Genomic DNA, 144,179 nt, shown 5'->3' with positions numbered 1-144,179 from the left:
CAGATTTCCACCTCTCAATATTGTAGACAACTAAGTTAATTAGAAATATGATAAGAAGTCAGGTAGGGCTGGCCCCTCAAAGAAGTAGCTGAAGGTCAGGCTTCAAGAAAGAGGAATGACTACACCCACATACTTCCCTTAGAGTTGAACAGCAGTGATTGATAAGCATCTAAGTAGGCATCAATCACCTTAGATGGGGGACTAAAACCCCCCTAGCCCATTCCTTCCCAGAAAATTCTGCTGCTTCTTCCATGTATGCTTGCTAATGTTGTGCCCAGATTGCGAAGTCCCAAAGACCACCAGGAGGCCGTTTCCGATGTAAGCACAGGAGGGTCATTTATTCAAGCTCAAGCAGGGACTCTCAATTGTCACTGACACAGCGGATCAAGATAGAGAGCCCCGAGTTCCAAATTACCAGGGTTTTTATTGAGAATACAACAAGCTTTGGTCATTAGCAGCCATATGATTGGCTAGTATTTAGCAAGTATGAAGTGTAGAATTTTGGTTGGCTAGGCTCATTGGGGGTTGAAGGGGATTACGTATAGGTTTTCACAAGAAGAATGGGGACAAGGGTTAGTGGTCTACTGTCACGTACTGATGGTCAGCAGACATCCTGACTAATGGTCACGACCACCCTGTGTGGACAGTCAGCACGTTAACAGATTGTCCTATAGATAGTGGGCCCAGGACATTTGTTTCTAGGGCAAACAGATGGCTGAGTAATAAACTTAGGAATCCCGAGTTGTGGATTACGTCCTTTGCCCCAGTTCGAGCACAAATTTGAGAGAACAAATGAGACTGCTCCAAAATGGAGTCATCCTGGTCCCACACTACATGACTTGCTTCCCCATTTGATTCCCATTTAATTAATATTACCTAAAGGACTATACTTGTAATCTTATTAGTTGACTATAGTTTTGTCCAACCTTGGACTCACCTCGCCTCATGGCTTTTGCTCAGTAAAACGCCCTTGAGAAGCAGGATTGGTGTCAGGTAAAAGGCCGAAAACCAAGACCAGACCAGGCCACAACAAGCCAGAAGAGAGGGTCAATAGCATTAGCATTGTAACAAGAGTAATGAACTTAACTATTCAATTTTACATGAATAGCAGGCATTTTGGAATTTAAAATACAGAGAACTGTTATTGTTAGCGGTCATGGTTGTTCTTGTAGTTGAATTCTGGTAGAATATTAACAGAAAATGAGTCACAAATAATATTTTAACATGAAAATCATGATGACCTTACCTTTGTAACATATTTAAATGTCCATCTTGATATAAAATAGCCATTGTTAAACATATTCATTTAGTAAAAACACCAAAAGTTTTCATCTAAATTATTATCTTTTGATAGGATACCATCTAAAGAAAATATTTCAGCCCATAAATATACCTGTTATCATACATAGCTGGAGTGTATGAAAAAGGCAAATACCTGAATCAAAAAGAGGTTATTATCATAAACAACATATTAGAAAACCTGTACAGTCAGTAAGTATAAATATATTTAGTATACCAGAAAAAATAAAACCTTATTATTGATGTTTTTTACAGGAAATTTAGTCCTCTGAAAATGACCAGTGTAAGCATACTGTAATATATTTAGAATTTATCCCTTTGATGACAACCAATGTAAACATAGTACAATAATATATTTAAGTAATATTTATTGATGTAAGTCTTTTATAAGGCTATGAAAACTATCGGGTCAATCTGTTGTAAGACAAAAACTGTTGAGGTCCCCCTAGTGAACAAAGACTGGAAAATATTTCCATGCGGCTGCTCCTTTGTTCACCAAGGGGAGCATGCCTTGAACTTAATAACCTTTATCTATAAACAAAACAGCTGTACGATTGGACAAAAAACAAACATATAAGACAATTTATAAAACTAGAGTGCACTCAAATATATTTAGCCCAATGGAATTATAATATCTTGTTATAATTTTTAGGTTTGTAATTATAAATAAGACTAGTCAAAATTTTTGTAAGTCAATTAACAGAGATCTCTTGTAGAATTAGAATCAGAAGGAATGAAAACTCTATTCCTGTAAACCTTTTATAACAAACTTGAAACAAACAAGTAAACATACATATTTCCTTCATAAATCACTTCCACACACCTTCTTGACTTACCTGGGCCTTTTGGTCTTGTCCTTCCAATGAGACAAACATATAAAATCATTTTATATCAAAACTATATCTCTTTTACTTATAGCTTTTTTAATATTTTTTCTCCGACTCACTATAAACCTTCTATAACAAACTTGTCTTTAGCTGTTAAAATTTTAAAGTGTCCCCTGTTTTTTCTGTTCTCAGATTGTTACATGTTAAAATTTGGCTGGTTGTCAACAGTAGCAACCTTGAGTTTTTTATCAACAAAGTACAGAAAAGAGCAAGTTAACCCTATAATTATAATTCGAGAGTTTACAATGTACAAGAAGTGTTTTAAGCACACCACTGAAACATCAACTCAAATTGAAACAAATACATTTATCAATTAGCTAAAATTTGCAACTTGATTTTTCTTGTAAAGTCTCTTGATGTCTGGTAGAGTACAGTGTAGTTTCTCTGGCTTTGTTTTGGGATAACACAGCACTCACTTTGGCTTTTAAAGTCAGGAGTGTTTTTCTCGCTACTTTGTTTTATGCTCTTCAGAGCTTTTTCAGCTGTTTTTAATCCATCACTTACTTTTTTTTTTTTTAATCTGAGTGCAAGCCCTGCTTGACCCTCTTTAACCTTTTTTAGCTTTCTCTTAATATCAGGGCCTGACTGAGAGATAAAGTGAGTGTCAGCCTGGGATGGGAGGTAGGATCAATTTTGGTATATTTTTGAAGGGCCTCAGTGAGCCATGACAGAAACTGTGTCAGATTTTTTTTATGAGTCTGAGTTATTTTTTAGTCTTATCAAAGTTAACAGACTTGTGAGCTGTCTTTTTAAAACCTTTTATGAGGCAGAGAGTCGTATGGTCTCTGCGGCCTCTCTCTGCCTGGCCTAGCTGAGAGTCCCACTGCGGGTCTCCACCGGGACAGCCTGTGTTCCCACTGGCTTGGTGTTATCAGCAGCATAAAATGGACCTGCTGTGGTCTGGGCCACCATCCAAACTCTTTTCTTGTCCTGGGGGAAGAGTAGAAGTCAGCATCATGTAGCTATTGTGTCAAGTCAGATCACAGGGCAGAGTCAAGTAATGAAATTCTTTGATATAGACATCAGGATCAGAGAAGAAGGAGCCTAAGTGTTTTTTAATTTGAGAAATATCAGAGAAAGAGAAGGGGGCATGTACTCTAACAATGGTCTCGGTCCCGGCAACCTCTCGGAGAGGCATCTGTGTGGCTGGGGCTGATGTTGGAAGGGTGGGTAGCGAGAATGGGTGTGGGGTAGGAAATGCAAGATGGCAGAGATGAGGGAGGAGGCGAGGGAGGGTCACAGGATGGCGAAGGTGAAGAAGCACGCGAACAGACAGAAGAAGAGCTTACAGGGTTATAAGGTGGGGGAGGTGCGAGCGGTGAGTAATCCGCTGGATCGAATGCAATGGAGTCAGGAAGGGTGGAATCAGGAGGGGTGGAATCAGGAGGGGTGGGGGACGGAATTTGGACTAGAAGTACCTGAGAAGGTGAGCAGGTTTGACAGAGGGAGGGTCGAGAGCATAAGTAGAAAAAGGCTTGTAGGTAGGGGATTTCTGACCATTTACCACTGCGTTGACAGAAATTGTGTAAATCACGCAGTATGTTAAAATCAAAAGTGCCATTTTTGGGCCATTGAGACCCATTATCTAATTTGTATTGAGGCCAAACCCAGATGTAATAGAAAACAAGTCTTTTTGGCTTAAAGTCTGGTCCCAACAATCCAAAGGCCTTGAGTAGTACTAGAAGGCAACCTAGAGGCACTGGGGTGATTGGATTGTTGGGCTCCCATTTTAGAGTGGGTGAGGAGGAGGGAGCACCCTGGGAGAGGGACAAAAGAGAGGAGTGTCCTCGTCTCCTCTGACAATCTCCGAGTGAGTCTCCCAGAGGGAGAGAACGAGAGGAGCCTGGCCGATGGGGCATCCCCCAGGGGGATGATCCTGGGCCTAATGAAGGGGTTTCTCTGACCAAGCGCTTGGATTTCTGAGAAATCCCTGGAGGGAGAGAATGAGAACAAGACAAAGAACCTAACGAGAGGGAGGCTGAACTCCCTACTCACCCAGAGACTGGTGACCTGTGTGGATGTGTAGCTTCAGCAATGGCAAAGGCAGAAAATTCCAAGAGGGTCCTGACTCGGCAGATACGGTCCGGTGGAGAGAGCCAAAAGGCGAATCAACCCTGTCCCACTGGGGATCCTCCCTTAATGGACCATCTACCATCTGAGTCACAGCACCAGAAATGCCAGGTAAAAGGCCAAAAACCAAGACCAGACCAGGCCACAACAAGCCTTTATTGTAGGAACAATCTGCCAGGATGCCTCTGAAAAAAGGAAAGACAAAAGCAATAAGGCCAGGGCAGGGAGTGCTTCTTATAGGAGCTAGGGTGGGATTAAGTGAGGTAGAGGCTAGGGACTGGAGGAGCCTGTGACGTCACTAGTTGCTAGGAGGAAAGCAAGCATTAGGTTATACTTTCGGTGGGAGTAGGGGCGTGTTGGAAAGAAGGTAGCTATTATATACAGCAACCCCCCTAAATTAGAGGGAAATCTATCAATTGGGGGGCAAGTCACTTACCAGGACCCCTCCTGTCTTTCTTAGACAACAGTTATCTTTCTCTCAATAAATTATTCCTAGAATTCATTCTTTGATTTTAGAGAATACAAACTTGGCATTTCAGACATCTAATGGTTTGGGAGTTATAACATTTCCCTTATATTTCTTGGAGGTCCATAGATCATACTTCATATATGATTTGGAGGTCTTCCCCCAGATAATCAGACAGAGGTAAGAGTTCGCTTTGTTTCATAACTTCTGGATTGTGCTTAGGTAATCAAAAATTGTCACTCTTGTTTGTTAATTGCATATGCTTTAATTCTTTATGCTTTGTCTTTGTAAACTGCTTAGGCCTTGTTCCTTGTAATGTATTGTCTTTTGTTAAAATAATGATAAATTTAATTTGGGAACACAGATATGTCCCATGAAAGAAAGTGACATTTTACATTTTATTCCCATTTTGTCTATGCTTCATTTGGACTTGTTTGCTGACCTGTTTGACTTGTTAGACAACAGTGTAGAAAAATGGTGTTTGAGAGTCCCCTAGTAGATTTTGATATAAAATTCTGTAAAATGGGTTTTTTATAAAATCTAGTTGATATTTTTAAAAATACATGCCTATTAATAAATTATGGGATTCTATCCACAAGTTAAAAGATGATAGGTCAGTGGCTGTTCTTAAGACTTAGGGGACAGATTTCACGGGACAGTCTGGCCCAATCTTTCTCTATACTCTAGAGAAAATGCTGAGCTTGTTCTGCCTCAGTTTCCTTTCTGGTCTGATCTGCTGGTGGGGAGGCAGTCTTAGCTCTTGAGATTTCCCATTCTCGCCTTTCCAGGCTGAGAGTGATGACTCAGGAACAAGTTGTCTCAATAACTCACTGTGAGCATGAGAAGAAAAGACCTCCTTTCCTGGTCTCACTTCTGAACTTCTCCTGCCACTTTATACTTTCCTTATAGAGGCATGTATAATTAGAGAAAGGAAAGATCTCTAAAACTGCCCCAACTTTTTCCAACTAAGGACCTTTAAGTTGAGCCCATAGAAAATGACCTTTGTCAATGGCGAAGACAGGGAAGTCATCTTAGATGAGGAATATACTTAATTTAAAAGAGAACTCCAACTTGATCTCTCCCCCCTCTCCTAGGTCTGGGTTTCATCATTTATGTGTGTAGGGGAGGAAAATTCCTTTGCTAATAAGTTTTGGATTTTTTTAAAAACCTTTACTGTAAACTTGTAAAATGCTGTGTAATTTGTGCTTTGGGAATAGCTACAGGGGTAAGAACATGAGTATCCTGGAAAGATAAGATTGTGTGCTGGTAAAAGAGTGGATAGTCCAGTCCGATTTATATTCTAGGTCTCTCTCCAGACGGCAGCCACCTGTCCTAGAGTTGAATCTGCTCTGGGGACACCTTGAGGGTTCAGACATCAATTAGAAACTAAAAGAATGCCAATTCTTTCTGTTTGCATTTCAGTATGGGAGGCTCAATACATTATCAAAACCTCTTACTCCTTTGGAATCCTTACATATTGAGGAAGAGAAGCTTAGTATTCTTCTGCACCCACACGTGGCCTGTCTATCCTCTAGAGCCAAAATGGAATCCAGAGGAAAGTTTTGATTATGATGCTATTCACAATTAGAATGGTACTGTAAGAGAGAAAAAAATGGTCAGAATTGCCTTATGTTCAGATCTTCTTTAGGAAATTAAAAGGTAATCCTTATCTGTGTTCAAAATGTAAATGTAAGCCACGGGAAAACCAGATACCTGGCCCTTATGGCATTCACTACCCCTGGCCCTGGGGCTACTCTTCCTCACCCTTTGGAACCTGAGGATGAAGTTTCCAAGACAATTTTAATCAAAGCCTTGCCCATATCACTGAATCTGAGGCTTCCTCTCCTTGTCCTTCAGGTGCTGAGGGTGAGGCTTCTAGGCCAGCCATAATTGAAGCCTCTATGGGGCTATCTCCATCCTTAGCTAATTTTTTTAGGCCCTTCAAAGAAAATATCCCTCACCGGAAGTAAATAGCAAGTATTGGACTACTCATGTTTATATGTCTTTTCACCTCAGTGACCTAAAACAGATCAAATGAGACCTAGAAAACTTTTCAGACAATCCTCATAAGTGAGGTCCTTAGAAAACGTACTCAAACCTATGAACTAGATTAGAAAGATGTAATGTTACTCTTAAATTAAACATGGACTTTTAGTGAGAGACAAGAAGCATTACAAGCTGCTGCTACATTTGGAGATAAATATTATCTTAATTTTAGAAGATCAGAAGATAGGCAGCCAGGGGAAGAGCTGATTCCTACTGGAGCATAAGCAGTCGCCCCATTCAAGACTCCCACTAGCCTTCCAACTAGACGGGAGACTGAAATAGGAGACACTTTTGGACATATATTCTTAAAGGTCTGAGAAAGACAACAGTTAAGCCTTTCAGTTATTTTAAATTGCCAAGTATTTAGCAGGAGAAATATGAGAACCCCTCTGCCTTCCTAGATCATTTACAAGAGGCTTTGATGAAACATACATCTCTAGCTCCTAATTCAATAGAAGGAGAGACAATTCTTAAAGACAGAATTATTACCCAGTCAGCCCCAGATATTAGAAAAAAGGCTACAAAAGATGAATTTTTCTCCAGATAACTCGATACTTTAGTAAAATTTCCTCCTCAATATTTTGTAATCGAGACCCAGAGGAAGCCAAGGTGAAAAAACAAAGAGATCAAAAGAGTGACTGCTTTAATAGTGGCCTTAAAAGGGACAGACCCTAAGTTTGATTCATGAGGTTCCAAGAAGAGTTCAATGACTACTAACCTAATCTGCTACTACCGAAAAATCAGACTACCTTAAGAGGTACTGACATGAGAGGCCCCCTACACCATTCCCTGAGGGCAAAAATGGCCACTGGAGGTTGGACTGCACTCTGAAACAGGGGGTCCAGAGCACAGACCAATCTTACCGGCCAGTTGAGCAAGACTAAAGGGCCCCGGGGCACTCTCTGGCTTCTCCCTCTGGCCAAAGTGTCATCTCCACAAAGGAGCCCCAGCAGCCATAACTTGGTGAAAGAAGTCATTGGAGAAAAGTAAGTGGCTATTTCCCACAATCCTTGGCCTGTAACTTGGATGGTTTTCTTTTTCCACACTCCTTTTAATTATGCCTAAAAGTCCAGTTCCCCTCCTGAGGAGAGGTAATTTATCTTGTTTAAATACTACAGTTTTTCCCAAATCAGGATCTTGCCCAAGTAATCTAGATAATATACTGTTATGTGTCCTCTCAGAAGAGCTCTCTAGCCAAGGGACCCATGCCCTGCTAAATTTTCTAGAGTTACAAGGTTTCCAAATCTAAGACACATCTTTGTAGCCTCAAGGTAAAATATTTGGGCCTTATCATGTCTAAGATAACCCAAAGACTTGGGGAAGATAGAATTGAACCAATTAATCTCCTGTCTGGTTGGTAGGCCAGTAGGAATGTTGTGTAGGGATTGCTTTGGCTCTGGTAGGAATGAGCTGTTCCTCAGGCTGTCTTCTGGCCTACTAAAATTAACAAAATGGTATTTATTTCCAAATGTAATAGTAGTTCATACTGCTGTTTATGCCTCATTAGAAGTCCATGTGTAATTTAAGATTAACATTATATCTTTCTAGTCTATTTTATAGGTTTGAGTGAGTTTCTGAAAGGCATCAATATACTTATCAGGGTTGTCTGAAAACTTTCTTAGGTCTTGTTTGATCTGTTTAAGGTCACCAATAGAAAATGACACATGGACATGAGCATGTCTGAATTTACTATTTATTTCTTGTAAGATATATTGTTCGTGAGGGGCTTGAACAAAATTAGCTATGGATAGACCTAGGCCAATAGAAGCTTTAATTATGGCTGGCTTAGAAGCTTCATCCTTAGACTCTAAAGGGTAAGGAGGAGGGATCTCAGGCTTCAAAGGGCAAGTGGGGAAAGCCTTAAATTTGGTAATAATAGATAGGGCTTTGAATAGAGTTGTCTTGTCCTCAGGTTCTAAAAGGCAAGGGTGGGAAACCTCAGTGATAGAGGCCAGAGGTGTGCTTTTCCTGTGGCTTACATTTATATTTTGAACACAGATAGGGATAATTTTTTAATGTAAAGAAAGTATGAACATATGGCAATTCTGACCATTTTTTCTCTTTCTTACAGTACAATTACAGCTGTGAAAGAGTATTATAATCAATATTTTCCTCTACATTTTATTTTGGCCTAGGGAGTAGGTAGGCCATGCAGAAGTATAGAAAAATATTAAATCACTCTTTCTCAGTATGGGAGAGTTGAACATTCTCTAATGTTTAAGAATACATTTTAAAAGAGTAAGAGGTTTTGATATTGAGTTCCCCATCTGAAACAAGAGAGAGAAATCAGTGTCCTTTAAAAATTTTACTTGATTTTTATGTTCTCAAGGCATCCCCCAAGTTGATTTCACTCCTAGGCAGGTGGCTCCCATCTGGAGAAAGATCCAGAAGATAAATTGGACTTGACTGTACAGCTTTCTACTAGCACACCTTCTTTTCTTCACAGAAAACTCCTGTTCTTACTCCTGTAGTTACTCTTAAAGTACAAATTACAATTGATTTCAGCCATAACAATCATGTTTAAAGAAGGAAGCATTGCTAGCAAAACCAATAATCAACAGATCTAAGCCACTGTTTTCTAATTCTTTGAAAGAGGGTGAGGAAAATAGATCAAAGAGCAAATTAGGGTACTTTTCATCCTACAAAAGAAATAACTTCTAGAGACAAGTAGAGTCAAGTATATGGCTTAGAAGGATTCTGCCCTGGGCCCTAGGGCAGAGACGCCTCTAACACATTCCTGATATCTACCTAATTTTTTAAAGCAACCTTCCTTAGTGGTAAGACAAGGCTTTGCACCATTCAAGATCCATTTTAAAATCACTAAGTATGTGAAAGTCACAAGGCAAACTTATGCTCATTACCTAGCAACCACAATTCATGTGTTAGTAAAGGCATATCTATCAGTTTTCTACTCACACATTAAATGAAGAGAAAGGCTGACTAAATCCCTTTTTATTTTAGTTAGCATCTACACAAGTGTAAGTCAATACCTGATTATTTTCATTCATGAAAGACAAAACAGTTATAAACTATCTCAGCCTGGCTTCCTGGAGGGAGGGGTGTTCTAACTATAAGGTGATTCTAAAGTTAACTCTCAACAAGTTGGAGAAAAGCTTAGGGAAGTTTTTAAACTAGTAAAGATTTGTCAAAGCTTCTAGAGAATTACTGTTTTTATCTGTGTCTGGCCAAGAGTCTACCTTACTAACAATGAGAGAACAGTCTAAACCTGTAGCTCAACTCTTAATGGAGCCTTGAAAAGGGCTCTGACAGCATCACTTCAGGTCACTCTGAGACAGAGGATACCTGATGATCACTGAAAGAGTCACCTTTCACTTTACTGAGTAGTGTAGGTAGATATAATAGATATGTGGAGATTTTCTGCTGATTACCGAATTAGGCATCAGGACCTAGCTTCCTCTGAAGGACTTTTGGGTATCTGCCAGAGAGTATTCCTGGCCATGATCCCTCAATTGTCACCTCACTTTTGAGTAGTTCAACTCCATCAGAGATCTGTCTCTGGAAAGGAATCTAGTTGCCTGTCTGGCCAACATTCCATCAGCCATTGGTTTCAATGGGGATGGCAATTCATCAGAGGGTTCTTGGATAAAACCTATCCTCTGTTTTGAGAGTGTCAGCTGTCCTAAAGGCAATTGTTAGATGGCAGAGTAACTATTGTTTGTTTTAGCATTCTATAAGGGATAGATAAAAGCCTGAGCTGTTTTTATATGAGATGATTTCATAAAAATACCTGTTTTATAGCATTTTAAAATTTGCTTGTAGTTACCATTAAACTATACTGGGTGATGCTCTAACATTACTCTTATCAAGTCAAAGGAGGAGTGCCAGTAAATTTAGTAACAAATCTAAATGTAACATATAAATTTACCATTATTTTAACAAAAGACAAGGTACCATAATAGAAATAAGTAATTGATAAAATTTTAAGACATAAGGCCTAAAATTTAAGACAATTTTGATTACCTAAGTGATCCACAATCCAGAATCTATGAAACAAAAGCCAGAATCTACAAAACAAAAGCTAGAATCTATGAAACAAAAGCAAATTCTTACTTCTGTCCAATTATCTTGGTGAGACCTCCAAATGATATAGGGCGTATGATATATGGACTTCTAAATAATATAAGAGAAATATTATACCACTTAACCTGATAGATATCGGGTTAAGTTTGAGTTCTCTAAAACTGAAGAATGAATTTGAGGAACAATGGAGATTAAGAGTAGAAAGAATTTATTGAAAGAAAAATAGCTTTTGTCTGAGAGAGACCGAAAAGGGACCCAGAAGCAAAGCCTTGAGGTGAATCAGCTACAAAGTGAGGCAAAACTATATTCAACTAACAAGATCCAATGGAAAATCACAAAGTAAATATGAAGTGAGACAAAACTATGGCCAAATAATAAGATTACAAATATAGTCACAATACTGATAAAATGGGGATCAAATGGGGAAGCAAGCATGCATGGAACAAACAAGGATTTCTGGAAAGGGATGGGTCAAGGACATTTCCTGGGAAGGATGGGTTAAGGTCTTGGTCCCCCATGCAGTTGACTGATACCTATTTAGAATATCAATTACTGCTGTTTATCCCTAGGGGAAGTATGTAGGTGTAGTCATTCCTCTTTTCTTGAAGCCTGACCTTCAGTGAATGTGTCTTCAGCCACAATTGTCTTCTGCACTGACTCTAAGGGCTTGGCCCTACCTAACTGCCTATGATATACCTAATTAACTTAGCTGTCTACAATATTATCTTCAGTTCATCTGGAATTAAATCAAGGAGTTTTTTGATAGAAAAAATTATACTTGATATCAGAATGCAGGATACAGAAAATCCCAGCCATTAACCTCATAACCCCTGTGAACTCTCTTACTGGCCTGCTCTCACTTTGCAGAACATCCTTCTTTTCCTACTTTTAATAAATGTAAGACCTCAGCACCTTTTTCCATTTTCTGATCCAATTCTTTGTTCAGGACAGGAAGAACCTAGAAAGAATCTCTAGGTTTCTACAGCACTCCAGGACCCCAGTAACAGTCATATCAGTTGGTCTTCTGTGTTGCTTTTTAGTGTTATATATTTATGAGAGATGCTCTCTTTTATGAATTTTCCTTGGGGAGAAAAGTTCTAACTATGTTTTAAAAAAGAAAAAAACCTATGGGTTGTTTAGCTATTGTACTAAAGACATGTGTACCAATAAGAGGAAACCTTCAGTAGTACCTTTTTAAAAAGAATTATTTATGCATTCACACACACACAGAACTTACAGTTATCCTTAAACAATGTTCCAAGTAATGAGAACATTGATAAAAGGGCAATTTAATAACATCAGTAACTGATGGCCTCATTGCTAGCACTGTATTGATCCCCTTGTCTACAAAAATAAATCTCCTTTCACACTATTCATCTGTTTGTGCTTTATTACCATGTTTACAAAATTTTCTTCATTTGCTAAATAGTTTTTGTGAACCAGTAATTTAAATCTATTCCTTTATATTTTAGCTTTAAAATTTGTTTATGCAGTTCATAAAAGCACTTTCTGTTGTTAAATAAAAATTACTTATGGAACTACTATACTACATTAATAATGTTTTTTCCTAAAACATTAGATAATAATTTTTTTTCTAAAACCTAGAGATTGCACCCCCCCCCAAGAGCCAGTCAATATTTAGATGGCAGTGGCCAGAAGCTTATCTTTCATATGTAAATCTACCAAATCTCAATCAACCCCTTATCTGTCACAGACAAAACCAGTATTTCCTCTGCCATGAATCATTGTAGGGCCAAGTGCCAGGCAACTGCAGACTACCTCTATAACCCTAAAAGTGCTGGTGTGATTCACAGTATCCATCCCTACAGTTTGTTTTACCTTGCTTTTCCTTTCCCATAGAAACCCCAATATGGCTCTGACTTAGACTTTTCCCTTATTCTTACCTTCTGATTCTTGATGAGAACTTGGAACTTCCTTGGTGCTAAACTCCTTCTTGTGAGTACAATAGACTTCCATCCCAACCTTCTTCTCATTTCCTTTGAGAGCCACATCACCTTTCCACACTACAGGCAACATTTACTTTCTTAGAACACAGTGCAGGACATCTGAAATTATAAATAAGCGGGGTGCGAGGCTGCAGAGCTATGGATAATGTCTCAATAAAGGCTTACAAAAGCCGAGTTGATTAGGGACACAGAAAGACTAGATTTCACCTAAAAAGTATTTGCATGTGAAAGTAAGAGGTACAATAGGAAGTACAAATTAGAACATGGCTTTAGATTGGTAATCTAGATTACATAATAAAAAAGAGTTGAGCATCTTAAATATTGGATTTTTTCTATTTCTACTTATTCATGTTGAATGCTAGAATAATAAGAACATTAATGTAGATAAGAATGGATATTTTAAAACTATTTTAGTGCCTAAACTGCTACTAAAGAAAACAGAATACATTAATCCATTCCACCATGCTCTGTTTTTCCTCAGAGTACCCTACAAATAGCTGTGTCTACTTTTGTTTTCACCTTTTACCACTCTGCAGTAGCTTTTACCCTATTTTTTTCCAAAACAGAACAGGATAAGTTGAAGTTTTCTTCAGTGAGTACAACTCAACAATAATATTCTGAGTCCCAAAAGAGTTTAGTGTGTGAGAAGTGTGCATAAGCACATAGGCAAGAACTGCACATGTGACTATGATGGGATTGTGTCTCAGGAGGATAACAGCTCTGGTCAGTGATGATTACAAAAGTTTCCAATTCTGAGGCTCTTCAATCAGTAAGAAGAAAAGAACTCTCTGGTGAGGATTACCATCACATACTCATAACACATGTCCAAATCTGAATCATTCCCCTCAGAGATTGAGCTGAGGCTCCCACTCATTCATTCACATATTTGGCAAATAGTTTTGGAGTTTTTACCACATGCAAGCATAATCAAGTAAAAGGGTATCACCTTTATGATGTTGATATTGTGACAGAGAAACACAGCCAACAATCAGTGTGATGGGTAAGTAAGTTTGACTGTGTCAACCAATTGTTTTGTGAGGCTCCCATCCTGGAGATGCCATATTGGGTACTGTATCTGGTCCCTCACCGCTTCCTCTCCAGTGCTGCTCCCCTGGTCTGATTTCCCTCTTCCATGAACTGAGCAGCTTTGCTCCAAAATCCTCTTCCACCATGATGTTCCTGCCTTGGAACCAGCAGACCATAGACTGAATTCCCTGAAACTGAGCCAAATGGAATCTCTCTTCCTTTAAGTTGTGGGTATTGCGTATCATGTCCTGGAAACAAGAAAGCTGACTAACACAATTAGCAAATATTTTAAAAGATGTTACAGGGCTGAGGATGTAGCTCAGTGGCACAGCAACATGAAAGAAAAAAATTATAAATTCTGAGAGTCATAATAATTATAAAGAAATTTAAGACTCAGGTTAATTGAAATTTGGGGGTTGAGGAATGAACCTGCAAAAGGTAGAATGTTTACATAACTAAACTTTTAGGAACAGACATCTGAACTGTGATGAGACAGAATTACAAGAAAGAGGCAGCCATGTGAAGATGGGCAGGATTCCTTGCCAGTGAAGACAGGGCTCCAACCCATATTACACTTTATTTTAAATCTGGGGCTCCAGAATGATGATCTGTGGCAGAGAGGAGTGAAAAAGGCAGGAATTAAGAAAAGAAAAGTTAGGAGCAAAGTACAATATACAGTTGCCCTGGAGTATTCATCACTTACAAAAATACATCACTTTTTTCCCAAGATACTAAAATCTGTAAATGGCCAAGTCTCTTATACGAAAGGGCAAAGAATTTGGGTATAATCAACAGAGATCCTCCCTTATACTTTTAAATGATCTCTAGTTTACTTTTAGTGTATACTGCAATATAAAAGTAAAAATCTGGATTGGGGAACTTTATGAAATCCCTCTGTAAAAGGACAGAAAGATAAAGGCAGGAATGTTGAAGCAGAAATCAGAAGAAGCAAGACAACAATTCTAAATCCAATGTATGTTTTATTTACATAGTTTTAAAAAGATGTCATTTTCTAAGAGAAAGGATCTTTCTTATAAATTCCCCCTCCCCTTTTTTTGGTACTGGGGATTGAACTCAGGACCTTGTGCTTATGAGGCAGGTGGCAGCACCACTGAGCTAAATCCCTGGCCTTCCTCTTATTTTTGATGTGGTCTCTTCCTTACTGCTAAGGCAGAAGCTACAGTTGGAGGGTGTGGGGCTACTCCCATCTACTCTCTGAGGGACCACTTCCCTCCAGTCACCTGATCCTGCCCAATGCCTCAGGGTCAACCCCTGCCACCACCACCCTTGTCCTAAGGCTTAGTACATGGAGACAGAGATGAGAAAAACAAGGACCCCAGAGGCAGGGATCCTACCCTGAAAATTCCAAAATCCAAACCAGGACATATTTCATGCCAGAACCTCCTGTGTGACCCATCTGGACCTCACTGAAGTTCATGTATATGGACTACATCTTATACATCCAATTATAACATAATTATAATTATGAATTATGAGAAAAGACATGTGTAATGATGCAGCTGACATGACTCGGTATGTTTTTAATCGTGTTCTGGAAGATCCCAGTGGGAAGCACCCTAGAACCAGCACAACATTTTAACCACTCTGCACCCCTATTCCCTCCACACTTTCTGCCATTTTCCTTTCACTAGCTGGAGCCCTCTCACTCCAAGCATACTATCACCCTAATAAACTTGGTTGCCATTTCCTTATTGCATGCCATGTCCAATTCTTTGTTTGCCCCACACAAGAACCTAGGAACCTGCCCTGGACCCCATCACCCACAGTAACACTCTATTGTTCCCCAGCATGACACAGTATTGATTATACCTTTACAGAATAAAATGCTTATTAAATGTCTGTAGAGTGTATTCCTAATGGGAGATATTTCAGTAAAACTAAATGGAATTCACTCAGAAGTCATTTGAGAAGCATGCATGTGTTAAAGAAAGAGGATCTCAAAACTTCAATGCACAAGCTGTACCTCAGAGGCAATTCTGAACACCTGAAGATTATTTTGAATAGCGCCATGTGATCATGGTGTCTCCATAAATCTTTGTGAAAGAATAACCTTTGGTGGATTTCACTTTTAATTAAAGTCTGTATCTTTTCCAGACTCATCAGCAAAGAAAGAAAGAGCAGTCATGTAACTGGTAAGAACCAGCATCTCTGGCACACTAAACTCAAAATTAGTAGTAGCAAAGATAATTAACAGATGATGTCAATGCAATAGAGTGTTGTCACAAAGTAATGGTCTTCTGTTGCTATATAAATGTTGAAGTGAAGACCATTTTTCCAAAAACAAACATCAAAGTTGAAAAGGTGTTTTTATCCCATAAAATAATAACCTTTACATAATGCTCCACTGAAGTTATGTATTTCTAATGCCTTACACTCTGCCCTAAGAAAATACTGGAAAAAGTAATTGTTTTATGATAGGGATGCTGTAATTGTATTGTCTTTTGTTGTAACAGTCAATGTTATGGTTATTCAACTGTATCAGACTCTGGCTGTTCTCTTTTTAACACTTTAAAAAGGTTTATTTTAGCATACTTCCCAGGACAGCTAGTTATTCTTTTTATTCACACAGGTCCCTTATACAAGCTCTATTTCAAAATGATGATTCACATCTGAAAGTGTGAATGGCAAGTTATTCCTTTTACTATCATTAAGCATGTCTCATTAATGATATTTTAAAATTCATTACTACATTTTAATTTCATACCTTCAACTGAATATTATAGGTTAACATGCCTATTAAAAACGAAGTTAATTGTTTTCCTTCTAGGAAATAGATCTTTTTACCTCCCAGATAACTGGAGGTAATATCACAAACCAAGATGAAAACTAAGTAATCACATTAATAAATTTTGGAGGCTATTATCACAGTCAGGGATTTTTATGTAATCTATTTTATCTGAACTTACTTTATTAGAATAATTTTGCACCAATTATCAATTTACTCTCTCTCAGCTGAAAACCCTCTTTTATTTCCTGCTATGCAGTAATGGCAATAAACTTTGCAAATATTTCTTCTTTGCCAGCTGGTGCAATACAGTACAGAGGGACCCAGCAGAAGGAAGTCTTCTCTTCTTGGATTCCTGGCATAGCTCTTGGCAAATTCCTGCAGAGTCTGATGCACTTCTCCCAGGTCGCAGCATGCCCATACCAGTGGGAAGTTTCCCAGTGCATGGCCCTGCAGACCCCAGTGAGTCCCACAGTCAGGGCCTCCAGCAGATGTATCCACCAGACTATGGGCCCTTTGTACCTCCTTCCACAAGGTCTGGGGCTCAACCCTGGGTAGGAGGTTCATTCCTACTTGTTCCTTCCGTGGGTGCTGTGCCTCAGTCATAAAAGTGGTATGTCTGCTCTTCCTGTATTTTCAGCATTTTCTTTTTTCATTAGTAGGAATCTATTGTGATTAATAATTCTTTATATTAAACCTCCACAGTCAAATGGTCTGGGGCTGATACAACTTTCAGTTTTATCCATCAGTTTGTTGTGTTTTTGTTTTTATTTTTGTTTGTGGTACTGGCGACTGAATTCAGGTCCTTTGCATTTAGCTATGACCCCACCTCTCCTTTCAATTTTGAGACAGAGCTTCACTAAATTCCTCTGGGTGGCTTTGAAATTGTGATCTTGTCTCAGCTATCCAGAGTGCTGGGATCAAAAGAATGGATGACAGTGCCCAGTTCATCTCATAAGCTTTTAAATAAGTTACTAGAATTAGTAAGTTTTTATATATTTTCTTATTTACAAAAACTCATTTAATACAAAACTAGCTAGTTTAAAGTGTACTAGTCAGTGCATTTAGTATATTCATAATGTTGTGTGACCACTCCCTACTTTTATCTCATTCCAAGACATTTTCATTACCCCAAAGGAAACCCTGTATTCAATTAGTGGTCACTCTTTCTTTTCCCTTTAGCCAATGCCTTGGCAACTACCAATCTGCTTTCTAATGTTATATGTTTACCTGTGCTAATTATTTTATACAAATAGAACCATATGTGATCTTTTGTGCCTGCCTTTTCTCACATAATTTTGAGGTTTATCTACTTTTGTAGTACCTCGATTCTTTTTAAGCCGATTAACATTATAGTTTATGTTTATACCACATATGTCTATCCATTCATTATTGAAAGCTATTAGGGTTGTTTGCACACTTTAGCTATTGTAAATAGTGGTTATAAATATTAATATCTAAGTATTTGCATAAGTTTCAGTCTTTTGACTTTTTCTCATTTCTTTTTATTATAGTTGTACTATATAAATCTATAATTCCACAAGAATTTGAGGACTGGTATCCTCAAATTCTGCAAAAAAAAAGAATGTTAGAATTTTGATAGGAATTGCATTGAATCTGTAGATCATTTGGAGTAGAATTACCTTCCTAACAATATTCAGTCTTCCGATCCACATGAAGACAGATGTCTTTCCATTTATTTAGGTCATCTTTAATTTCTCTCAGAAACACTTTGTAATTTTTAATGAATGTGTATCTTACTGCACTGATTAAAAATTTATTTGTAGATATTTTATTCTTTTCAGTGATATTGTAAATGGAATCATTTTCTTAATTTCTTTGTCAGATTGTCTGCTGCTCTTCTATACAAACATAACTAAGCTCTGTTTGTTGATCTTGTACCTTGTAAATTTGTTGAATCCATTCATTAACTCTATTAGTTTTGGTGACTTTTTTTTTGGTACTGGGGATTGAACTCAGGTCCTTGTGTTTGCGCAACAGGCGACGAAACCACTGAGCTAAATCCCTGGCCCAGTGATTTTTGTATGTACAGAGTTATGTCAGTTGTAAAAATAGTTTTACAACTTCTTTTCTAATTTGGAATCCTTTTATTTCTTTTTCTTGCCCTTTTACCCTGATTTGGACTCCCAGTACAATGCTGAATAACAAATACTGAAATATGAATATTTGACATTTCTAATCGTAGGGAGAAAGCTTTCAGCCTTTCACAAATTGAGGGGGATATTAGTCGTAGGTTTTTCATGAATAGCTTTGATCTTGTTAGGAAGTTCTCTTCTAATTTTAGGTTACAGAGTATTTTTATCATAAAAGAAAGAGTGTTCAATTTTGTCAAATGCTGTATCTGAATCCATTGATATTGACTATAAGTCTTCTTTCATTCTATTAAAATGGATTATTACATTGATTTTCTAATGTTGAACCACCTTTGCACTCCTTGAACAAATCCTACCTGATGATGATGCATAATAATTTTAATGTACTATTAGATATGTTTCCTAGTATTTTGTTGGTGATTTTTCCATGTTCATTCATAAAGGATAGAAATCCATAGTTTTCTTTTTTTGTGGAATCATAGTTTGGCTTTGCTAATAAAGTAATGCTGACTCATAGAAAATATCAGAAAGTATTCCTCTCATATTATTTGGAAAAACTTTAGGATTGGTTTAATTTTTTATATATTTGGCAGCATTGATATGAAGGCATCATGTCAAGAACTTTTTTATAGGAATGTTTTTGATTACTAATTCAATTTTTTTATTTGTTATGGGGATGCTTAGGTTATCTATTGTTTTTTTCAGTCACTTTTGACTATTCCTCTGTTTCTAGAAATATGTACATTTGTTTACATTATCTTATTGGTATATAATTGTTTACAGTATTCTGAATTTCAAAAGTTGTATAAAATTTCTCTTTTAGAATTATTCAGTAGCAAAATACTGTAACAGTGAGAATTCTACTAAAGAAATACTATCAGTAGGATAGATACTGTATCATCATCATCATCATCATCATTATCATTATCATCATCATCATGGTACTGTAATGATGATGAAGAAAAGAATGAGGAAGAGCAAGAGGAGAGAGAGAGGGAGAGGTAGGGTGGGAGGAAGGGAGAGGAAGAAGGAAATAGGATAGGGTAAGATCATTACTATTTCAAGAAATTGGCTTATGATATTTTGGGGGCTAGCAGGTCTGAAAATTGTAGAGTAGTCTGGCAGGCTGAAGTTACAGTCCATAGTGAGATTTCTTTTTCCTCACAGAACATTCAGTTTTGCCTTGAAAGGAATTAACTGATTAAATGAAAGAACCAAACATTATTGAAGATAATCTCCTTTAAATTCAACTGATTGTGGATGTCAACCACATATACAAAAACACCTTCATGGCAACACTAAATTTATGTGTATTTCAAAACTTAGGTGCTACAGTTAAACCAAACTGATACATAAAACTAACCATTGCAGACCTCCATATTTGAAAATGGTAACAGGAATTTACATGTCAGCCTTAAATCAATTTCAATTGTCTGTGTCTTTTTTACTATGCAATGGAACACAATTTATTACATGTGTTTGTAAACATATTTACACCATTTTTATGTTCTAATTTATAATTAATGTTTCTGATTACATGGTTATATTTTATGAAATCACTTTTAGTCTCTTTTTTTACATTGGTCTCTTTTTTATAAAAAACAAAAGACTTGAGATACTGTTATCAGTGATAAATTGATATTTCAGCATAAGGACAGCCACACAGTAACAGTAACTGCTGCCATTTCCTGAAACTTTCTTCAGATCAAGGCCATCTTCTATGAAGTCATGATGTGTATGTATAGGAAAGCATGCTTCCAACCCCACAAGGTTGTTTCATGCTTTATTTTAAATGAAATGAATATGCCTCGTTTTTTAGTGAGGTCTTTTGCCAAGGCCTAAAACCTCTTGATTATTTAACTTCTTTGCTTAATATCATAACTAAGATTTCTCCTAGTTCTACATTTATTCTTCTAACTATATCATCAATAATTTCATCTACGATAAACCTTTGTTGAAACAAACAGCATGATCTTTCAGATCAATAAACATTTATTTAAAACTTGTTATATATATATACATGAAAAGAGTTTGACTGTTGGACAGTTGTAGTATCCCCAGCACCTGAGACATGACCTGACATAAAGAGAATAAATTTTTTCTTCATTTTCTAATATGTCAGATTTCTTGAGATGTAATTTATGTACCATGATATTTATCCTTTTAAAGATGTATTAGTAGTTTTTAGTATAATCACAAGTTGTACAACTATCATCACTGCATAATTTTAGAATATTTTAATCATTCTAAAAAAGAATCCCAAGTCCATTTGCAGTTGCTTACTGCCCATCCCAGAAAACACTAAAAGTTACTAATCTACTTGAGCATTTCATAGAAATACAATCATCCAATATGTGGTATTTTGTGATGGGCTATTTCTCACTTAGCACAATATTTGCAAAGTATATCTATATCAATAACATATAATCATTATTTTTGTTTAGTAATATTTCAGAGTAAGAATATATATGTAACATGTTTTTATTAGTCCATGCTTAGCATACATCATGTTTACATTCCTTGTGTGGACTTGATGCATGTGAATAACATCTTCATTTCTTTTTTCATCCCCTTTACCTCTCATCACTCTCTCCTCCCTCCTATTCTCAATCCCCTTTCCATTTGAGAAAGTTCTATTGCCCTGCTTCCTATTATCTATTTTTCATTCTGCTGTTTATAATTTGACTTTCTCATATAAGAGAAATTGACAATGTTTAAGCTTGTGTGTCTGATTTATTTCACTTAATATTATGGTCTCAAGGTGCATCCATTTTCCTACAAATGACACATTTATTTTTCTTTATGGCTGAGTAGTACTCCATTGTATGTAAATATCACAAGTTTTTTATCCATTCCTCTGTTGGTGGACATATACACTTGCTTCCAAGATTTGCTATTAAGAATTATGCTGCTATAAACACAGGTATGTTTATATCACTGTAATATGGCATCTTTAACTCTTTCAAGAAGATACCTAGAAAGAGAATAGCTGAGTGAAATGGAATTTATACTATTAGTCTTGAGGAATCTGCATACTGATTTCCATAGCGGTTGCACTAGCTTACATTCCCAGCAATAATATATATGTTTATCCATTCATCATTTAATGGATATTACTAATTTTATTATGTTAGAAATAATGAATATATGACTATTGGTATGTGCTTGTTGTGCAAACACAGGTTTTCAGTTCCTTTGGGGTAGATATCTAATTTCTGATAATATAGTTAAGCATATTACCTTCCATAGTCTTTTCAAAAGTGACTGCATCATTTAAATTCCTTGTTACATAGATTCACTGCTGCATCAACAATATACTGAGAACACTGCCTCATGGATTCCAATAAATAAATAAATATATAATAAATTGATAAATGAACAAAAATCATTCTGATTAATATGTTCTCACTAAAGTAAATTAGTACCACACATATAAATAAAAGAAGAGGTTATAACAGGGATCATTCTCATTATTTAAAGTAGAAAAGAATCTCAGGGAATTATCTAAAATTCAGGAGCACATATCTCAAGGAATAATCCTTAAGAATAATGTGTTTTCCAAACATACAGGAATTACACATTCAAACTAACTGCCAGATATAATATATTCATATTTAAAATAGATCAGCCTAGTTGGTGAATATATACACTAATAAAATTAAGGTGATAAATTTGAGCCTCATGAAAAGTGGTGTTCTGAGCCATGGCCACATATTGTATTCCTCTTCCTAAGTAAATTTCACAAAAGTATACAAGAAATGCAACAAAATGAGCAGAAAGCATTAAACCCACTGTACAAGGTGACAGTTTTCAGTGATATATGTAATGAAACCAACTTTATGTATACAAGAGTAAAGTATATATATAAGGGAATCAACTGTTTAATTATCAGACATTCATGTGTCACTGTATTTTGAATACCAGGCCAGCACTTATTTCAATTTGAAATAGTCAGCAAGCTGAAAATAAATCCTGAAATCACTTAAATTTAATGTAGAATTTGTTTTCTTAAGTAATGTCAAGTATAATGAAATACAAGCTCACATGGAGAAACAATTTTCACTTAATAATTTCATGGTGTTCCCTGTATCTAATTTCAATGAGATTGGGATATTTGTCTATATTTACTTTGATATAGTATAATGAAATGCAGTTCAAAGCCAAGCATTTAAGAAAGATATGCATGAATGTTCTTATGATCAAGATACATGGGAGCTCTGTGAGAGTTTCAGGGAGCCTGGGAAACTGCCAGCATCTATTGAATTCCTGCAAAATATTAAGCATTGTGATATCAGCTTTACATACATTATCTGATTAATCTTTTTGATGTATAGAAAATGATTCTGAGGTTTTTAGAATAGTTACTTCTTATGAACAGTGAGAAAAAGGCAGTACTGAGATTTGAACTTCTGCTTTACTCCAGAGCCTAAGTATGTAACAATTAAACTATTCCATTTTTACTACTGTCAGAATGACTGTGTCCCCCATTCCCAAGTTATGCTGAAATTCTAATCTCTATGATAATGGTATTAGGGGTAGTAGGTAATTCTATATTATAGAAGAGATTCAAACGAGTTCATCCCAGCATGGAACCATCTAAGGAGGACACAAAGTGGAAACTGCCCTCTGTGAACCAGGACTCGGGCCTCCTCAAACATTGACTTTACCAATATTCTAGACCTGCTTGGCCTCCAGAACCATGAGAAATGAATTTCTGTTGTTTATAATCTACCCAGTTTATAGTATTTTGTTACAGAAGCCCAAATGGACTAAGACAACTTTGTTCCAAAAGTATCTTTAATCTTAAAAGAAGTGCATTTGTAAACTTTAGATTTATCCCCAAGTATTTAAATAGTTTTTTTTTTCATTTTACCACAGTAATACATGGTGGTCTGAAATTTATGTGATACTGTAAGTTAAAGGATGAAAATGAAAATAATCTAGTCATATCAGGGTTCAAGTTCAGAGAACATTATGTTAAAAAAGAGACTTTATTAAATCCTAAATGACTTATGAAATAAGTAAAGGTAGAAAACAGATTTTAGGTTCTGCGTTCAGAAATGAATCCCAATGCTATAACATACAGAATGACTGATTCTTTTCTGATTGGGAATTAGGGCTCAAATTCTTGCCTGCCTCACTGCCAGCAGCAGAAAACTGCTCCATTGTCACGTGGGCCTGATAGCCTTCACATCAACATCCAAGCACAGTTTTATGGCAATAATGAAAAGTAACCTGAAACTGGTATGCATCCTGATGGTGCAGCAGAAAATGGGATGCTTTTTTGACAACGCTTGCCAGCAGAAATGTCAAGAGAAGCAACACTATAGCATCTGCCCATTTGCAATTACCAAATTTGCAGTGAAATGAAGTTCGTGGACATTTATTAGAGAACCTGATTTACAGTAAAAAAACAAAGTGAAATTTTTAGTTTTCTTGTGTATACAGTGTAAGAAAATATATCAAGACCTTGGAAAGAATCTTGACATGAGCCCCTCAAAGCCGCTTAAGCCCAATTTTCTCATATAACCACTCTAAGCCTTCGGTTGCTTTTTCTTACTATTTATAAATCATAAAGTTTGGATCTACCCCTCCATAATTTAATTAATTTTTCTATATATCATGACCATGCATTGATATTACTATATAGTCTCAATAACATTTTAAAAGTTTCAAAATATTTTATGGCAATTCTTAGAAACATTACCATGAAACAATAAAAATAATCTAAAATTTACCACTTTATCGATTTCTGTGTGTACAGTTTAGCAGTACTGATTGAATATATTCATAGTGTTGTGCCACACTCAGCACAATCCATTTCCATCACGTTTTGCATCTTGTAAAACTGAACTCTATACTCATTAAAAACTAACTAGCTATTCATCCTGCCCCTAACTCCTTCAACTGTGATCCTCTATATGGCTTTGACAATTCTGAGTGTTTTATATAACTGGCCTCATACAGTTTGTTTTGTGACAAGCTTATTTCACTTAGCACAATGTTCTCGAGATTCCATATCATAGCAGGTCAAAATTTCTTCAAGGCCATTAATTTTCTAAAATTTAATTTTATTGGTACATTTTATGTATAAAATATAATGACCATCATCATTGGAAATTTGCACATTTACATAATCTCTCTTGGTTCTTCTTTTTCTCCTGCTCCCCTGCCCTCCCTTCAACTCCTCCATCCCTCCTTATTTACAAAGACTTTGTTTCCATTTCATCATTTTCTCTTATTAAGAGAAATTTCCATTCCCTTCTTTCCTTTCCCCTACCCCTCCCACTTCCCCTTCCCCCTTGCCCCTTTTGTTCCTATTTCACATTATCTATTATACCTTTTAGTCCTTATTCACACTTTCAGTTTCTTACACTAGAGAAATTAATTCGGTATTTACCCATGCATGTTCTATTTATTTCATGGAAGAGTATTGCCTCAATGTGCATCCATTTAGCTATAAATGTCTCTAATTTCTCCTTTTTTGTGACTGAGTAGTACTCTATTTTATTTTTAAAAAACACACACACATTTTCTTTATTCAGTCTCCAGTTGATGGGCATTTGGGCTGCTTCCAAGTTTTAGCTATTACAAACTGTGCTGCTATGAACGTGGGTGCACATATATCACTGTGGTATGATTCTTTTAATTCTTTGGGGAAGATAACCAGCAGGGGAATAGCTGGGTCAAATGGGCCCTCTAATCCTAGCTTTTTGAGGTATCTCCATACTGATTTCCACAATGGTTGCACCAGTCCACACTCCCACCAGCAGTGGAGCAGGGTTCCTCTTTCTCCACAGCCCCGCCAGCATTTGTTATTGGTTGATTTCATGACAGCAGCCATTCTTTCTGGAGTAAGGTGGAATCTCAGCATTATTTTCCTTTGCATTTCTCAAATGACCAGTGATGTTGAACATTTTTTCATATGTATATTTACTATTTCTACTTCTTTGTCTGAGAAATGTCTGTTCATTTCAGATGCCTATTTTTGGATTGGGTGCTTAAATTTGTGAGGTTTGATCTTTTTAAGTTCTTTATACATTCGAGATAGTAGACCTTTGTCAGAGGAAGAGCAGATGAAAATTTTTTCCCACATTGTAGGTTATCTCTTCACAGTGTTGGTGGTTTCTCTTGCTGTGGAGAAGCTTTTTAATAAGAAGAGATCCTACTTGTTGATTGTGCTAGTTCACAGGCAACTGAGGTTTTGTTCATAAAATCTTTTCCTACACAAATGTCTTCAAGAGTTCTACCTAATGTCTGTTCCAGCTAGTTCAGCTTTTCTGTTTTAATATTTAGATCTTTAATCCATTTTGATTTTGGTTTAGTGCATAGTGAGTTATATAGGTGTAGTTTTAATCTTTGGCAAGCTGAAACCCAATTTTTCCAACACCATTTATTAAAGAGGCTATCTTTCCTCCACCAAGGGTGTTTGGCTCCTTTGTCAAAGATGAGATGGCTGAGTGTGTCTGGAGTTGTTTCTGCATGGTCTAATCTGTTCCACTGGTCCTCATGTCTGTTTCTTTGCCAGTACCATGATGTTTTTATCACAGTAGGTCTGTAATATAGTTTCAAGTCGGAGGTTATGATATTCCCGGCCATGTCACTGTTGCCTAGAATTGCTTTTGCTATTCTAGGTCTCTTCTTGTTCCAAATGAATTTTTGGATTGTTTTCTCAAGGCCTATGAAGTATGCTGCTGGGATTTCAATGGGGATTACATTGAATCTATATAGCAGTTCTGGAAAAATGGGCATTGTCGCTATATTGACTTTTCCTCCACAGGATCAAGGGATGTCTTTCCATTTTCTGATATCATCTTCAATCTCGCTTTTCAGAGTGCTATAGTTTTCAGAGAAAAGGTCTTTGATTTCTTTTGTTAGGTTGATTCCTAGCTATTGCAGTTTTTTTGGATGCAATTGTGAAAGGAATTTTTTGTCCTATTTCTCTCTCAGTGAGTCTGTTGTTCCTGTAGAGGAAAGCTATTAATTTTTGTGTGTTGATATATCCAGTTACTTTACTGAATTTGGTTATTAAGTCTAGAAGACTTTTGGTGGAGTTCTTTGGGTCTTCTATATAGAGTATCATGTCATCTGCAAATAATGACAATTTGACTTATTCATTTGCTACCTTTATTCCCTTTAATTCTCTCGTCAAATTTCTGTGGCTAATGTTTCCAAAACTATATTGAACAGGAGTGGTGATAGTGGACATCCTTGTCTTGTTCCTGATTTTAGTGTGAAGGATTTCAGTTTTTGATCATTTAGTATGATAATAGCTCTTGGCTTTCCATAGATGGCTTTTAGCAGATTGAGGCAGAGACTGTCTATTCCAATTTTTGTAGGGCTTTTATCATAAATGCATGTTGGATTTTGTCAAATGCTTTTTCTGCATCTATTGAGATGATCATATGTTTTTTGTCCTTGGCTCTATTGATATAGTGTATTACATTTTTTGATTTGCATATGTTGAACCATCCCTGCATCTCTGGGATGAGTCCCACTTGGTGAGGGTATATGATCTTCATGATGATCCTCTGCATTCTACTTGCCAGTATCTTATTAAGGATTTTTGCATCTATGTTCATTAGTGAGATTGGACTATAGTTCTTTTTTTCCGCTGGGTCTTTCTCTGCTTTGGGGATCAAGGTGATGCTTGCTTCCAGGAATGAATTCAGGAGTATTGCTTCCCTTTCAATTTCACTGAAGAGTTTAAACAGTAGTGGCCGTAGTTCCTCTCTAAATGTCTCGTAGAATTCGGCAATGAAGCCATCAGGACCCAGGCTTTTCTTAGATGGGAAGTTTTTAATTATATTTTCAATTTCATTGATTGATATTGGGTCATTTAGAATTTTTAGGTCACCTTCGTTCAACTTTGGTAATTCATATCTATCTAGGAATCTGTCCATTTCTTCTGTGTGTTCCATATTATTGGCGTATAGATTCTCAAAGTAGGTATTGATGATCCTCTGGATTTCTGCTGAGTCCATTGTAATTTCACCCTTTCAATCCTACTTGCATGGATTTGGGCCTTTTCTTTCCTTTTTCTGACAAGGTTGGATAAGGTTTGTCAATTTTGTTGATTCTTTCGAAGATCCAACTCTTGGCTTCATTAATATTTTGTATTGTTCTTTTAGTCTCCATTGCATTGATTTCTCCTGTGATCTTTATAATTTCCTCCCTTGTATGAGCTTTGGGTTTGTCCTGCTCTTCTCGTTCTAGAAGCTTGAGGTGCAGCATCAGGTTGTTTAATTGGGCTCATTCTGTTTTCCTAATATGAGTATTCACTGATATGAATTTCCTTCATAAGACTGCTTTCATTGTTTCCCATAGATTCCGATAAGTTGTATTGTTATTGTCATTTAATTGAAGGAGCTGTCTGATTTCTTTCTTAATTTCCTCTGTGACCCACTGGCTATTCAGAAGTGTGTTATTCAATTTCCATGTGTTTATGAAATTCTTCTGGTTTCTTTTGCTATTGATTTCCAATTTCTTTGCACTCTTGTCTGATAATATACAGGAGATAACTTCAATTCCTTTTCATTAATTAAACATGTTCTATGAGCAAGTATGTGGGCTACTTTGGAGAACAACCTGTATACAGCTGAAAAGAATGTGTATTCTAATTTTGTGGGGTTGAACACTCTGTAAACATCTGTTAAGTTCATTTGTTGAAGAGTTTGATTGAGTTCTAGTATTTTCTTGTTTATTTTCTGTCTAGTTGATCTATCTATTTGTGACAGTGTGGTATTGAGGTCCCCGACTACTATTGTATTAGTGCTTATTGGATTTTTCATGTCTTTTAGTATTTGTTTTATATAATTGGGTGCACTAGTGTTTGGTGCATATGTGTTTATGATTGAAATCTCTTCCTCTTGAACCGTTCCCGTTACAAGAATGTAGTGTCCTTTTTTGTCTCTCTTAATCACTGTTGGCTTGAAATCCACTTGATCTGCAAAGGGATAGCTACGCCTGCTTTTTTTCAGGTTCCTGTCACATGGAGTATTGTTTTCCACCCTTTAACTTTCAGTCTATAAATTTTTTTAATTAAGTGTGTTTCTTGTATGCAGCACATTGTTGGATCTTGCTTCTTGATCCATTCTGCCAGTTTATTATTTTTATTTTCTGTTTATTTTTTTTTCTTTTTTGCACTTTATTTAATTCTTTTATTGGTACACTGTAGGTATACAACACAATTACATTTCTCATTGGGAATTGTACCTTTACATAATGCATCTTGGTTCTTATTTTTCCCCCATTCCTAGCCCTCCCTTCATCCCCTCCACCCTTCCCTATTTACAAAGACTTTATTTCCATTTTTTCCATTTCTCATCATTTTTCCTTTCCCTTCTTTCCTTTCCCCTGCCCTTCCCACTACCCCTACCCCTTTGGAACTTTTCTTGCTATTTTGCATTATCAATTATTCATTCTAATCATTGGTACATTTTAGGTATACAATATAATGACATTCATCATTGGAAATTTTCACCTTTACATAGTCTCTCTTGGTTCTTATTTTTCACCCTTGCCCAGCCCTCTGTTCAACCCCTCCATTCCTCCCTCTTTACAAAGATTTTGTTCCTATTTTTCCATTTTCTCATATTAATTCCATTCCCTTCTATCCTTTCCCCTAGCCCTCCCACTTCCTTCCCTTTTATCCCTTTTCTTCCTATTTCACATTACCTATTATACATTTTAGTCCTTATTTACACTTTCAGTTTCTCACACCAGAGAAACTATTCAGTATTTATACATGTGTGTCCTATTTATTTCACTTAAGACTATCACCTCAATATGCATCCACTTAGCTATAAATGTCTCTAATTTCTCATTTTTTGTGACTGATTAGTACTCCATTTTATAAAAAAACCACATTTTCTTTATCCGGTCTCCAGTTGATGGGCATTTGAGCTGTTTCCAAGTTTTAGCTATCACAAACTGTGCTGCTATGAACATGGGCACACATATATCACTATGGTATGATTCTAATTCTTTGGGGAAGATCCCCAGCAGCGGAATAGTGGGGTCAAATGGGACTTCCAGTCCTAGTTCTTTGAGGTATCTCCATACTGATTTCCACAGTGCCTGCACCAGTCTACACTCCCACCAGCAGTGGAGCAGGGTTCCTCTTTCCCCACAGCCCTGCCAGCATTTGTTATTGGTTGATTTCATGATAGCTGCCATTCTTTCTGGAGCGAAGTGGAATCTCAGCATTGTTTTCCTTTGCATCTCTCGAATGACCAGTGATGTTGAACATTTTTTCATGTATTTATTTGCTACTTCTACTTCTTTGTCTGAGGAATGTCTGTTCATTTCAGATGCCCATTTTTGGATTGGGTCTTTAAATTTGGGAGGTCTGATCTTTTTAAGTTCTTTATAGATTTGAGATAGTAGACCTTTGTCTGAGGAAGAGCAGGTGAAGATTTTTTCCCACATTGTGGGTTGTCTCTTCACACTGCTGGTGGTTTCTCTTGCTGTGCAGAAGCCTTTTAATAAGAAGAGGTCCCACTTGTTGATTGTTTGTGCTAGTTCATGGGCAACTGAGGTTTTGTTCATAAAATCTTTTCCTACACTGATATCTTCAAAGGTTCTACCTAACCTCTGTTCCAACTGGTTCAGAGTTTCTATTTTAATATTTAGATCTTTAATCCATTTTGATTTTAGTGTAGTGCATGGCAAGAGATATAGGTCTTGTTTTAATCTTTGGCAAGCTGAAGCCCAATTTTTCCAGCACCATTTATTAAAGAGGCTATCTTTCCTCCAGTGAGGGTGTTTGGCTCTTTTATCGATGATGAGATGGCTGAGTGTGTCTGGTGTTGTTTCTGCATCTTCTAATCTGTTCCACTGGTCCTCAAGTCTGTTTCTTTGACAGTACCATGCTGTTTTTATCACAGTAGCTTTGTAGTAGAGTTGCAGGTTGGGGATTGTGATACCCCCTGCCATGTCTCTGTTACCTGGAATTGCTTTTGCTATTCTGGGTCTCTTCTTATTCCAAATGAATTTTTGGATTGTTTTCTCAAGGTCCATGAAGTATGCTGCTGGGATCTCAATTGGAATTGTATTAAATCTATATAGCAGTTTGGGAAGTATGGCCATTTTCACTCTATTAATCCTTCCTACCCAGGAGCAGGGGATGTCTGTCCATTTTCTGATATCATCTTCAATCTCTCTTTTCAGAGTGCCATAGTTTTCAGAGAAGAGGTCTTTGATTTCTTTCATTAGGATGATTCCTAGGTATTTCAGTTTTTTGGATGCTATTGTGAAAGGAATTATTTGCCCTATTTCTCTCTCAGTGAGTCTGTCATTGGTGTAGAGGAAAGTTATTGATTTTTGTGTGTTGGCCTTGTAACCAGCTTCTTGACTGAATTTGGTTATTAAGTCTGGAAGAGTTTTGGTGGGGTTCTTGAGGTCTTCTATATAGAGTATCATGTCATCTGCAAATAATGGCAATTTGACTTCTTCATTTCCTATCTTTATTCCTTTTATTTCTTTCTCTTGTCTAATTGCCATGGCTAATGTTTCCAGAACTATATTGAACAAGAGTGGTGATAGTGGACATCCTTGTCTTGTTTCTGATTTTAGTGTGAAGGATTTCAGTTTTTGACCATTTAGTATGATATTGGCTGTTGGTTTTTCATAGATGGCTTCTATCAATTTGAGGTAGAGACCATCTATTCCAATTTTTTGTAGGGTTTTTATCATAAATGCATGTTGGATTTTGTCAAATGCTTTTTCTGCGTCTAGGGAGATAATCATATGGTTTTTGTCCTTGGCTCTATTGATATAATATATTACATTGATTGATTTGTGTATATTGAACCATCCCTGCATCCCTGGGATGAATCCCACTTGATCATGGTATATGATTGTCTTGATGATCTTCTGCATTCTGTTTGCATTATCTTATTAAGGGTTTTTGCATCTATGTTCATTAGTGAGATTGGCCTGTAGTTCTCCTTTTTGGTCGGGACTTTCTCTGCTTTGGGGATCAAGGTGATGCTTGCTTCCAGGAATGAATTTGGGAGTATTGCTTCCCTTTCAATTTCATTGAAGAGTTTAAACAGTAGTGGCAGCAGTTCCTCTCTAAATGTCTTGTAAAATTCAGCAGTGAAGCCATCAGGGCCTGGGCTTTTCTTAGTTGTTAAGTTTTTAATCACATTTTCAATTTCATTGGTTGATATTGGGTTGCTCAGAATTTTTAGGTCATCTTCGTTCAACTTTGGTAGTTCATATGTATCTAGGAATCTGTCCATTTCTCCTGTGTTGTCCATCTTATTCAAGTATATGTTCTGGAAGTAGGTATTGATGATCCTCTGGATTTCTGCTGAGTCCATTGTAATTTCACCCTTTTCAATCCTAATTGCATGGATTTGGGCCTTTTCTTTCCTTTTTCTGACAAGGTTGGCTAAGGGTTTGTCAATTTTGTTGATTCTTTCGAAGTACCAACTCTTGGCTTCATTGATTTTTTGTATAGTTCTCTTAGTCTCCATTGCATTGATTTCTCCTCTGATCTTTATAATTTCCTCCCTTGTATGAGCTCTGGGGTTGTTCTGTTCTTCTTTTTCTAGAAGCTTGAGGTTCAGCATCAGGTTGTTTAATTGGGCTCGCTCTCTTTTCCTAATATGCATATTCACCGCTATGAATTTCCCTCGTAAGGCTGCTTTCATTGTGTCCCATAGATTCTGATATGTTGTATTGTCATTGTCATTTAATTGAAGGAACTGTCTGATTTCTTCTTTAATTTCCTCTGTGACCCATTGGATATTCGGAAGTCTGTTGTTCAATTTCCACGTGTTTATGAAATTCTTTGAGTTTCTTTTGCTATGGACCTCCAATTTCATCACACTATGGTCTGATAATATACAGGGGATAGCTTCAATTCCTTTGAACTTACTTAAACATCTTCTATGTGTGTGTATGTACTCTATTTTGGAGAATGACCCATGTGCAGCTGAGAAGAATGTGTATTCTGATTTTGTGGGGTGGAGGACTCTGAAAACATCTGTTAAGTTCATTTGTTCAAGAGTTTGATTGAGTTCTAGTATTTCATTACTTATTTTTTGTCTAGTTGATCTATCTATTTGTGACATTGGGGTGTTGAGGTCCCCCACTACAATTGTATTAGTGCATATATGACTTTTCATGTCCATTAGTATTTGTTTTATATAGTTGGGTGCACTAGTGTTTGGTGCATAGATATTTATGATTGTCTTATCCTCTTGGATTCTTCCCTTTACAAGGAGATAGTGTCCTTCTTTGTTTCTCTTAATCAGTGTTGGTTTGAAATCTACTTGATCTGCAAAGAGGATAGCTACTTCTGCTTTTTTTCGGGTTCCTGTCACATGGAGTATTGTTTTCCACGCTTTAACTTTCAGTCTATGAGTTTCCTTTTAAATGAAGTGTGTTTCTTGTATGCAGCATATTGTTGGATTTTGCTTCTTGACCCATTCTACCAGTCTATTTCTTTTGATTGGTGAATTGAGACCATTAACATTGATGGCTATAACTGAAACGTGTTGACTTGTCATTGCCATGACTTTTTCTTTTTGTTGGGTTCTCCCCCTTTCCATTTAATTTCTTGTCATGCCAGATGGGTTCATTCTGCTTTGCTTCCTGGGGTTGTGATCCTCAATGTCTGTCCCTAGGATACTGTGTAAAATTCTTTGGAGTGCTGGTTTGGTATTCACAAAGTTCCTAAGGTGCTCTTTGTCATGAAAGTATCTTATTTCTCCATCAATTTTTGAAAGATAGTTTTGCAAGGTACATCAATCTGGGTTGCAGGCTGTTTTCTTTTAGGGCTTGGAATATGTCACTCCAAACTCTTCTTGCCTTGATAGTTTGTGTTGAGAAGTCTGGTGTGATTCTGATGGGCTTTCCTTTGTATGTGATTTGTTTCTTTTCTCTGACTGCTTGTAGAACTTTGTTCTTCTGTTGTGTTTCTGGAATCTTAACAATTATATGCCTATGTGTAGATTTTTTTGATCAAGGCTATTTGGAGTCCTATATGCCTCATTTATCTGTATGTCAAGCTCTTTTCCCCTGCTTGGGAACTTTTCTGCCATTATTTCTGTGAAGAGACTTTTTATGTCATCTCCACTCTCTCCTGTTTCTTCATTGAGTCCAATCAGTCTTATGTTATTCTTCTTTGCATCATCTAGCAGCTGCTGGATTGATTTCTCATGTTCCCTTATAATTTTGAAGCAATTTTTCTTTTCCTGGTCACTAATTGCAATCTTATCTTCTATATCTGAAATTCTGTCCTCACATTGGCTCATTCTGCTGTATAGACTTTCAGTGGAGTTTTTCTTGTCCTGGAAATCTATTTGCATCTGTTTTATGGATTCCATTTGTTTCCTATGTTGGGATTCCATCATGTTCCTGAGCTCCTCTCTAGATTTATTAATCATGTCTTGCACTAGGGGCACAATTTCTCCTGTTATCTGAGAAATGATTTCTGATTTCATTTTTTCCAGATCCCCTTTTGTTGCCAGTTCAGTGGGTCCAGGTGGTTGAGTATCAGAGTGTTCCATCTCATTTCCCTTTGAGGTTTCTGTAGGTGATCTGGAAGTCTGGTTTTGAGACTTATTTATGTGTTTTCTCATTTCGACTGGGTTGGCGCCTCCACGGATTACCTCCTCTGAGCTGGGCGAGGTGGGACAGGGGCCAGGAGCAGCGGTAGGGATGGTGGCCCAAAAGCCCTTTCCTGTAGGCTGGGAGCAGCAGGAGGGATGGTGGCCGGGAAGCCCCTTCCTCTGGTCCAGGAGCAGTGGGATGGCAGCTCAGAAGCCCCTACCTCTGGGCCGGGTGTTGTGGGAGGGATGGTGGCCCAGAAGCCCCTTCCTCTGGGCCAGGAGCGGCAGGACAGAAGGTGGCCCAAAAGCCCTTTCCTCTGGGCTCAGAGCAGCAGGAGAGATGGTGGCCGGGAAGCCCCTTCCTCTGGCCCAGGAGCAGTGGGATGGCAGCTCAGAAGCCCCTACCTCTGGGCCAGGAGTGGCGGGACTCAGTACAGCGGTCTGGTGGAGCAGTGTCCTCTGTGTCTTTGTAGTGTGGAATCAGGTGGCTGCCTGTCTGCAGCGGGCTGATTAGGCATGTTCTGCGCGACTCAGGACCTCACTTTCTGCTGCACGTTTCTCAGCCTGAGGCTTCCATCTTTAAGATAGTCTCAAGGTCCAAGATGGTTGCTATTGCTCCAGCCACCACATCATGCTTCGAGAGAGGCTCAGACCTGCAGTCTCTATGGAGTTGTTACCAGAAAGGTAAAAGTACTGAGAGTCTTTTAAGAACTAGCCTGCGCTCTGGACAGGAGAGTAAACAGGCTTCAAGTAGGGCAAAGAGTTTGCATGCAAAGGAGGTTCCAGGACGAGGGAGTAGCAGGCCCAAAGGCTCCAGAAAGAGGAGGAGGTCGGTGCTCAAACAGGGAAAGGATCAGTTTATTTCTTTTGACTGGTGAATTGAGACTGTTAACATTGATGGTTATAAGTGATACGTATTAACATCATTGTCATGACTCCTTTTTTGTTGGATTCTCCCTCTGTCCATTTAATTTCTTGTCATGCCTGATGGATTCATTCTGATGGGCTTTATAAGGTTGTGATTCTTGTTGTCTTTCCATAGGACATTGTCTAAAATTTTTTGGAGTGGTGGTTTTGTATTCATGAAGTTCTTAAGGTGCTCTTTGTCATGAAAGCATCTTATTTCTCCATCCATTTTGAAAGATAGTTTTGCAGGGTCCATCAATCTGGGTTGGAGGCTGTTTTCCTTTAGGGCTTGAAATATGTCACTCCAAGGTCTTCTTGCCTTGAGGATTTGTGTTGAGAATTCTGTTGTTATTCTCATAGGCTTTCCTTTGTATGTGATTTGTTTCTTTTCTCTAACTGCTTGTAGAATTGTGTTCTTCTGTTAGGTTTCTGGAATCTTAACTATTGTATGCCTAGGTGTAGATTGTTTTTGATCATGGCTAGTTGGAGTCCTATATGCCTCACTTATCTGTATTTCAAGTTCTTTTCCCCTGCTTGGGAAGTTTTCTGCCATCACTTCTGTGAACAGTTTTTTTATGTCATCTGCACTTGCTCCTCTTTCTTAATTGACTCTGATCAGTCTTACGTTATTCCTTTTTGCATAGTCTAGCATCTAACAGCTGCTGGATTGATTTCTCATTGTCCCTTACTATTTTAATGAAATTTTTCTTTTCCCGGTCACTAATTGAAATCTTATCATCTATATCTGAAATTCTGTCCTCATATTGGCTCATTCTGCTGAATAAACTTTCAGTGGAATTTTTAATCCCCTGGAAATCTGTTTGCATCTCTTTTATGGATTCCATTTGTTTCTTATGTTGGGATTCCCTCATGTTCCTCAGCTCCTCTATTTTTTTATATGGGTCCTCTTTAGATTTATTAATCATGTCTTGCACTATGGGCACAATCTCTGCTATTATGTGAGAAATTATTTCTCATTTCATGTTTTTCCAGATCCTCTTTTGTTGCCAGTTCAGGGTGTCCAGGTGGTTGAGTATCAGATTGTCCTATCTCGTTTCCCTTTGGTGTTCTTTAGGTGATCTGAAGTCTGGTTTTGAAACTTGTTTACATATCTTCTCGTTTCAGTCATGGGGCGGTGGTGTTGGCACCTGCACAGCTCACCTCCTTGGCAGAGGTGCTGGAGGCAGTGGTATGGTGGCCCAGAAGTCTCCTCCTCAGCGCCTTGAGTGGCTCTGCTCCTTGGCACTGGGGGCGGTGGTACATGGCCCAAAAGGCTCACCTCCTCCTCAGTGCTGGCCTCAAGACCATTAATTTTTTAATGTATAAATATAGCACATTTTGTATATCCATTCATTCAGTAATAAATACTTGAGGGTTTATGCCTGGGGTCTCTATCTTATTGCATGTGCCCTTGATGTCTATCTTTATGCCAGATTCCACACTTTAGCAATGCTGTTAACATGGTATACAAATGAGGCCCTGTTTTCAATTCTTTGTGAATATATTCCCCAAAGTGGAATTGCTGGATCAAATTTTTGTTGTTTTTGAGACATAGTCTCATTATATTGCTTAGGCTGTCCTTGAACTCACAACCCTCCTGCCTCTGCCTCCTGCGTATCTTTGATTAGAAGCACGTGATACTGCACATGTTCCAATTCTATTTATAATGTTTTAATGATACCTTTCTGTTTTCCATAGAGGCTACACAATTTGCATTCTAACACACAGTTCACAGGTTCCAATTTCTCTACACCCTTGCCAACACTTTTAATTTTCCAGTTGTTTGTTTCCTTATTTTGATTTATTTTTTATAAAAGTCATTCTAATTGGTATGACCTGGATGGGATCTCATTGTAATTTTGATGTGCATTTCTCTGATGATTAGCAATGTTGATCCTCTTTTCATACACTTGCAAAACATTTGTGTATTTTATCTAAAGAAATGTCTCCTCAAATCTTTAACCCATTTTGAAGCAAACTGTCTTGCTTTTGTTATTACAATTGCTGAATTGTAGGAGTTCTCCCTGTTTATATGATGTGCAAATACTTTTGCCACTTCCATGTTTATACTTTCTTTTCTGTTGATTGTGTCTTGATGTATATGTTTTTAAAAAATTTCATACAGTCTAGTTGGTCTAATTTTTCTTTTGTTGGCTTTGACTTTGGGTGTCATATCTAAGACGCTATTGCCAAATTCAATGTTGTGAAGATTTTTCCTGATATTCTCTACTAAGCATTTTTTGTTTGTTTGTTACTGGGGATTGAACTCGTGTCCTTGAGCTTGCGAGGCAGGCAATGGAACCACTGAGCTAAATCCTCTGCCCCGATGAGATACATTTGTATATTTGTAGTCATTAACACTGTTTTCTTTTATTTTGGTACCAGAGATGGAACTCGGGATCTTGCACATGTGCAGCAAGTGCCGGAACCACTGACCTAAATCCCCGGCCCTCTACTAAGCATTTTAATTTTAGGTCTTATATTAGTGATGCTGAACGTCCTCGAGACTAGTGCTCAAACTGCAAGCCAAAACCCATTTATTTATCACAAAGGGCCAACACTGCAATTAAACCTGAGTATTAAAGTTTTAGTTAGAGAAAACAACTGGTACATTGACATCTTTTGACTTAAAAGGAAAACATAGTAACAGAACTTTCAATGATACAAACAGCTCTTTATTGAAAGTTTGCATTTGGCATGCTTTTGCACAATTAACGTTATCTCTGCTATTGTATCCATGCTGATAATTTGTCAAACCTTGGCTGGGGCGACTTAGCTTACATGCCAACAGAGAGGGATCTAAGTGCCTGCTGCAGCATCCATGGGTTCACGAGCATTCTCTTAGATTTAGGTCTTTGATCCATTTTCACTTAATTTACTTGTATGGCATTAGTGAAGGGTTGAACTTTTTTCTTTTGCATGTAGCTATACTGTTTACCCCATTATCATTTGTTGAAAAGCCAGCCCTTTTCCTTTGAATGAACTAGGCACATGTATCAAAATTAGTTGGCCATATGTGAGGATTTATTTCTAGGATCACTATTGTTCCATTGGTCTATGTATCTTTCATTATGATAGTATCACTTTGAGGTTATCTTAGTTACTTTCTCTTCACTGGGACAAAATAGTCAACAAAATAGTCAACACCAACTACTTAAAGAAGGAGATCTTTATTTTGGCTCACATTTTTTAGAGGGTTAAGTTCTTGGTCAGCTAGCTCCAAGGAAGGAAAGGAATAGTGAAAGAGTCTGGCAGAAGAAAGTCTGTTCTTTTTCAAGACTGGTTATTTAAGGTCCCTTTGGGTTACATGTACATTTTGTCATGAGTTTTTTTAGCTCTGCAAAAACATTATTGGGATTCTGATAAGGATTTCAGTGAGTGTGTAGATTGCTTTGTGCAGTGGTGATGTCTAAAAATTGTTAAGTATTCCCAACCATATTACAAAGAGTGCTTGGTTAGAACCTACTTGTTTTTCTTTTCTTTCTTTTTTATTTTATTTTTTAATGCTATTGTAAATTGAGTAGTTTTGTGTTTCCTTTTCAGATTGTTCACTGTTAATTTATAGAAATGCACCAATTAGGATGACATTATGATTTTTATTTTATTCTGTCAATATGATATTTATATTCATTAACTTTTATATGCTCGCATTCCAGAAATAAATCTCATTCACTCATGGTGTATAATCCCTTTCTTATGCTGCTGGACTCAGTTGGCTAGCGTTCTGTTGAGGGCTTTTACACTAATGTCCATAAAGGATATTGAATTAGGTTGAAATAGTTTAAATAAGTGATTCATTACACAGGTAGCAAATGATAGCACTTAAAGCAGAACTATAACTTTTTACTTATTTTAAATTAATGCCCACTGTCTTTTTCTTTAGATTGGTTATTTTATTCTAATACATTCATGTTGAAAAATTTCCTTCTGATACAAATTCTTATAGACAATTCTCAGTTTTAAATAATGCACAAAGATCGGTGATTCTCAAAGCGTAGTCCTAGGATCAGTGCTGATCAGCCAGAAATCTGTTAAAATGAAAATTCTCAGTTCTCACCTTCAGACAAACTAAATCAGAAACTCTAGGAGTGGGCCTAGAAATTTGCATTTTAAAAAGCCTTTCAAATGATTCTGATACTTACTGAAATTTCAGATTATTAATTTAGAAAATAATTTTTATACCCATACTCATTGCCATTTTAACTAAAAAATATTTTAAACTTTTTAATCTAATCTATACACATGCATTTTATATAGACAAAGATGGAAATAAATGAATAAACATGATCACATCACAGTTTTTTAGTCCAGTCTTAAAATAATTAAGCAAAAATAATGGCAAGAATTTAAAAATAGTAAAATCTATTTTGCAAGCAGAGAATGAAAAAATGATAATCATATATTTCTGGTATACAAGTGCTTTTAAATTAAATTTTATATAGTAAAATTCTGGGTGATTTAATGAAACCATCAACAGTTAAGTAAATATTTCAAGTAAGCTTACAGCAACAAGGCCTATAGTGGTAACAGGCTAACACAGCATAAATCTCTATCAGTAGGAAATAGCTGAATACAGTCTGATACATTATCACATTAAAAAATCTCATCATTAAAAATAATCACCATGTTATACTATGCTGAGGATCTACTGTATAGCATGGTGACTATGCTAATAATACTATATCATTTACTTAAAACTTATTAAGTGAGTGTATCTTAAGCATTTTCAATCTCCACGAACAAATACACATGCACCAAAAAAAGTAACTATTTGTGGTCCTGGATATGTTAGTTTGTGGTAGTCATTTCACAATATATACATATTCATATATCAAATCATCACATTGTAATCCTTAACTGTATTTCTATATTTCTATATTCTGATTTCTATATTTCAATTATATCTCAAAAAACCCAGATAAAAGTAATTATTTAAAGCTACATCATCTGAATTGGAGGGATTTTCATTAGTTACAATTGGGAAAAACTGTACTTTTTAGGAGAATGTATAACAACAGAATAATACTTTCATACATATGTCCTTCATGTGTCTATTTAATTATATGGAAGAGGAGATGAATTTGACAAGATGTGCGTTGGTTTCTTAGTATCACGATTAGGGCCAAGAGCTGATTCCTAATATGAATAGAGAATAGATAAAGGACATACTTTCATCATTACATGTTATTATCAATTCAGCTGCCCAAATCAATGGTCCTTTAATGTCATTTGGCCTACTCTAGAGGTGTCCTATGAAGATAAATTAGAAAAGACAGTATTAAGAACTCAAGTTCTGCAACCTTAAAGTCTTAGTCCAAACTCAGACTCTACTTACCAATACCCTATGAAATGCTACATAACCTCACCGTGGCTCAGTTTTCTCATCTTTAAAGTAGGAATAAGTAACTATCTCATAAGTTTACCATGGGAATGAAAGGAATTAACATAAGGAAAATGGTTAGAACTATACATGTCATTGTGCTACGTGAGTTAATATATGACTTTCTATAACAACTACATAGCAAAATATTTTCCTTGCATAGATTCTATAGCTGATATGGTAACTATGATTATTACCATTAAATCCTGTATATAAAACATAACACATAAACAAGACTCTGAAGTTAATGTCTGCTCCTGAAATATAAATGACCATTTTTCTTCTCAAGGGAGATATTCCCTCATGATCACTTTCTCTTCTTGTGCTGATGATATTAGGGGGAATCACATAGGGGTAACAAGTGGTATGAATTAATGAACTGGCTTGAAAAATATTTACTGGGTGGCTATTATGGCTGGCATAGTGCAAGGCACCTGAAAAAGAGTAGTGATTAAGGAAGAGTCCCTGCCTTCCAGAATTTACAACAAATTATTAACTTTATAATTCATGGTACAAAGGAAAAATTGAGCATAAAAAGAAAAAGTACAAATAACTTAGAAAAGAACAATGAAAATAGGCAGATACCAGGTCAGGTAGGGTTTAACAAACCACTGTGAAGGTATTAAGATATTTAAATTGCAACGGGAAAGTTTTAAACAGTGACATCATCAGAATTGCACAGTAGTTTGGGATGTGCACACCTGCGCAATTTATGTTTGTGAAAAGCTAAGCAGGGGAGACCTTGGCTGACATCTCACACTGCCTCCCGATGTAATTCTTAAAGTATACTGAAATTCACATCTCCACCCACACATCTTTTAGGTCAGTGCTCACCCTTCCCTGAACTTGAAAATAAAAGATTTTCCCTGATATATTAAGCTAGAAAGGCTTCAGACCCTACAACCAGATCCAAAGGGAGGCGTAGGAAGGGAGGCAAAGTGAGTCTTCATATGTAAAAAAAGGGAGGGTTCATTAGAACCAAGTGGGCTTCAGTGATTGCTTCATATCCCTAGTAACAGGTTAGTTTCTCTCTGAAATGATATGAAGCACTCCAGAGAGCAAAGCTATTGATATAGATATTTGGGATGTTACAACTAAAAATATAGCTCAGTCCATTTCTATCCACTTCAGGTTTCAAATCCATGTTATAGTTCTCTTAAGAGGAGAGCCCAGAATTAGCACAGCCCCAGAGAAAATCCACCAATATAAAGAAAAACAACTAAACAGCAACGAAAACATTACTAGAGAAAAAGAAACAGGACATAAGTGGGAGGGAGAGTTAAAAATACATAATTAACATGGTCAGAAAAATAAACGACTGTGTATCCATGAAATTAGATACAAAGCAGTCAATAAAACAAAAACTATGCAGAAATCTTAGGGGTAAGAGAGTGAAAATTGTGGTATTTTAATAGAAGGCTCAGAAGACAAAGTCAAGGAAATCACTCAAAATTAGAATCTAAGAATTAGGGATAATGGAGATGGAGAATAGGACAGAAATGAAAATTTAAGATTCCATCCTGGTGGCCAAAAATCTAACATAAGGAAGCTCCAGGAAAGGACTTCACAGAAAATTGGAAGGCAGAGCACTTTAAAAGAAATAAATCCATAGAATTTTTCAAACTCAAAGGAGTAACAGATTGAAATGTGCACTGAGGGTAAATCAAGAAAATGATATGCACAGGGAAAAAGAGAAGACCCCACTCCTTTCAGAGATGTGGACCAAACTGTATTAAAAGGATCTGGAGTTGGAAATGTGCTGGGCTTCTCAGCAGTGACTGCCATCTATGTATACCACAGGCATCCTCATTGCCAGGTGGAGGGACTGGCAAAGACACTTCTGAATTAAAGCATACATAAGCAGGCCCAAGTATCTACAGGTGGTTAGTTAGACTGCTATGAGTCTGGCCTGCCTATAGAAAATAATAAAGAAAAGTCAGACATTTTAAGTAAATTAAATTTAATAGTTGTCTCTGAGCTTCATTCAGACTGAGCTGAGCTGCTCTGAGATTTCCTCATTTTCTCACCTCTTAGTTCTGGTCCTGGAGTCTCTGTTGGTCCACTTTCTGTCACTGTGACAAAATACCTGAGGAAATCAACTTACAAGAGGAAAGATTCATTTTGGCTCATAATTTCAGAGGTTTCTGTCCTTGATCACCTGGGTCTTGTGCTTCTGGCTCAACGGGGAGGCAGATATCACGGCAGAGAGCCTGTGCTGGAACAAAGTGGCTCAGGTCATGAACAAAAAAGGAGGGGGGATGACAAGATCCACCCTTCCAGGGCTGCCCCAGTGTCTGTCTTCATCCAGCGAGGCCCCAGCTGGTTTCCAGGACCTCACAATCCAATTACGTCCCCAGAGCCCCACCTCTGAGCAGTGCTGCACTGGAGACCAACTTTCAATAGATGGGCCTTTGGGGACATTTCAGATCCAAACAGTAAGAGTCAAAAGACTTTCCATGTGCAGTGTAAGGATTGATTTTCATGTCTTAACTTAAAACTCTTTTTTCTTAAGGCTCGGAGAAAGGCAAGGACAGGGGAACAAGTAGAATTTGGAAAATGCTTGGGTAGATAAGGAAATCACATCTTGAATATTAAAAGTTGCCACTCAAGAGGGACGTTTAGTTCCCAGAGATTTTTCTTGGGCACTTCACCCCCAAACCACTTCCTCCTCTGCTTACTGCAGAGGTTATTCAAGAGAAAACAGAGATGGTTCCAACCAGCATGTTCTGACTAACAATGCCTCCTGCGGTGCTCCGTACAATAAGTGGTGCAAGGTACACAGCAGCCTGTCCTGCTCCTCCCTCTTTTCACTAGTTGAGCAATTCCTCCAGCACATGTGTGTGGAAGGACTGTAAATGCAACCTGCATTGCTTACCTTTTACGTTCTTTGTAGCTGACATAGAACAAAACCAAACCAAACCAAACCACAATTTTAAAGAGCAGAAATTGAAATTCATATCTTTCAGTCATGGCGAAGAAATGACCTTGAATGTAATTTCTGCTTTTTCCAAAACTATTGATGAGCTCTTAATAAGTGACAAGTAAAAATGTTTTGATTCACCTATTAATGAGCTGAGAGGTGGTCCAAGGAACAAAGAGAAAAAATCAAAACCTCATGATATTCATTTTGGTTGAGAGAAAAATGCTATCAGACAAAAGAGTTAAGAAAAACAAATATCCAAGTGAAATTAATCCTGTTTGTTGTAGAAACACAGTGGGGAGAGTAACAACAGGCCAAGAGCAGCATAAACAACCGGAAAGTTACTTTCAGAATTCGTTCACTTAATACTTAGCACTGAAATGACACATAAGAGGGCCATTAGAGAGACCTTCTGCACTACTGCACTTAAGCAATTAGAGTGTGGAAGTAGCATAAAGATGAATTACTCATTGGTCCTCCCACACAGCAGTTTGTTCACACAGTAAATGCGAAAGCAGAGCGCTGCATGGCAGGTTATCTTTTACCAGCGGGCTGACTAGGTGGTAGGAAAAGGCGGGGAGGTGCGATCCAAATGGGCCTCATTAAAGTGTGCCACTTTGAGCGAACAGCACATGTTCAGTATTTTTAAATCGACAGTGAAATTATTTCTTATCTAAAAACAATCAAACCAATGTGTGCAAAAACAAAAATCAAATGAATCCTGCAGATTTCTGTTTGTCTAGATTCATGGTAAAAATAGACCTAGTTAAACCAACTGTCTTATGAATCAGGTCAAAATGATTCACCTAATGAATACTTACCTACCTAATATTTACAGTAAGCTTTACCCTGGGGTCTCTAAGAAAGAAACGATGTACCCTGGATCACCTAACAGTTTAAAATAAGACTATTTATTCTAGTAATATAGGTACACTAACCACTTCAGGATATCCCACTTCAAGAATAAAGAATCCCTCATCTACTGAGGGTTAAATCAATCCTCGGTTTATGATATGGGATCAAACTGTGTGGAAATTATTTTAAAACTATGTGCATGCATAACTGTGACTTTGTGGCATGTATTTACTAATTCTGTTCAGTATTTAAGTCTCTAGCCTAAGAGGGCACCAAGTTATGCATTCTAAATTGTCAATTACACATTAATCAACAGAATCCTGAGAATTAGTACAAAGGACATGTTTCATTTTGCGATCTACCTAAACGGGGTTAAAAAGTTCAAAAGCAATGCATTCAAATGTGCCTATTTATAGTATTCATGTGTGAGGAAAATCTGAGCTAGGTAAACAGGAAAAGCACCTTCGGTGAATTTCACTACTAGTACTAGTCCTCTCTGGTAAAAACATTCTCTGTCCCTAAACCATTACTGTCAGAAATCATTTAAAAAATATTGTACAGAAATGTGTTTTTGTTTTTATAGACCTATGGTTTATTTATTGTTTTTCTTTTTAATGTAACGTTTTCATTTTTTCTAGAATGACTTTTCTAGAAGAGCAGAGCCGGTGAAAGCACGGAGAAATGAAAAGTTGGACAGAAAGAGGGGCTGAGGCTCAGAAAAGTACAGGAGACCAACAGGATCCTCCGCGCCCCAGCCCAGCCCAGCCCAGCCCAGCCCCACCGGCCGTGCGCGGGGCCGCGCGCTCGCCCCCGTCGCCGTCGCTGGGGCGCTCGGGCTGGGATCGAGGCGCCGCCGCCCCGCACCCAGACGCGCGGGGCCGAGGCGGGACGCGGGCGGGCAGGGCCCTCGCGTGTATCCTCCCCGCCCCTGGCGCCTCAGCCCGCGGCTCAGGCTGCCCGGGCTCTCGGCGGAACGGAGCTGCTCGGCGGGAGAGTGGGCACGAAGCTCCCGCCCCCCGCTCCCACTCCCGCCGTGGGGCCGGCGCCGGGCGCCTAAAGGTGCGGCTCCGGAGCGCGCCGCGCAGAGCCCGCGGGCGGGCAATGGCTTAGGGCGAGAGGCCCCGCTCGAGGTAACCCGGAGGGCCCGGGACGGCGGACGGGGAGGAAGCGCGGGGCCGAAGAGCAGAGCCGACCATGAGTTTCCACCAGGAGGACGGGGTGAGCAGCCTGTGCCAGAAGGCGCTGCACATCGTCACCGAGCTGTGCTTCGCGGGCCAGGTGGCGGGGGAGAAGTGCTCGGGCATCTATCCGCCGGAGCGCGGCAGCCAGGCCGGGGGCAGCACAGGTAACCGCCCGCGCCCCGGGCGCCCGCCTTCCTCCCTGAAGTCCCTTCCCGCGCGCTGAGGCGACTCGGAGGCCGGGTCGGCCGGTGTCCTCTCGGCGCCCTCCCGCCGCGTCCCTCTCGCCGGCGCCCGCGCTCCCCACCCTCTGCGCGCCTGGACTGACCGGCTGCTCGCGGGGCCCTGCCGGCGGGACCCGGACCGGGGAGAGTCCGGCTCGGACGCGGAGGAGCCCGGGGGAACCGGGCCAGCCCGGCGCTCGGGAGAGGCGCTTGTCCCGAGGGCTAACTTTGGGCTGCAACCTGTCAGCGCCGGGAGCTTTCCGAGCCTTTTAATACGCATGTGATTTTCGGGCGCTTCACCACAGCGATGGCAAACAGTAGGGGTTATCGATCTCATTCTGAGGAACACCTAAGGTTCAGGACTCAAATCCAGGAAGTGGAAGATAGGGAAAAGGTGATCAAGCCTTCACACCCGGTCTCTCGGCGTCCTCCGGCCCGTCTGGAAACCAGGAGGAAGAGGAGGAGGGAGGGAAGGACCGGGCGCAGACCGCCGCAAACCTGGGGATGGGGACACGCTCGAGGGACACAGTTCTCTCCAGGGTTAGGGGCACGGGGCTAATCACGGCCACCATTTTGGTCCCGGTGGGGGGTTTGAGCCACTCGTGTCACGTGCGTTTGTCCAGCCTGAAGTGCTGTGCACAGGGGCGACAGGGACGCGGGCGTAGACCCTGAGGACGGGCGCCTGTGAAGGTCACTTGTTGCACTGCAAACACTGGTTTCCAGGTTTAGGGTATCCGGCCAGTACGATGCCTTGCCTTCTGCAGGCTGTGGATTCTTCCCCTCAGCTTTCGGGGTTGCTTTGGTCCTGACGGGCTTGCGGAGTTGAGGGTAGCCAGGGCAACAGGTAGGAGCCGGGCTGCGGCGCTCAGGCGCTTTAGGACCCTACAGAGCCTAGCGGTGGGCGCACACTTAGTGAATCCCCCACCGACCGCTCCCGAGGGAAGACAGGGAAAGGGAGAGAGGTGGGATGGAACTTGATGTGGTTTAGCCGTCACCTGCCCTTGTTTGCAGGAATATCTGCAGGGTTCTGAATTCTCTGACGGGGGCCACAGGAGCCCGGCGGAGCTTCCCCGTACATTTGGCAGAGCCTGAGCCGCTGCTGAGACCTGCCGCAGAGTGGCCCAGACTGTCATTGCTGCGGTCCACACGTTGGAATCTTACTTGGGGAATGTATAAACTCAGCTGAGAGTCGTTTCTGTTTGTTCAGGAGGTGTTAAATTCCCTCGAAAAGACGAAAATGAAAATTGTAAGGAGCCGAGTGAGCACCCTGTGCCTGTGTGCCAGGTGCATTGGTGCAGCACAGGAGGGAAGGCCAGAGCAGTGCCATCTTAGCGGCTGGTGATATATGATACACTGCCCCGAAGTGTCTTAAATTAAACCCAGAGCAAAGGGTGCGGGAAGACATGAGAGTGTGTAACTTTGTAGAAGGACCTGTGCGTTGGTCCTTTTAACAGTTGATGCAATGGATATCTTAATTCCTCTCCTGCTCTGTTGTGATTACACACCAGTGTTTTCCTGAGTCTCATGGGCTGGTAAAGCAAAAAACGTGTGAAGGTTGGAGACCAAATACAGTATGGTACTAGCTTCTAAATCTCCCAAAAATGTACAACTATGCAAGTTTAAGGTAAAACAGAGTATGAACTGTAGAAAGCATTCTGAACTTTTCTTGAGCACTAACAGTGCTCAAGAACTTAATGTACTAATTCCTTTTAGATTTTTACTTGGGGACAAAGTGAAAAATTAATCTAAAACATTTGCATGAACACTTTATCCTCTTAAGGGGACATGCATTCTGTTCAAGTGGGACATTTGATAAAACCCATGGACATGTATTTTACATGGCTATCTGGAGAGATGTTCTCCTCAATTATGTTGTGAGATACAAAGATATATTACATTTTTAATTTGCAAATTTTTACAACAGAAGTAAACTACTTGAATCTGCAAGTAGACTTCCAATATGAACAGACATCTATGAAGTAGTTTCAAAGTTTATATACTAAATGTTTAATTATTATTAGCCACCCAGCTTCACACTGTGCTTTAAAGTAAATTTTCTTCTAACTTGTGTGCTTGTGCCCTTTGTTGTAGGTCCCTAAGTAAAAGCACTTCCAGTAGCTGATCCTGATCCTTCTGTTCATTATTTAATGAGAAATGCATTAAGAAGGCATCAGTGACATTATATAGAGTGGTTACTTACTTTGAGAGTAATCAGCCCTGCACAGACGGGATTGGTGATTCTAACATTGTAGTGACAGTTATAAGCATCAAACTTGTATCCCTTCAGATAGAAATAGAAGAAAAGTGATTCAAGTAATACCAATTAAAAAGTCACTCTACATTGAAGGAGCTAAGAATCACATATATACATTGTTTTCTACTGTATTTTAAATATCAATAAAGAACAAGCGTCACCTTCTCCTTGACCATAGGACTGTTAAGAGTAACAGCAAGAGCAGCAGCAGTGTTATTGCACTGAGAGTCCCCAACCAAGTGAACCAGCTTCACATTTTAGTAAAATTTGTGAAGACTTAGCAACTTCCAACACTAATTACTCTTTTGGAATAGTATATTTATAGTCGCCTCCACTAAACTATTATACCTGTGTAACTAGTATACTTGTATAACCGTATATATGAACATTACAGGTATACCACAAAGTTCATCGTGCAATTTTTAGAAAATTATATTTTGGTAACTTTTTTTACCCTCTCTTTTTCTCTTTTTACCACTGATTCTCCCCTTCTACCAAAGTAGATATATCAACCATTCAAATTCATTTTATTGCACAATACAGTATAATAGAACGCTTGGGAAAAGGGCAAAGCAATATACTGGTTTCAAATGTTACTGTCCACGTGCACTGTAACTAAAATATACAGAACCATTTTTGAACTGGATTTGGGTTCATTTCTGGTCAGTCTTTCATTGCTGCTTGAATTCTTCTCAGGTTCAAGGAACCCACATTGCTTGAAAGACAGTCCTCTGCACAAAACCACTGCTAATCAAGTTAAACCCTCACATGTCCAAAGTCACCCTCGCATCCCAGGTGTGGGGGGCCTAACCGTAGTGTGAATATTTTAATGAGCATTTAATTCATCGTGTTGTAACTTTGCATTTTTATACAGTTTTAATCTGGGGCTAAAGATTTTAAAATAGAACTTTAGACAAATTCTAAGTACATCCATGTATTCTCTAATTTCTTAGCGGTAGGGATAATGAATAGATAAGTAGTGATGAGTTTCATTGAAGTGCTTCACTTTAAGAAAGATAACTACATTAAAATCTTGAAATTAGATCATACTTTTTCTGAGATGAAGGCCTATGATAAGGGCTTGAGATGAATAGACTTTATGTGTTTTCTCTACAGACACAAATAATGACTCAATGGAGTTACCATCTTTGTATGACCTTATCTCTGAGTTTTACACATCCTGAATGTCTAAATAATAACAATTTAGAAACATGTATCGGTGGAAACTTTCCTTTGAGACTAATGGACAGGAAAAAGAGTGATTGAGCCCTAATGAATTAAGAACTATGTGCACCTCTGAAGAAGGACAGATGAGAGGATCTTTCTCACTCCTCTCACTTTTTTCACTTCACGAAAAAAATGGCCAGTTTCTGCCATGTCTCATCTCGTTATCACTCTATCACATTATTTTTGGGGGGGGGGGTTAGTACCGGGGATCGAACTCGGGTCCTTGGGCTTGCGCAGCAGGCGGTGAAACCACTGAGCTAAATCCCCGGCCCTCTATCACATTACTAATCTAATCATCATTGTACTTTTGCTTTTATGAAAAAAATTGCTTGGATCGCAACTGCATTCTTTTATGATTTTTTAAAAATAAAAACTTGACAGGAGACAAACATTACCATTCATGTCTAAAAGAATTTCCAATGCCAATTAACATGGTCTGTATTTTGAAAGTACTATTAGGTTCTACTAATCTACTAATGATGTGTACTTAAGCTCTTTCAGGGCAGGAGTTTGCTTACTCTTTATATTTCGTGCCTAGAAAATCAATAAATATTTGTTAAACTAATGAATAAACCTCCTAGTTTGCAAAATAATGAGTTCTACTTAATTACAGTATCCCAAATACTTTGTAAAACTAAATTATATAACCAGTATCTTTGTGTCTCCACTGTGCAATACAATATCCTTTATAGACAAGCATACAAAATAGTTTATAATACTAGCAGATATTAGAGCATTTGAAGTGTTTAAAAACAGAATGTAATGAGCAACATACTGAGGAAAAAGCAAATGAACACAATATGGATGTCCGTTTATTTCATCAGAGTGTATTCAGATACATCTATGAGTCCATAGCTATGCATCTGTGTTGCATAGTAAATATTCTAAGTTTACTGAAGTTCTAGCAAAGCAAGAGTATCTGTTTATTACAGATGCTCTTTGACTTACAATGGCAGTGTGTCCTAGTAAACCCAACATAAATTGAAAATGAAAGTCTAAATTGCTTTTAATATGCTGAACCCACTGAACATCAAAGTGTATCCCAGCCTGCTTTAAATGTGCTTAGATTATTTGCTTCAGCATCACAAGAAAGGATCTTACCGCATATTTCAAGCTCAGGAAAAAAACCAAGTTCAAAATTCAAAGAATGAACCATGAAATTTTCATTTTGTATTTATGGACATAGGTCTTTTAAAATCATTTGTCACTTTCATGAAAACATACAAGGAAAACATGAACAATAAATAGATTAATTTAAAACAAATTGAGTCTGATTCTTCTTAGTGGATTTTTGACTTGGGATTAATAATGCCTTTGTCTTACTCATTATCAGACTTTATGCCGTCAAGGGTGTTGGCATTTCTTAAAAGAATTCACAAAAGGTAAAAACACCATTAATGCTGTGTTCTAAAACTTTCTGTGCAGTGACATGGAATGTTGGAAATGTTGCCAAATAGTCTGACTCACCTCCTCTTCTACTAATTCCCAACAAAAATTTGGCTTATTAGGGTGAAGAATATGCTTCGCTATTTTCTGTATTATTTTTTTCCAAACCACTTAGCCTTTTGTCTAAATTTTTGTGCCAATACTTTTGCTTTGGCACATACATAAACAATAGCACCTATACCACAGTTACTGCCTGGCGAGTATCAACTGGGATAAGCCATCCATACCAAGATACATTCTGATTTCTGAAACAAACATGCATATTATAATCAGATAAATACAGTAATAGTAGAACTTTTTCCTCAGTTACTGGAATTCAAGAGAAGGGCAATAAAATTACATGGAATTTACAGAAGCATTGTTGCAAGGGAATACACTGATTGTCTATATTGTGGATCATATTTAAAGATGAGGAAGAAATTGCTTCCCACTTCCCAGTGTCCACTTTCCCTTCTATTTCACAACAGTAGGATCCATTGTGTTTACGTAGTTGGGTCTCTGATGGGGCCACAAGACTAAGTTCTGGCTACTGGAATGTCACAATGTCAGCAGCAGCAGTAATGTGCGCAGCTTCTAAGTTGTACCCTTCAAATTGAAAGCATATGTCTTCACCTTTCCTTCTCCTCCAACAAGTGACCTGGAATGTAGACATAGCAGCTTTCCACGGTGGACTTTTATCAAAGAAGTAAAAGTTTTTGAATAAGAATGAAAATATGAAAGAAAGAAGAATTCAGACACCTGAGAATTGATCTGTCTGCCGTGGCCTGCTTATGTTGGACAGTGTTTCTCTGTATGAGAGAAAAATAAACTATCTTGTTTAAGTCACTATTTATTTGATCCATTTTTACAGAAATCGGAACTATGACCTACTATAATAGTAATATCATAGCATGGTAGAAATAAGATAACTTCAAAGATAATCCCAAAGTTTTATATTAGAGGTGACTGCTTCAGTTTTCTTTCAGTAAAAGCTGCTGTTTTGAGTTTTATTTCTGCCCTTTCTCTACTGTGCAGCGCCATAACGAGATACACTATGTGGCCAGGCAACAAGCGGGAGTAACCAAAGAAACACAAAGCTTGAAATATCCATAAATTAAATTACTGTTTCAGATTAATTGTGAGAAATCAGTTTTATACATTTTGAAAATTTGAAGATGTGTGGAATTTGAAAGTTAGAAAATGAAGACACATAGGGGCCAGGGATGTAGCTCAGTGGTGCCACACCTGCCTGGCAAGCGCAAGGTCCCGAGTGAAATCGCCAGTACTAAATAAAATAAAACAAAGACAGGTAAGCATATTAATTTATGACAGTGTAGTTGAAATTGAGAGCACAATAGTGTTTTCCTACAGTCAAGAGTAAGTTATATGAGGAGTTGTACTAACAAGCCACTGTGAATAGAGTAAAGCAAATATAATAATCTTGTTGTACAGGCCAGTAAAACAAAGTTCTGCTTCACCAAGTTTCTGAGGAAATAACATTCAGGGGACTACTGCGTTTTCTCCTGAGAGTGATCTTTTTGTTACTTTTCCCAGTACTGTGCTGACTTATTTTGCTATCTTAACACAAGATGGAGTAAAATCTTTATAGTTAAAGTGAATTAGAGATGCACAGTTAGACAGACACAGATAGGTAAGTAGACAGATAACTATAGAGCAATATTTATTCAAATGTATGTAATCAAACAAGAGTTAGAGCAATTTTAAATCTCATTATCTCAGAGCCTAATCTAATTTTGTAAATTTCATTAACTCCTAATCTTACCAAAATATAATAGGATGAATGTCGTATAATAGATTCTTTTTAATTGTCTGGAGACATTGAAAATTTGAGCTAGAGAGGAGCTAGTCATCAAGTTTTCCCATTATTATGGGTAACTTGAAAGTCCTGGAGGAAAAGGCAAGCCATTCATATTCACCACCTGGTCTCCCAATGGTTGGTCCCTTTCCTTCAGGGGTATCTTCTCCACCTGTCCTCTCTTCTTTTATTTTCATTCCCACATCCCCAAACAAAAGCTCCTCAAAAACTCCATCCATCCATCTCCTCGTCTGTAAGTCTCCTGGTCAGTAAGTCTGGTGAAATACCGACCTTGCATCATTTCATTCTTGCAGTTATTTTCACCTTTGGAGTTTATCATGGTCTCTTGGGAAAACAAACCAAAAACCTTCATTCATACAAAACTCCACCTGCCTCTCCTTACGCTGAAGCATCTTAGTATTTAGAAGAAGGTTTTACTCTAGGCAGACTAGTCTCACTCTGTTAAGCCTCAAATTGAAAAGAACTCTTAAATTCTGACCAGGTACCCTACATTTTCTTACTCATGTTCCTTCTGTTCTAAAGAGTTCCTATTTAAACATTTTCTCACTTTCTTTAAATATTCTAAGTTATTTCTGAATAGCCCTAAAAATTGGCAGTTGACTCTATCTTCTCCTTTAGAGACATAAATACTTGTTATAAACAAGAATTCACTTGACATGCTGCCCCAAGACCTATGAACTTACCATCAATCCAGTCATCTTTTCTCTTACATGGAAGGAATGATCCAGTTCTTTCAGCTTTGCTTCAGATGTCATCCACAGTGACCTTTTGAGGGACTTAACTGTTCATGACTCTGCTTAACCTTCTATGCCTTCCTTCCTGACTACTCACTGCTTTGTGTCAGTTAGAAGTCTGCTCAAGTATTACACAGCCTAATAAAGGTACCCCTGTAGATGCCATGCTCTGTTTATTGCCCCTCTGTCCTCTCCTAAGAACAACTTCTTGAAGGAATTATCTATACTCACTGACCATTTAAAAATATTTCTCAAACAAAAAATGTTCCTCTCCTAGCTTTGATGAAAGCCGATAGAGCTGATTTTTTCCCTCTTTCTACTCTTTCCCATTTTTCAATGCAGGCTTTTTATTCTCTTTCTTTAAATACTGACCTACTCAGAATTCTGTTGGCACCTCTTATCTTCTCTTGCATGGGTTCCAATCCCAGGATTGAAGGAACTTTTTCAGTTTTACTCAAGTTCACATTCGTACCTGAACGACAACTTATTCAGCATTTCTGTGTGATCACAAGCACTTCAGGCCCAAACTGAAATTGTCCTCTTCCTTTCTTCATAATCCTGTTGCCTCCCAGTGAACTACATCCCTGCCCATTTTGAATCCTCACACTCTTTTGTTAGAGCTTTGATTTCCAAAATTACTCCCAAATCGTCTTTTTTCTCATTTCAGCAGCCCTCCCTCAGAACCCCTGCACTTCCTCTCCTGGGTTGTCCAGATTTTCCTTTTGCAGTCTTTTCTTCACTTCTGTCTTCTCTTTGGCCAGAATGTGATTTCTGAAATGTGTATTTCGGGGAAGCTTATTTGGTTTTCAGTTCAAATTCATGATGTAACATCCTTTAGACTATGGCTAACTGTTGAATCACAATTGTAAAAGTGACATTTAAATTTTTTAATGACTTGATACATTCTCCTGGATCCTCACTTAATTTTTTAATAGTCAGATTCTTTTTATTTCAACACAGCCCATTGAGGGGAAAGGCCTAAGCATTAAAGATTCAATTTCATTTATAATACTTGTGCAAAGTACCGTGCCAAACATTTTATATGTCTTCCCCGACTTAAACATTCCTGTGAAATAAATATAACTGCACCTTTTTTCTGAGGCTGTTAAAATCTATACTTGCCCAAAATGACACAGTAGTAGATTTGTCGTTTGAATACAGGCCTAAATATTTTTGTAGCATAAGCTGTGCTTCATGATCTTCCTAGTAGAGGGTTTCTGCACATTCTTTCCAATCACTCAGTTTCTAGTGATGTGGCCACCTTGAAATCCACAGACATCTGAATACTTTTTCGAATAACCCCCAAGTATATATTTAGTAGCTCCACAAATATTTTTAGATCACATGATATACACTAAACATAAAAAAGTGAGTAAATTTGTTTCCTGCCCTGAGGTAAACCAAATTTGTTTCCTGCCCTGAGGTAAACCAAGGAACCAGTATGTGGTAGAATGGGAGTGTTTGGAGAAGCAGAAGTGTGAATGTCACCATTCCTTACCGACAGTTAGGAACCCCAAACCTCTGGAAACTGAAGATTATTTTGTAAATTGTAGTAACTTAACACTTCTGCTTTACCTGAATTAGCATTAATTAAGGTTAGTTAATTAAGACCTTATACATTATTATGGCCTTCAGTGTAGTTCAGCTTCATGTGATCAATTTATATATTTCATGACATATATAATACTCTTGTTTGGCTACAGACATCACCCCAGATAATGGGTATCATATGACATATCTAATGGTCAAAAGAAAATAATACTTTTTGAAACACACTATGTCCCAAGAGTTTACAGTGAAAGGATTATAGCCAATATATGCTATGACACTAGTGGAATAAGTGTGCTTTAGAAGCCCTTAGGAATATAGGCGGCAGTGGGCTCCATCAGAGGCACTCTTGGATCTGAGCATGGAAGGATGATCACAGATTTGTCAGATGGCTAAACAGGAACAGAAGCTGCATCAGAACTACATGAAACAGCTCAAACAGAAGGATGAGAAAGTAATGTGTGGTCAGGGTAAGGAGTGGTAAGTTAGGGAGTGGCAGAAGAATGAGCTGATCAGTAGCCAAGGGTCAAACCACAAAGATGCTGTAGGACGTCAAGTGAAGTTTGGCTTTGGTACAGATGCTCCAGGTATCAGGTTGAGAGTAGGTTGACTCTATATCCCAGTTGCCAGAACCAGACTTCCTGCAACCCTGACTTTATTCACACAGCAACCTTTCACTTTCAAAAGTGTCCTAGTTTGGAAGAAATACTAAGTGGTCTTCCAAATTATAGAACAAGATGTTGATTTTAGAAGGAAAATGTTTGTGAGAAAGCGGTTGTAGGCTCAGATTTCTACAGGGCTGTTTCCTGAAATGAGAACGTATGAAGTCAAGTGGCTTCTTAGAAGCAATGGCATAAGTGGATTATAAAAGACCTTTGTGGGAAGAGTGTTCATGGTTCTCTCAGGCCTGACTCTCAGGCATGTTCAGAAACTGATAACTACTTCCATCCTTCCCCTAGCCACACTGTCCTGCAGTTTCCTTATACGTTGGCTTTTGCCTCCAACTTGATAGAAAATAACCCACTGAAGAAGTGAATTGAGCTAATACATACAGAAATATATAATGTAAATAGAATTGAAAATCCATGCCGATTGTGAAGCTTAGTTTGTTTTGTGTCACTGTACCAATACTGCCAACTGGGTAATTTATAAAGAAAGGAAATCTAGGTTCTCATAGTTTTAAGACTATCCAACCTCAGTGTGGCAGCATCTGGTGAGGAGCTTCGTGCTGTGTATTTCCACCATGCAAATGGTAAGATAAGAACGTATAGCAGAGCGACAGAACCAGAGTAAGGAGTGGATCTCACTGGGCTCTCTGACTCTCTCCTGGATGAAAACCATTAATCCGCCCATGAAGGCAGAGCCCCCAGGAATGAGTCACCTCTTATTAGACCTCATTCTCCCCCACAGGTGCATAGGGCGTGAAGTTCCTAACACATAAACTTAAGGGGGCACATTCAAAACAGAGGCAAAAGCCATAATTCCTCCCATCTGTCAACCATAGCCAATAACCAGGAAGTGCATTCCTTTTAGATTTTTTTCTTTGGGATATGGTGGTAATAAGTAACTAAAAAAGTAAGCCATAACATACAAAAGATGATCATACCCTTTTCATCAATGGCATACAAATGGAAAACATTCAGCAGTTGCCTTCATAAACAACAGGAAAATAATATCTGTATCACATAATTTCAAAATTCTTATTCTTATAATTAAGTAGCAATAAAATTTGGAAATGTTTCATTTTCTGAATGGATTTCCATTAGCTACAAATTTTATTTTGCTGATCAGGAAAATGTGAATTAAAACAAGGTATGATTTCCCTATTAGGTCAGTGAAAATTAAAGTACAACAGTATTTTCTGAAACTGTAGGAAATGGTAAACAATATAATGTTTTTGTTATAGCAACTTTGGGACTCATTTTGAAAATACCTAGTAAAACTAAGTATGTATGCAACCTGTTACCCAGCACTTCTATTCCAAAGTATACCTTAGAAAAATATTCAAAAATATATGCATGAAGAGAAAGGTACAAGGAAGTTCACTATAGCATATTGTACGGCTGTGGTCCTAATCTGAATATCCACCCTGATAAATTACTGTGTGATGTGAATTATTAACATGAAGTCAGATTTAAAATATTTTTGAGTAAAAAATAAAGCAAAGTGAAGGAAAGAATATCATATAATTGTATGTGTTTTATGAGTTTTCTTTGTTTTGTGGTACTAAGGATTAAACCCAGGGCCTTCACACTGAACTGTATCTTCAGCCTTTTTATTTTTTAAAATTTTGAAACAGGGTCTTTTTAAATTGCTCAATTGTCACCTAGGCTGGGCTCGAACTTTACAATTTTCCTGGCTCAGCCTCTCAGTGCGAGATTGCAAGTATGTACCATGCCCAACTCGTTTATGATTTAGTAGGAGATATTTTGGTTTGTTAGAGTGAGAGCTGAACAGACCTACCTCACTGATGTTTGTGGTAATTTCTAGAGAGGGTTGGGACTAGATTTAAAGTGATAGTTAAAGGAAATTAGTTATTTTGTATTCGTTTCCTAAGGCTGCCATAACAGAAGACCCCAGACTAGATGACGACAATAAAAATTTACTCCCTTACAAGTGAACAGATGTCGGAATCAAGACTGCATTCTTCTGAGCAGCTGTCCATGGTTCGCACATAAGGATCATTCTCCCTGTGTCTTCCTCTCTGTGCCTGTGACTGCGTCCTAACCTCCTTTTATTACAAATGATGTCAGTTGCATTGAATCAGGACCAACTCATATGACCTCATGTAACCTTCAGTACTCATTTAAAGTCTTGATGTCCAAATACAACCATAATCTGAGGGTTAGGACTTCAAGATAAGAATTTGTTTGAGGGTAGGAGGAACAGTTCATCCCATAAAATTCCTAACATTTATTTTTTAAATAAATAGAATTTGGATTTGATATTGAGGTTAAAAAATGGCAGTAAAAGAAAACTATAAAATTGTTCAAATCAATTTGGTCTTCCAAACTTTAAGAATAATGTAACATCAGAGTGCTGATATTGGTTATCATTGAGAGGTGAAAGTGGAAGTGTGTGGGGGAATATTAACTTTTATTTTATTTTATTTTACTTTTAAGGACAGTCTTAGATTTACAGAAAAATTACTCAGAGAGTAGAGTTCCCACATACCCCAAATCCAGTTTCTCCTGATGTTTACACCTTATATTAGTCTGGTACATTTGTTAGAATTCATTAACTAATATTGATTAAATATTAAAGTCCATGCTTTGTTTATATTTTCTTAGTTTCTACCTACCGATCCTGAATACCGCCTTGTATTTGGTGTTCATATCTCCTTAGCCGCTTCTTGTCTATGATAGCTTCACAAGCTAACTTTTTGTGTCTGTATGTGATGACATTGAATAATTTTGAGGAGTACTTTTTGGGTATTCTGTAAGATCCCTTCTCTTGGAACTTGTCTGATATTTTTATCATGAACAGACTTGGGCTATGGGTTTGGGACATAAAGATATATAGGTAAAGTGCTATTTTTATCACATAATATCACAGGTACCTGCTATTAACTTTGCACATCTCTGTTGTCATTAACCTGGGTTAGTCTTGGGATTCTCTACCACAGCTTACCCCTTTACATACAGAACCTCTTGAACCATGCACTGTGGGAAACCCACACTTAGAAGTGGGGTGCTAAGGCGTGAGCATCCACAAAACTTATTTGGAATTCTTCAGCAAAGGAGGTTTGTTGCTTCTCCCTCATTTATCCATCCCAACTTTTTTGCCTTATTTCTTTAAATCTCTTGATATAATATTACATGTATTAATATTGTAATTATTGTAAGATTTTAAAGATATCTAGATAACAATTGATCTTAGTCCATTCAGGTTGCCATAACAAAATGCAATAAACTTGGTGGGTTATAAACAGCCGAAATTTATTTCACACATACTTGACCCTGGGAAGTCCAAGATCAACGCACTGGCAGTTCAATATCTAGTGAGAACCTTTTGTAGTCTGCTTTCTGTTAGCATAAAAGAACCTTTTGTAGTCTGTTTTCTGTTAGCATTAAAGAACACATGGTCATTTATGAAGGTAAGAGGTTTATTTTGCCTCACTCTTCTGGAGGCTGCGAAGTTCAAGATGAGGTGGTCACATCTGGTAAGGATCTCATGCTGCTTCAACTCAGGGTAGAAGGGCAAGCAGATATGTACTGAGGAAGTTAAACCTCAGGGGCCCACCCTATTTTGTAAAAGTCTGCTCTAAGAGTAAATAATCGGGTCCCCACAAAGTAGGAACTCAGGCATAATGGCAGTGCTATTCATGTGCACTCTACCCCATTACCCAAACACATGTGACCAGACCTCACCTCCCAGCACACTGCACTGAGGCATGAAGGCTCGAACACAAGAATTTTGAAGGATACCAAAACCACAGGAGGGCCCTCTTCCTGGTTGATCGATGGTGACTTTATCCTCACATGGTAATGGTTGAGAGTTTCTTTGGGCCTATTTTATAAGGGTACTAATCCTAGCCCTCAAGATTTTGCTCCAAGGCTCTTCACATCTCCAGAGGCTCCTTTTCCTAATACCATAACCTTGGGGGTTAAAATTTTAACATGTAAAGTTTAGGGAGGACACAATTATTCAGACCACAGCACAATTCATTAACTGAAGAATTAAACATTAGGAGATACAAAGTTATCAGAAAGGACTATACGTTTCAAAACTATAATAATGTACCGATTCAGGATTAGTCATGTCATTCTTTATAATACAGAAAGCAGCTTACACACATTTAAGATGATTTCTGGTGTAGAGAATGCGAGGGTTCGTCTTTAGATCAAAGATGAAGCAGACAGAAGCATTTCCTGTTGTATGTCAGTTTGGAGTTTAACTTTACAGTTTTGTAGCAGACTGCAGGTTGTCAACCCTTGCAAGCAAAATTTTGACTCTCCTATGCACACATCATGTACTTCCTGTATACAATTAGAAAGTTTTCATGGGGTAAAACTTTTCAAACATCTATTATCTCATTCCACTTTACCCCAGAAAGAATGGCTGCTAAAATCAACCAATAACAAATGTTGGCGGGGCTGTGGGGAAAAAGGAACCCTTCTCCACTGTTGGTTGGAGTGTAGACTGTAAAAATCAGTATGGAAATATCTCAAAAAACTAGGATTAGAGGTCCCATTTGACCCAGCTATCCCCCTGCTAGGTATCTTCCCCAAAGAATTAAAAGAATCATATCACAGTGATATATGTGCACCCATGTTCATAACAGCACAATTTGTAATAGCTAAAGCTTGGAAACAGCCCAAATGCCCATCAACTGGAGACTGGATAAAGAAGATGTGGGGGTTTTTAAATAAAATGGAGTACTACTCAGACATAAAGAATGAGAAACTAGAGACATTTATAGCTAAATGGATGCACATTGAGGCAATACTCTTAAGTGAAATAGGACACACGTGTAAATACTGAATAGTTTCTCTACTGTGAGAAACTGAAAGTGTAGATAAGGATTAAAATGATTAAAACAAATAATTGATTATTTGAAATAGGAAGAAATGGTCCAAAAGGGTAGGGGAAGTGGGAGGGGAAGGGGAAGGGGAAAGGAAAGAAGGGAAAGGAAAAACGGACACAAAGTCTTTGTAAATAGGGTGGGGTGGAGGGATTGAAGGGAGGGCAGGGGCAAAAATAAGAACCAAGATATATCGTGTACAGGTACATTCCCAATAATGAATGTCAGCATATTATATACCTAAAATGTGCCAATAAAATTAATGAATGAAACAAAAAGATCTATTATCTCACCATTTCTGCCCCTTGGTGGTCAGTATTGACTGATATTTCTCCACATTGTAATTTTTTTCCAGATATTTCTGTCAGCCTGTTAGCAGTCGTCGTCAGCTTCTGTGGCCTGGCCTTGTTGGCTGTCTCACTTTTTGTCTTCTGGAAGCTGTGCTGGCCATGCTGGAAGAGCAAAGCCGTGACTCCCAACGTCAGTATCCTCCCCCAGAGCATCTCAAGGGCTCCTACAGAGGTTTTTGAGACTGAAGAGAAAAAAGAAGTTAAAGAAAATGGAAAGCCAGCGCTAAAAGCTCTTGAGCCCGCAATAAAAATTAGCCACACTTCTCCTGATATCCCAGCAGAAGTCCAAACTGCTTTAAAAGAACATTTAATTAAGCATGCACGTGTGCAGAGACAAACTACTGAGCCTACTTCTTCATCCCGGTAAGGAGGGATCCAGTACATAAAACCATCGTGTGCGTGCATGTGTGTGGTGTGTGTGTGATTTCACCAGAGCAAAGAATTAAGGTGAGAAGGAAGAAAAGGAGAGACCAGAGCAATTGGGAAAATACAGAAAATGCAGAATTTAATAATGAAAGACTAGGGCAGAGGAGGTGAGAGAACTGAGGAGAGAGGAGTAGTTCTGGGAAAGGGACTTGGGGGGAATTCGAGGCCTCCCCAAAATCATGTCAGGTAGATGATTATTTAACTCTTTCCTGGAAATGTCATTGCTTGATAGATGTTACTGGTAGTCTTTGGGTGTAGTTTAATCAGCCAATAAATATTGAAAAGAAAACCCTAGCCATTTGAAATGTATATAATAGAGGCCCAGCACTCAGGAATTATCCAGCAGTTTACAGTCACCACTAACAGAGACTGATGTTCACTCTACAGTTATTGAGCACCTATGCTGTAAACATGAATTGCTGGAAAGTTTCATTGTTCATTTGAACTCATGTAAACAAATTTATCCAGAGCAGTTCCACTAGAACCATAAGAGAAGAAGACTTCCTTTAGGAAATGCTTCCTTATCAAGCTTGGAAAAAAGCAGCAAGTTTGTTTGGATAAAAATAATTTGACACATATATCAAATTGTACTAACTATAGATGGAAAAGACGCTGCTGAAGAGGCATATTTTTCTGCTATCTACCGTTATCTACCATTTCCAGCTTATTAAATTACTTTCTAAATCTGCCTCTCTACCGAGGGTGTGTCTATGCTTTTTGAAAAGATATACTTTTGTGGGGTTAGAAATCTATCCAGCTGAACAACTGGATTATGTTTGCTGCTAGGACTGAGAGACTATTCAGTGTATCTTTTGTATAAATAGAATAGGATTTTGTTTATTAATAAATTCCCTACATCTGAAATATATATATATATTTTTGGTACTGGGGATCTAACTTGGGACCTTGTGCTTGCTAGGCAGGCAGTGGAACCACTGAGCTAAATCCTCGGCCCTGAAATATATTTTAGAGAGATAAGAACAATCATTACTTATCACTGAAGTAAGGAATTTGAGGATAAGAAAGATGGATCAAGATGTCTTTACTATGTTACGCTTTTCTACGCTACTTAACGTTTTACAGCCAAGGCATGTTTTATGTTTAGTTATTATTTTGAGATTTTCTGAATAGTGGCATTTGGGATCATCTTTTTATGGCTCTTATGTAATGTAACCCAGTAAATGTTAATTTTAACTATACCATATCAAATAAGCTACTTTTCTTTACATGTTGTAGAAATGGGCGGAAAACACTTATGGAGGATTTTTTTTTTTTTGGTATAGGGACCAAACTTGGGTCCTTGGGCTTGCAAGGCAGGTGGCAGAGGATTTCTTTTTTTTTAAATATTGGCTCCTGTTTAAAGTGATATGGTTCGCTGATTATTAATATTATTATTATTCCTGAAAACTAGGGGCAAATATGATGTTTAATTTGCACAAAGCCTTCAGATGCTCAACAATTTTAGTATAAAAAACTTGAATTAAACAACCAAGCACTTTTAAAATACAGTCTTTCAGGCCGAGGATTTAGCTCAGTCAGTGGTCTGCTGCCTGCCTCGCAAGCATAAGGTCCCGAGTTCAATCCCTGGTACCAAAAAAGAAAAAAATAATTAATTAAATACAGTTTTTCCCTTTGTCCTTGTGGGAGGCCTTCTAAGACCCCCCAGTGAAAGTACCAAGCTCAGCAAATGCTATCCTTTTTCCTATGCGTACAAACCTATATGATCAGTTGATTGAATAAATACATACCTATTTAGCTAATAAATCAGGCAAGTAAGAGATTAACAACAACTGGAAAATAAAATAGAATGGCAACAATAAACTGTCACTGAAGTTATGTGACTCTGGTCTCTTAAAACATTGTACAGTATTCGCCCCTCTTGTGATGATGTGCAGGGCCTGTGTAAGGCAAAACAGTGGGGTCAGTAAGGTAGGCTGTGTGTGGCAGTGTTGGGTTACTACCAAAAGCCTGCTTAAGGACAGCCGCCGTCCAGGTGGATCTGCATCTGTTATGGCTGCTGAGTGAAACCATGGTGAGGATCGTGTGCAGGTGGGTACGTTGGACAAAGGGATGATTACCACTGGCCGCTAGTAACTGACAGTCATCTAAAACGAAGGAAAGTAAAGCGAAGGCTAAAGGGAACTACGACACTAACAAAAGCAGTGAATACCTATCAGCTTAGTATTCACAATTATTCCGTTCTTTTAGTTGATAAGTACCTGTCACATAAGGGAACTCAGTTAATGAAGACACACTGAGTTAATCAGCATTTTTAGAAGTCTGAGAATTTCCATCTCCAAAATGTTGTCTGTTGACTATGCAGAGACAGTTTCTTTGCTTACCCCTAGCTAGAGCACAGTGAAAGAGTAAGTGCAGAAAAATCCATGAAGACTTGGCTTTGGACACAAACTTGGCTTCTGGAAATAATAGAGACTAGTAATGTAGACACCTAAGTTATCCCTGGATATCACAGTAATTATGTGAAATTAAAGACAATAGTAAAAAACTTTTACTCTCAAATTTAAAAAACACAAAATTAGATTGTATATGTCTGATATTTTCTAAGAGGGAATAATACAAAACAAATTTATCATTTTTCTAGAATTTTGGTATCATTTCATCTGCTTCTTTGAATTTTCTTATTTACTTGGGTGGCTGGAGACAGGAGAGGAAAAATAAGTGTTTTGGGGCTCTTGCAATTTAGTTACTATGTGATGGTATCCTTCTTGGTGATCCCTCACCAACCAGCATGAAGTATTATTAATAATCCCCATTAGTTGTGAGTTAAAGCCAGAGAGATTAAAAACTTTTGCCTGAATTCATGTAGCTGGCAAGCATTAAAACTCAAATTTATCCAGATTAATGGAACATTAAGTTGTCAAGCTGATGTGATACACTGTTTATGCAAGTGAAGATGTTGGTTAGAAAGTCACCTGGAGACAAGTAGCTTGGAGGTGACAGAAGAGGAGTCTTTCTGTTCTTTTACTCAGGAGTTTGATATTGAGGGTGGTTGTTGTGAATGACTAGGATCATAATTTCAAATTGGTTTGACCTTGGGACACATCTCTTGTAGAAAACTCAATTACCCCTATTTCTCAAAAACCCTCATCTACATTAATTAGTTCATCATACTAAAAATTACCTTTATTTGGAGAGGAAGAGGAAATTGCAGAGTTCATTATGCAGTCCACTTGGACATAGAGATGGAGAGAGAGTACATTACTATAAATCAGCTTATTCATCTCAATGCCAGCTTTTCCCTGAGACACAGCAAAATCAAACCTGTATGCACATGCATGCACACACACTCACACAAAATAACTTTCGTGCTTGGTTTCCTTACCTTATTAGTCCCAGCTCTGCTCTACTTTGGGGGCTTCCTTTTATGTGGTTCAGATAGTTGATAACATCATACTCTTTCAAGTATTATTTTTCTATATACTGAAATAGCATTCCAGTAGTTCTAGAAATTAGCAGCATAGCTGGAAACTGCCACATTTCCCAATTTCTGAACTATCTTTTCAATTGCATAGATGTTTGGTTTCATTAGCCTGTCTGGGAACCTAGTGACCTAGATGGCATTCATGAATTTCATTACTGGCATTCTTCTAATGCTCATTTTGTTGGCTATTTATTCATCCCTTAACCTTTCTTGATATATGTTTACTTCTGGGTATAGTCAGGGTATTCTACACATTCTCTCCCTTCTGAAAAGTCTGAGGAGCTGTGAAGAAATGTACAGTATTATGTGGAGTTAAGACATGTGATATCAACTTCAATCTAAGGAATTATACAAGTGTCAACTGTGTGGTGGAGAAGTGAAACTTGGAGCCTAGAAAAATTATTTCCAGTTGAGTCACAAAGAGGTGCCATTAAGCTGAGGCTAACGGAAACAAGGAATTCACATGTTATATGTGACAATTGAAGAAGATATACATTCCAGATAAACACATGATTCATGAGAATTCATAGAACAGGAAATCTTGCTGTAAAAACAGTGGATAAGCTACCTTGATCAGAAAATAGTCGAGTGGGGAATAACGGAAGATGAAGTCAGCTGGAATTAAAGCATAGGGCAGTTTTGAAGCTAAGATGTCCAGGGGCTGTCCTGTCAACAATCTTTGCAGTACAAGTCAGTTGGATAAGAGTAATGCTTTAGGATACTATTAATTTGGCAGTGGCTTATAGGACAGACTGTAGGGCAAGACATCTATGTAATTAGAAACTAATATACTATTTCAGACATAATGAAAGTCGGGAAATAGCAAACAGCAGTAAAAAAAGACAAACCTTAGAAAATTAGTAAGGGATCTAAAATCCCTTTTAAAAATCATTAAGTGGCACTTCAGTCATGCTATGTCTTTTAAAGCCTGACACTAAAGGCTGTTATGACCTGACTGTACCAAGGTGCCATTATAACATTTTGGATTTTTAATATAGCCCCACACATACAGCTCTGTGCTGTTTTCTTAAGCAGAAAATCTGCATTCATTTCTATAATGCTTTTTGCTGCCTAAGAACTCACTATAGAAAATCCCGATATACCTGATGAATTAAAGAATTAATGAATTAAGTGACCTTATCTTGTCTATCCAAATAGGACATTTCATACCCTATTGCCCACGAGAGGGATACAGGGTCTATTTATCAGGCCCCTAAAAACCTCAGCTCTCATTGCCTTTATATTTTTGTTCACACTGCTTCCTTTGTCTAAATGCTGACCTCTTTTTTTAATCTACTATGAGATCTTCACAGAGAATGCACCTGAGAATCTACTTTTCTGCCCAATTATAAGGTATTATCCTTTGTTATTTAAATCTGTGGTTACAAGCTAATAATCAATTAGTCTCTTACTATTGAGCTCCAGCTGTTTGCCAAATTAAATCCTCAATTGTCAGAGCACAAGGGTGTTCAACCTACTCTTCTGCTTCCTAATTTCCAGGACTGTGAAGTACATAATAAGCATAAATTGCAAACTGTTGATTGATAGATCGTCACTTCATTTTGCTCTTTTAAAGACAGCATCATGTGAGATAACACTGCTCATGTTAGAAGGAGGTTAATAATGGTGTCCTCAGAGGGATGAGTACTAGAACCAATTTTTGTATACTCATTATGGTGTGAAGATGAAGTAAATAGTGGCAAAATCATTTGTTGAAGATGAAGAATTACATAGGATTGTCACTATTAGAGAGGATTGTTGGTACCTACTTAAAGTAATTACAAAACATAATAGGAGTTCCAATTTAACATGATCAAAAGCAGAAAAATCTACATGGGGCGATCACTGGCTCATATGCTGATGGATTTACAGTACTTACAATGAGATATAGTTGATTAGAAAAATAATTCTTAAGGTGATCACACAGAAGGACAGAAAGAATACTCAGTGTACCTTATTAAAGAAAAGGAAAAATTCCATAAAAATAGCAGGATTTCATAGCTTTCTTTACTGTAAAAGATTTTTTCAAAATTATTTTTCTCTCAAGAGATAGCAAAAATTGAAATTATTCATTCCAAGCCATTCTAAGGAATGGAAAACAAAGGGAGAGTTTAACTTCTTGTTTTGTAATATAAAATAGTATGTTCTCACAACATGATTTGTGAATCAACAACTGTCAAGGAATATTTGCCAGACTACTTTATATGCATTCCTTTAAATATATGTTATATGAAAAGCAAATGCTTATCATTCCTTATTATAATATTTTTCTTTTTTAACTTGGAGAGAGGTCAAGGCAAGTATTTTTAAAATAACTGAATTTTGTTTTATTTATTGCTATTAAAGAAAATTGCCTGTTAATTCTTTGTACAGAATAAAGGTATGTTATTTAAATATATTTTAACCATTGCATTACATACTTGAGACTAAAGTCAGTTGTTTCTCCAGTTTTTAATATTATTGGCTTGTAATTCAGATAGTTAAATTTTTCAGCAAAAATATTTAATGAGTTTATTCAATAATATTTATTGAATATTTGTTGTGTGTCAGGCATGTTTTTGATTAGAGATCAAAACTATCAAAAATCTTCACCCCTTTCTTGGGAACTGTGACGATAGAAGGCAGTCTGTTAGAGAGTAATAAATTCTAAGCCAGGTGTGGTGGCACAATCCTATAATCTCAGCGCTCTGAGAAGCTGAGGCAGGAAGATAACAAGTTCAAGCCCAACCTAGAGAACTTAGCAACTTATGGTGCCCCTGTCTCAAAAAAATAAAAATGGGCTGGGGTATGGCTCAGTGCTAAGGCCCTGGGTTCAATCTCAAAGACCACCACCAAAAAAAAAGGAAAAAAACAGTAAATTCTATAGGGATTCATGAGTCTTGAGTCGAGGACAGTGGTAGAATTTGAACTGTGGTATTGGGATTTATCTTGCTGCAGAGGTAACATTTGAGCAGATGAAGTGGTGGAGGAGTGGATTGTGAAGCATATGGGAGACATCTTACTAGAGAGAAGAAAGCAACTGCAAAGGCTAAGAAGCCATAACCTGCCTCAGCCTTCCCAGCAAGAGCAGTTTGGCTTTTACTGAGTAATTTGGGAAGCCACTGGAGGGTTTTAAATCCAAAGCATTACTCTGTCTGATTTTTCAGTAATAAACTCTAAGGGTAGGAGCTGGAGGACAGAAGTAGAAAACACCCCAAAGAGGCTGTAGTCCAGTCCAGAGGCCGCAGTGCTTCAGCCCTGGGCAGTAGCAGGGAATAGCCATGAGCACTGACTGGTGTCAGGATATGGTTTGAAAGTAAAACAAAATAGCCTGGCAGATTATCTGGGACATGTGAACGAAAGGGAGGCATCAAGGATGGCTTCAATGTTTAGGCCAGAGCACCTGGAAGAACTGTGTTGAGATAGACAAGACTGCGTAGAGTTGGAGCTCTGGACCACTTGACTTCAAGGACTCCATGAAAATTCTAAGTGGAGAGGTGGCATAAACAAGTGGAAAAGGACTCTGGAGTTCTAGAGAGGACCTGTGATACATGGGAGATGTGATAATAAAAAATACAGCATGTGTTTATATTTTTAAAAATCTGCTCTAGTAAAAGACAGATTGCCATTAATCCCCCTCAAAATACTCACCTTTGCTTCAAACACAGTTATCCCATCAGCTTTCCACTTTCTAAAGCCGTTCTGGAGTCCTCTTTTGTGTCTTTAATTGGACTGTCATGGCTACCTTGATATCCTAAATTGAGTCAAAATGTTTACCTTACATGGTCATTTCGACTTTGAGGGAGAGCCAGAGTTATATGGTACCAGATCAGTTGAATAAGGTGGATGAGGACACATTGTAATGTTTGTATAATCCTGCCTCTCAGTTGGGTGGCACTCAGCAACAGCACTCACCAGAGTTTTTATCCCACTTCATAAATATTCTCACAAAAGAGGACTCCAGAGCTGCTTCCGAAAGTGGCAAGAACAATGGAGTAAGTGTATTTGAAGCAAAGGGGTATATTTTGAGGGAGAGTAATGTCAATGTGCCTCTAATTGTAATAGTTTTTTATTTAAGCAAACACTCTTTTTAAATCAGCCCTTGTGTGTAAATTTGGGGTCCTCAACATATTAATGATTAGGAGATATTAAAGCCAGGAGATATTATCAAAGAGGTGAATGCAGATGGAAGACCAGAGATGAATCTTTGAGCCACTCCCATAATTACATCAGTATGAGCAGCAAAGTAGAATGAGAAGTAGAGTCATAAAGTAGAAGAACCAAGAGCTTGTAACCTGGAAGCCAGGTGAAGAAGAGATGTTAACAATCAATAGTGAATGGGAAATCATCATAAGGCCAGGTAGGATGGGGATTGTCAATTGACCTGTGAATTTAGCAATGAAGGAGAGACATTGTTGACATTTTAAGAGCAGTTATGGAGGAAAAGGGCATATGAAAACCCAATCAGGATAGGTTTAATATAGAATGGGAGAAATTAAATTAGCCAATGAATATACTCTCAATCTTTCAAGGAGCTTTTCTGCAAAAGCATTTGAGAAGCAGAGTGGTAAAGGGCAATAGAGTTCAGTGAATACAAGAATCTTTTAAGACCCTCTTATACTCCAATCAGACAACCTTTCCAACTTTTCAACTCCTCCAATCCATTAGTGATTTCACCATGTCCTCCTATTCCTTAATTCCTTGACAGTTTTTTTCTCTACACAGTTTCAATTCCCTTGTCAATCATTAGAACCATTCTCCTGAATGCATCCGCAGTTCCCTTCTTTTGCTCTTTCTTATTTTCAAAGCTTTCTACAGCTGTAGATGAACCTCTGTACCTGCACGTGTACAAGTGAACATCACTTCAGAAAACAACAGAAAACTACTCTCAGGATCCACTTTAAATGTATGACCACATTCCTCATTCAGGTAGTTAATGCTGCACAGCAATCTGTTTTCCCTCTCAATTTTCTACATTCCCAGTACTATTTTACACTCTCATCTTTATTTCAAACTCGTATAACTGTCCTCCTTTAGAGTCAGTTTCAATTAATGAGTACTTCTAATTCACTAAGGGAGAAAAGAGCAGCAGCCTCCCACAGACTCCTATCACTTCAGTTCTCTTACCAGCATCTGTATGCAAATACTTTCCTTCCTGATTGATGTTAGATTAACTGTCCAATGTTTTGGTCTACTACTGTGCTAGACTTCTTTTTCCCTGATGTCGCCTTTAAGAAAGCTCCTGTCTTATTCCTGCACTATTAGTCCTATATGATTAAAATCTTTAGTTTAAGGGCTGGGGATTTAGCTCAGTGGTGCCACTGCCTGCCTCAAAAGCACAAGGTCTTGAGTTCAATCCCGGGTACCAAAAAAAGAAAAGAAAAGTCTTCAGTTTAAGAGCATACTGTGATTTCTTCTAAAAGAACTTGGCAAGGTAGGCGATGTTGATCAGAGAGAGGCACACCTGAAATTGGAGTTGTGTGCAGTTAATAATAATCAGAAAGTTTCTTCTGGACTTGGAAGTGGCTGAGGTCAGTACAGAGCATCACTGGTGGGGAGGAATTCATTGAATCCAGATGCCAAGCAGCTGGAAGGAAAATGCACATTGCTAGGAATTAGAGCTACTGTCAAAAAGTGTTAGTGAAATTGAAGGTAAAAATAATGAAATTTAAAGAGTGATTTGGTTATCAATAGGTGACTAAAAATAAGTGATAATAATGAGTTGATTTGTTGAGGAGCTTCAGCTGTGAGTGATGATGTGCGGGGAATTGGAGGGAACAACGACTACAGCCCAGCCCAGGGAAGGAGGTTTGGGGAGAGAACACCAGTCTCACAGGAGAGGGCCCCAGAGGGTGTGATGCCACTTGGGAAGAGTCAGGTTCCACCAAGCAGTAAGACAAGAACAACCAGAGATGATACCACAAATGTAGAGGTCAACTAGTTATTTTTAAAGATCCATTGTACTAATGAAGAAATATTCCACTGTGGCATTTTATACAACTTTGTTCACCTTCATATGTATAGTGCCTTACATGATATAAGCTCACTTATTTGTGTAATAATGAATCACTCTTTTCCTTGCTTCAAATTAAATGGAATAAAACAGGAAACAAATAATGCAAACTGTTTACCAGAAACTTGACTTTGCCTTACCATTTGAACCTCTTTATCTACTAAATGTGGCTATCATTTCTAATATATAATAATCATTTCCAATGCAGATTTTAATATAAAGATAAAAAGACATGGATTCCTTTTAAATATAATTCATAAGTAAGCAGAATTCTGTTAAAGATGTTTATGCCTTTCCCCTCTGATATCTGAAAAATATCTGAAGTTAACTTAATGGATGACACAGCCATTGAAAAGAAAGGGTTGTGGGAACTGCTGGGTGCTAAGAAGTGAACTAGGCCAAGGGTCTCTCTAGTCCTGGATGTGCTCACACAGGAATGATTTTGTATGTACAGTCTCTGAACCCCCAAACAGGAAGCCTGGATTTGAGTTTGTCAAAACTAGAATTCATTATGGTATTTGCACCTTGGCTTCTTGCATCCTGAATTCTAAAACCCAAAGGATTATTGTTTTCAAAGTCACCTATAATGTCACCTATAATGACATATAAGGACTAGAAAAGGGCTGTTTTATAGATGAGGAAAATAGAGTTCAAACAAGTGTAGCGACCTGCATAACATTCCCTTCCTTCATAGGGCACCTGAGGCCAGTCTGCAGTGGGACTCCAGTCCTGCACTTCTCCCGCACTGCAGTACTTGGATGGTGCTTCCTAGGCTGGAAGGATGAGCATGTGGTAGCAGTCCAGTGGCTGGCACTTGATTGGTTAGGTGTATGTGTGAGACTATGTAGCCACCACTCCCCATTCTAAAAGAGGAGGGGGAAAAGCAAGAAAGGAGATCTGTGTTGTCATGGCAATAGTTCAACATTGTAATAATTAAAGCTTTTCTTAAGTGACTAGCTAAACTGTGACTTAGAATATGCACCATTTACCCTGTAATTAGGACCCAAGTTTTCAAGAACAAAACGTTACTATGTTTTTGATTCCTGTTAGAAGAGGCTTTATAGCTTTGATTCCTTTTAGAAGGGGATTTACAGCTGCACAGATTGCATTCAAGGTCATACAGAAAAAATTGCAGATTTCTGAGCAGAGGATAGAAAATTAAAGTTTTGTTATATTAAAGTGCATGGGTATGAAGTTTAAAAAACTAATTTTGCTCACAAAAAAACAGAAGCTTATTCCATAAATGAAAGTGACTTTGACAGGAATATTAGATTATTCAATAAAATATCTCAAACATTTTAGGAACACTGAATATACAAACTGGATTGTACTAGTCCCTTTTTATTACTTCACAACCATACATACAAAATGTTTTCATTTTTATTCTTTTTATGTTCATAAATTCTCTCTGACCTTTCCCTGAATCTAATTTAGGCTCCTGATCCTTTGTATCTGGGTAAATTTAAGGTCAAAATACATTTTATGGTATGCCTAATGAATTCAAATGAGATAGAGCCAAGGAAACAAGTCATTTAAATTGGTTAAAAAAAGAAAAACAAACAACTTTTACATATATATTCATTTAGTTACAGAAACTAAAATATTGGAGTCTAAATGAATGTAGTTTTAATTACTAGCTAATTCCCTCAGCTGAAAGTAATCCTAAGTATATCTCTATATAGAAATAGTTTTTCACTTACTGTCAAATTTTAGCTTCTCTTGGAATGTATGGTATAGCATAAATTATATTACAAATTTTACTTTGTTATTTTCAGAATGTCATTTCTTGTACACTGTACCATGACAATAAACTTTATATGAACTTTTTACATACTAAGTATAATTCTGTTTACAAATTAAATACCTTGCTTCCTTTTAATTCTTGCTAACTAATCAAGGAAATGATAAACATCTCTGAAAATATATCTTCAGCCGGTTCAACCAAGTAAACTTTGGATCTTACAGGACTATGTAATTTTTAAGTGGGAAAAGTTATGTGAAAGCCCATATAAATAATTTTCAGTATTTTGTGTGTTTACTTAAAACGATTGGTGAAATAACTTGATTAAATGAGTTTACCTTGAATATGACACTACAGCCTGGTGATCAAGAGTGTGGCCATTAGCCCCAGATTCCCTCAGTAAGATTTTCACCTTAGCACCTGCCTAGCTTTAAGTAGGTTCCTTCTGTGTGCCTCAGTGTCCTAGTTTGTAAGATAGAGAACATAATGGTGAGTATTTCACTGGGTCATGTACAGACCAAGTGAGTCAATAGTCTATGCCCATCCCTGCCACATCATACACACATTATATTAGCCTTTATTAGAATAGCCTAAAGAATAAGGGTGTATTTAATTTTGCATGTGAAAATGCAAATGTATATTTCTTTCTAATCTTGTGTTTATTAGTCTATTTTACCCCAAATTGTCATCATGTATTATTTTCTCTCATTTTAATTTCTCTATTCGCAACCTCCAGTCGGACACTGGAACTTTTTCTACAAGTCTGCTGTTCTCATCCATACAGTTTTCTGTGGCAGTGCACTGAAATCTAAGTAGATTTTGAAGGCTAAGCAGAAGGCTGAAAGAGAAATATCTCAGATATGTTGCATTGTGTATTCATATTTTCACCTGTGGCACTGTTCATCAGTTGCAGTTTTTATCTTAATTTACTGGGTACTGAGCTACAAATCCTTTCCGTTTTATATGAAATCTGTAAATAATAATAGGCAAAGAGTTGCTGATACTCTCAATTCATTTTGGTTTTTTTCTCATCTGTGTAAAAAGAAGCCATGGAGAAAGGTTAAACTAGTTAAGTACAGCTCTAAGCATTTTATGCAAATATTTGAATAATTAATTGTTCAATATTTCAGTCCAGTTACAGGCAATAAGCCAGCTAAATGTAAGTGTATGAACTTGGAAACACCTCAGCTTGTAATTCTGATTTTAACAAACACATTGTGTGAACACATTATAATGATGTTATGGCTAATTAAGCCAATAAAAATGGCAAAAAAAAAAACAACTATAGGATGATAGAAATTCACAGCAATTTAGATTAGAAAACAACATTTGAGCATCTAAGCCAAAATCCTTTTCTTAAACATTGAACCTTTGCCTTATACTTCAAGTTTGCAGAAGTCCATGTTGCCTACCTCTAGATATTTTTGAACATTCCCTTATATGAAGTTGAAGTCTGTCTCCCCACCACTTCCATAACTTCTTATTCAGTCAGCCTTCAAGCATTGGAATCCAGAATTAATCCTATCTTTGCCCTTTGCCCTCATTTTTCTCCCTTCTTTATTTAACATCACCCCTTCTGGATGTCCACTAATCTTTATTATTTTTTAAGAAATCAGTCATCAGGTATGTGTCACTAAATTAAATATTAAGCAATGCCATAAATGTGTGGATTTGATGCAGTAGGCAACAGAAGTAAGGATTCTGAAGAGAGTTCCCTGACACTGCTGTGAATAGGTAAAAAGTGTAGGCTGAAGGCTCAAGGGAGAGAGAGAGAGGTGACGAGTGTCTGCAACAGAAACGGAATGGGAAGGTTAATTATAGGATTTTCCTCAGGAAATAACAGGATTTTAAAAGTTGAGTAAATCTCAAGGATGGAAGGAGGAGGGTGATTTAAAGCAGCCTACATATGTCCGAGTATGAGTGACTCATAAAAATATTAACACTAGACTATAGGAAAGAAAACTATTTTAAGAGCAAAAGGAAGAAAATGACAAGCTTGCTTGGGTTTTGGGTGGAATCCCATCTATTTAGACATATTCATGGAAGATCCCGAGTAATCGGACTAGAAGTTGACGTAACTGGGCCGTATCTGTGAACCATCCATGTCGAGCTAATACTTACACTACTCCAAAAGCTGTAAGTAGTGTGATGGACAGACTGAGGAAAGGCCAAAACAAAAGAGCCAGCACTAAGCCTGGAGAAGACATTTGGGTTGGTGTAACTGATTCTGGGAATCATAGAGAGAGAATAAGAAAAGCAGATCTTAATGTAAATCACATTTTGAAGACATCAGTAAGTAGACATATTTAAAATTCTGGAAATGTTTACTTGATGAGTAGTAAACTGACTATTAGAAATTAGTTAGAATTTTAAAAACTATTATTAGAGGTCCAAATTATAAAACCACCATTAGTTTTGTCCTTAAGGGTTCCGAAGTGCACACCATGTTGGTAAGAGGGAAATATACTCATTTGACTTGTTAGAACTTTATACTCTTTTTAAAAGTAAGTATGCACTTAGTTTAAGAATTAGGAATAATTAACACATTTTAATTATTTGTACACATTTAGTGGTCACTAAAACATGAAATTCATGAGACCCAGATATCCAGATAAAAGAAATCAGCCATTTAAATGACTTACTCAATATGCTATTTCCATCTGCATATACCCAGAGGACAGATAACACTTTTTGTTCAATATTGAATTTTGTGGGTAGTTATGTTTCCCTATAGCAGTCTTTATAATTATTTGCTTATGATTGCGAGCACAAAATTCCAAAAGCTCATAATGTACATCTATGGGAACTCCAGAATTTTAGGAAAGTCCCCACCCCCCGCCATTCCCCTGCCCTCCCTTCAACCCCTCCACCCCTCCCTATTTACAAAGACTTTGTTTCTGTTTTTTCTATTTCACATATTTATTCATTTCTCTTCTTTCCTTTCCCCTACCACTCTCACTTCCCCTTCCCCTTTGGACCTTTTCTTCCTGTTTTACATTATCTATTATACATTTGGATCCTTACTTACACTTTCACTGCCTCACACCAGAGAAACTATTCAGTATTTACACGTATTTCCTATTTATGTCACTTAAGAGTATGGCCTCAATGTGCATCCATTTAGCTATAAATGTCTCTAGTTTCTCATTCTTTGTGGCTGAGTAGTACTGCATTTTATAAAAAAAAAAACACCACATCTTCTTTATCCAATCTCCAGTTTATGGGCAATTGGGCTGTTTCCAAGTTTTAGGTTGCTTTAAATATTGAATTTCTGTTTTTTCAAAGTAGATCAGTGTGTGTGTGTGTGTGTGTGTGTGTGTGTGTGTGTGTATACACATCTATATAGATACAGATATGTTTTTATTACCCTGGGAGTTGGGGAGAGTTTATATGCCATTTAAAAATATTGACATCCAGATGATCTGTTTAAATAATTGTGTGTATGTGTATGTACAGACACAATTCCTTCAGGAGACACCTACCAAGACAAATGCAGGTGTCCAGTGTGGATTTCAGCATGGGCACCGAACCTGTTTTACAAAGAGGAGAAACAACAACCAGCATTGGGAGAATAAAACCAGAGCTCTACAAACAGAAGTCAGTGGACTCTGAGGGCAACAAAACAGAAGATGTCAAAACCTGTGGGAAACTTAACTTTACCCTCCAGTATGATTATGAAAATGAACTTCTAGTTGTTAAAATTATCAAAGCCTTAGATCTCCCTGCGAAAGACTTCACAGGAACTTCTGATCCATACGTGAAGATGTATCTTCTTCCAGATAGGAAAAAGAAATTTCAGACCCGTGTACACAGAAAGACTTTGAATCCTCTATTTGATGAGGCTTTTCAGTTTCCAGTAGTATATGATCAACTAAGCAACCGCAAATTACATTTCAGTGTATATGATTTTGACAGATTTTCTAGACATGACATGATTGGGGAGGTGATTCTTGACAATTTGTTTGAAGTCTCTGATCTCTCCAGGGAAGCCACAGTATGGAAAGACATTCATTGTGCTACCACAGTAAGTAAGAACTCCACCAATATATTATTTTTTATTTGAACTATGGTGATAAGACTACTACATAGATCATCAGAATAAATTCTACAAAGTTCTAGAATGTATGTGATTTGGTTATAGAATAAGAATAACTTGGACATCTAAGACTTTATGAATAACATTAGTGATTGTTTAAATAATAAATAAGCACCTATAAGTTGCCAGAAATAGTAGGACTTTTTTCTTATATAATATTTATATGTAATCTAGCCCAAGTACCTAGATTCCTCATGGTTAATATTGACTTCCATTACTTAAGGTGATTTTTGTTCTTCAGATCCAACCTAACATAAACTTTGATGCTATTTGATTTGACTTATAACAGCTCCTGACTTTCGTGATATTTACATGATTACAGTGCATAAAAAGCTGAATGATAGAGAAGGGCTTGTTCACATTACAACTCTTATTCATTACAAAATGCATTCACTAATTATAAAATATCAGAGCATAGTTGGAAATTTGGAAAACAGTAAACATGTAACATAAAACATGTAAACATGCAGCATAAAATTAAGATCATTAACACTGCTACAAATTATGCAAGTATTTTAGCCTACAATTATCATTTTTTTGCCATACTTGCATTAAAATAACTAAGGTCATACTGCTAATTTTCTTTCATGTTGTTTGTTTTAATGCATGATACTAAACATCCGTTTACCTAACCTTTTTCTTACTGTTATACATTTAAGATAAATTTTGTTATCCTAAAAATTGTGCTTTTTTTCAATATGAGTTTTTTCTTTTTTTAAATTGAAGACTATTTCTCAGGACAGAATTATAGAAAAGGAATTAGAAAGCTGATCTCTTAGGTTAAATTGCTAAATTGTCTTGCTTTGGTTTTTAAATTGAAGCATTTAACTTTTCTTGTTGTTTTTGTTTTTGTTTTGAGACAGGGTTTCACTATGTAGTTCAGGCTGTCCTTGGACTCACTCTGTAGTCCAGGCTGGCCTCAAATTCCAGGCAGTCCCCCTGCCTCAGCTTCCCAGAGTGCTGAGACTTCAGGCATGCACTACCATGCCCAGCTTACATTTAACTTTTTTACCACCAAGTTGTTGTCATGCTTTTACCATCTTTTGTTTAAGTTTTACCAAAATAAATTTAAAATATTGAACTTTTGAATATAGACAAAAGATTTTTAAAAGAAAATAATTTTTAAAAATTCAAAATAGCTCTTGTAAATGTTTTACTAATTACAGTTAGTATTTGGGATGGTTATACTGTCATAAATTATGTAGATGAGTTAATCTAAAAATTATTATTTTCAGTTTAATATTGTATTATATCAGCACCGTGTTTCCAGTTGGTAGGCTTTATTTCATGGTATCCATTGTGATATCTGAAGAAACACAGAAGAAAGTTAGAAAGTGGCTAATGTTTCAAAGGCACATTGGGGTCCTTTTGACAACATATTGGTTTTTCTGTATTATATTTCTACAGGGAAATTATGGTGAACAGTGATTTTTACTGTTTTTAAAAACATGACAGCTGCTAGAATTCTAAAAGTGAAGATAGTAATTAATTATTAAATTATTTCTTTTGACTCTTCAGTCATTATTACTTCCATCTTTAACAAATACTGTATTTACTGAGTGCTCAGTCCATGCTTGGCGTGCTCTAAGTATTAGGCATGAACCAACACATCTCTATAAAAATTGTTTTGAAGCATGTTCTAGTCAAACATTCAGATTCACAGGTAAATAATAGACAAATGAAGTCTAAAAATTCAGATAATTTTCTAGGAAATTGGTACCCTTGTGACACTGCTTGATGCATTTGGCAGATGGATTTCAGTCTCTTGTGTATGGTGAGCAAAGTAGATCCAAATGTAAAAAAGAAACCAGATACATTAATTGAAAGTAACAGGAAGATGTGCTCAAGGCAGGTCTGTCCAGCAGAAACAAGAATGTGACATGGACAGAATAGTGGTATCTGGGTGGCAGGGAAATAAGCACACAGATGAATCAGGCTTTCGGATTCTAAAAGATGTGCACCCCAGCCCAGGTGCCTCTCACCAGGTCTCTGGATAAGACTGACAGGAATGATTGACAGGGTGCTGAGTCATCTCAGGGGCTTTCCAGACACAGACCTGTCCCAGAGTTCACTGGTATTAAATGACATACATGAGGTACATACAGTCCAGACTGATGAGCCTTTAACAAGGTTGGAACAGAGAAAAGGTTACTAGAGGTCAGGCCAGGGAACATGCATGTGCTCTGGGCAGGAGCTGTAGAGATTTCCAGGGTCTTTGTGATTTTATTTTGATTCTCTTAGAACAATGGAAGAATGATTGGCCCTGAAGTGTTATCCAAATCCACCTGGGTGGAGGGGGAGTGGTCTCCCACCTCCAATTGTGCTACCTGAACTACTTATTAGTAGACTTTTTTTTTTTATAATCATACATTTTTTATATTTCAAACCGGTGATTAGAAAAAAAATTCAGTTTCTTATAGAAACTTCCGTTTTTGGTTGTCAACAATACTTACATATTGTTTTTTCTAAATATCAGTAAATTGTTTTACATTTTCACCTTTTTCACATGACTGGCATATTAACTTCCTGTATGTGCTCTAAAAACTCCCACAAAATTAATGTCTTAAAATACCACAGTTTGGCTCAGGGTCTGATGTACAGTCCTTTCTAGATAGAGTCAAGTGGGAAGATCCATTTCCTTCCATTTTCCAGCCCCAGGGATTCCTTGGATTAGCCAGGACCCACTTGAGTAATCCTAAGAAGATCTCCCCATCTCAGGTGCTGTAGGGTTCATCACATCTGCAAGGTCCCTTTTGTCACATGATGCATTTGCAGACTCCAAGAATTAAGAAGCAGCTGTTTTCTTCCTGCCACACCTACTTTTTCACATCAGTGTTGTGAACATAAAAAGTAAACAGAAAATTAAAAGCTATTCTAGTAGGAAGGCCTTTCTGCTTAACTGGAACATGGAACCACACATTACTCAAAATGCTGTTTATAGCTTTTGCATTGAGAGCAGAGTAAAGAACATAAATTTCTAGACTACTGTATTTGGCCAAAGAGCATAGTATGCAATAGTATCATCTGTATGGTTAAATATAATATTTAGCTTTCAATAAATCATTAAACAATTTTACATTTTCTTATTTATAAAAATGTTTAAATGATGTAGATTGAAATTCACTTGAAAAACTTTATTTTTATTGTACATCTTCAGTTTTAAATAATTTCATATTGAAATTATAATTTTCTATAAATAAGAATATCAAAAGAAAAAAGAAGTGTAGTATATTTGTCACTCATCCAACCTGGAAAAGTGATACCAATATGCAGATATAAAGGAATACAGGTAACAGATAACCCAATAAGTTGAATTAAAAGAGATACTGATGATAATTACAAATATTTTCATATAATAAGAATTATTATAATTTCAAATTCTTGTTGACATAATGATTTGTGAATTTTCAACAAAGCTTCATATAATTACGAGTGAAATTAACTTAGTCCAAAATGTGTTGCAGAAAACAAAGTATTTTTGACCAACTAGAAATGCAATAGTTGGTTTGTCATTAATTTTAACTGATTATTTTTAGTATCACGAAGTCCTACTTTGCTAGCACATGGATCTAAGTGCCATGGCTCTTTTTTTCCTACTTCATGCCAATTATATTTTATATTTGCTGAAAACAGATGTTATGGCTTGTGTCTAGATGTCACCCCAAAGCCTCATGCAGTCTTAGATGGGGCTTTTTCAGAAGTGACTGAATCTAGAGTGTGTGACTGTTTCATGGTACAGGGATAGGTCCAAGTGCACTAGGATTAAGGTTGTGAGTGCAACCCGCCCGAAGTAGTCCGGATAAAATAAAAGAGGCAGAAAGACACTCTTAGGGTCCCTTGTTGCTTTTGCTACTTTGTGTGCCTCATGTTGTTTCTCCTTTCTGATACCTGTTTGCCATCTACCCTGCCTTGGAGCTGGCTGCTTATGGAGTGAAACCTCTACAAACTGTGAGCTAAATAAACCTCTCCCCCTTTAACTTTGGGTGTGGGATATTTTGTCTCAGCAACGAGAAAAGGAACTAAGAAAACCAAACTCTATGAAATCAGAATTTCTGTTTTTTGTGATTGTTAAAATTATTTTAAGCATCTCATTCATACAGATTTTCATCATAGAATCTGTGCCACAGTTTTTTCCCTCCATAAGTCCAAAGTCCTGCCCAAGGCCTTATCTAGAATAAGCTTGCTAGGATAGTTCATTCTATGAAGTTACCTTTTTTCCTACAGCATTTGATTCAAATAACTTTCATTTCATCACATAAATATTTACTGAGAACTATCTATGTACAAATATATATTCAGTTCTAAAGCAGAAAGAAATAGTAGTAAAATACAAGTTTTGACTAAGGACTTCATTCTAACAAAAGCGACAAACAAATAAAGCTTGTTCTTCTACACACACATACACTTTCTGGTGTAGATTGCATCTTATATGAAAGTAGAATTAAGATCATCTTTGGAGTATGATACAATTCTAAAATGGTGAGCTGATTATTCCTTGAAGAGAAAACAGCATGAGGAACAGGAAATAAGTCAAGACTGGTGAATGATTTCAGGAGGAACATGTTGAGTTCAAGTCTGAGATGAAGAAGAAACCAATGGGCACCCAGGAGGACCCCATTCCAAAAAGAAGGCGGCCCTTTAATGATGTAAAGGGTTTATATTTATTTGGTTTCTTTCAGGAGAGTGAAATTACTGCAGCTGTTACCTTGTAGGCCCACTCAGTGTGTAGGTAGGAACAGTGAGCTGTGAAATGGGGTGCCATAGGAATCCAACACAGCAGGAGAAAATCTGCAGCCTAATTCAGGCCTGTCCACAGGAAGAACAGAAAGGTGTAACATGCTAATGAAGGATTGTTGGCTGCACTTATTTAAATATTTTACAAGTATTTGCCTTATGTCTGCCACTTGCTTCTGAGCTTCTGGAAAGCAGAAATAATCTTGCAAATCTCTTGTATGTCTCACAGCATACATAAGTGAGTGCTTAGTGGTTAATACATACTTGTTGAATAAACAGTGTCACACATTTTCACATAAGGTCAAATGTAGAATTTATGTAAGTACAAATCAACCACTTATGCAAGGGCAAAAATAATTCAGTGATGTGCCCTGTTGACTATAAATCAATAATTATTTGCTTAGTTAGATTTTGTTAACATTACCTACTTTCTGTAAACAAAAAAACAATAAATTTAGTGTATGGCAGAGTCAAATGTTTTGCACTCGTAATTACTAAGCTATTTCTACATAATTAATATTTTATGTGGGATTAGTAAGTTTTCTTTTTTAAATTTGACACTGAATGTCAAAGGGAAAAATGAGTCTATGTCTTTATCATGTGTAAAAGTTAGTTTAGGGGATCATTCTGTTATATATCACAAATAGGGTAAGTCAGTCACCCCCTGTACTAACATAGCAATATTCCCAACATAGGGAAAATTGACACTGAAGAACAGTGTGTGCTCTGTACCACTGTGCCTGTGGTGGATTGAACCACATAGTCATACTCAAAAGACTCTCCGTAAAGACATACAACAATTGAACAATAGTTAAGTATTAGGAAAAGTGGAAGAAGTTGGATGAATGAATATAGGAAAGGAATTTATTATTTTCTATCTTTTCATTGTTAAACTATGTCTATAATATTATTCAAATGTCTAACCAACTCTTTTGAAAAATTCAGTTACTTTAAAGACAACGTGTTTTGAATATTGAAATGTAGTTTTCCCACTCATGCTCAAGAAGCCATTAAAAGTATAGATGAATGAGTAAAAGATTTCCCTTTCTGAACAGAACCAGCTTCATTTTGCATGCTACTTATTTACTCATCTATTCAATAAACATCTTTTAGCACCAACTGTGCTCTGGACACTTAAGAATCCTCACAAGATAGGCAGGTATGTGTGTACACCACATTGACCTAGTTTACAGGTATAAAATGTTTGAATCCATTATTTTCTAACTAAGCATCAATCAAGTATTTGCAAAAGTTGGCCTTGACATGAAAAAGAAAGGAATTGTGTTCTTTGTTTCCACCATTCAGAATACTAAATGTTCCTGCTAAGCTTTGTTTTGAGGTAATGCATTTTATTACACATTACTAAATTTGTTTTAAATGTTTAATATTTTTTAATATGTGTTCTTATTTCTAGCAATATTTTTAAATTCTACTTCCAACTGTACGTGATCTATCACAGGAGAAGGATAATACTATATATTTTTGCATTTCACTATCAATGATTCTCTTCCAAAGTTTAACTATAAAATAATGTGTTACCCAGTAACATTTTAAGGAAGGACAAAATTCCCATCTCATTAGGGAGAAAGGCATAGGAAGCCAGGGTTATGGGGAGTAGACCTTCTCAGCTAGGGGCTGTCCATCTAACTGTCTCTCCCAAAGTATAGCAGGCAGTATTGTGTCCACAGTAGGTTGGGTTGATGAACCCACATCTGCTCCTCTGTGCACAGTCCTCATTTTATATTTCATCTCTGCAGTAAACCTGGCCTGGAATGCCACAGAATGCACATCTGCCCATGGCCGTCATTAATTCATTATTGACAAAGTCAAATGATGCAAGTGAATACCACGAACCTATCTATGCAGGCTTTAGTCATTTTGAACTGACAAATAGCTGTGTTGCAATATAAAGTTATACTAAATTTAAAGTAAATTTAAACTAATAGAATCTGTCATAGAGTATTATAAGACTGAGAGTTCTGAAAGCATGGTTCTGGCTCACCACCTGCTCAACTCAGGCAAAAGTTAAAAATAATTCCAACTCATACATATTTATTATTCAATTACTCACCATAGTTTATTATGTTTTTAAGTTGTACCACATCTAGGTATACTTTGAGAACTAGGCCTCACTGTCCTACCTGTCTATTCTTACCTTGAACTTCATGGAAAGATTGGAAGGAAACTGGCTATGAAGCAGCCCACAATGATTATATTAGTTCTTATTAGCAGTTTAAATAGTAGCTTCTTCTAATATTCATTATATCATTGTTTCACAAAACAAAGAAAGCACACTTAATGTAAATCTGAAACTTAATTTTGTTTTAAACTCAATTCAACATTGATGCCATACATTGGATAAAGAGAGTAAGTTATCCTGCCTCTGTCGCTATAGAGAAGTATTCCTCAGGATGATGAACAGCTGTATGGCAATTATGTTCTTCACAAAGAGAATAATTTAGGAATTTAAACTGAAAATGTGTAGATATAATGAATTTAGGAAAATATAATCATCTTGCTTCTTAACCACAAATACTGTCACCAAAATACGGTTGGTAGCCATTCCTTAAAATGGTTGCATAGCTATCCATGTTTGAATGATACCCTTGCAGTGAGTCAGGGTCGGAGGGATTGCTCAAGGACAGATCATCCACACCCTGTAGGGCACGGGAAGAGCTCTGGCTTCTCCTCTGAGTGACATGTGAGAATATTGACGGGTTTTGTTCAGAAGGGGGCCATGTTTTATTTACAGTCAATAAAATCTCTGACTTCTACTTGGAGAATAAACTTTGCCAGGCAGGAGTGGAACTATGTAAATCAAATTAAGATAGACTCCAGAATAAGGAAGCCAAGTTCATGGAGTCCAGGTGTCCACACAGAGCAATAGTTAGAAGGATTTCCTTAATTAGGAATTTTGTAAAAGTGTTTAAAATATTTATAAAGTATTTTGTAAAGTACACAAATAGATTACAATTTACAGAAATACTTTAAGGAGAGCCATGTACAGTCTATTGTACAAATTTCTATGTCCCTATCTATAAATAAAGAGTAATGTTTGAGAGTCCCCAGTTTCTTTCACCAAGAAGCTCATTCTCTCATATTTTCAATCCCACCCGACTCTTGTTGCTGGGAATCAAACCCAAGACCTTGCATTTTTATAATATCCTTAACCAGTCGGATGAGGGAAAAGTTCTTATCAAATTTGTGTCCTATTTTTATATCCCAAGTTGGTCTTGTGTGAATATCTACACTGGCCTCCTTCATCTTCGCTTCAGCATTCTTATGACACAAATAGTTATAAGGCTTCATCAGTTAAATCAAGAAAAGTTTATGGCCTCAGCTCTGTCTCTATAAACTGAGCACTCCATGGCTCCTGGTAGGTAACTTCCATGGGTGTGCCGGATGACAGCCAAACAATCTTGGCAGACAGTTATTTCTGACTTGGACTGGGGACAGAAAATGAATCTCCCACTTAGCAGGAGCTTGGGTACTGTTAAGTAGCATCCCAGACAATAGTAGCTCTGGGTTGTATTAACTGTGGAATGCCAATGGGGTTTGTGATTACCCTAACTTGAACATTGCCACATTCTCTGCCCTTTTTCTACCTTGACGTTAGCCAACGACTTTGCCTGGATTTGTGCTATGTGATTCTCATAATTTCATGTTATAAACACAAAATGCATACAGTATTTTTAAATTTATTTTAAAAAGTTTTTTTAAAGTTATAAGAGGGAAAACAACAAAAATTATGTGCTTAATACAAACCACATTCTTTCCTTATATAAGTACAGGTCTTGCTGAGGGGCATCTGATCTGGTGACCGTTTGCTGTCTTTAAGAGCAGAAGGCAGGAGGAAAAGAGTCCGTAGTAGGAGTATAGTGTGAAGATCTGGCTAGGTTTGTGATAGCAGCCTCCTTTTCCCATTCTTTCCCCATCCCAGCTGAACCTAATTAGGACTTCTTTAGAATGACTGGGAAGAGGAAAAGCTGGCAGCAGAAAGTGCTGTTTGAGGCCAGGGATTTAGCTCAGTGGTTCCACCGCCTGCCCAGCAAGCACAAGAACCCAGGTTCGATCCCTGGTACCAAAAAAAGAAAGTCCTGCTTGGAAATTGTGGTTCTTTGAAAGGAAAGAGGGGAAGTGGGCTAGAAACTGGTCATTGTCTTCCTCATTTGCCATCTAATATCACTAGACTGCTTCTGGTGGCTACTTACTGGGGATGGTCAGATATGCAAAGGAAAAGTAATTCATAGACTTTAGGGATGTACTTCAGCTCACTATAGAATCATAGCAAACATGCTCACAGACCAGACTAGAGTAGAGAGACCTGTAGCAAAATGAACTTCAACAAAACTAATAGATAACCATCTTCTGACTGCATCTCCCAGACCATACATGCATCTTTATATGGCTCACAACTGCTCTGACTTACTTTACTCCATCCTCAGGGCCATCATATTTGGGCAAACCCTTGACAGTTATAGCAGGTTTTAGTAACAAAGCTCATAGCACCCAGCCGTGTCTTTGCTCTCTTGTTCCCAGCTTGCTGAGTAATGTTCACACCCTTCAAGCCATAACTGCCTTTGCTGCAAGTGAAGTCATGACCTGATGCTCAGAGGATTTCTTCACTCTGTCCCCTCAGTAGCTGTGTAGTAAGCATCCATCTTACACCTGTGATTGACCCCAGAAAAATAAGGAGCGAGAAAAATGGTAATTTTTTCTAGCATCTGTTATGTATCAGGCTTCAAACTAGGCCTGTAACATATATTATCTTTGCACATTGATACTTTTAAATAAACCTTTCTAGCTAATGGAACTCGTGGTAACTGAGTTGCCCAGGAAAGTGGAAGGGATATGCTTAAGTACTCCTGAAGAGGGGCCATTAAAATGAGGCCAAAATGTGGCCAAATATGTTATTCTGTGATCTGGCCAAACTCGTGCTCTCTGTTTGACCTTCTGGTTATTATCAGACACACCAGGCCTCTCACCTTATAGTTGCTATAGGTGCTGCTCTCTTTGCTTTTAATTCCTTTTCCTTGTTCTTTGAGGTTCAGATTATTTGCCATTCACCGCTGAAGGTGGTCCTCATGGAATCAGGTACCTTGCATCAGCATTCCTATAATCAAATCTCAACAGTTCCTCCAAAAAGCACTTAGAATGCTGGATTAAAATATATATATAATATATAGAATTAGATATATAGGTTTGTAAACTTGTGTCTTCATTCTAGCTTGTCCCTAGCTACTTGTAGGATGTTCTGAGAGGTTAAATACCCTGCCCCAAATCACCTGTGAGACTAAGGAAAAGAAAAAGTTTGTCTTGATCCTGAGTGTCCCCAGGATGACTAGAAGAGTGCCTGGAGTTGGGATGTCATCTATAAATACGAGCATGCTAATGAGGGAACGGATAGCTAGGAACTGACAAGGCATTTGCTTGGCTGTTGTGTAGTTATTTGGGGTTGTAGGAGCATAACAAGAGATTTGTAAAATTAAGATAGAAAAAAATTGGGGGACCAGGGCCACACATGTCATGTTGAGGAGTTATAAGGTAAGACCTGTAAGTCCAGCACATGTCAGGGAATCCTTTTGAGATTTTTTTAGGAATCCAAGGACAGCATAAATGACATTATACTTCCATTAATCTTTATGGCCTTTCCTCATGAATCCCTATTAGATCAACCTTGATACTGTGCCTTGAGGATTAGAAACTCTTTGACCTAGCACACTTTCTAGAAATTTAAGTGATAGCTATTTTTTGTGACCACATGTTCTTGATATTGAAATTGAGATATTAGCACCAATTCGTCCTTTGTGGTCTTCCATTGAGTCTCCACCAGTGCTACAACAGGTACACCTGCCATGGATTGTCTACACATTCTTGAACATGCCTGTACTGTATGTTCCACTTAGTCCTCATTTTTTACTACTGTTTACAGATACAAAGTTTCAGAGCTGGGAAACAAATTAATCTCTTTGAACACCATCATCTTATAAAGAATACTGAGGTCAAGTGAGGTAAAGTAGATTGCTCAAGGTCAAAATGCATGATTTACTCAGCTGAATGAAAGGTATGGGCCAAAAAGAACTAAGTAATTGCTAGTAGACTGAGTCTAGTAGACCCACTCAGAATCTGCACTTCACCATAGCTTCATTTTGTGTATAGGTCGATGAAGGGGTCATAACCTCATGAAGTTCATTTGATCTAGTAACACATCTAGCTTTTATCAGGGTAAAAAACATTATGTATTTTTTCACCTTCAAGAAAATGTGAAAGGCAAGCTGCACTTAGGGTATTAAGCAGATGTGATGGCTTCTGTCACCATAGCAGCTAATTATTTATTTAAAGTTTTTTTTAATAAGTCTTTATCATTCTTTCCAGTATATGCCTGACTTCATTCCTTGCTCCTTCAACTCCTCCCATACTATTTCACGTCATTGGCCTCTCTCTTTTGCTTTTTGTCACCCCAACCCAGCCCATTCAGGACAAAGATGTTTTTCAAATATTTTTATTGCCAGCATTATTGTTTCTGAATGCCTTTTTCTACCAGGCACTTTTACTTGTTTGCTACCTACCTTATAAGGTTGGTGTCATTGTTCTCGTTTCACTTACTATTAAACTCAGCTTCAGGGAGCCCAAGTCTTTTTGCCATGATTTAGGAACTAGTACTAGAAGTTGTAGAATTTTAGCTCCAGCATTGCTAATGTACATTCCTTTCATGGTGCTGTCATCAGTATCTTTGGATCCCTGTTGCTCATAGAGGAACCCCCTCCAACATGACACCAAACTGCATATTTTCCAACACATATTGCTCATTCTTATTTCTGAGCACTTACTGCAGTGCTCACATACGACATTATTCCTCTTATTCTCTATGAAATCCCATCTGTCTGATTCTTTAGACTCCAATATAATGATTATCTCCCTCCAGGAAAGCTTTTTTCAGCTATTACCCTCTAGTTCCCAAACCTTTAATTTCCATCTCTTATCCTCAATTACTACAGCTTAACTTTACTATTAATGCAATTAGTCCTGAAGTAGGATCCACAATGTACATGTTTGTATATCAACTTATATTTCCAGTGAATTTTATTTCTATTTTGGAAAGACAATACAGAGGTAAACTGTACACATGACTAAATCTGTGAGCTTGACTGTACCCCATCATCAGAAAATGGTCTTGTTGGAGCCAGAATAAAAAAATAAGCTGTATAGCCCCAAGCCCAGCCTCAATGTTAGCCTTGCTTTATAAGTCCCTTTTCCAAGTATAGGCTCAGAAGACGAATTGTAAATGTTCAACATTTGCAAATAAATCCATGTGTATGAGAATGGAGTAAATACCTTCTTACCTGAGAGAAATTTTATGGAACACTATATCCTAAACTTCACAGCAGACTTTCAAATGGTTATTTGCCCAAAAATACAAGACTTTTTCAAAGGATTATATGCAAAAGTCATAATTGTAGAATATTGTAGAAACTAAAGTTGCACAAAAATAAAATTTTCAGGTATTCAAAGCTTTTCTCATTTTAAGTAGAAATTACCTCTTGGGTAAAAAATAATATGGAAACATAGTATACATTTCTCTACTTTTTGACCCCCAAGATTGAACCCAGGCTCTTTGTTTTGAGCTACATCCCACTTTTTCTAAATCTTTCTTAATTGTTTGTTTGTTTTTGAGATAGAACCATGCTAAGTTGCTAAATTTCCCAGGTAAGGCTCAATCTTTAGGCTCCTGCCTCAGCCTCTTAGGGTGCTGGGATTTACTGGCATACATCATCATGCCCAGCTATTTCTCTGCCTTCTTAACCAGAGCATGCAGGATATATTTTCTTAGTGTCTCAGCCCAACATGTTTAGTATTAATTTCTATTAAGTTTGTAGTAAAATGTTGAGTTGCAATTACTAAGCCTTAATACAGATTATTTCCTCTTAATACAGAATAATTCTAAATTGTTACTAATTTTAGAATGTTTGCTTCTTTTTATCTCTGTTGTTTTGTATTGTTATTTGTTGCTGCTATTAATTTCCCCTTATCCCCATTGCGTATGTGCTTTGATCTCCTACATCTTCATATAACATGTAAACATTCTTTTACAATTTTGTCTAAAATAATATTAATGGGCATTGAATAAGAAATTATGTAATCTCCTTACATAAAAGAGCTTTAATATATAATATTCTTATATTTATGCTGTATGTCTAGAGCCCTTCAACTTATTTCTAGGTTCTTTACAGAGTACCAGAAAATTTGGATTGTTAGGGCTGTGTATCTTTACATACCGCAGCAGTGAGGGGCAGACCCAGAAGAGGCAGCAGTTAGAATTACCTGCTCACTGAGCTTGGACCACCCATCCTGGCCACCCTCCTGGAGGCGTGGACAGTCTGGGAATACTCAAGTACACTCTACAGCTCAGAGCAGCCATGGCCACAACCTGGTGTTCTGCCCTGCATCCGTTAGAGGACCTTTGTGAGGTCATGCAGCCGCTTACCTTCATTGGAGTCATCTCTTGATTATCTTAGAACACTTTGCAGTTTTAAAGTTGAAGAATATTGGTCATTGCCTTAGAGAGTACTCTGCCCTTTTCACTATTGTAAGCCATTTGTTCACTTCATTTTCATGCTTCCTGAAAGAAAAATTTAATGTAATGAAGCATTAAAGTTTTGAACAGTTACTATGCATGCATACCATATATTAGTTTTTAAATATCCAGTTTCCTTAAAACTCCTGACCACATGGAATATGAATATTTAATTAGAATTCTTACCAGTACATTAGGCACAAGGCCAACCAGCTTGTAATACAGAGCTGCTGGAACATGCCCTTAACTGTGCTTTTTGCTTTCTGCTTATTTGGGAGAGTGCTGTGGTCAATTCATCCGTTTCACTTCTGTGTGTTTATCAGTATCTGTCAGTAACAAATGCTCAACATTATGTTGCACTTAAATCCATAGAAAGGATCTTTGAGAGATAATACCAAACATGATGAACATTCGTTATTCCAGCCAGTGAGTCTATACTATGTCCAGACAAGTAGAGTACTTTCCAAGATTGTTTAATGTGTAGAAGTAAAATATCAGACTGTGAATGTGTTTTATTTGTTTATTTCTTAATTCCTTTAGAAGAGTCTGTGCACTATTTTCTGTTTTCATATGCTGCACTGCCTGTTGGATTCTAAGCATTTCATGCCTGAGATCAGGACTCCTGTTTCTTCCCTGGCTTTTCTATCACTAGGCTCACGGTGCTTTTTGGTAGAACTTGGTTTCATATTCTACATTCAGAGATCCCTTAACTTGATCAGCTAGCAACAAAATATGACTATGTTTATTGATAGTAACTGAAAGGAGAAATACCCAATGAGAGACAACCACTGACAGAAAACTTCAGCCCATAGGCTGAACCTAAAGGAATACTTTGGGAAAGAAACAGAAACATTAGATAAAATGGGAATTAGACTTATTTTCTTAGCTCTCTGTAGCCGGTTCTCTTCCTTCTCAACAGAGATCTTCCAAGGCAAATGCATGCCATGTTCATCTTTACATCCACAGCAGCTCTCACTGTGTCTAGCAGCTAAACCCTCAATCATTTTCAGATGGTGAAAAGAACAAACGTCCTTGGTTGCTCTTCTGGATTTTCCTCAGCCAGTTTCTATGAGATCTTGCTTGCTATCTTTAGTCTGCAGTAATCCAGCAGCCCAAAGAAGACCCATTTGGAAATATGAGCCTTTGTTCTACAATACTTATTTTATTAATTTTCCTAAAAAATAGGTGCTTCTATTTATTAACTTTTTCCATTTATATAGTACCTGTTTAGCACCTGATATGTTCTAGCAATAGATCAGTGAACCTACAACATCTTGGGATCCCATACACTGGACACTGTGTTCAATGCCTTGTGCTTTATTATCTCATTTGATTCCTACATTGTGAAGTGGATACTAGACTCAGATTGAAAATGACATTTCAGAGATTCAAAGCTTAATTGAATTTCCTAGGATCTCACAGCTAGGAAGTAGAAAACTGGGAATCAAACTGCAGTTTAACCATTGCTGAAGTTTACGCCCTTAACTTACGCCCTAGCCTCTACTATTTCTAGACTATAAATAAAGGAATGGAAATTACATCAATCAAAACCTGAGCTGTAATAGTAAGGCTGATTCATAGTACAGCCTGGAAAAGTTGTAAGACCCTAGTTCTGAGTGCATAGTCAGCAAGATATTTTCCCCCAAAACAAATCTACCTCAAACTGTCTGACCAGGAATATTTGATTAAATACTATAAATAACTCTTTCAGAGGCATCTTAAATTGTCCACTGTCCACAGTCATTCTAATTTTTCTATACAATAAAGATATCTTTGCAATACAGACGGTATATAAATCTGCATCAGGGTACTGTGGACAGTTCTGCTTCACAACTGAAACAAAATGGGTCAGTTTTTATCCAGATTAAATAATTTATTCATTTCTTTAAAAAACAGGTACTAAGAACCAGCTGTACACCACAGCTTTCAGTAGGTTGTAGAAAACAGGATATCCAGGAACTCTTCTGTCTTGGATGTTTTGTGTGAAGGTCAGGAAATTCAAAACACCCCGAAAATTTTAAAGATGATTCCAGGAAGTGATGAATGTTAAGAAAAATATGTGAAGGATCTGGGAGTAGATTGGTGTGGATAGGAGGGAGCTGCCTTAGACTGAACAACGGGAGAAGGCCTGACGAACAGAGACCTGCCTTGTGAGAAGTCAGCCAGACAAATATGAGAAAAAAAGTTCTCAAAAGGAATGTGAATGCCCAGGAGCAGTAACAAACCTCATTCATTTGTGTAACAGAAGAGGCTTTTGTTTCTGCGTCAGAGCTGGTGCTTTGTGCAAAAAGATGGGGTCCAGATGACAGGGTCTGATGGGTGTGACTTTGTATTGTCTGAACAAGGACACACAGAAGAATGGAAGGGGAGGCTCTGAACAATCACACCAGGACAACAGGGAGAATCGGGAGCTTCCCAGGCAGCACACCAGGACTGACAGTTACTCCACTTACGTGCCGGGCTAAGGAGTTTGAATTTTATTCTAGTGCAGTTTAAGCAAGAGAGTGATAAAATCTGCTTTACATTTCATACATGGCCACTTAGACTGCTGTATGAAGATGAATTTCTGGGATGGTATTTCAGAGGCTAATAAAGGAATCCTGGCAAAAGGCGATGGTAGCTTGGATGGTGGAAATAGAGATGAAAAGAAGGTCCCTGGTGAGTGGTATATTCTGTGGATGGTATTAACAAGATCCACCCTCGAGTCAGACTCAGGAATGAGGGCAAGGGAGGAAAGGAACTGCTTGGCTATTGCCTCAAGCCTGCGAGCAAATTGCGATGCCATTTGCCGACGAACAGAAAGAGTAATGAATTGGCTTGTGGAGATGATGGGGAACGAGTGTAATCAGCAACCTGGCTTTGTGTCAAGTTTGGGATTCTTGGCGCAAAACAAGTGTAGTTGTCCAATAAGCAGCTGGGACAGACTTTTCTTACAGTTTCCTTACAGTTTCTTAACAGTTTTCTTGTAATGTTATCTGCATCTTCAATAAAGCTGATTAAAATGGCATTCCAATATTCCTTTTACATATCCTTTTACTCATTCTCTCCCATTTCATTTTGTTTTTACGATTTGGTGTTTGAAATTGCTAATATTACTAATTACCTTTCTAGGAAAGTATAGACCTGGGTGAAATCATGTTTTCCCTGTGTTATTTGCCAACTGCTGGGCGTATGACGTTGACAGTCATCAAGTGCAGGAACCTGAAGGCGATGGACATCACCGGCTCATCGGGTATGCACACAGCTGGCCGCAGTGCTCAGGGCGCATTCCCAAATAAAGCATTTCCTGTACCTGCAGTTATGCATGGCAGAATTATTTGTCTGCAGTGGGCTCCAATGAAAGTAGAAAAGGGGATTACAAATTAAAATGTGCCAAGTCACCTATTATATACACATTGTCATTACAGAATTGTAAGTTGTTATCAAATAGGGTGACTTTGAACTTGAACTCTTTTTTAAATTTTTATTAACACAGAAGAAGTACAATGAACAATAAATATATAAAAAATGTTCGGGGCCGGTGATTTAGCTCAGTGGTTCCGCTGCCTGCCTCGCAAGCACAAGATCCCGAGTTTGATCCCTGTTACCAAAACAAAACAAAAAAATATTCAACATCACTGCCCTTAGAGAAGTTAACTTGAGTATTTGTTTTTTTTATTTCATTCTGTATTGATCTAGTTCTATCTCAGAAATACATAAATTACAGTCAACTCCCTCAGTGTCAATAAGTCAGTTGTTTGTAAAAGAGGTTCTTAGACTTTAAGCGGTGGACAAAGGCCATATGGAGACGTGTTTAGATTGAATCTGTTTCCCTCACTTGATCTGCAGAGGAATAACCATTTTCTAAGACCACCATTGACATTGGCTTTCTTGCCCCCTTTCCAACTAAAAGTTTGACATCTATAGGGACTACAAGAAACAGCAAATTAAATTAATATTTCTTGAGGTTCCTAAAGGAACTCTTCAAGGAAATTTGTACTAACTTTAATAAAGAGATAAAGCCATGTCATACCTCTTGCTCCTTCATTTAAATCCCTGCCATTGTACAAGATTATTTATAACCTATTATGGGAGCACTGGCATGGTGTTGGGGAAGAAAAATGACAAGAGATGAATAGGGAGAACCGTAAGTATTTGTTGAATTAAAGAAATAAGAAATAATAGTGGAGGTATAGTAAGGGATGACATTGGGGAAGAGGATCTATAATTTTGTGCTTGTTCATAACAAAAGAAGCTAAATTCACATTATAAAAAGCAAGATAGAACTCTAAGTTCTGATGTGAAAAGAGCTCCAGGATATACCCGGCACAAAAATAAGTATTGATGTCCTGCTCACGTCTGTGCAAGGATGGAAGATTTTAGAACATACATTCATATTGCCAGGATTTGCAATTATAGAAAAATAAAGGAGCAATGCACAAAAACCAATGGGCAAAGAATGGGGACTGAGAGGAGAAAGACTTCTTATTGTACATCTTCCTCTGACATCTTAATATTTGAACTATGTCATGGATTACCTATATTTTTTAATTTTATCATATATAGTGTGTTGATAAATGCAGAACAGCCAGTACATTCAGCACTTATTTTGGTGAACAATTTCGGGTAAGTGTTGGAGAATTTAAGATTAACAGTGTACTCTGCAGATTATTGTTTATTCTACTCTTTTTCCCCTGTATCAAAAGAGATCAAATTTTAAGACAACTGAACAGCATTAAAGGTGTAATTAAGTGCCACATTGCTTTTTTTTTTTTTTTAATATGAAACTGTTCAGCAGAGGAGCCTGTGCCTGAGCGTACCGCCTCATTAATCCTCACAACAGGCTTGTGAATCAACTAAGAAGCCAGCAAATTATCCTTGTCACCAGCAGAGAAGCCCAGACAGAGACATGATGGGGGCAGCAAAGGACAAACTGCGCCTCCTTCCCATTGTTCCCAGGCCTGCATGCTCATCCACAAAACCCTCTCCCCAACCAGGCTTCTTTCTTAGCACACAGTTACTGTGGTTTAAAAAATTTAAAATGAGGGCCAGGGATTTAGCCCAGTGGTTCCGGTGCCTGCCTTGCAAGTGCAAGCTCCAGAGTTCGATCCCCAGTGCCAAAAAAAAAAATCCTACCCTTTGGGCTGGGGATTTAACTCAGTGGTTCCAGCGCCTGCCTTGCAAGTGCAAGGTCCCAAGTTCCATCCCCGGTACCAAAACAAAAACAAAAACAGAAAGTAAAAATGAATGGCAAACAGACATGAGCATTACTCTGCTTCCTTCCTTGTCTTTTGCAAACACTGTTGCCCACTGCCCAGTACCTTTGGTTCCTCGATGGAAATGCTCTTGAAATACACAGGTACATTTTTCTCAAGTTCAAAAAGCACTAACTTAATAAATTAATATTACCATTACTCAGCTGGAAATTAAAATATATTACTGTGGGAACAGAGAAAGGAGTAGTGCAGCAGTGAGCGGGTGGCAAGAGGAAGAAGGCAGGGTGGGCAGGGAATTGATCGTTTTAACTGTCTAGCACATTCTCATGGTCTCGAGGTGCCTTAAAAGTGTAAATTTTCTCTAATACTGTAACAGTTTTTCTACTTAAGGTGGAAGATAGTAAGGGTAAGGAGGAAGGAGTCAAATGAGTAGGGAAAGAACTTGTTAACTACTCTTTGATGCCTTGGACACATAAAAACATAGCCAGCTAAATTTTGCTCTTTCCAATTGACATATAGGTACTGTCATGTCAGAGCCTTCCTTGTGGACATCATAAAACAAATACTACCTTTTGTATCACATAAACTTTACTTAAATTTTTGTAGTGATCTTTTCTTTAGTCCAAACTCCTTGTCAAGTAATCCAAATACCTTATCAAGTATGATGAAAATACATCTAATTTTAGTACCTTATGTAGCAATTGAAGAAAATTCCAAGTTTAATTTAGTTTTTCCTTTCTAATTTCTACTCATTGAGATTATATATACTTGTCTACATATCATCTTTTGCAAGCTTCTCATCTTAAATCATCCTGAAGGAAAGTAACCTGAATGCAATTATTTTTATTTATTAGGATTATATCCCCTATAAATCAATTCTCACAAAATGGTTCCTCACATAGGTGTGGCAAAATATGCAATAGACAGTTCAGGACTAGCTCTTCATTAGGTAATTTCCTCCCCTATATTAAAAACAGTGTGATCAAACTAAATCTTTGTTTAGTTTGTTCAGGATTAATTGCTTACCTTTAAAATAAGAAGTCTGTCAGAATCTGTTGCCCCCAAATAAGTCATTTGAATTTAAAGCTAGTAATGCTAAAGTGCTTAATAGTAGTTTTATTTATGCTATGTACAAATATTTTCATTTTAAAAAAATTATCTTCCCACTCCTAGACCCTTACGTCAAAGTCTCTCTGATGTGTGAGGGTAGAAGACTAAAAAAAAGGAAAACCACTATAAAGAAGAATACTCTAAACCCTGTCTACAATGAGGCCATTATTTTTGACATCCCTCCGGAGAACGTTGACCAGGTCAGCCTATCCATCACGGTCATGGATTACGACAGGTACGGGGACCTCTCTACCTACGGAGGAGCAGCCACATTTAGACACATGCAGGTTGAAGTCAGCTTTTCAGGTTCTTTGCCGCTCCAACCATTTCAGTTTATATTGGAGCAGGGGAAAATACTTCCATAGTTCATTGTTTTGTTATAGTTTGCGGGTTTTTAAAAATCTTTTTCTTCAAAAAGAGGTCAGTTCACCTGATGGGGGTCCTGGTTTTGTGAGCAGTGATTATGACGAGCAGAAGGTGAAGCTTGGCCATAGAGTGAAAGCTATGATGTGGTCACATCAGTCTTAAAACCTTCTTTTGATGATGGTTTCCAGCTCACACTCTTCGACTTACTTCCCCTTTCATAAAATAAATTGCAGACTCCTCAGTGGTCTTTGCGCTGCAGCTCCTGCCCCTGCTCCACCCTCTTCCTTGCCTGCAGCGCCCCCCACTCTGCCCCTCACCCCACCCTGCCCACCACCCAGCCTGGACAGCACCCTGCACTTCTCAGCTTTCAACCTGTCCACCTCTGACCTTCGGTCCCACTAGAGGTTCCCATCTCTTACTCAGCCCATACTGCTTACTTATTATTTTGCTTTTTGTACTTACAAACTTTTTGGAAAGAAATTATACGTCTTACACATACAGAATTCTTAGCACATATACAGTGCCTCATTTTTTTCTCTTAAGGATGAAACTATTACAGTACATGTGCAGTGCATAGAAGAGTTTCTGGGTTGTTCTCTTAAGACGTGGTAGTAACCAGGACCCTGCAGCCCAGGGAAACTAATGGGCTATGCTCTGCTCAGAGCCAACAGAGGACTGAAAATAAAGTAATTTGCACTATCTGTTTAAATCAGTATCAAAGAAAAACTATTTTGTAATGATGGAGAAAGCAATTTCAAATTAGTTTACATTTCAAACTCAAAATGTTCTAAATATTTTCATCAGTAATCCTGCTTTGCTGTATCAGTTACCCTTATTGGCTTTTTTTTTTTGGTACCGGGGATCGAACTCGGGATCTTGTGCTTACAAGGCAGGCAGTGGAACCACTGAGCTAAATTCCTGGTCCCTCCCTTACTGACTTCACAGCAATATGTGCAGGTAGATACAACTGAGCATTTGTCACCTAAGCAATTTTGAGGAAATGGATCCTAATAATATATAAAATAGGCTGATACAAAAATACTCCTAAAATATGCTTGTTTGGGAAATTTTATATTGAGGGAAATTATACTAAGTATAAATCTACATTAGTGATAAGAAAGTAATGAAGAAGTATTCTAAAATCATGTCGAAAGTCTCCTCAGAGATGTCTGTCAAATGACTGTAGCAATTCCTTTCAATGACATTCTGTTCTTGAGAAGCCACATAATGCACACATTCCTGAGTCTGCTGCCTTAATTCAGCTCCTGCCTCTGCCTCTTACAAAGTGTGTACAGTCAGGTAGGGGCCTGACTTTGTTAGTGTGAAATGTGCTCAAATCGAGGAGCATTTAGCTTATTTACCTAATGAGATAACAGCCATGCTCATGGTCACGGCGATTAGAACATTTGAACTTCTTAGACACTGTCTGGCACATAATAAACTCTCAAACATATTAACTATTAGTGTTTTTGATTTGTCACTGTGAAAGCAGGACGTGAACAGAAAATAGGGATGTGGTTCTGTATAATTCTGTTTTGCAGTAAAACAAATACATGGGATGGAACATAACCCTGTACTGTTTTAACTGTAGTACCAGCAGTTACATTCACTGGCACATCATTTAGAGCCAACTCTGTGCTCTTTTATGCCAGGAAGTGGGAACTGTGCTCTTGGTGTGAAACCTAAAGACTGTTAAAAAACATTCAGCCAGGTAGGAAGGATCGGGTTTGATTGACATTGCACATGCACAACAGGCTTGCTTCCAAGGAAGAAATGCATCTTGTAGGAAAGGACTTAGGGGTTATTTCACATTCCCACTATTTGCATTATTGTGCAATGTGCTCGAGTTGTGGAGTACTGAAACGGTTTGTGTGTGCTTCTTCTACAAATCCACTTTTAAATGCTGATACTCTAGTAATTTGTATTAATACTTTTCATTTGATCATTTGATCAGATTTGATATTAATACATTTCATTTGATAGTCATCCCTCTTACCTGAAGGGGATATGTTCCACAGAAGACTGAAACTGAGGCAAAAACCAAACCCTATGTGTCCTGTGGTTGTTTTCTATACATACTTGCCTATGATAAAATTTAATTTATAAATAAGCACAGTGAGAGATTAACAATGAATAATAAAATAGAAAAATTATAACAGCATACTGCATTAAAAGTTATTTAAAACATTAATTATTTCTGGAATTTTCACTTCATATTTTTGAATCATGATTGACAATAAGCATCTTCAACTGCAGAGAGTGGAATCACAAATGCTGAGCTGGGTTACTGTAATCTGCAGAATCAAAAAAGCTAGTGCTTTAATGATGCGTTCAAAATTCTACTGATATGTGAGGTTTCATTTATTTTAAATATTGGAAATGAAAACATAATATTCTACCGACCCTAGGGTGGGACACAATGAGGTCATAGGAGTGTGCAGAACAGGCCTGGACGCTGAGGGCCTTGGGCGCGACCACTGGAATGAGATGCTGGCCTACCACAGAAAGCCCATCACACACTGGCATCCCCTGCTGGAGGTGAGCTCTCCGTCCCCTCACCTCCACCCTCTGTGTCACCTCTGTGGCTTAAATGTTACTTATCTGCTAATCTTTATCTGGCATTTTATGCATTCACCTATTAAAAAATTGTTCTTTTGTCTTATAGGGCTGACATCTAGTAGGCAAAGTTTTGTATGCATCATGAGTTTTTAAAACCGCTATACATTCTGGGCTTCTTTCTCTTTTTTTCTTCCTTCCTTCCTTCCTTTCTTTCTTTCTTTTTTCTTTTCTTTTCTTTCTTTCTTTTTTTTCTTTCTTTTTTTCTTCCCTTTTCTGCATGTGTGATACTGAGGATTGAACCCACACAGGTACATAGCTCCAGACTACATCTCTAGCCCTTTTTAAATTTTATTGTGAGATACATTTTCACTAAATTCTCCAGGCTAGTCTCAAATTTGCAATCCTGCTATCTCAGACTCCAAAATATCCACAGTTACTAGGTGTGTCACCACACCCAGCTTGGGCTTCAGATTTTTTGGACAGTTGGCCATAAACACTGCAGTAGATCATTTTCTTCACATAACTTGAAATTTTATACCACTCAGTAGTGGGGCAACCTAGTAAGTTTATTGCTAAATGGGAACTTAAATTTTAGTGCTTTTCTCTTGTGAAAACAGACACCTTACCTAAAGTCTCTTCCATTTAAGAATCCTTAGAGGGACGTACTCTCACCTAACACGGAACTTCTTTGTTCTCCTGCTCTGACTCCAGCCAGGAAGAGCCAGCATACGTTAGGCACACTAAGGGACAAGCCTACCTGAGTTCAAGACCTGGATCTGCTGTGTGACTATTGTGGAATCTTGCTAGAGTTACTCTACCTCTCTCAGTTTCTGCAGTGATGCTGTAATAGTAAATTCAGAGTAAAGCTGAATAAATACTGAGTACTAAGTGCTTAGCACAGGGAATGTTACAATGTTAGCCCTTATAATTAGCATTAATATTAGCCAGAGGAAGTAGCAGTACCAGTTTTCTATCAGGATATTTAGTCATGAAGTTAGCTGTCAGTCTACAGGACACAATTGATGTCACCAGGTTGAACGATTTTCCTTTCTAAAGACAATTTTGGGAGCTTCCTGAAGAGTCACAATATGAGTAATTTATATGATTGGGTGAATTGAGAGGTAATGCAGGTGCACAGAAGGATAGGCTAAGTAGGAGATGAAGGATTTTATGTATTTCAACAACGAGAATATAATATAGTAAATGAATGGCCCCTTTGCCATCTCCCCATGAGTAAGATTCTGCTTCTTCTTTTGGCACTAGGCACTGTACTGAAGAAAGGGAGAGAGTGTTCATTATATTTGACTAAATAACAGTAGGACCGGGTTCTAATTTCAGCTTAATCACAAAAGAATGACCTTGGCTGTGTTACTAAAGACAATGTAGAGAAAATTTGATGAGTACTGAATGTTCAGACAACAGAGGTGAACTGTCAGCATTGACATCTCTTTATATATGAATGCCTCAAGTCTTTATCTGACTTCATAATTTAATGTAAGGAGAGAGAGAGAGAGATCCCAATGACATGGAGTTTTCCCCTAGAGTGCTTTGTAAGTAGAGTCAGGCATATTCTCTGAAGAGCTCAATAAGTCTTGAAAAGTTCATTTCATGTCAACAGTGGATATTGTGTAAAATATTCTCGGCCGCTTGTTATATAATTACTGTCTTTTCCCTGGTTCTCATCTTTTTTTGTTTCTTAAGTTAGAAAAGCAAAAATTAACCCTGAAGATTGAGACAGGAGAGTTAAATCTTGGTCAGACAGCAACCTACACTGAACACAGCCCCTGTCCCTCTCCTGTCTCCTGGACAGGTCACTGTCCCTACAGGCTTCATGGGGTGATGCAGGGAGAAATGTGATCACATGAGCAATAATTTTAATGGATGTGGGGAAAGGTGCTACAGAACCTGAGGCATATTAATCTTTGATAACTACTTAATAAGCAGTTACACATTTATCTGATGAACAGGAGCTATGGAATTCTCATGTGTTTGTGTCAGAGAACACCAGGAGAACACTTTTCAGTCTTAGTAGGATGTTCAGGGAGGTAAGTAAGCTACAATACGGGCATCACAAAAAGACGGAAGATAGTTTTCTGATAACTGAATATCAGAGAACTAGAGGGACTGAAAGACTGTAAATATACTCTCTGCAGAAAATAGCTCCTTTCTTCCAATCCCTGCTCCCATATTCATTGGTCAAATGAGACTAGAGACCTAAGAACTGGCTGGACTTCTCACTATGGGGAAAATTCAGTATATTATTATGTGTTCTTGCCAGACAAGGGATAAATTTGAGAGAAGAACAATTATTCAGGAGCTGGGTAAGTAACTTAGAGAGGCAGACTTAACTATCATTTAGAAGATCTGGTTACTACTATCTAGATAATCCAAAATTTATTCTATTGATTAAACTTTTTAAATACACACAAATACTTAAGGGTCATGAGGAATTATTCATCCTCATTCACGGCTCCCACCTCCCCAAACTCAGTCCTTCTCATCTCATTAATCACCTCCATTTGAAATCCCCTCGAGAGCCATGCACGGTGGCCCACATCTATAATCCCAGCTCTTAGGAAGTTATAAATGGGAAGATCACAAGTTTGATCCCAGCCTGGACAATTTAGTGAGACTGTCTCAAAAATAAATTAAAAACTAAAAGACCACCAGGGTATAGCTCAGCACTTCCTGGATCTAATCCCCAGCGTTGGGGGATGGGGTGGGAATCACCCCCTGCCTTGTGGCAGATGGAGTGCAATGTCATGTGTGTAAAATCTCTTGTTGCTCTTACCTAGCAGCTGTCTTCAATACAGTAAGCCATTATTTTATCAGAAGCATTAAAACTCTGCCATAAAGTATGAATTTATTCTGCTGTCATACGTAATTGCCATAGAGTGCTGCTCTGTGTGCCATCTGTGTACCATGCTCTGTGTACACCTCTGACCATTTGTGTCCCTTCAGGGGACACAAAAAGGTAGGGAGTTACATACATCTTCTCTTCAGACTTGTGCATGGTGGGTGAATATTCACTATTACAAGGGAGCAGCAATTACCCACTGTGTTATTTTATGCACTAGATAATATATTATAAAAATTATTATCTTTCAGTTACCTGGCCGGGCGACCAGTTTTGATAGTCAAGGATCCTGTTCATCTCCAAAACCACCTTCCACACCATAATGCCTCCAGTGTAAGACCCTGTAAGAAACACCTAGGGCATGTACTCCTTGGATCAAAAAAAAAAAGAAAAGCGGAAGGTTTGATTTCCTCACTTAAAATATATTCATAGAAATGAACAAACTTGATGTGCATTTTTTTCATTTACCTTTGTGTCTGTTTTTAAACTTTGAACATCTTAATACTTTTTACTTGAATATGAACAGTCCTTAGTTACATAAGGCATTTTATCCTTCATGTCATATGCCTATTAGCACAAAGAGAGTTTGAAAATGTACTTCTTTGCATAAGCAAAGAAACAAGTTTTTTTTTTAAAAAAAGGAATCAGTATTAAAATTAAATATAGTTTATGCTGCTATTGTATAAAGTAGTGTATCGCATATGTGTGGTTTTGCTTTTTTTACAACCTGTTCATTTTCAATTGTGCACATGTTCTATATAAACTTTAATGGACATTTTAACCTTCACATATGGACCACTAAGTCCTTGCACATTCACATTAATGTAGCTTATCTGATAATAGTTTTAATTTCAATCTCAGTATATTCTTTTCTTGGTGAGATTTGATTCTGCCAAACTCAAAACTTTGTCTCTCAACCTGTTCTTTAAAAAAATACAGATAAGTCTGTAAATTTAAAGAATCATATTGAGTAAAAATTTAAGTAAGTGAGAAGCTGGAAAGTGGAGGTTGAGTCCTTCCAGCAATCATTTATACTGTCTCTGTCACATTTGCTCAAACATCTGTTGCACTGTCAGCTGATATTTTAAAAATTCTGATAATCTCATGTGCAGTATTGGTATTCCTAAGTGAATAGAATCAGAAGTTCATTCTTTAAGTGTTATAAGGTACTCAAATTTTGTGGCACGTATTTTGTGATGTGAAGCTATAGCACAGATCCTATATTTCTGACAGATCCCACTGACAGACAACAGAGGTCCCACAAAACAGTCTGTGTTTCTTGTGACTTAGTCATATGCGGTAATGGTGACTCAAAACCAATCAGAAACTTAGCAGTTGAATTGGAGATTTTCCTAAAGAAAGTGTGATTTATTTTCCAGCAAACTATAGAAATGTACCATAAATAACTTCCACAAAATTTAATAAAAATAAACAAATTAGTTTTCAAGGTCCAGACCTCCAGTTCTTTCATGAAAGAAAGCATTTTCCTTCATAAGGATGAAGGATCAGGCTACTAGATGTAAAAACTATGCAAATGTTTTTACAATACAGACTTTTTAAAAAATCAGGTCAACTTTTTAATGTCTCGTTTTCAGGTCTTGTTGGAAGGTATCTGTATTGAATTTGCCCAAGCTTACTTTAGAGATGTGCACTGTAGATGGTGCATATTTCAACCTTACTCCAAAATAATAATTTCAGAAAAAGCAAGAAAATTTGTACTAGAAATATGAAAACAAATTCATCAGGATGAGAACACTTTATCACCAATTATGAAAATTGTATTTATTCCTTATTCCTATAAAAAAATGAAACCTTAAAAGCCTTGAAATTTTGTCTTCTGTCATCTCCTGTAATGATGGAATTACTGTTAAGATGTAAATATTCTACTCATTAACATTTTAAAGTCAAATATAGTTCTGCCTAAAATTTTTCTTAAAAAGCTTATATTATCCTAATGAAAACAACTCTTCGTAGCTAATGGTTTCTCATTGAAAATAATAGGAGAAACCTGCTTGAAAATACTTGACTACCTTAGCAAGCTGAAAGGAACCATTTGCTAATAAGGGCAAAATGACTGAAGAAGACAATTGATTTTTTAACTTTATTTTAATAGGAGAGAAATGCCAAATGAAGACAAAACTCTTTGACTTCTTTGGAGACAATTGTTTTATTAGTAGATACAGCTACATCCTAAAGTAAATTAGCAAATTAATTTCCTAAGTAAGTGAGTATAATACACATTTTTACCCAAAAACGTATTTTAAGGATTTCTTATTCATCCTTAAAAACTTGTGTTTTCCTTTGTTTCCTAAGGAGAAAAAGCCAAAGTTTGTGACAAAAAAATGACTTTAATGTGAGGATTATAGATTAATATAAGTTTTTAAAATAATTTTTAAAGCTTGAAAACTTTTTTTTAGGGATTAGAATAAACTTATAATATCAGAGTACTTGTTAATCCTGTGAAAGACGTTAAAGAGAGGAAATTCCCAACTCATATTTCATGCAGTACATGAGGGACCTTTCCCCTCAGATCAGTCAAGTGTGATCATTGGAAAGGACAGCTGACATTAGGAAAATGCAGTCCTGCCACTTCTAACACAGCGTCCTCCCCTTCTACACATCCACACACACCTAAGTTGTCTTTCTGCCTGTGATTGAAGATGAAATATTTTCAGTGTTTAAAATAAAGTTTGATGTTGGAAATATCCTCAACTAATTTATGTGGGATATCACATTTTATTGACAGTGGTGACACATTATGAAGTTGTAGTTTAGGTACATAATAAATACCTAATTTCAGGGAATTATTCAGGGACTTAAATAAGATATGCCTGTGTAAAAGATCAAGTGTTGATTCATTAGCATAACAACACTGATATCCATTAGATTTTTGGGTTTTGTTGTTGATCTTACCTTTATATAATCTTTATACAAAACTGAACAGTTCATTGTTTTTCTCACTAGTTTCCTAATAATATTTTTCTCGACAATTTTAGTTTTCTTAGTCCAGCCAGCCCTATTCCTGGTACTTTACTGTACATATAAAATTCACCATATTAATATATTCACAGCCCAATGGCAAATATCATTAGGAATAGTGCCAGGGGCAGAGTGTTGCGGGTGCAGAGCCACACACTTTCTGGCACAGTTTTGGGGACTTGAGCACGTTCTAGTTACTGCAGGGAAATCACAACTGATCAATATTGACTCAGGTTCTATATTAAAGCAAATATATTTAAACCTCTTTGGTCGTGATATTGAGTGACAGTTGCGACTATACTTTTTCTCCTACAAGATTTCCTTTATATTATTTTAAAATTCTGCACTCAATAGAGAGCTGTCAATATCATAAAGTTTTCATTTAACTATTACTTGGAAAATGACAAAGTCAAACTTCCATTCCTATCTCAACTTTACTATCTACAAGGCAAAATATGGCTCATTTCAGAATGAGTTACAAAGATAACCAAACGAAGTTACAAATAAAGGGATACAAAAACACATGGCAATTTATTTACCTTTCTGAAAAGACTACTTGATGTTATTTAAGAATATCTATGTTCATGAGATGGAGTTGATCTAATATTTTGGCCACATTAGTTGGGATTACAACCAGGTAATTTGACTACCTGATAATTAAAAAAGAAAACTGGGGTTGATAAGGATTTAAGAAAGTCTTCAGCCTCTGTAAATCTAAAGAAAATGTCGAGATCTCTCTTTCACAATTTGATATTAAAACAACTCCAGTTGTTCTGGGGTACTTTAATTGTTCTTAACTTTTATAATATTTAGGCTAAAAATGTATTGTCATCAAATGATACAAAAGAACTGAAAGTAATATAACTTAAAGAATCAACATAATTCGTAGTTAATCAAACATGTTATAGCATAGGAAAATAAATATATTGAGATGCAAAAATCAAAAAATTCCTTTGTATTTTAACTTTAGTGTACAGTATATTCTCTAACATTGTTCCAAAAAACTCCATGACACACCATTTAATAGTTCCTCAGTGACATGGCTCAGGATATGATTCATCTGAACCTGCTTTAAGGACTTATTATTTAAAAGAACATTAATTTGTATTGTACCATGGGAATCAGAGTTGATTAAACAAACTATTGTTTCCAGTATGTTATTCAGTGACAGCCTTTTAGGTAAGAATTTTGTTTTATTAAAAGACTTCTATATTTACTAAATATTCTGTTAGAGTGAGTAGTAATTTAATAAAAGATATGTTGGTAATTACATTATCTGCCATTAACATTTAAACAAAAAAGATGTGTATTTGAACAGTGGCACTGGATATTTGGTTCAAGTGTATTCTCATCAAAGTAAAAAATTATTTTCATTTTTACCATGTTCGTCATGAAAATAGGGCACACAGGTTTGATTTGGTAGCATGACAACATCATGCTGTGGAGACTTGGAAAAGAAAGCACTAAATTGAAGGCTGAGGTGGACTTAATGATGTATTGAATGCAAACATTTTGAATACTAGAAACAGTGACTGAAAAAATAAGCCAAAGACATTTAAGAGAAACGATGGGCTTCTTTGTACCTGAGATAACTCAGTTATACTCTTGTCAGGAGGAAATGATTAGATTAATTCTATTTTTAACCCTTCTGAGACACTAGAAAGGACTTACTATTGATAGATATATTTACATGGAAATATTTTAATCTCACATCTCCAATAAATCCCTCTAGAATCTCACCTGTACTTTGAGAATCCTCTTTAAAGAGTCAAAACTGTGCTCAATCTTGGCACCAGAGGGTAAAACTGAGCCATTTTATTCTGAGGTTTTGTTGTGATGCATCTGCTGTGCAAGGAACACCCTATTAACTGTGCAGGTTGGCGAAGTTCAGTCATTCAATTTCATGGTTTTTGTTACCTCAAAAACAATTGATTGCTGAACATGATGGATCACGCCTTTAATCCCAGCTACTCAGGAGGCTAAGGCAAGCGGATTTGAGTTTGAAGCCCATCTGTACATCCTAGCAATACTCTGTGTTAAAATAAAAACAAAAAAGGCTGGGGATGTTGCTCAGTGGGAGAGTGCCCCTGAGTTTGATTCACAGTACCACAAGTAAGATTTATTGACTATCAGTGTGTATTATAGATGTGAGTCGATAATTTTTCATAGAAGTAAGTTTTAATGTTGGAAGCTTATTGGATATTTATGTCATTTCCTCTACAAAATTCTTTATTCTCCCCATCAAACATCAATACTGGGAATTATATTTGGCTATGATTTCACTATAAAATAAAGTTTGTGGACCCCAAAATAACTATAATGTCTAATATTGTGTACAAACTGACAAAATATTCATTCTTTATAAAAAGTGCATGGTTCCTTCTGTTTGTGTTTATGTAGATCATCTCATGGGTTTCATTACAATTTCTAGGCTTTTTGTCTATTAAAATATCCTTTAAGCTTCCTATTTAAAGAAACTGTCATCTCCAAAATGAAGCTCCTTAGATTCACTCACTTCAAAAATAAGAAACAAGTAGAACAGCTCCAATATATGAAATAGTTTCTTTCATAAACAAAAAGTCCAATACTGAAGTTTTGTCATTAACATTAACTTGTTATTGACCTTTCCAACTGAGAGGTGTGATTAGATTAGTCTGCAAATAGAAATTACAGGACACAAGTGAAATCTTCCTTTCAGAAGGAAGAATAACAAAGTCAAATAGAAAGGAACTGCTTCCCATTGTACATGTGATGACTCCACTAATCTCCCACAAATGGGTATTTATCAATTATTTTATACTGGCAAGAGCTACCAAAATTCATTTCATGCATGACATCAAATATTTTTATCCAGTGTGTTTGTTCTTTGTACTGTTCAGTCTTTGTTCATAAGGTGACCTTTTAACTGAAGTTTGTGATTTAATACTTAGCCATTGTTCAAATCAGTATCTTTGACTTCCATATCATAGAACAAAAATTTTAAAATCTTTTGAAATTCGTGTTTCTGGCTTTTGTATATGGTAACCAGCCATTTGTGAAACTTGACAGTTATAACTGTATTATTTAGAACAAATGTTCTGCAACCACCTTTAGAAGATATTACACACTGCAGTATTTTTGCAATGTCTTCTTTAGGATGTGTGAACGTATTTGTCAGGTTCAGATGAATTACGTAACAATGAAACCTCAAAGCTGTTATGAAGTATCATTTATGATTACTTTTGTAAAAGAAAATGGAAAAGCACTTGAAATATAATTTTACTGTTTCATATGTATTTTGAAAAAGAAATAAAGTGATTATAAATTATTTTTGTCTGTCTTTGAAGAAAATGCCTTTACCAGATTTAATTTTGATACTTCTGTGTTGTTAAGTTTTTCTTTAATAGACATTGTTTTTGGCACTCAGTAGTGCATTCATTTAACAACAATTCAGTAACTGAGGACAGATTACTGATTAAAGCCCTCCTTTAATATGCACAGTTTCTGCCCCATCCTGAGGTCATGGCTGACACTCCACAACAAAAGACAAGTTAACAAGAGAAAAGCATAACAAATTATTTAATTAAAGTTATATGGGGCCGGGGTTGTAGCTCAGCAGTAGAGCACATGCTTAGTTAGCATGTGTGAGCTTCTGGGTTGGATTCCCCAGCACTATCAAAAAAAAAAAAAAAAGTGACATGGAGCCTTTAGATACAAAAACCCAGAGACTCTGGAAAGCTGACTGGTTTTGTGCTTGAACTCAATGAAGAATGCACAACTGTGTAGAAATATGACTGAACAAGAAAGCTCTGATCTAATGGCAGCAGGCTGGCAGGGGAATCCCAGCAAGACCTATCTCTTAGATCCTGTGAGCTATTTCTTCTTCCTGGGTGCTGGGCAGCATCCTTTCTAAAATGAGAGTCTTACGATCTACTGTCAAGACGAGGTAGGTCAGAGAATTTCTCTATGGCCAACTCTTACAAAGGAAGACAGAGGAGTAACATTTTAGGTTTTATGGCAAGCTATTGGGGAGAGGAATTCAAGATTCCATGGCTTGCCTTTGAGGAGAAAAAGAAGCCAGAGAAAGATGAAAAGGAGACAGGAAGAGACCCTCCCAGTGTCCTTCAATTCAGGGCACTCAGCATGCCAATGAGCCAGACTCTGGAGTGCTGCTTTCTGAACTGTAACACCGTTTTTGTCTCAAGATTATACATTTAAGTTTCTAGATCATTTCCATTAACAAGTAATGAGTCAAGTATTAAAAGAGGTAAATGTCATTTATACATATTGGCTAATATTTTTTACTGCAAAAAAGTTCCAAGTCCCTAGAAATTCCTGAGCAGGTGGTGGGGTCCCAGGAGTTAGGATATGCCTGTTATTTAACATGTTAGTGCCTTATGCTGTGCCTCAGATTCTCAAACACATTTTCCTGAGGAATGTAGAGAAAAAAACTAGTTTTAAGCAGTCAAGAGCACTGGCTCAAAGAAATTCCTCATTGTGGACGAATCAGATGTTCTATGCCTGTAATTACTGTTTATAGATATGAAAAAAGTATAGCCTATAAGAGGAAGCAAGATAATAAATCAATGCCTCTGCCTAAAATTCAAGATAAAAGTCAGTGATTAAACCTTTGCTTAGGTCCTTATATCCAAAAGGAATGAGAAACCTGAGTGAAATCTAAGTTGCTTCTTCTTTTTTTTTGGTACCAGGGATCAAACTTGGGATCTTGCGCTTGGGAGGCAGGCAGCGGAACCACTGAGCTAAACCCCCTACCTCTAAGTTGCTTCTTTAAGAAACAGTCAAGTTGCTACTTTTTTAAGATTTTCTTGCTTTTCCAAATTTCTTCTTGGGAAGTATTTATGTTTATATTCACACTGGTTTAAAATTAACATTCCTACTAACAATGCAATACATTTCCCAAGTACCCTGGTGAACATTGGTACTATTATTTGATTCTTTGTGTTGTTGAGCACAACAAAAATGATGTCAATATTTTCATTTCTATTTCGTTTTCTTTCCTAATGGGAATTAATCGTTTTTTACATATTGATTGGCAGTTTGGATTTCATTGTTTAAGTTTTTCTCATTCTTATGTTGGAATCTACTTCCTTACTGTTTAAAAACACCTCTATAGCAGTGTGTTTTCCTTTTTTCAATGGAGATAAATCCTGTCATATGACCTTATCTCAAACTGATCTCCATTCCCCAAAGCAGAAGGCATAATGTAGCCATGAGTAAATCTAAGGACAAGTACAAACAAAAGTTTCATCTTGTGAAAAGTATGAGTTTTTATCTTGACAATTTCCAGTATGATTTTGGATTGTAACCAAGGTGTGCCTGAAAGAATTAGAAGTAATCCTTTTTGTGGATAATCCATTATTTATGCTATTGTTTACAATCCTATTTTATGCTGAATTTGAACAGTTTTGATTCTGTTCACTTATAAAATGATGCAGAACAACAGGAATGTCCACAGAGACTAAAACCAAAAATCTGAAGAGAAATCACAGGTAGGACATTTTGCAACTTCCATTTTCAGGCTGCAGTTAGAAATTTTCTTAAAAATCTACTTTTCTCCAAATTAAAAAAGAATCATCCAAAGTTCAAGTATGAGTATAAATCATGTGAAGAGAAACCAATTCTATTGTTTCTCGGCCTTTTGGCTAAGATCAAGTGTGAGAAACCAGTTCCCATTATGAGTGCATTTTGTGAATATAACATTAGATTGTGAGCAATTTCACGAGGAAGTGGGTTTTTGGGGTTTTTTATAAAACCTTTACCTTTAAAGGAAAACTAGACTTGAGTCAGTGACAGGGACTCAAACCAGAAAATAAAGGAGCTAACAGGTAAGAATCATATTGAAAGCACAAGACATAAATAGAACATTAAACTGTGTAACTCCAGAAGGCATAAGTCACATTGTATTCTGTGTAAATGTCGCCACTAGGAACGTACAAATCCATCTTAAATTCATAAATAAGGCTTATGTAGTGGTTAAAGCTATAGAATTACCATAACCAGAAACTATAATTTGAAGATAGAGCCAGGAATTGAAGGCTAGTTTTTTTCAATTGGTCACATTACCTAAAACACATAGAACATGCACCAAGCACAATGCTCAACACACATCTTATTCCCAATCTCTATAAAATCTCTGTGATGTATTAGTGACTGTTTTAAAGATGAAAAAATTGAGGTTCCAATCAAGTGGATAAATAGGTAGTTAATGGCAGAGCACAACTTTGTACATGGACTTTTGTTCAAAGTCTAAACTTCTATTCTTTACAAGTCATGAACTATAAAGATTTACATCCTGCTATTCAAAATATTGTCACATGCCCTTTCCTTAATTCTTATCACAAGGCAAGTGGAGCTGCTCATGGCCATTAAACAGAGATTATGGCTGCAGTTAAGAGAGGACAATGAAAGTTCACTGCCATGCAGTAGACAGTTGGCAAATCCAAATGTTTGCCCCTCACAGTACCAGATCATTATATGATCTGCTTTTTCAGTGGAACACACCCTATGATAAAAGAAAACAAAGACAGTTTTGCCTCTGTAGATAAATCATCAAGAGGAAATATATATAAACCTCTTTGACATTTACTTATTTAAATTAAAAGCAGTTATAGCTGCCTGTAATACCAATTAGTTAATCTATTTGCTATTCTATGTGCTATTTTTGCTCTGCTGACTGCTTAATATGAAAGACTATTGAAAGTGTCATACTAGTTTTTGCACCTCACATCCCACATTCATAACTGAGACCCATGGAGAGGATGAATATTTTCAAAAGCCACAAGATAAGTATCTGTATAGATCAGGTAGCTATGATGGGAGAAAAATGTCAAAGCTGCACTGATCTGAAAAACAACAAAAAGAGTACAAAGAGCAACAATGATTAGAGAAGAGCACATTCCCTAGGCTCAAATCCCAGAGACTTCTGTTAATTGTATTTCATTTTTCAATTACTTTCCTATTAGTACTACCCAAATTTAGATTGTAGAACCTCTTTTTTGCATTTTATAAATTCTGATAATTGGTTTATAAAGCCTCTAGATTCTAATAGAATAAGATTTGATCCCTATCTAATATCACATGTAGAAATTAATTTCCTATTCAAGGATTGATCAAAAATACAGTGAATAGGGCCAGGGATTTAGCTCAGTGGCACTGTGCCTGCCTTGCAAATGCAAGGTTCTTAGTTCAATCCCCGGTACCAAAAAAAAATACAGTGAATGTTTAAATTTTTTTTTCAAAAAAATGTTACAGTAAAAGACATATTGCCATTAACCCCCCTCAGTAACCCCCGCCCCGCTTCAAACAAACATCCCATCATTCTTGCAACTTTCTGAAGCTGTTCAGGAGTCCTCTTTCCTTAGTGTCTTTTCAAGCTATGATCAAAATCACAATGAATGCACCTGCCAAATGCCATCCAGTGAAAAGGCAGGCTCATAAAAATACTATGCTATATTCTCATCCACCTCATTCCCTGGACCTGGCAACTGTGTGACTCCTGGCTCCTACCCAAAGTCAAAAATGACCATGAGGGCCGAGGATTTAGCTCAGTGGTTCCGGCGCCTGCCTTGCAAGTACAAGGTCCCGAGTTCAATCCCCGGTACCAAAAAAAAAAAAAAAATAGGTACTAAACGTCTTCCAACACTGTTTTGGGCCGGGGATCTAGCTCAGTGGTTTCTCCACCTGCTGCGCAAGCGCAAGGACCTGAGTTTGATCCCCGGTACCAAAAGAAAAAAAAAAGAGTATTAAAAATGACCATGAAAGATAAGCATTCTGAAGCAATTTAGGACATTAAAACAGCCATGATAGCACAACTAAGGATATTCACCGAAGAGGACATTCAGAACTGCCTCAGAAAGGGGCAAGAATGATTGGAGAAGTGTGTTCAAAGCAAGGAGGAGTATGTTAAGGAATGGCAATGTGTCTTTTACTGTAATGTTTTTTCTTAAACATTTACCATATGTTTTGATTACATCTCGTAGGTAATACTTAAAATATTAAAACTATTAATCTTCTGGGAGACCAAGCAGGATACTTTTGGGATCTTGGAGTAGGCACACCTGGCCAACACTTTCTAGTTTCTTAGAAATGACTCAAAATAATTAGAGCAAGTCCTGCAAATACAAAGATTTAAATAGTCTCTAAATTGATCTCAAAGCAACTCAAACTTCAAAGCATCTTCAATCAAAACTCCAATATTTTCACTTTTGTTGTAATGGAATTTAAGCTGACTCTTAAAGTGTGGGAAAGCAAAGGTCTACAGATAGATATTCTGGTAAAAAAGGAAGAAGATGAAATAAAACTTAAGCTAATAAAATCATTCCTTATTCTGAATCTATAGTAACCAAGTGTAATGATAGACAAGTTGGTTTAAAAAAGTAAAAATATTTTGAAAAAATATAAAAATTAGATATATAATGGGGATATCATAAGTTATGGGAGAAATTGGGACTATTTAATAACTACAGCTGTAAGAAGTGATTATTCATAAAGTAAATATAAGTATAAATCCTCTTTTTAGTCCACTTACTAAATTCAAATTCAAATGGCATTCAATGTCAAATAAATACTTTAAGTATAATTTTGTACCGTATAAATAATTTAGAGGGAATAGTTTCTTAAGGTACAAAATGTGCTCTATGTTTGAAAAGACCAATAAATTGTATTACTTTAAACAACATATCATTATCAAAACACACCTTGAGAAAGGAAAAAAGCAAACCACAAACTAAAGACAAGATATTTAAAACACATACAACTAGGCTGGGGATTTAGTTCAGTTGTTTTGCTGCCTGCTGTGCAAGCACAAAGACCCGAGTTTGATCCCCGGAACCAAAAAAAAGAAAAAAGAAAGAAAAACACATACAACTAAAAAAGGTTTAATATTCAGTTATAAATATATCTTGAAATCAATAAGAGCTTAAATAACCCAATTAAAAACAGTGACATGATCTTTTGAGGAAGAGAAAATGTGTACAGAGGATAAAAACATACAGAGGTGTTCTACCTTATTACTAATAAAGGAAATATAAGTAAAGGTTATAAAGAAATAATATATCATTTTAGTTGACCAACTCACAAAACACTCACAACTTTATATCCAAGGAGATGGTTAAACAAATTTTCTAACACATTTGTGACAGCAGGGCAATATTAAGAAAACAATATGGGAGTAGCTGTTAAGCATTCGCAAACCAGAGATAGATCAATTTCAACTCAAAACATATATACAGAGAAAACTACATGATGTAGATTAAAAGATACATATATAATTTTTTATAGAAAACCTACAAAATTGGGAAAAAGAACAGGAAATGACTCACATGTCTATAGCAAGGATGATAGATTTAAAAATCCTGCAGTATATTAAAAACATTCACAGTATTAAAATAACTGAATTATTGATATCATCATGGATGACTCTTAATTAATTAAAAATCTTAATCTTAAAAAAATGTTAACTGAAAACACCAAGTCCCTAGAAAATATGTCTGGTTACAGAATTATATAAATTGTTTTAAATCTCCAAGGAATAGTGTATAATTACAAAAAGCTATATAAAACTAATTTAGTGAGAGGCATGAAAGTTGGTTAAAGGCTTTCTTGCAGCTCCTGCTGCAGATGATCATTGGGTGCCCCTCACTTCACTTCTCTTCCTCATTACTTTGACACTTGGTAAGATGAAATCCATCCTCTTTTCAACTCACTGCTCTGAAATACAGCGGTGTCTTTAATCAAGTAGCAAGAATTCAATGAATAATCTGACATGTGCAGCAGATGCCAAACAAGAGTTCAGCTAGGGGCACTTTTTGTTTGACTCAGTCAGTAATACATTTTGAGAGAATAGAGGACCCTGAAAGATGAAGTCTTTGAAGACATATGTGGAGGATGGTGGAATGTTCCAGTGGTGGGGACTTCAGTTGTGATACTAGTATTTTTAAGTTTCAGAGCTTTGCTTTATTGCACATAAAATGTAACCAAGTGATTCTTATCCTTTTGGATTTTCAACACCAAAGCAATTTCATGACAGGAATAATTTTGAAGTAAAAATCCTGCTAAGATTGCCTTCTGATGGCTCATTCTCCCATTCATTTATACCCTTGAGCCACTGACTTAAACTCTCCCCCATCATTCCATTGGCGCTGTACCTGGATCTGTTTCCTGTTGCAGACTTCCGAAGTATCCCCAGAACCCAGGTTCACTTAACTATACCATGAGTCCTGTTCCCTCCAGACTCCAGTCTATTCAGTGCAAAAGGGTATTTGAGGTACCAGATACTCAAAGCCATGCTAAACTTTTGCTTCTTTCATGCCTCTCACTTTACTAAAAGGCTGCTAATGAGAAGGGACCATGAGGCACAGGACAAAAATCAGTGTCTAGCCAGAGGAGGCACTGGATTGATGCATGCTGAATGAAAAAATCAGGAAAATAGCATGAGGCTGGGTAAAGGTGTCCAGCGACTAGAGGTAGCTATTTCCTTTTTGAGAAAAACAAACTTGCTTTCCTCCATATTTTGTAGCGTGTATTTTTCTCTTTCCAAATGAATCAAATTGTCTCTCTTTTGTGCCTTTATAAATATTTAAGAGACGTGGTTCTTTCCATGGGATCTGAGTGTGTGGGAGTACCTGCAAATGACTATAGCATAACCACAATCCAGAGAATGAGCCTGACTTACATGAAAGACTCACTAATTTGGACCTCATACACATGAAATTCGGGATGGGTTAACCAGTGGAAGCTGTGACCAAGGAAATTAGAGGAATGTTTCATCTATTCAAGGACATATCTAACTTACCATTTATGGAAAACACAAGAATAATTCTTAATTTTTAAGTACCCCTTCCCAAGACCCAAAGCCCAGAAAGCACATTAAAATGCTTTATTAATTCAAAAAACATAAAACATTTAAAAGTACAAGATAAAGACTGATTATTGAACCAAGCTAGATATGTGTGTGCATCTCCATGAAACAGAATTGAGAGTTCTGAAATAAACCCTCACATTTATGATAAATTGATTTTTGACAAGAATGCAAAAACAGTTCAATGGAGAAACAATATTCTTTTCAACAGTTAGTTCTGGAACAATTAACTATTCAAAAACAAATAGAAGAAGTTGTACTTCTACTTCGAACCATGTACACAAATTCAGAGATTTAAATGCAACAGGTAAAATGGCAATGTTCTTAAATGAAAACATAGGGGCAATTTTCAGTGACCTTGGATTTGATGACAATTTCAGGAAGTAGATAAAATAGAATTCATCAAAATTTAAAACTTCTGCACTTCAAAAGACATCATCAAGAAGGGAAATAATATTGTGCTGAATTGGAGAAATTATATATCAAATTAGGATATATGATATAAATCATATATCTTAATAGGGGCTTTCTCTATTGCTTATTCTCTTATACTTGTATATAATAATATACATATGATTTAATAATAATAGACAGTTCAATTTAAAAGTAGACAAAGGCTCTGAAAAGATATTTCTCCAAAAAGATATTTTTAAAAACTGGCCAATAAACATAATGAAAACAGATTCAGCATCATTACCCATTAAGAAAATGCAAGTCAAAGCCACAAATGGAATGCTATCTCCCCCTACTAAAATGTCCATAATCTAAAACAGATAATAGCAAATGTTGAAATTTACATAGAAAAACTTCAACCCTCATAAACTGTTGGTGGGAATGTAAAATGGTACAGGCACCTTGGAATACTATCTGGCAATTTTTCCAAATGTTCCACATAAAGTTACCATATTGTAGCCCCAAATATATAGCATAGAGAAATAAAAAGGTAGTCCCACAAAATAACTTGTACTGTTGATACCTGCATTATTCACAATAGTCATGAAAGAGGAAACCATCAAAGTGTCCAACAATTGATGAATTGATAAATAAAATGTTTTATCATCATACAACAGAATATTATTTGACAACTAGAAAGAGAATGAAGTACTTGTAAATGCTACAACATGGTGAGCTTAGAAAACATGATGGTGAAAGAAACCAGTCACAAATGACTACATATTGATAAAAACCTACATATTGTAGGATTCCATGATATAAAATGTGTAGAGTGGGCAAATCCATGGAGATGTAGAATAGATTAGTGGTTGCCTGGGTCTTCCATGGATAAGAAAGTTTAGGGTGGCTGCAGAGAAAACAAGATTACTTTTGGTGTAATGAAAATGTTTTCAAATTAATTTTGGCATTTGTTGTACAACTAGCCAATCCACTAAAAACCCTTAAATTATAAACTTTAAATGGGTGGGATATTTGATATGTGAATTACATCCCAATAAAGCCACTATTCAAAAGGATAAAGAAATGATAAGAACAAAATTCAAGATAGTGTCTATCTAGAGGTGGGAACTAGAGGGGTAGAATGAAGATGAATAGCATAGAGACATAACTGAGATGTGGTGGCACATGTCTGCGATCCTAGCACTCAGGAGGCTGAGGCAAGAGGATCATTGAGAGTTTGAGTCCAGCCTGGGCTACATAGTTCAAGGCCAGCCTGAACTGCAAAATGAGACTCTGCCTCAACAAACCAAAAAATAGATGGATGATAGATAGATAGATATAAATAAATCACTAGAAATCATCTAGTTCTTGATTAAAGTCTGGTCATGGGTGCTCTTTATATTAATACATGCATCTATGCCCATAGTTATATACATAAAATAAAATAAGACTTTGCATAGACTAATGAAGATAATTTATCTACAAAACAAGAATTATGATTAATACAATTTGACACTATTGAGATCCACTTAAAAATAACTGATTAATATTACCCGGTTATATTTTATGTATTATATCCCCAGTTTACAAAATGGGATTAAGGAATCAATTGTGATTAATTGAATGGTTTAGACAGAAGAAAAAATTAATTTTATCTCTTAAAATGATAAATGCAATGATGAACCATGTTAGTCTCTTTAAAATCTCCCTTCCAACAGAAGTAAGGCAGACTATATTTGTTTTCATCCCTCATTATCCCCATCTCTCCCATGCCCATATTTTTTGGTGAATCAATCTGTTCATTTTAATTTACCAGTAAGTCTCAGACATCATACAACATGTGATAATGGGGTGCAGCAGAAATAATAAAGGTAGGTGGACAGGAATCAGGAAAGCCAATTTTAAAACTATTCCCTTAAGAAAACTACAGCTTCAAGTCAAAGTTACCCAAGTTCATAATGCTTTTCTAAATCCCTAAGCCTGTTTCCCCCCTTTTCTAGGAAATTCACTCCAAAAGGACCTAAAAGTCTTAAAGATACAAAAAAACCTGTAAACTGAGCCAGCACTATTGCTCTGATACTGTAGATTCATAAATCCCCCAGACTTCCACGTTCAGTAAGTGAGTATGAGATCTCTAAACATCAAACATGCGTGAAAGGCTTGCATCCTGGTGGCGTCCACTGGCAGGTACCTTGACAGATGCGAGAAATACACTTAGTAGATAGATAACAGAAAAAAGAATGCACACATTTTATTATGTGCCTAAACCTGGAAGCTACAAACATTCAATCCAAAACTGAGAAGGGTAAGGCAAGGGGCAAGGAGGGTGAATTTTATACAAAGAGAGTGGGGTGGGTTGTGAAGAGTTGGTGTGAAAATGTACACAGTGAGCAAAGCTGTCACAGATGAAGTATCCCAAGTATCAGGCACCTGTGGTGACCCCCAGTCTCTTCTTCCTGTGAAAAGATATTTCCTGTGCAGAAAGGGAAAGGAAGAGATACAGAGAGAAAACCCTCTGTCTATACCTATTTACTGGTGCAGATAGATGTAAATTTCTTCCTACAAAGGACAGCTTTTCAGAACCATTCCTGTGTCTACAAAAGTCAGCAGTTTCTCTAAACAACCAACTCAAAATACACTCCTAAATACATTTGGAGTGGACTATTTTGATCTCACCCTTCTTACAGCTGTCATTTATTTGTATATCAATATTTCCATCCAAAAAATCTAAATAAAGCAAAAAGAATCCAGTTACCAATGCTATGCAGCATTCTAATCCTAGGATTCTATTTTAAATTTTCACAATTTTGTAAAAACACTATCATCTTAACTAATAAATGGAAATAGCTTTTATGAACTCTATTTCTAATAATACAGATTATACATCAAATATAGACATGGCAGTCTAAGTAAATATAGTGTCCTGTGCATTGTGCATTGTCAGGTGCGTTGTCATTGTCAGGTGCATTGTGCATTGTGCATTGTCAGGTGCATTGTGTTTATTAAGTTTAAATGACTGGGCAATTTAATTATACTTAGAATTATGCATTTTAATTATCAATAACAGTTTTACCATACAATTGGTGCTCAGTCCTTAATAGCATTGATTTTAAATATATTTAATGCCTTATATTGTTTAAATGGTAATCTTTTTATCATAGTCATTTTGTATAAATTTTTATTGTTAGAACAAATGAAATAAAGAATAGAATGCTACCTCTGAATATAAAATAATGAGAAAAAGCTGAACCAAGATTGAATTTTAAAATTTAAGTTTTAACTTTTCTTGCTTTAAAGGTGAATTTGGATTAATGTAATTTCTTCATCATTTCCTTGAGCTTCAAACCATGGAGATTATTATAATTTTATATTTAATCTCAATATAATCTCTTATATTGGAAGCAGATAGAAACTTTTTATAATAATAAAACATTGGGTTGTATCATATGTTTCACATATGAGTTAAATGCATAGAATTATTAAGAAATATTAACAGTATTTTATTTCGCACAGTTTAAAAGTCATCATAGGTAACAAAAAAATGACATCCAATCACAGCTAAAATTTAGAAATTTTTGTATGTCTGAATGATAATATTGTACAATGTTAACATAAACCAGCAAATATATTTGAATAGGCCTGTAAATAAGTGGGTGAAATATAGCTTTAAAAATTGTATCATTTTTATTTTCAAGATTGTCTGCTTCTCCAAACTTCCTCATATTGAGGGCACAATCTTCTCCCTCCCTCTTTTTCTCAGCCTAGATAAATGGACAAGAAACTAGCTATCAGAAAACTAGCTTTCCCTCCAAAAGGAATGTGTAGATACTGGCCCCAGAAGGTTAGGGTCAGGTTTTCTTTCCATGAGGAAGGAAAGGAGCCAGAACCGAGAGTGCCCAGGGAGAAAACAGCAAGGAAATTATCTTGTGCACTGTCTCATTGTATTCCTCCCCCCTCTTCCTTTCAATAAATGCCCTTGCACATCTGCAGAAGGTGAGACAAAGATTTGAGGCAAAGGCCTCCTTATCTCCTCTATAGCTATATTTAAGCAAACTTTTTTTCTTTCCACCAAAATTGTCTTCCATGCAGTGTGGGCCTGAGCAGCCAGCAGGTAGGATGTAAGTAAAGAGACAGACTCAAGTACCAGAATCATTATACTCCTTGGATTTGCTTTCTGGCTGAAAATATTCGTGCTTACTTGTCACAAAGCAGAGAGAAACATGATTTCTCTTTTACATCACTGATTACTTGTACTTTTGAAAAATTTACCACATTTTAACCATTGCACATTCTCCCCCTTGAAACTGTGGAGCTGGTACAGGGCATGTTAAACTCCAAGATGCATTGATCCTATTCTTGAGATCAGAAAGTAAAACAATATTTGCTGAGTTTTGCAGAAAAACAAAATTATAACAAAAAAGTTCTATAGAAGGCTAAATTTGTATTTAACAATATGGACCAGAAAAAAAATTTTTGATATGCAGTTGTTCAGAAAGTGTATATATGCACACACAGCATAAAATATTTGAAGAATTATTTTAACAAAATCAGAAAATAATCAAAAATCAATGATTTTCAAAAAAAGAAGTCATAGTATAAAAGAATGATCTCTAAGAAATAAATTTACCAAATAAGAAAATTAATTCATTAAAGAACAATATAGTATGAAATATATTAAAAGAGAAAGCATGATATAAAATATTAAATGATAACATAGACTTAAATCTTATATCTCACAACAAAACTGAAAATAAAATAGAAGAATATATGGAAGAACAATAAAAGTTAAATGTTTTATCATACATGAAAGTGACAAAATATTCAAAAAAATAATAGTTATAGTACATTTACCTGAAAATAGATATGACTATAATGAAAATAAAGTATATACACTAGGTAAAATATTAAAGGGAAAGAACAAAGTAGGCTGCACAACAAAAAATAGAGTAAGATAAAAAGAAAAAAACCAAGAAACCACTAAAAATATTAAATTATACAAATAAGAGAACATAATCTCAGTAGAAAACCTCATATATTTATATCAAATACTATCACATAAAAAGCATAAATATTCAACAATGGGACTTTGGCAAAATAATTTATGAGTTTCAAAATTAGTTATGCATTTCAAAAACTTATACATGACCTAGTAATCCCTCTCTTGGGTATTTACCCAAAAGAAATGAAGCCATCACCAAAGATATTTTCACTTGTTCATCACAACATTATTCACAATAGCCATGATATGGAAATGACCCATGGTTTTTCTGCTACTGACTTTTAAGAGTTCTTTATAAATTTTGGATATTAACCTTTTTTAGATATATGGTTTGCAAATATTTCCCCTAGTCCTCAGGTTGCCTTTTCATTCTATTGTTTCATTTACCATTTAGAAGGTTTTTAGTTTCATGTAGTTCCATTTATTTGTTGCTCTTTTATAGCCTGAGCTTTTGGTATGATGTCCAAAAAATAATTACAAATGCTAATATGAAGGGCCTTTTCCCTGATTTTATAATTTCAGGTGTACATTCAGGTATTTTATTCATTTTAAATTGATTTAGGGCTCAGTTTGGTTATTAAATGGGGGAAATCCAGCTCCTCTGAACCATTTGATGAAGAGGCTGTCCTTTCCATATTGCGTCCTCCTGGTTTCTATGTTAGTCAGCTTTCCCATAACTGGGAAAGCTGGATATTATCTCATAAAACTAAACACCCTCAACCTAAAGAAGTTTAATTTGGATCATTGTTTCAGGTGATTCAGTCCATGGTTAGCTGGTCCTAAGGAAGGAACATCATGGCAGAAAGACATTGCAGAGGAAAGATGCTTAGATCTTGGCAGCTGGGAACAGTACTAAAGAGGAAGGGAAGAGGAACTAGATAGAATCCCCAAGGTCACACCTCCATGACCCACTCAGATACACACAAAGGTGTGCTCCACCAATCCCCTGGGCAGCTTCCAAGCCAATCAAGTTGACACAGACAAACTTAACCATCACATACCATCCTTTGTCAACTTGATACCCAAATATATCTCTTTATATCATACTCAATCCCTAAATAAATACAAGGTCATAATTATACCTAACATGATAAAACTCTCTTGCATACAACTGAAAATACAATAATCCTTTCTCCAAAGTTTCAGTAGTTTCAGCATTTTTCAAAAGATCTTGCCCAAGTCTCTTCTGAGACAAAAATAAAAGCAAGTTACATAATCCTGAGGAACAACTGCACAGGGTAAACACTCGTTCCAAAAGGAAGGAATAGAAGATAGAAAAGAACTAAACCAAAGCAAAACCAATACCCATCAGGGCAAATATTAAGTCCTATAGCTCCATATCTGACACCTGGAGCACATGGTGGTAAATAATGAATCCCAGAGGGCTTAGGCAGACATGCACCCCTGCTGATTGCAGCCCATACAGCCTCTGTGGGGCTGGCGACATTTATGGCCTACAGTTTTCTTCAGCACATGTTCCATGTTCCTGGCATCTCTAACTTCCTGTATTTTGTCTTCATTCCCATAAGTTCACATACTGCTTTCTCAGTGGCTCCTTTCCTGGCTTTCCAGGTTTGCTTTGCAATCTGGGTGAAAGTCTCCTTGCCCCACAACCCTTAAATTCTGTACGCCAGTAAAACCAGCATAATGTGGATGACATCAAGTTCTACTGTCAGCAGTAGTATCTAAGGCCCCTTGTACTACGGCTGAAGCAGCCTTTGAGTGCTTGGATGGCTGAGCAGAATGAAATGAATCCTGGAGAACCAATTCCTTTTCAGACCTTTCACCAGCATGAACCTTGAGGACTTCTCAAACGAAAGGTTGATACTTTTTCACCCTTGAGCCTACAGTGGGTGGAGTCTTGCTGATTTCTGAGATGCCCTCAAAGCATCTTCTTCATGTTTCTGTACTAAGTACCTAGTTTCATTTTAATGTAACTAATTTCTTCAGCAACCACACATCTTTTGGCCCCAACTTTACACATGGTAGCTTTTGGGCCAAATTTTGTTTTTCAAATTTTCTGCTCTGCTGTTTTCTCCTGATTCTCACTAAAAATCTGGATAAAAATAGCCAGCAATATCCATGGCAGTTTACTGAGTCAAGTTGAAACAAGTTCAGTCAATTTGAAACAGTTCAGTCAAGTTGAAACACTGGACTGACTTGAAATTTGCTCTGACAGGTTAATTAGTCCACTGTAGGAACGAGTCTACAAGCTGAGTTCAAACCTGACCAAGGGGTGATGAAGATGAAAAATAAACAGCCACAGAAACAAGCTAAAATCTGGGGGGCCAGGGGCCTCATGTCTCCCTTAAACATAGAGCCCCAAATGACTGCCGCACCTTGGCTTTATTCACTCAGGTAGGGGCATAAGCAATTAGAGTTCCACAGGATTCATCTGTCTCCCACCCTCCATGGTGCTTCTGCCAGTAAACAACTAACCTCAGGTGTTTTTACTTTTCCCTGCAGTGTGTTAGCATGTTTGCATGCCCTCTTTCTTCTCGATGCTCATTGAGGAGGCCAATTAGGCCTCATTCTTCCCATCTGATCTCCACAGTCCACCACTCTTAATGTCTCCTGTCAAGTCTCAGGACAGGGGCAAAATCTAGACAAATTTTCTTCCCTTGTGGCCTGAAGTTCAACTGCTGAAGGAGTCTTTTTTCCCAACTAAAACTTCCTGAGACTGGTCTTTACTTTCTGCATTCCCATCAGCATTCTGAGCTTCTGAGCTCCATCCAGAATCATCCATCAAGTTCTATTCACAACATACTTGGGCTTTTCTAGCCTGCATCTCCAAACCTTTCCAAATTCCCTCTACAAACTAGTTCCAAAGGCTTCTATAAAACACAGTCAGGTACAGGCACAGCAATGCCCCCACTTTCCTGGTACCCCTCTTTTGTATTAATCATCTTTTCTGTAACTGGGATATAATACCTGACACCCATAGGAGGTTTAACTTGGTTCTTGGTTTCAAGGGATTCAGTTCATAGTCACCTACCTCTAAATCATGACAGAACAAAGGTGCTTAGTTTATGGTGAAGTGAAAGCAAAGCACAGGAACAGTGCCAGAGAGGAAGGGGTGAGTGATAAGGCATATTACCTAAGGCCATGCTTCTGTGAACCACACAGACATACCCAGAAGTGTACTTTAACAGTCCTCTAGGAGGATCCCAAGCCAATCAAGTTGACACAATCAAGTCTAACTGTCAAAATTACCTTATTGAAAATTAATTGATGTATAGATGCATATTGAGGCCCTACTCTTAAGTGAAATAAATAGAACACACATGTGTAAATACCGAATAGTTTCTCTAGTGTGAGAAACTGAGTGTAAATAAGGATTAAAAGGATTAATAACTAATAATTGATACTTTGAAATAGGAAAAGGTCCAAAGGGGTAGGGATGGTGGGAGGAGGTGGGGAAAGGAAAGAATGGAAAGGAAAAATTATGAGAAAAGGAAAAAAAAACGGAAATGAAGTCTATGTAGATAGGGAAAGGTGGAGGGGTGAAGGGTGCACAGGTAATGGAGAAAAAATAAGAACCAAGATACATCATGTACAAGTACAAGCACCCAATGATAAATGTAAATGTATTGTATACCTAAAATGTACCAATAAAAGAATTTAAGCCAAAAAAAAGAAAGAAAATTAATTGACCATGTGTATGTTTTTGAGCTTATTTCTGGGCTTTGTATTCTGTTCCATTGGTCTGTGTTTCTAATTCTTCTTTGTTTGTTTACTTGTTTTTGTCAGTCTCCTACTGTTTTGATTATTATTGCTTTTGTAGTATAATTTTAAAATTGAAATGTAATGCTTCTAACTTTGGTTTTCTTTTCAATATTCCTTTGGCTTATTTGAGTTTTTTTGTGAGTTCATATGATTTCTTGGGGTTTTTATAGTTCTGTGAAGAATGCCAAAGGAACTTTGGTAGGGATTGCACTCAATCTGAGTATTGCTTTGAGTAGAATGGACATTTTAACAATATTAATTCTAACCTTCAAAAAGAATGAGATCCTGCTGTTTTCCACAACATGAGTAGAACTGGAGGACATTGTGCCAAATTAAATAAGGTAGATACAGAACAAAAACATACTGCACAGTCTCACTTATATATGAAAACTAAAAGACAGGGAGCCCAAACCAGCAATAGAAAACAAAGGTTTTAGTTACTTTTCTCATTGCTGAGACAAAATACCCAATACTCAAAGTTAAAAGAGGAAAGATTTATTTGGCTCACAGTCTGTAGAGGTTTAAATCCATAGTTGGCTGGCTCCATGGCAAGGTGGCATGGCAGAGTGGCATTGCAAGAGAGAAACAGTCCATAGCAGGGCAGGGCATTCAGAAGGCTGCAAGTAGTAAGTCCAAACTACTTTAGCAGCTTCTTTCTGCCCCTGTTATATTTGATCTAAGCTACTGGGTGTAGAGTGCTGCCAAACCAATCATCAGTGGACTGATTTAGTAATCACATACCTTAATCCCAGTATCACACATTCTAGATCCAGCCATCTCTGGAAAAGCTCCCACCTATGACCGTATGAGGCAGGACACATGACATCTAGACACTAGTCATAACAACAAAATAGTTGTTTCTTGGAACAAAGTGTAGGGTGGAGGAAATGAGATGCAGGTCAAAGGATACAAAGTAGGAAATGAGTAGCATGAACATATCTTGAGATGTAATACACAAAAGGAAATTAAATATAGTTCAAATTGTATCAGATTATGTATTTTGCTAAATAATTTAACTTCAACTAGTATTATTTTTTAAAGGCAACTAAGTGATATGAGAGTTGTGAATTTGTTTTGCTATCATAACCATTTTCTATCTATGTGTATCCCAACATCTATACACAATGAATTTTATATTTTTAACTCACATTTCAGAAGAATATTTAACAATTCATAAAATTATTTTATACATTTTAAAGAAATTATGATGGGGAAAATAAAAGTATGCTTTTTTTGCTCACCCATGTAAAAAAAATCATTGCTCCAGAAATTCTGCATCTCTCTTGTATCGTTTTTTCTTTGTTTACATTATGATTCCCAGTGTCTCACATATATATTATTTTTCCCATCTTCTCCTTTCTTTTTGGCTGCTTCAGTATCCTCAAAGGAGAAGGAACCAACATGTCCCCTGAGACAGAAGGCCACAAGAAGGTTTTCAAAATATGAGGGAGGAAGAGGTATGAAAATCTTCTAGGAAAGTGGAAAAGTACAGAGCCTAGGGATAATTCTATGATTTCTTGCAGAATTAAGGCTCTACTTTTTGGCTGGTTGCCATGAACTTAAGATCGGAACAGTCAGTGTAGTTGTTTTTCATTTCCAGTTATTTTCAGCTTCCAGGATACAGCACAAAGTTTTAATGAAACAGAAGTAAAAATGGAGTGAGCTGCATAGATAAAACAGAGAGCAAAGTGTATGAAATCGAGATAATCACAGAGTTGCAATTATGTATGTCTTCCATGAGGAGAGGAGGAAATCATACCACTGAGTCACAATGAAGAAATGATCACAGTTTGTAAAACAGAGAAAATACTGATATAAAATCATTCTTTTTCCCCATTAATTGTTATTGGGAACCTAAATGACTGAACATTACTGACACGGATCCTACCATTATGAAGTGTACTTTGAGGGTAGGAAAGCGATATTAATCAATCATTCTAGCTGAGATATGCAATTCTCTAATATACCATATAACAGAAAGAGCTACCTAGTCTAGTAGAGCACCTGAGTATCAGAAGTTCCACTGAAAGAGTATCTTAGCCAAGACACGAAGAAAGAAAACTATAAATTAATTGAAGGGTATAATGGTAAACTGTGAAAACTGTCGTATGAAGATTCTGTGTACTACACAGTAAATGAAGGATACTGATCGTGAGTGGGACAGAAACACCAGTGGAATGAGGAACAGCACACGATGAGGCTAGAGAGACAGCTAGGTAGGAGCCAGGCCGTAAAGTAACAACTCCTAAGCACTTGGGCTTTCTGACAAGAATGATGGGAACTTCAAATTTACAATTTTAAAGATTGAATGAATTTAATTTGATTTTAAATTTTTAAATTTGTCTTTTAAAGTAGTACATATTTCTCATACATATGCCAAATATCCCCTAGGATCACATTCATCCTAGGAAATTTGTACTTGTACATAATATAACTTAATTCTTTCTTTTAACAACTCCACTCTCCTCCCTTCAACCCTTCTTCCTCTCCCCATTTACAAAAGCTTTGTTTCCATTTTTTCCTTCCATTCTCTTTTTTAATTTACAACTTTAAATTTCAGATGACCAAGAGTGAAACAGAGAACATTGAAGGAAAGGTCTTTCTGACAGAGGAGGAGGGTTCAAAAAAGATTTTCAACGTACTAAGTTTGAGTGTTGAGGATGTCTCAGTGACTGTATCAAGCAAATGGATATTAAAGTTCAAATCATTTGCTAAGAGTAAGGGAAAATAATATAATATAATATAAGCTTAAGCTTAGCTGCTTCCAGGCATTGCCTTAGCAATGGAAAGGAGGCTGGTACTTTGGAACAGGATAAGAGGTCAAGCTTCTTGATCAATTGAAGTGACAGCTGTAGGAAGCTCCCAGTGAGCTTTCCTTTTATTAAATTACATTATCCAACATGCTCAATTGTACTTCAATTCCCTGAAAAAGGAGAGAAACATTAATAGCTTTGTGTCAGGGTTGTGAACATGAGTCATTCATCCCCAAGGGACACCCATGTGGCCTGTGGATCAATTCAGAGAGCATGCTCTCCACCATGAAGCATGTATTTTCATTTTCTGCTACTTGATGACCCTTAACTTTAGGAAAAAGTGGTGAGTACTTCTACAATAAATGGAGACTTCAGCTGAGATATGTAATCTTCAGTTAATCAATTCTCTTCAAGTTGTTTTTGATAAAAGTCAATTTATGCCACCCAGTTTGGCTAAATGAATCACTGATGTACTCTTTTAAGTTGTACCTATATTATGAAAGCAGTGACTAAAACACTCTAATATCTCTTTGCATAATGGGATCTGTTCACCCTGGATAGGAAAAGTTTTTCTGAGCTCACAGTTAGGTGACTGTTAAGTTCTGAAGAGCATTACACAAAGTTGATACTCTGATATTTTCTTTTCTTTTCTTTTTGGCTTAAATTCTTTTATTGGTACATTTTAGGTATGCAATACATTTACATTTATCATTGGGTGCTTGTACCTGTACATGATGTATCTTGGTTCTTATTTTTTCCCCATTCCCTGTTCTCCCTTCACCCTCTCCACCCTTCCCTATTTATAAAGACTTTGTTTCCATTTTTTTTTCTTTTCTCATAATTTTTCCATTCCCTTCTTTTCTTTCCCCTTCCACTCCCACTTTCCCTACCCCTTTGGACCTTTTCTTCGTATTTCAAATTATCAATTATTCATTTTAATCATTTTAATCCTTATTTACACTTTCAGTTTCTCACACCACAGAAACTATTCGGTATTTACACATGTGTGTCCTATTTATTTCACTTAAGAGTGTGGTCTTAATGTGCATCCATTTAGCAATAAATGTCTCTAGTTTCTTGTTCTTTATGGCTGAGTAGTACTACATTGTATTAAAAAAAAAAAACCCACATCTTCTTTATCCAGTTTCCAGTTGATGGGCACTTGGGCTGTTTCCAAGCTTTAGCTATTACAAATTGTGCCACTATAAACATGGGTGCACATATATCTCTGTGGTATGATTCTAATTCTTTTGGGAAGATACCCAGCAGGGAAATAGCTGAGTAAAATGGGACCTCTAATCCTAATTGTTTGAGGTATCTCCATATTGATTTCCACAGTGGTTGCACCAGTCTGCACTCCCAGCAACAATGGAGAAGGGTTCCTTTCTCCCACACTCCCACCAGCATTTGTACTCTGAGATTTTCAAGGCAAGAGACACCAACAAAGTTCCAGCCAGACACCAGTTCTTTCACTGGACTGCTGTTCCATAGCTCTAAGCTTCAACATGAATTTGGGAGGAACAGACACATTCAAACCATAGGCAGCCACATGGACAATTCGTGACTACATGATCAACCTTCAGTTGAGATCCTGGACACCAGCCCCAGTGAGCCTCCCTGGATGCCCTTGCCTCACACTGGAGTCACTCGTTGTTCCTGGGAGAATCCAGCATGGTCCCTCTGAATCCTGGGGAGCACAGCTGGAAACCAGCATCTGATCTGCCCAGCTCTGCCCGATGCACTAGGCTTTCACTGATTTTGATTTGTGTCCTCTGGCTGTAATTAACCATAACTGTTGAGTATTACAGCTTTTCAGAGGTCTGTGTGTCCTGTTAGCTAAATATTGAAAGTGGTCTTGAGGACTCCCTGCTCTGTAGAAATTGTCTAAACTTTTGAAGCACATTATTATTAAATATTCATATGAAATCATTGCTCACATAAAAGCACACATGAATGAGAGGTTATTTGTAATAAAATTACTAACTTGTAAATACAGAATTGTCTGGGCATGATTGAAAAGTACAATGAAATAGTCAGAGGCTTGAAGTTAGGCCTAAATAAACTGGCAGAAATTAGTATTGGAGGTATGATTTTCCACATAGGGTAAGAACTCTGAGTGAATTTCCAAAAAATGAAAAGCATAATTTTCTATAAATAACACTATTTCTAGAATTTGATATATTTTGACACTATGAAAGAGATGCTTTCTGGTTTTATTTAGAGTTAAGTTCTAGGCTCAGATAATTATGAATAGGTATTCATCCACATGGAGATTCTGTGGATCAATTAAAGGCCACTTCCTATTTGCCAAAAATTGTACCTCCTAGAAAAAAAATGGACAAATTTCTAGAAACATATGATCTGCTAAGACTGAATTAAAAACAAATAGGAAGGGGGCAGGGATTTAGCTCAGTGGCTCTGTTTCTGCCTCACAAGCACAAGGTCGTGAGTTTGATCCCTAGTACCAAAACAAAAAACAAAAACCAAAAAACCAAATAGGCAAACTGAACATAACAATAATAAGTATATAAAATGAGTAATAAAATGTCTTCCATCAAAGAAAGCATAGGACTTTATTGTTTCACTGCTGAATTTTACTAATTTTTTGTAACTTCATTGTTTTATTTCATTTTATTACTGCATGTTAGTAATACCGAATAATGAGATTCACCTTGGATATTGGTACATGCTTATATTCTGATTATATAGAACTAAATCAATCCTTAAACTGTTTCAAAAAATCAAACAGCTCATTTTGCAAGGCTAGAAGACCCTGATATTAAATTAGGCAAGGATACTATAGGGGAAAAAACCAGGCCAATACCCTGATGAATTTAGACATCAACATCCTCAACAAAATCTGAGCAAGCCAAATTAACCAGCCTACAGAAAGGATCATTCACCATGATCAGTGGAATTTATGCTTGAAATAGCAGTTCAAGATACACAAATCAATAAATCTGACATACCACATAAACAGAATAAAGGTCTAAAACCATATGATAATCTCAGTAAATGTAAAGGAGCATTTTTACAAAATTCAATATCTTTTCACGACAAAAGCACTCAACAAATTGAGTACTGAAGTAATGTACCTCAACACAATAAAGGCCACATATGACAAGCCCACGGATAAGATCATACTTGGTACTGAAAATCTGACAGTATTCCTTCTAAGATTAGGAACAAGAGGAAGGCAAGGATGCCTTTCCCTCACCAGTATGGTTCTACATACTACTGGATGATCTAGGCACAGCAATCAGACAAGGGAAAGAAATTTTAAAAATCCAAAGGAAGAACTTAAAGTATCTCTATAGCAGCCCCCATGTCAGTCAACTATGTGATTTGAAAATATGAAAAGGAAAATTCTAGAAATAAACAGGTCATAAGTTTTGAATTGCACATCATTTTGAGTAGCACAAGGAAACCTCACACTGCCCCAAAGCTGCTCTACCTGGCATAGAAATCATCCTTCTGTTGAGCATATTCACACTGTGTATGCTACCAGCCACAAGTCTCTGACTAGCTGTTTTCTGCTACCAGATCCACTCTTAGGTTATCACAGTACTTGTACTCCAGTAAGTAGAATATAGCAGCCCAGCACACAGTGACTACATGTTTCATCTCATTTTATTTTATTTTATTTTTTGAGACAGGGTCTCGCTGTGTAGTTCAGGCTGGCCTTGAACTCACTATGTAGCACAGGCTGGCCTGGAAGTCCCAGCAATCTTCCTGCCTCAGCCTCTGAAGTGCAGGGGTTACAGGGGTGTGCCACTAAGCCAAGCCTCATCTTATTTTATCACATCATATAGGCATCATTATTTTGAGAGGGAGAGAGGGAGAGAGGGAGAGAGAGGCAGCACATTTGCATATATGTAGAAAACTAAAGATTTAGAATGGCCAGAAATAAAATATATCATGTACAGGTACAAATTTTCAACAGTGAATGCAATCATAATGTATACCTAAAATGTACCCATAAAGTTAATTTTTTTAAAAAAAATGGCTACTATCAAAAAGAAGAATGATAAGTGTTGCAGAAGATGTGGAGAAATGCTAACAAAAATGCAAATTTGTACAGCCCTATGGAAAAAAGTATGGTAGTTCATCAAAAAAGTTAAAATAGAGCTACCATATTCAATTTTACTAATGGGCATATATCTAAAGGGAATGAAATTAGTTTCTTAAAGACATATTTAAATTCCCATGTTCCATGCTACATTATTAATAACATCCAAGACACTGAACCAACCTAATTGTCACACAAGAGATGAATGATCAAAGAAAATGTGATGCATATGTGCAATGAACTAGTGCCTTTTAAAACAAGAAAATTTTGTCATTTGTAAAAACATGAGTGAACCTCGAGGACATTATATTAAATAAAAGAAGCCAGACTCAGACAAATACTATAGGATCGTAGGTCACTGTAAAATCTAAAATAGCTGTACTTACAGAAGCAGAAAGTAAACTGGTGGCTACCAGCATGGGGCTGGAGAATGGGAGAGATACTGGCCAAAGAACACTGCAGAAACAGAAAGGTATGACATTTTTCTTCACCCATCTTAAGGGTCATAGCTAACATAGTTTTTGTTATAGGATAACAAAAGACAAATTAATAAAGGAAAATTGTAACAGATTTATTGAATCAAAATTTTACATGACTCAGGAGCCTTCAGAAATGAAGACTCAGAAATACAGAGAAAACTATTTTTGTGCTCAGATTCAATGTAGAATGAGCAGTCATGTAAAAATGTGATTGGAAAAAATATACAGATGAAGAAAATGTGGTATTTACACACAGTGGAGTCCTACTCTGCCACAAAGAAAGATAATAAATTCAAGTCATTTGCAGGAAAATGGATGCACCTTGAGACCATAATGTTAAGTGAAATAGATCAGACACAGAAGGTTAAATATTATATTTTCCCTTATGTGAGAAACCCAAAGTATCGATAAAGGACAAAATGAAATCTAAATGACAGGAAGTAGGAAATAGATCTTTTTCAAATGAGAAGGGGGTGAAGAGGTGGAGGGAGAGCTTAAGAGGAGGAAAAGGGGATTGAAAAGGAATTAAGATGTGTTATATACATGTGCCAGCTCCACACAATGGATGTAAACATTATATACTGCAAACATGTACTAACACAGAAAAACAAATCTAAAAAAAAGTATGGCCAAATGACTATGGAGAATACTCCACTGGGGCCTATCTGTTTGGATTCTTCTTGCCCTGTCTGCCTGTCCCTCCCTCCTTGCAGGGATAGGGCAGAGCTCTTTGTGGAACAATGGCCTTACTATCTACTCTTGAATAGTTAGGTCAGAGGATGTTTGACCTGCTCTTGTAAGAAAGAGTAATATTTCTAGGTTCTATGATCTACCCTGATGGAAAAGAATTCTGGCTTCTATGATCTACCTTGAAGGAGAAAGGGGAGCAGGAGAAAATCACGGAGGCTGTTTCTGAGGCCTCTCCAGTGCTTTCAGTTCTAGGCAAGCTCTGGGAGTATATTTTTGGGTTTCATTTTCTAAACTAGAATAACACAAAATTTCAGATAGAAGAAATTAATCCAAGAGATCTATTGTACTTCATGGCAAGTATAGTTAGTGACAATAAATTCTATATTTGAAAATTATTGAGAGATTTTGAGTTCTCACCACAACATAAGTGTGTGAAGTGTTGCACATGTGAATTAGCTTCATTGAGGTAATCTGCAGTACATGTATGTCAAGATGTCACATTACACCAGAAGCACACCCACTTCTTATTTCTCAGCATAAGAAATAAAAATCAGGCAAGGTACTGTACAATTCCTTCTTGTGCAGAACAACTACATCCCTCGTCCGTTTTCCTGAAGTGAGATGCAACTGTGACAATCGAAAACATTAAGGTGGCAGTGATGTTCCTGTTGATAGCCAATGATTTAATGACATGCCAGTCAACCCCTGAGGAAACTGAAATCTACAGGTGCTCAAGCCCTTTTTATACAATGATGTAATGTTTGCATACAACCTGTTCACACACTTTTATAGACTTTAAATCATGTCTAGATTACTTATAGTGCCTAATACAATGTAAATCCCCCATAAATAGTTGCTATATTGCTTAGAAAATAATGACAAGAAAAGGGGTGGTACATGTTCAGCACAGACGCAATATTCTTCAAAATAATTTTCAGTCCACTGTTGGTTGAATCCACAGATTCAAACCTGTGGATACAGAAAGCCAGCTATACTTATTTTTCAGTGGTTTAAGTCTGCGTGAGATTTCTAGAGTCAGTCATATTAGCCATTGGTCTCCTAAACTCCTTCAGGAGCTAGAAATCAGAGTTTATAAGAGTTCATATGCTACATACATGTAGCTAGAGGCATAATAAGCATAGCAGGATGACATTTGTAGATTCTACCAATTTTGTTACCTTCTTCCTTCTTCCTTGGAGTTGAACTTTTCAACCCCTTTCTGCTTCTGCTTTCCACAATCAAAGCAGGTAGATTTTCTATTTTCATTTTCTCTGGAGTGAAATATGACAGTAAAGCAGGTTGCCTTTTGATCCTGCAGGGCCTGTGCTTATTGTGGCATAGATGACTGAGACAAACAGAGGCAAAACTTTGCCTCATTTCTGATGAGACCAGAGCAGGTTTTTACAGGCTGGGTTGTTGGGGCACTGAGCCAGAATGATCGGGCCTATCACAGATGAATTGTGTGGATGTGTGTGTTAGTTACTTTTCTCGTTGCTGAGACAAAATACTCAATGCCCAAAGTTAAAGGAGAACAGGTTTATTTTGGCTCACAGTTTTTAGAGGTTTCAATCCATAATCGGTTGGCTCCAAGGCAGGATGGCATGGCAAAGGGGCATCACAGAAGACAAGCAGCAGCAGTAGCAGCAGCAGCAATAAGCAAGGACACTTTTTCTGTCCCTTATATCTTACCCACTCACACTCTAATCCTAACACTGCACCATAAATCAATACCAGCATCACACACTCTAGATCCAGCCACCTCTGAAAAGCCCCACCCATGACTGCATGAGGCTTTGAGGGGAAATATAGACACAGACCATAACAATGTTAATACAGATTTTTAACGCATGGATCATTCTGGAGAACATTATATTTACGAGTCTGGCAGTAGGAGAGGGATGCAGGTTCCTCTCTCCCATTTCTAACCAAAGGAGCCCATTCCCAAGTTACCTTCCTACCACAACAGGGCTCCCTTTAGACCACAGCCAACCCTAAACTGAGTATCACACCACAGGAGTAATGCTGACCTATGCTATAACACTGCTTGGACCCACTCAGACAGACTTCAACTACTACTGACTCACTTGAATCCCAGGGTTGTATCCCAGGATAGAAGGAGAGGTAGGGATTGAACACACGATAGAAGTGCATTTAATAAGCTACTGTAACTGCTGTGGGTGGGGATGCAGCTCCAGATCTTTGTGATCTGCTGGATGGTCTCATGCATTTCCATTGTACTAGAAAAACTGGCAACAACTCAAGTGTGATGTCACCTCAAACTCAGACACAAACCAAGCTGTGGCCCTCATTCCTCCATAGAGCAGAGTGGTTTGGCTATTAAAGGATGTTGTGGGCTTTGTTCATTGGCTCCTTTGTGTAGGAAAGCAAGGAATATAGGAAGAAAGTGGGGTTTTTTAATGTTTTTTATTTGTGGTTTTACTTTTGCTTTGGAAACACACAAATATTGACATGAGATGATTCAGCTCATTTCTACAGATTGGGTGCTATTTTCAGGACTTTGCTGATATATAAGATTGCACAAAGCTGAGCTCACATTGGCCACAGGTCCTTCATTTTGTACAAGACACAATCTTGGAATGTGTGGATATGGCTGTTCCTTCACTGCAGGCAGATTCCCACTTACTCATCCTCTCCTTCCCTGTCTCCTTCTCCTCTTTGTTCCCGGCCTTCTTTGTCTGATCTTCTCAAAAATACGAGATAGTAAGTGGCTGCTGTCGCTCCTGCTTCAGCTAGAACCTTTGTTCTTTAAACTTTACCACTGAAGATTCACTGTGAAAGCAGTGGTGTGTGGTGTGGTGCCTCCTAAAAGCCCTCAAAGTTCCCAAGTCAGAACCTATGGGCCAAGGGAGCCACTGCACAGAGTCCATTGCCCAACAACCCCATGGAGAGATCCGCAAAGAAATTTGTAAGCTTTACATTGGTCAGCTGGAGTTCACATAACAAAAAAGAGTAGTAAAGTATGTAACCTTTAATTAATATTGTATTTGTAACCTTAGAATTCTTCTAAGCTGGGTCACATTAACCTTTCTAATGCTATAAAAATATCAAACTAAGCAACATATGAATTTTAATGGTTTCTCAACACTTTGGAACTGACACACCTGGCTGCTGGCCCCATAATCAATTCCACCTGGACTCTGATGCTGCCCAAATTTCACGCTAGTGTATGTGCTCTGTGCTTTTCAGCATTATGACTCAGACAGGGTAGAGCCAGGGAGCCCAGGATTCATAGCCATGTGTGCATGTGCAAACAGCACTTTCAGTTTCAAGTTTTGTTTCTGGAGACTGTACGGTGATGTTTTATCTCTGAATTTTATGCATGTATAGCAGGCTTAAGCAAATTCTCCCAGTATGAAGGAGGAGACACATCTTAACTTCCAAAGTTTGCTTCCCAGACTGAAACTCCAGGTTCTTCCTGCTAATTACAATATAGGGAAAGAAGAGGAGTACAAGTACCACCCTCCTGGCTGTCTTCCACACCCTCTCCATACCTACTGCTCTTTTCATGTCTTTCATACATATTTTCCCCATTATGGACACTGCTCTCAGTTCTGCCAAGCACACTGTTACTTTGCAGGCACCCTGAGCATATTAGCCTGCTCAGTTAGGATGACAAAATATTACCAGCTGTGTGGCCTAAACAACAGATATTTATTTTCTCATGGTTATAGGGGTTGACGTACAAGACTAAGGAGCTAACAGACGGATGTCTGGTTAGGCTTATCTTCCTGGTGTGTGAGTAACCACCTTTGCTCTGGCCCTCAAATGACCTTTCCTCTGGCATGGGGATGGAGTGGGGCATTCCTGGTGTTTGATTCTTCCAGAGACTTCAGTTCTATCAGGTTATGGCCTTAGTCTATTAACTCCTTTAACCTCTATTATATCCTTTTGAAGGCTCTGTCTACAAATATGATATTGAGAGTTAGGGCCTCAACATATGAATTCAGGGATGAGATGGACACAGGTAGACCTTAGCACTGAGAAATGAGTTCTTGAAGAGCTCTCTAGCCCATATATCTTCCAGTCTGTCTTTCCCTGGGTAATTTTATTCTCAGTTTTCCTCTTTGTAGCCCTTCCCAACCTACCTCCATCCTTTTTGTGCCTCTCTGCTTCTATTTTTCATTTTCTTTCTCATGTGGATTGTCTAATAAAGACAGCTATATTTACTTTGTAAAAAGTAAACAAAGACTATGTTTGTTTAATATGGAAAAAATTTTAATGTTAAAACTTTTCCTGACTGCATAAAAGATATTAGATATGTAATATTTCCATTTGGTATTTAAGACACTCTTTTGTGCAGCTACTAGAAATCAGATCCCTGCTATATGCAGATAACATCAATGTCAGATGGTAATTTTTGTCTGTCATAAATTTCACCAAATGCTGGTGTTATTCTCCAACATAAGCATTTCAGATTCTGGCACCTGAGAACCATCTTGGCCACATGTCTAATTGTATTTTATTATCACCTCAGAACATTTTGCCTTTGTATTATGAATCACAAGACGGCTCTGCCAGTTAACCTCTTATTATTGAAATAAAATCAAAGTAATTTTCAGAGCTTCAGCTGAATCTATCCATGTGGCAAATCTGAACACAACTGAACATGATCTCATTCACCGTTTGTAGGTCACTTCAGCAATGCTGTCCACTTCTATAAACAGCAAGAATGTGCTACAATAGGACAGCACTGTTCATACTATGGTGAATTGGTCCAGTGAAATTTGAGTACTAGAAAAAGATTTACTGCCTCAGGAGAAAAGAGTTTATACACCCTTTGATGGAAACTAAACAAGCTTCTACTGAAACAAAAAACGAAAAGCAAGAAAAAAATACAAAAATCAGTATAAAGAAAAAATAACCAAGATCTGGGGATAAATAGATGAAATAGAAATTAAAATATCAATATGAATGATTAATGAAAAGTTGATTTTTTGAAAAGTTCATTAAAACCATTACAACTTTATCTAAACCAAGAGAAGAAGAGAAAAAGAGAGAGAAGTGACCCAAATAAGTTAAAGAAAAAAAGGCAGACATTATAATTGATATGACAAAATACAAAGCATCACTAGGGACTATTACAAACCATAATATGACAACAAATTGGAAAACCTAGAATGGATATTTTTGGGCCCATATAAACTACCAAAATTAGTCACAAAGTCATGAGAACCTGAACATTACAAGAATGAATAATATGATTGGATCAGTGATAAAAATTCTCCCAAAAAAGAAAAGTTGAGAACTGAATGGCTTTAATATCAAATTCCACCTAATTTTTAAGGAGGAGCTAATACCACTTCTTCTCAAATGATTCCAAAATATTGTAAGGGAAGGCATTCTCCCAAACTCAATCTATAAAGAGCATATTTAACCTGATATCAAAAATAGACAAGGAAACAATAAGAAAACTATAGACCAGTATCCCTAAGGAACACTGATGCAAAATTCTCAATAAAATATTGATGAATCAAATTGAACAGCACATCAAATTCATCATGATCAAGTGGGATATACCCCAAGGATGTAAAGATGGTTCAACATGTCAGTCAAAAACTGTGATGCATCACATCAACTAAATGAAGGGCAAAATAATGTGATTATCTCAATAGATGCAGAAAAAGCATTCAATATTCAACATCTCTTCATGATAAAAACTCTGAAATACTTAGATATAGAAGTTACACACCTCAACATAATATAAATTATATATAACAAACCTATAGCTATTGAATGTGGAAAGGCTTAAAGCTTTTATACCTTTTTTTCTAAAATCTGGAATAAAACAGGGATGTTCACTCTCATCATTTTTATTCAACATAGTAGTAGAAATCTTAGTGCAATTAGGAAAAAAAGAAAAAGCACAAAAAGAGGAAAATAATTCACATTATGCCTGTTCATAGATGGTATGTTTCTATAAAGAAAAATCTAAATATTCCACTAAAAATTTAATACTGATAAATTAATTCAGTAAATTTGCAAAATATAAAACCAACAACCAAAAATCAGTTACAGTTTTCTACACCAAGAATGATATTTCTGAGAAAGAAATGAAAAAGGCAATACCATTCACAATAGTCACAAAACAATAATAAAATAAAATCCCTACAGATAAATTTAACCAAAGAAGTAAAAGACATCCGCAATGAAAACAACTCTGATAAAGAAATTGAAGAAATACAAAGAATGGAAAGACTTCCTATATTCATAGATTGAAAAATTAATATTGTTAAAATGTCCATACTACTTAAAGTGATTTACAGTTTCAATGAAATTCCCATTCAAATATCCATGACATTCCCCACTGAACTAGAAAAACGATGCAAAAGTTCAATTAAATTCGTAAGCAACAACAACAACAAAAAAAGGTGGGGACATCATACTACCTGACTTCCAAATATATAAGAAAACTATAGTAATCAAAGCAGTATGGTATTTAGCATAAAATCAGACATAGAGATCAGTGGGACAAAATAGTGTGCCTAAAAATAATTTCATGCATTTACAGCCAACTAATTCTTTTTTTTTTTTGGTACATTTTATTGGTACATTTTAGGTATACAATTCGTTTACATTTATCATTGGGTGTTTGTACCTGTACATGATATATCTTGGTTCTTATTTTTATCCCCATTACCTGTGCGCCATTCACCCCCTCCATCCTTCCCTATTTACATAGACATCATTTCCATTTTTTTTTCTTTTCTCATAGTTTTTCCTTTTCCCTCTTTTTCTTTCCCCTTCCCCTCCCTTCACTCCTTGGTCTTTGGACCTTTTTTCCTATTTCAAATTATCAATTATTCATTTTAATTATTTTAACTCTTGTTTACACTATCAGTTTCTCACACTAGAGAAACTATTCGGTATTTACACGTGTGTCCTATTTATTTTACTTAAGAGTATGGCCTCAATATGCATCCATTAAGCTATAAATGACTCTAGTTTTTTGTTCTTTATGGCTGAGTAGTACTCCATTTTATAAAAAAAACCACATTTTCTTTATCCAGTTTCCAGTTGATGAGCACTTGGGCTGTTTCCAAGCTTTAGCTATTACAAATTGTGCCGCTATGAACATGGGTTCACATATATCACTGTGGTATGATTATTTTAATTCTTTTGGGAAGATATCCAGCAGGGAAATAGCTGGGTCAAATGGGACCTCTAGTCTTAGTTCTCTGGGGTATCTCCATACTGACTTCCACAGTGGTTGCACCAGTCTGCACTCCCACCAACAATGGAGAAGGGTTCCTTTCTCCCCACAACCCTGCCAGCATTTGTTATTGGCTGATTTCTTGATAGCAGCCATTCTTTCTGGGATGAGGTGGAATCTCAGAGTTGTTTTCATCTGCATCTCTCGAATGACGAGTGATGTTGAACATTTTTTCATATATTTGTTTGCTGCTTTTACTTCGTCTGAGAAATGTCTGTTCATTTCAGATGCCCATTTTTTAATTGGGTCTTTGAATTTGGGAGGTCTGATTTTTTTCAATTCTTTATATATTCTAGATAGTAGTCCTTTGTCTGAGGTACAGCTGCTAAAAATTTTTTCCCATATTGTAGGTTGTCTCTTAGCTCTGTTGGTGGTTTATTTTGCAGTGCAGAAACTTTTTAATAAGATGAGATCCCAGTTGTTGATCCTGCCAGTTCCCATGCTGCTGAGGTTTTGTTCATGAAGTCTTTTCCTATGCCAATGTCTTCAAGAGTTCTACCTAACTTATCTTCCAGCAAATTTAGTGTTTCTGTCTTAATATTTATATCTTTAATCCACTTCGATCTTAGTTTAGTGCATGGTGATAGGTATCGGTCTAGTTTTAATCTTTAAGCCAACTAATTCTTGACAAAGTCACCAAAAATATAAACTAGAGAAAGGACAAAAATGTCAATAAATGGTATAAGGAAAATTGGATGTTCACATGTAGAAAATGGAAATTGATAACCTTTCTCACACCCTCCTCAAAAATAAACTCAAAACCAATCAAAGATCTAAATGTAAGACCTGAAACTCTGAAACTATTAGAAGAAAACACAGGAAAACATTTCCAGAATTCAGGCCAGGCAATTATTTTGGAGTCTTAGTTATTTTCTCATTGCTGAGGTAAAATACCTGCCATCCAAAGTTAAAGGAGGAAAGGTTTATTGTAGCTCACAGCCTGTAAAGGTTTCACTGCATAGTTGGCTGGCTCCAAGGCAGGGTGGCATGGAAGAGGGGCCTCACAGCGGAGAAACAGTTCATGGCAGGGAGAAAGTAGCAAGGCAGAAAGTGGCACGCCACAAGTGATGACCCTCTTTCTGTCCCTTATATCCCACCTGGGCTATCCACCCTTAGGGCAGGGAGCACTCACACACAGGGTGGAGCAGCCTTAATTCTAGCATTGCATGAATCAGTCCCAGCATCGCATTCTTGATCCCAGCATCACACACTCTAGATCCAGCCACCTCTGAAAAGCCCCACCTATTACCACATGAGGCTTTAGGGAGACATCTAGATACAACCTGTAACATTCTGCCCTTGGTCTCCAAAAGACTCATCTGCATCCCTTTATGCAAAAGCATTTAGTCCATCTCTAAGAGTTGGCAAGATCCTATCAGTCTCAGCACTGCTGAAAAGTCCAAGTCCAAAGTCTCATCTGAGATTCAAGGCAAATTCTTAGCTGAAAGCCCCTGTACAAATGAAAGAAAGTCAAACACTCCCAACATTCAGTGGCACAAGATAGCCATTACTATTCCAAAAGGTACAAATAGGGGACACAAGGGAATGGAACTGAAGCATGACCATGGCGGCGGAGGGCGGGGGGTCCTGGACAGACCACCACTCACACCGAGAAGTAGCAAGTTAGCTTTATTGCCAGGAGCTTCTAGGTATTCAAATCACCTTGAAAGTGTCAAAAAGTTTACTCTCATTTTAATATCTTTGTTTCCATGGGAGGGGAAAACAGCAACTGCAGTTGCTGGGGTAACAACCATCAATCTAAGCATAATTACATAAGCAGAGGGGCAACGAAGAGGGAAGCAGGAGGTTTGGCAGGGCTTTCCAAGATCATCTTGCTCTAGTGAGTTTGCATTACAGCAGTGACTATAGTTACAATATATCTTCCTCAGCAAGCATACTTACACAGTTAACCCATAGTTGCCCACTTTTACACCCAGAGATGGTTTCTACCCACAGAACCAAAGCAAGTCCAAAATCCAGATGGGCAAACAGTAAGTCCTGTAGTTCCATGTCCTGCATCCAAGGCAATCCGTGGCAAGATGTGAGGTTGTGGTCCATCCCTAACACATTCTAAGTGGTTTCAGCTCTCATGGCTTCTCTCTTGGGCAGGCTTTGCTCACTCCTTGCAGCTTTCCTCAGACAATCTATGTTCTGTCTTCTCTAACCTTCTAGGGACTTCACGGCACCTTTGGCTTCACACTCACAGCTTCACACACTGCTCTCTCAGGGGCACACTGCCTGACCTCCCAAGCCTTCTTTTGAAATGTTGGTGGAAGCCTTCCTGGCCCCACAATTCTTGCATTCTGCATGCACCTAAACTCAAAACCGTGTAGATAACGCCAACATCTGCTGCCAGCTGGAGCACTAGCCAGGCTTCCTTCTCTCTTGGCTGTAGGGGTCAGGTGCCTGAATTGCTGAGTATTCTAAACCCAATCCTGAGGAAAAACGTCACTGCCATTCTGGAACACCGGTGCTCTGGGGCTCTCTTCACATTTGCAATTTTGAGGCTGCAAAGGCTGAAGTCCTGCTGGTTCCCGTGATGTCCTCAGGGCATTTTTTCTGTTTTCCTGTTCATTCTCAGCAAACAAGTTCTTCTCTTCTCCACCTTTGTAGTCTGCAACTTTACTGGCACTTCCCTTCTGGCCAAACTCAAAATGTATCAAATCATTCTGCTGGGCTCTTTGTTCCTAAATCTGGCTAAAAGCCTCCAACAGTAGCCATGCCACTGCCTCAACACTAGACTGCCTTGAAATTTCTGGTACAAGATTAATTAGTCATCCACCTTTAGTCTTAGTGTCAGTCAAAGTCTCTGGATGAGCAACATGGAGACAAACTTTCCGCTAAAGCATAACAAACATGTGCTGGAGTCTAACAGCCAATGCAGCCCTTCTTCCCAACAGGAAACTTCCTCAGCCTCACCTTTACTGGCAGCATTTCTATCAGCCTTCTGGTCTTCTGAGCTCTGACCAGAATCTCCCATCAAGTACAGCTCAAGGCATTTCAGAGCTGCATCTTCAGTTGGCATCTCCAAGCCTTTCCAAATTCTTCCCACCAGCTAGTTAAAAAGGCTTCTGAAACACATGGTCAGGTACAGTCACACCTAGGACCTCACTCCTTAGTTACCACATTCTTAGTTACTTTTTTCATTGCTGCGACAAAAACAAAAAACCAAAAACGAAAGTTAACCCCCAGAGTTAAAGGACGAAAGATTTATTGTAGCCCACAGTTTGTAGAGGTTTCAGTTAATAGTTGTCCTCATGTCTTCAGTGCAGGGTGGGAAGATAGAGAGGCGTTGCAGAAGAGAAACAGTTTGTGGCAGGCAGAAGGCAGGAAGCAACAAGTGATAAGTGGCCACCTCCCTTCAGTCCCTTATCTCCTCTCTAGGCTACCCACCCCTAGGGTAGGTAACACTCATACCCAGGGTGGGGCAGCCTTAATCCTAGCATCAAACCACGAATCAATCGAATCAAGAATCAATCACAGCAACATCACATCCTTGATCCTAGCATCACACACCCTAGATCCAGCCACCTCTGAAAAGCCCCACCTATGATCACATAAGGCTTTGGGGAGACATCTAGATACAATCCTTACCAGCTATGATCTCAAAAGCATAGACAATAAAAGCAAAACTAGGCAGATGGAATTATATCAAACTAAAAATTTGTGCGCAGCAAAAGAAACAGTCAACAGAGTTAACAACTTACAAGATGCAAAACATTGCAAACTATTCATCTGGCAAAATATTATTGTCCAGAAGTACAAAGGAGCTCAAGAAACTCAGTAACAAAAAAATTCAATTAAAAGTGGGCAAATTATATGAGTAATAATATTCATATTATTCTGAAAAGAAGACAAATCACCAACAAACTTAGGAAAAATGCTCACTATCATTAGCTGTCAGGGAAATGTACGTCAACACCACAATGAAGTGTCATTTCAACCCTGTTAGAATGGCTAGTACAAAAGAACGATAACAAGTACTGGTGAGGAAAAGGAGAAAATAGAACTCTTTCATGCTGTTGATGAGAATGTAAATTAGTACAGCCACTGTGGAGAACAGTATGGAGGTGCTTCAAAACATTGAAATAGATCTACCATGTGAGCCAGTTAGTTTTTCTGGGTATATCCAAAGAAAATAATGTCTGTATATCACACACAGAGATACCTGCACACCCATGTTTACTGCTGCAGCATTCACTATAACTAAGATATAGAATCAGCCTGCACTAACGGATCAAGAAAGTGTGGCATATATGTACATGCAATGGGATATTAACCAGTCATAAAAATGATATCTTCTCATCACAGCAAGAATA

General features: G+C 37.2%; 1 protein-coding gene across 2 annotated transcripts; it reads left to right on the top strand.

The window, feature by feature from the left end:
* Positions 1 to 45,146: 45,146 nt before the first annotated feature.
* On the top strand, positions 45,147 to 102,176 carry Syt10 (synaptotagmin 10). Of its 2 annotated transcripts, XM_087200267.1 has the most exons (8): positions 45,147 to 45,634; positions 60,596 to 60,953; positions 75,648 to 76,215; positions 92,708 to 92,828; positions 95,965 to 96,136; positions 98,676 to 98,805; positions 101,720 to 101,800; positions 101,935 to 102,176. In XM_087200267.1, exons 1-8 carry the CDS (start codon positions 45,484 to 45,486, stop codon positions 102,004 to 102,006), a joined length of 1,653 nt encoding a protein of 550 aa, XP_087056393.1. In that variant the 5' UTR covers positions 45,147 to 45,483; the 3' UTR covers positions 102,007 to 102,176. The 2 variants fall into 2 exon arrangements, with proteins under 2 accessions (XP_087056393.1, XP_004855069.1); XM_004855012.3 differs by lacking the exon at positions 101,720 to 101,800.
* Positions 102,177 to 144,179: the final 42,003 nt, after the last annotated feature.

This window comes from Heterocephalus glaber, unplaced genomic scaffold, assembly GCF_053883595.1.
Source record: "Heterocephalus glaber isolate CG9 unplaced genomic scaffold, H.glaber_assembly_v1.0 deba00001733, whole genome shotgun sequence".
In the NCBI taxonomy this organism is placed as follows: Eukaryota; Metazoa; Chordata; class Mammalia; order Rodentia; family Bathyergidae; genus Heterocephalus; species Heterocephalus glaber.
This window is presented reverse-complemented; position numbering and strand designations above follow the sequence as displayed.

Bases quoted from the DNA above. Each gene is read 5' to 3' on its own strand.
- Syt10 (XM_087200267.1), top strand. From the start codon at position 45,484: ATGAGTTTCCACCAGGAGGACGGGGTGAGCAGCCTGTGCCAGAAGGCG. The intron at 76,216-92,707 runs GTAAGTAAGAAC...TTACCTTTCTAG, and splicing joins ACATTCATTGTGCTACCACA to GAAAGTATAGACCTGGGTGA. The intron at 92,829-95,964 runs GTATGCACACAG...TCCCACTCCTAG, and splicing joins GGACATCACCGGCTCATCGG to ACCCTTACGTCAAAGTCTCT.